This window comes from Juglans regia, chromosome 1, assembly GCF_001411555.2.
Source record: "Juglans regia cultivar Chandler chromosome 1, Walnut 2.0, whole genome shotgun sequence".
In the NCBI taxonomy this organism is placed as follows: domain Eukaryota; kingdom Viridiplantae; phylum Streptophyta; class Magnoliopsida; order Fagales; family Juglandaceae; genus Juglans; species Juglans regia.
In genome coordinates this window covers 4177001-4316201 of record NC_049901.1, presented here as the reverse complement: position 1 = coordinate 4316201, position 139201 = coordinate 4177001, and the positions used below count along the sequence as shown (strand labels likewise).

At 36.0% G+C, this 139201-nt stretch overlaps 18 protein-coding genes, 1 long non-coding RNA gene and 1 pseudogene across 26 annotated transcripts; 11 read left to right on the top strand and 9 right to left on the bottom strand.

Annotated features, from left to right (window-relative positions):
• The first annotated feature begins 10408 nt into the window (after window positions 1-10408).
• Window positions 10409-12593, top strand: LOC108992092 (probable adenylate kinase 7, mitochondrial). The gene is made up of 4 exons (XM_018966539.2): window positions 10409-10870; window positions 11527-11667; window positions 11828-12055; window positions 12169-12593. Exons 1-4 carry the CDS (start codon window positions 10541-10543, stop codon window positions 12319-12321), a joined length of 852 nt encoding a protein of 283 aa, XP_018822084.1. The 5' UTR covers window positions 10409-10540; the 3' UTR covers window positions 12322-12593.
• A 1096-nt stretch (window positions 12594-13689) lies between these two features.
• On the bottom strand, window positions 13690-20439 carry LOC108992087. 2 transcript variants are annotated; one of them, XM_018966535.2, is made up of 9 exons: window positions 20359-20439; window positions 18964-19821; window positions 17157-18406; window positions 16468-16765; window positions 16100-16324; window positions 15306-15479; window positions 14780-14944; window positions 14570-14683; window positions 13690-14294 (listed from the first exon to the last, which is right to left on the bottom strand). In XM_018966535.2, the coding sequence occupies exons 2-9, from the start codon at window positions 19669-19671 to the stop codon at window positions 13959-13961; spliced, it is 3270 nt and encodes a 1089-aa protein (XP_018822080.2). In that variant the 5' UTR covers window positions 19672-19821; window positions 20359-20439; the 3' UTR covers window positions 13690-13958. The 2 variants fall into 2 exon arrangements, with proteins under 2 accessions (XP_018822080.2, XP_018822079.2); XM_018966534.2 differs by having other exon boundaries at window positions 20294-20438.
• A 2252-nt stretch (window positions 20440-22691) lies between these two features.
• Window positions 22692-28117, bottom strand: LOC108992089 (probable inactive leucine-rich repeat receptor-like protein kinase At3g03770). Its single transcript, XM_018966537.2, has 7 exons — window positions 25995-28117; window positions 25662-25795; window positions 25108-25351; window positions 24474-24685; window positions 24348-24373; window positions 23415-23526; window positions 22692-23107 (listed from the first exon to the last, which is right to left on the bottom strand). Exons 1-7 carry the CDS (start codon window positions 27328-27330, stop codon window positions 22883-22885), a joined length of 2289 nt encoding a protein of 762 aa, XP_018822082.2. The 5' UTR covers window positions 27331-28117; the 3' UTR covers window positions 22692-22882.
• Window positions 28118-31329: 3212 nt separating this feature from the next.
• LOC118349456 lies at window positions 31330-34004 on the bottom strand. The gene is made up of 3 exons (XR_004802397.1): window positions 33886-34004; window positions 31953-32026; window positions 31330-31866 (listed from the first exon to the last, which is right to left on the bottom strand). It is a non-coding gene; the product is annotated as an uncharacterized LOC118349456 (long non-coding RNA).
• A 9716-nt stretch (window positions 34005-43720) lies between these two features.
• Window positions 43721-48579, top strand: LOC109009174 (ankyrin repeat domain-containing protein 17-like). The gene is made up of 4 exons (XM_018989560.2): window positions 43721-44183; window positions 45773-46048; window positions 46171-46308; window positions 46848-48579. Exons 1-4 carry the CDS (start codon window positions 43881-43883, stop codon window positions 48411-48413), a joined length of 2283 nt encoding a protein of 760 aa, XP_018845105.2. The 5' UTR covers window positions 43721-43880; the 3' UTR covers window positions 48414-48579.
• Window positions 48580-48918: 339 nt separating this feature from the next.
• Window positions 48919-53804, bottom strand: LOC109009176 (ribosome-recycling factor). The gene is made up of 8 exons (XM_018989561.2): window positions 53071-53804; window positions 50865-51008; window positions 50654-50769; window positions 50302-50393; window positions 50058-50079; window positions 49884-49952; window positions 49366-49434; window positions 48919-49269 (listed from the first exon to the last, which is right to left on the bottom strand). Exons 1-8 carry the CDS (start codon window positions 53408-53410, stop codon window positions 49189-49191), a joined length of 933 nt encoding a protein of 310 aa, XP_018845106.2. The 5' UTR covers window positions 53411-53804; the 3' UTR covers window positions 48919-49188.
• A 783-nt stretch (window positions 53805-54587) lies between these two features.
• Window positions 54588-61868, top strand: LOC109009177 (sister chromatid cohesion 1 protein 2). The gene is made up of 13 exons (XM_018989562.2): window positions 54588-54838; window positions 56744-57008; window positions 57108-57145; window positions 57229-57275; window positions 57949-58013; window positions 58203-58933; window positions 59117-59222; window positions 59949-60085; window positions 60160-60503; window positions 60723-60759; window positions 60875-60896; window positions 60982-61114; window positions 61592-61868. Exons 1-13 carry the CDS (start codon window positions 54715-54717, stop codon window positions 61700-61702), a joined length of 2160 nt encoding a protein of 719 aa, XP_018845107.1. The 5' UTR covers window positions 54588-54714; the 3' UTR covers window positions 61703-61868.
• An 888-nt stretch (window positions 61869-62756) lies between these two features.
• LOC109009179 (mitochondrial pyruvate carrier 1-like) lies at window positions 62757-64625 on the top strand. 2 transcript variants are annotated; one of them, XM_018989566.2, is made up of 5 exons: window positions 62757-63039; window positions 63467-63585; window positions 63993-64047; window positions 64148-64283; window positions 64376-64625. In XM_018989566.2, the coding sequence occupies exons 2-5, from the start codon at window positions 63493-63495 to the stop codon at window positions 64413-64415; spliced, it is 324 nt and encodes a 107-aa protein (XP_018845111.1). In that variant the 5' UTR covers window positions 62757-63039; window positions 63467-63492; the 3' UTR covers window positions 64416-64625. The 2 variants fall into 2 exon arrangements, with proteins under 2 accessions (XP_018845111.1, XP_018845110.1); XM_018989565.2 differs by having other exon boundaries at window positions 62758-63049.
• Window positions 64626-65164: 539 nt separating this feature from the next.
• LOC109009178 (50S ribosomal protein L13) lies at window positions 65165-68622 on the top strand. The gene is made up of 6 exons (XM_018989563.2): window positions 65165-65288; window positions 65387-65481; window positions 65994-66065; window positions 66376-66542; window positions 67060-67171; window positions 68056-68622. The coding sequence occupies exons 2-6, from the start codon at window positions 65440-65442 to the stop codon at window positions 68275-68277; spliced, it is 615 nt and encodes a 204-aa protein (XP_018845108.1). The 5' UTR covers window positions 65165-65288; window positions 65387-65439; the 3' UTR covers window positions 68278-68622.
• Window positions 68623-69112: 490 nt separating this feature from the next.
• Window positions 69113-71939, bottom strand: LOC109009180 (phosducin-like protein 3). The gene is made up of 4 exons (XM_018989567.2): window positions 71537-71939; window positions 70949-71092; window positions 70646-70851; window positions 69113-69467 (listed from the first exon to the last, which is right to left on the bottom strand). The coding sequence occupies exons 1-4, from the start codon at window positions 71782-71784 to the stop codon at window positions 69304-69306; spliced, it is 762 nt and encodes a 253-aa protein (XP_018845112.1). The 5' UTR covers window positions 71785-71939; the 3' UTR covers window positions 69113-69303.
• A 769-nt stretch (window positions 71940-72708) lies between these two features.
• LOC118343660 (protein TPLATE-like) lies at window positions 72709-82210 on the bottom strand. 2 transcript variants are annotated; one of them, XM_018989568.2, is made up of 7 exons: window positions 80832-82210; window positions 79639-80235; window positions 77961-78322; window positions 77271-77574; window positions 75051-75173; window positions 73943-74398; window positions 72709-73560 (listed from the first exon to the last, which is right to left on the bottom strand). In XM_018989568.2, the coding sequence occupies exons 1-7, from the start codon at window positions 81960-81962 to the stop codon at window positions 73021-73023; spliced, it is 3513 nt and encodes a 1170-aa protein (XP_018845113.1). In that variant the 5' UTR covers window positions 81963-82210; the 3' UTR covers window positions 72709-73020. The 2 variants fall into 2 exon arrangements, with proteins under 2 accessions (XP_018845113.1, XP_018845115.1); XM_018989570.2 differs by having other exon boundaries at window positions 73399-73637.
• A 623-nt stretch (window positions 82211-82833) lies between these two features.
• Window positions 82834-88459, bottom strand: LOC108984039 (annotated as a pseudogene).
• A 2637-nt stretch (window positions 88460-91096) lies between these two features.
• LOC108984040 (ribulose-1,5 bisphosphate carboxylase/oxygenase large subunit N-methyltransferase, chloroplastic) lies at window positions 91097-95424 on the top strand. Of its 2 annotated transcripts, none has more exons than XR_001994960.2 (13): window positions 91097-91651; window positions 91716-91791; window positions 92111-92316; window positions 92423-92509; window positions 92668-92760; window positions 92926-93080; window positions 93217-93301; window positions 93387-93473; window positions 93567-93686; window positions 93983-94084; window positions 94201-94371; window positions 94453-94535; window positions 95085-95424. XR_001994960.2 is itself a non-coding variant. In XM_018955868.2 (13 exons), the coding sequence occupies exons 1-11, from the start codon at window positions 91259-91261 to the stop codon at window positions 94366-94368; spliced, it is 1572 nt and encodes a 523-aa protein (XP_018811413.1). In that variant the 5' UTR covers window positions 91105-91258; the 3' UTR covers window positions 94369-94371; window positions 94512-94535; window positions 95085-95424. The 2 variants fall into 2 exon arrangements, 1 of the variants encoding a protein (XP_018811413.1); XM_018955868.2 differs by having other exon boundaries at window positions 91105-91651; window positions 94512-94535.
• Window positions 95425-95492: 68 nt separating this feature from the next.
• Window positions 95493-100568, bottom strand: LOC108984041 (kelch repeat-containing protein At3g27220-like). Its single transcript, XM_018955869.2, has 7 exons — window positions 100184-100568; window positions 99727-99915; window positions 99174-99403; window positions 98151-98321; window positions 97818-97923; window positions 97208-97414; window positions 95493-95951 (listed from the first exon to the last, which is right to left on the bottom strand). Exons 1-7 carry the CDS (start codon window positions 100406-100408, stop codon window positions 95787-95789), a joined length of 1293 nt encoding a protein of 430 aa, XP_018811414.1. The 5' UTR covers window positions 100409-100568; the 3' UTR covers window positions 95493-95786.
• Window positions 100569-102035: 1467 nt separating this feature from the next.
• Window positions 102036-107268, top strand: LOC108984043 (cytochrome c1-2, heme protein, mitochondrial). Its single transcript, XM_018955870.2, has 8 exons — window positions 102036-102214; window positions 104221-104308; window positions 104755-104969; window positions 105267-105546; window positions 105626-105697; window positions 106413-106529; window positions 106652-106717; window positions 106803-107268. The coding sequence occupies exons 2-8, from the start codon at window positions 104252-104254 to the stop codon at window positions 106917-106919; spliced, it is 924 nt and encodes a 307-aa protein (XP_018811415.1). The 5' UTR covers window positions 102036-102214; window positions 104221-104251; the 3' UTR covers window positions 106920-107268.
• A 2181-nt stretch (window positions 107269-109449) lies between these two features.
• Window positions 109450-116387, top strand: LOC108984044. Of its 4 annotated transcripts, none has more exons than XM_035693963.1 (2): window positions 109450-110816; window positions 115910-116387. In XM_035693963.1, the coding sequence occupies exon 1, from the start codon at window positions 109827-109829 to the stop codon at window positions 110772-110774; it is 948 nt and encodes a 315-aa protein (XP_035549856.1). In that variant the 5' UTR covers window positions 109450-109826; the 3' UTR covers window positions 110775-110816; window positions 115910-116387. The 4 variants fall into 4 exon arrangements, with proteins under 4 accessions (XP_035549856.1, XP_018811417.1, XP_018811418.1 ...); XM_018955872.2 differs by lacking the exon at window positions 115910-116387 and adding an exon at window positions 111806-111900; XM_018955873.2 differs by lacking the exon at window positions 115910-116387 and adding an exon at window positions 111229-111299.
• On the top strand, window positions 112519-113724 carry LOC108984046. Its single transcript, XM_035693975.1, has one exon. It carries the CDS (start codon window positions 112531-112533, stop codon window positions 113407-113409), a length of 879 nt encoding a protein of 292 aa, XP_035549868.1. The 5' UTR covers window positions 112519-112530; the 3' UTR covers window positions 113410-113724.
• A 5085-nt stretch (window positions 116388-121472) lies between the features above and the next one.
• LOC109009186 (transcription factor GTE8-like) lies at window positions 121473-125823 on the top strand. The gene is made up of 10 exons (XM_018989578.2): window positions 121473-122820; window positions 122923-122971; window positions 123107-123238; window positions 123460-123533; window positions 123781-123853; window positions 124494-124574; window positions 124653-124768; window positions 124880-124946; window positions 125084-125214; window positions 125292-125823. The coding sequence occupies exons 1-10, from the start codon at window positions 121564-121566 to the stop codon at window positions 125550-125552; spliced, it is 2241 nt and encodes a 746-aa protein (XP_018845123.1). The 5' UTR covers window positions 121473-121563; the 3' UTR covers window positions 125553-125823.
• A 176-nt stretch (window positions 125824-125999) lies between these two features.
• LOC109009192 (TLC domain-containing protein At5g14285-like) lies at window positions 126000-127282 on the top strand. Its single transcript, XM_018989587.2, has one exon. The coding sequence runs from the start codon at window positions 126212-126214 to the stop codon at window positions 126953-126955; it is 744 nt and encodes a 247-aa protein (XP_018845132.1). The 5' UTR covers window positions 126000-126211; the 3' UTR covers window positions 126956-127282.
• A 187-nt stretch (window positions 127283-127469) lies between these two features.
• LOC109009189 (lysine histidine transporter 1-like) lies at window positions 127470-132567 on the bottom strand. Its single transcript, XM_018989584.2, has 8 exons — window positions 132074-132567; window positions 129894-130051; window positions 129344-129727; window positions 128766-129159; window positions 128565-128670; window positions 128357-128448; window positions 128158-128226; window positions 127470-128057 (listed from the first exon to the last, which is right to left on the bottom strand). The coding sequence occupies exons 1-8, from the start codon at window positions 132119-132121 to the stop codon at window positions 127959-127961; spliced, it is 1350 nt and encodes a 449-aa protein (XP_018845129.1). The 5' UTR covers window positions 132122-132567; the 3' UTR covers window positions 127470-127958.
• Window positions 132568-139201: the final 6634 nt, after the last annotated feature.

Genomic DNA, 139201 nt, shown 5'->3' with positions numbered 1-139201 from the left:
TTTATCATCTCAACTCACTTCAACATCCAAACGCACCCTTAGCCTCTCTGGATTAGAGCTTTTACTCCTCTCTCTCTCTCTGACTATCCAGCCATCGATGGCCATGTATATCACTTTTTTTAATTTTTTTTTTCTAATTTTCCAACTATAGCATCAAGATGTTCCGATCTACTATTTACCGACCTTCTATGACTGCCACACGCCCCACCATCGGACTTCCCAGCTGCCGATCTATCGGACAAAAGGAGAAAACTATCCAAACGAGTAGTGCGTATATCTCATGCACAGCTTACAGTGCACGTGAAACCCACGCGCCGCCGTGACAGGGCGAGTGAGTCTTCTACTGCCACCCGCGACACCATCAGGGTCAGCGGATCTCTTAGATCCAAGTACTACCTTCTTCCCTAGAGAGTCGTATGCGCCACCACGGCCAGTGACAGTCCTATGCCGACATATTAGCTCATCTTCACGTTGCTCTTTTCCTATGTTCATGCGTCCCTAACCAATGATCAAAATAAAATGATCGTAAAAGTCTCATTCGGTCGGACCAGACCAGTAAAATGCAGCACACAACTCTCAACTACGGCTTTAAGTTGTAGTTTTATAGTCTGTTTATCAGACTATATATGTTAAAACCACTTTAAGCGGCTTCCCCTTAGTGGGAAATGAGTGGGAGTCAAACTTTTGACTCCAAATCCTGCTTTTTTATTTTCTCTAGTATTGATTTTACTTGTTTTGGGATGATTGTTGGGGACTCTTACCCTATTGAATCTTGTATCTTTGTAACCACTTAATTAATCTATGTTATGCTTACCTTGAAAAAAAAAAGGTGGATTCTTTTATTTTTCTCACGAGGAGGGTGGAGCGAGGTATCGGCTGACATCGATGGTGAAAACGGCGTCCGAGTCTGGTGGATTTTTAGAGTTAATCAATCTTTTTGCCAATCTCATGACGATGTGACAATTTTAAGAAATGAATTGTAGTGATGAAGACAAAATTGACAACATTAGTAATAGTGAGTATGAATCAACAAAAACAGCTCAAGTACATGAACGAGAATCATTAATTGAAGAAATGCAACCAGAAGTTAAAAGTTCAAGCAATCTCTTCAAGAAGTAGTTAATATAAAAAAGAAACACTAAAATGCATATCCAAAGTAAACAACGATCCCATGACTTTGTTCACAATTGATACTGATATTAGATGGACAAATTATATAACAGGTTTGATGAGACGAGGCTATAGTACTATTTTTTCATGCTGCATACAGTTTGTAAAAATGTGAGGATAAGCAAGGTGGTAACGGTCAATATGGAGATAACAGCCCATGGGGTATAGAAATCACTGTTTTAAATACCGTACCAACCGGTACAGTCGAAATATACCGTATCAGCCACTGGCCCACTGGTCCAGTACAGGTATTACATATATTTCGTACTAGTCCAAATACTGGCCTATATTTCGACCTTTAATTTTTTGTTTTTTTTTTTCATTTTTTCAAACTACAAGCTTATTTTTTGACTCATAATTCAGACTAGACTATTTATAATTTATATATATGTATTTATATATAACTTATTCATATATAGACTATTATTTTGAAATATAATTTATATATAATTTATTCATATATCAACTATTCCGAAACGGTACACAAAATAGTACTGATATCGAAATATTTCGTTCCAGTACCTTGACCAGTACAATATTTAAAACATTGATAGAAATAGTTGCGCACAAGCACTGCTTGCCATCTAGGCCTTGACACCAGTATCGTATTGTAATAAAGCTTGTTGAAGAGCAGGAGAGCCTTCTCTGAATTCAACCAGTTATCAAAAATCTCATTCTCTCAAAGCATCTCTATATCTTTACCGCAGCTAATAAGTTTGTCTACAAATATGGCATGGAAGTGCGCCTAGCTTCACATCTGGGATAGCTTTGTTCAAAGCTAATAAGTGATAAGATTCCACAAGATGGTTTCTGTTGACTCCTAAATCTTTATTTGGGGGATTTCAAGGATGCCCAACTCTGAGTCTTATGTCCAAAATGCTTTCTAGTAGAAATACCATTTTTTAATCCGATTCCAGCCTTTACAAGGCTCGTAGCAGAATGTATCACTTTTCATCTTGAGTTGCTTCCTTCCTCCTCTTTATTTGGTGAAACCAATTAATCACTTTCTCAACAGGCGAAGGATATGCTCGATGCCTTGGATAAGGTGATCTGGAGGTGTGAATGAGAAATCAGGACTAAGAGCATTACTAGTGTTGAGCTAGGCATAGTCAAAATTTAGCTAAGATTAAGCTAGCTTGTTTAAAATGCATCAACATCAAACTCAACATATCTACAATAATTTTAACTTTCATGTTTTTGATCGACTAAATCATTTTTTCACTATAAACTATTATTCCCGCTTCAGAAACTACGATTTTGTGCTCAGTCTTTTTTCTCCACAATACAGCTCCTAAAAGACCAAACACAGAACAACTCAAATTTTGTTCTCGTAGCTGAACTCTCCCCAAAACAAATTTGTTGTCGTCGCCAAACTCTCCCCAAATCAGCTCATCTGCCATCGTTGATGTCTGCCACCGCTGCCACCAAATGTCTTTCGGTAAGCCCACGCTGTCGCTGAACTCTCATTTTTTTGTTCTTTTTCGATTTTTTTTATTGGGCAGTGTTTCTATTTCCATATGTTTCTGATTTAGGTTCTTTTTTTTTCGGAGTAACGTTTATGCGATTTGGATTGCCATTTCCAGCATCTTTTAGTCATTTTATTTGATGTTTTTCTTTTGGGTTGCTTTTTGAAATTAATATTCAGCTTTTGGTTGTTGATTTGAGATTTTATTTGGTTGAAATATGAGATTTAAGGACTCTCCTACGGTTTTCGCTGCTCCTAATCGCATTTCCTTAATTCCTTTGTTATGATAATTTTTCTAATAGTAGCTATGTTGATGTATATGTTTTATGCTTGTAATTATGAACACAACATTATAACAATCCATTGTTATTTTCCAGCCAAGTGTTTGTGTAAATGTGAAAAATAAAGGTTGAGCTTTTAAAACAATTTGTTCTTGTCCATTTGACAATTCACCCTGACAAAATAAGTAGAGCTATTACCATTTGAACAACACTTAGCCAAGTGTAGAGTTACTTCTTTTCCTTTTGTTTTTTCCCTTGTTATATTGATGTTGTGATGACAATAATTTTGGTACAAACAATCAGCAACCCAGATTTTGGTACTAATAATCATATTGATGTGTGTGTGTGACACATATTAACAATAAGCAACCCAGATTTTCAATTGTAACACATATTAACAAGACACGTGTTTCCTTTACTTCTACAAACCTGTCCATTCATTGTTTTTTGTGAAATCAATTCCCATAATGAGATTGGATGACTCTATACCCGTTCACATTGTTGCCAATGTTTTGTACTTTAAAGTCCATATTGGAACAAAGTTGCTAAATGGGTAATATACCAACTTTCAGAATGTTGGATTTATTATTTGTTCTTTTCATGCGATTTTATGATGTTTCAATTTGATTCTCAATGAATTTGTGACATTGTGAGAATTAGACGAGATTTGTAAAATAGATGTCCATGTCAAGACATTTCTAATGGAAATAGATTCAAGAACTCACCAAGATTCCTATTTCACAAATCTTCTAAATAGCAATGATTTTTTTATGGAATCCACAAATGAAATAAATGACAACAACTATCTCCACCTTAAGTTGAGGTTATTGAGGTTAAACCTAGTGGACGAAAATCACACCGAGATACAAATTTTAGTAACGATGAAGATTTGATGCTTGTGGAGAGATGTCTTGAAGTTTCCTTAGATGCGGTGCAATGAAAACATCAAAAACACGTGATGTTATGGAAAAGAATTCATAAATAATTTGAAAAAACAAGAAACTTGATTCTACACATAACTGCACATCTCTAATGAATAAGTGGTTGACGATTCAACAAGCGATAGATAAGTTTTGTGGTTACTTGGCACAAGTTGAAGGAATGCATCAAAGTAATTTTAATGAGCAAGACAATATATATTTTTCACATTTTCTTGGATTTCATGCATAATAATCGGTGGTCTTTCACACATAATTATGACCAGTCTTTTATTTCAATTTCATGCGCAATTAAACTTGACTTCATGATACTTAACTTTATGTAGATTGGCATGGCAAAGGTCATGTACCTAGAATTAGAGAAGAAAGCTTTCAATTTGGATCATTGTTGGCGCGTGTTGAGATTACATTCAAAGTGGGTGGAACATATGAAAATAGTGAAGCCGAAGAAAAAATCATAGTCAAGTTCAAATACTTCAATGCCAATGATGAGAATGTAAAGTGTCATATTTTTCTCCCTTAACGTTTAGTTTTTTATACTTATTTGGTACCTAAATGTATTCATTATTCTTATATTTTTATTTAGGAAGCAAACGGAGTCGTTTAATGCAAAAGGAAGTTAATTGGGCAATTTTGGACAGTTTCGACACTACTTCGTAATCTGGGCATAACTCTCTTATCCGAGCTCCGATTGAGATGATTCAAGATGCTATGGAACACCAAGACAAAGATCTACAATTTCATGTTTTGAGTTTTGAAAGATACTGGCTGCATAAAGGTATAAATCAGGCTTGAAGTTGACACACCTGCACTGTTGACGTTTTAGAACGTTTGGCCTTATCGTGCAATTCAAATGTGCGATTTAATTGCAGACGTTTTGGAGATCTGGTGTACGAAAGTTACAGCTGGAAAATACCACTTTTCTAGTTATATTATGACTCTATTTTATTTTTAATATTTCCCTTAATTAAGTCAGATTTGGATATGGTTATTTGAGGATAATGTTTAAAACATTTTAGGAGATTTGAGAGAATTCTAATAAGGGGGCATGGACATGTAAAAGGAGAAAATTATCATAATACTAGGGCATCTCTCTCCCCTCTTCTCTAACTTCTCTTTCCAATTTTCATGATGGTTTTGTATGGCTAAACTTTCATAATTGATCGAAGGAAATGGAAACCTTGGAATTAATAAAACTGTGAGATCTGATTTGTTTTTAGTGTTCAATTTCTGTTTTGAGTATGATAGTATCGAATGTTTTAAAATGCATATTTTCATTATTGTCTCATTTAATTACTATGAGGCCTACTAGTTTATTATTCGTTGCAATCTATTGCTAGATTAGACATCAAATCCGTAATTGTTTGATTCCTCTAATTTCTGAAGCAACTAAGATTTGATGATTTGCTGCGTCATAAATTATTAGATCTTAGGAAGAACGCTCGACGAAATTAAATGCAACCGTTTGTGCTTGTGTTGTTTAGCTTCATTGATCTCTCTAATTCTTAAGGTTGCTACTAGATTAAACCTTTAGCGTTTATCTTGGGTTGTTTAGTGGTTAAGGTTAATTAGATCGCTTGTTTTTTAATTAATTACGACTAAGGGGAGATAGGAAAATAATTCTAACAGTAAATATTCAAAGTATGAATTAATATATATTTGCATCAATGATCAGTTGTAAAATTTCGATTGTGGATGTTGACTTAGGCCAATGTTTGTTCTTTTGATTGATTTCGATACTTTAATTTGAATTGTTTCTTAGTTGTTCTTCTTAAAATTGTTTTCGTTATACTCAAACCCCCCAAATCCTTGTTCACGTAGCATAAAACTAGGCTAAATACTCTCTATGGGAACGATCCTTACTTGCACTACTACATGTATTTTTAGAATTATAGGTTTTATTTGTTATTGTCTGTGACAGCACACCAGCCAAATTTAGTAAATTTAAGCGAAGATGAGGATTTCCTTACAGCTTCTTCAAATTTGGATCGACCGATAAGCCCTAAAGCTAAGAAAGATAAACGAAAGAGAAAAGAAAGAATTGAGTCAGATTCTCTCATAGTACTAAATGAGATGATGAAGATAGAAAAAGTAAAATCGTACTTATGCAAGAAGCACGTAATCATGAGAGACAGATGCTTTGTCTTAGGTAATAGGAAGTGAGTCTTAGGTAAGTGGAAGTGCATATTCAAAAAAAGAATGTCCTAGTTGATCAGGAGAGAGTACGGAATGAAGAAAAGAAGGAAAAATAAAGAATTATGACGATTAATACAAGTGTCATGCCTCCAATACTATAAGAATATTATCTTCAACGACAAATGGAAATCCTAGCAACTCGTGCTATGAGAGATTAGTTTTCATGTATTTTATGGACTAATATCTTATTTGATGTTTGTTTGCTTGTTTTTCTTGTAGAGTAACATTTATTTGATGTTTTGAACCTTTGATTTTATTTGACATTTTAGGAGTCTTTTATGTTGTCATGCTAGGAGAAACATTTTATTAGACATTTTAGGAGTCTGTTTATGTTTGTTGGATTCTTTAACTCCAACGTTTTTTTTATATTTTATGGAATAACGTTTATTTGATGATTTAGGAATCTTTAATGTTTGTTGGCTTTTTTAATACAACTATACATGATAGTGACACGAAACATTAATACAACCATAAAATATTATGCGGCATTATATTGTTGTCATAAGTGTTCGACGAAATCTGTTTGGAGTTGACAAAGAATTTTCCTATCTCTAACACCATGATGGTGCTAAATGAACTCGCTAAATTTAGGTATAGGGCCAGTTGACACACCATCATAATATCGTTAAGCGTTTCAACGTCAAAAAACCTTGAAGGCGACGAACTATAACAAATCGTGCTTGAAGCACACCGAAAGCACACTCCACATCCTTCTTTGCGAACTCTTGGGCTACAACAAAATATTTTTTCCTATTTTCTTAGGGAGCTGAGATGGTTTTAACAAATATTATCCATTGCAGATAAATGACATCAGCAAGGTAGTACTTCATTGCATAGTTATGACTATTAGTTGTGTAATTGAAAGCCGGAGTATGCCCTTGAGTAAGGTAAAAAAATATAAATGATCTATCAAGCACATTATATCATTATGAGATCCAGGTAATCCAAAAAAAAGCATGCAAAATCCATAGATCGTAAAAAGCCACTGCTTCTAAAATAATTGTTGGTTCATAGATATGACCAGAGTACATACCATGCCAAGCAGTTGAGCAGTCCTTCCACTTCCAGTTCATACAATAGATGCTCCCTGACATACCTGGAAATCCACGTTTCTCATCAACTGCAAGTAATCTAGCAATGTCATCATTATTGGGTTTGAAGTACTCTTCAGAAAAAATTAAAACAACTATTTTGACAAAAAAATTAGGCTTCTTAATGCGGTAGTCTCTCCAATCAAGTGCTCATCTATAAAATCAGTCGTGACACCATATAGAAGCATCCTCAAAGCGACTGTAATCTTTTTAAGAGAAGAAAAACCAAGTCATCCAGAACCACCTTGTCTTTGGACAAAATAAGGTTCATGGGCTTCTACCGCAGATAAAATATGAAGAAATATAGAACGACTCATTCGAACCCTCATTCGAAAGTATTTGTGAGGATAGCTTGGAGGATCAGCAAAATAGTCGTGAAAAAAATTTTGGTGGGCTTGTAATCGGTCGTGTCTGATGAATCTACATGATTTTTTAAAAGAACCAAATGAGCTTGATCCTTCTTCTTCGAGAACAAGTTGTCTCGCTATCTCAAATTATTCGTCAGAATCTAAATCAATAAGTGTCATTTTGTAAAAAAAAACGAACGATACATTGGAAGAAAATGAAATAAAATGATTTCACAGATAAGCTTGAGTTGAAGTGAATAAAATTGTTGAGGAAATGTTATATTTTATAATGGAAGAATATATTCGTTGGAGAAATATAGCCGTTAACAAATTATATCCATTAGAATAATATCATCATTAGAAAATTAATATGTATTTTTTTAATAACGAATAAATATTCCAATTACTATTAGAATTAAAATAAATAAAAATGTCAAAATCAATATTTTAATATAATAGTTATAGATTTAGAGAGTTTATTAATTGGTATTGTTGAAAAATGGTTAGCTAAATTAGAAAATGTAAATTTTCTAGTCAAAACTTGGCTAAAGAATGGCTAGGCCACTACTAATGCTCTAAAAATCTTTTTGGCAAGTTGAGTCAGAGGAATTTCATAGTTAGGGTCCTTGGTCATGGCGAACAAACTCTCCAAGTACCATCCAAAGTACTTGATTTTCCAACAAGATCAATTTATGGTATAAAAATATGATCATTTGCTCCAATAACCTCATTCGAACCATATTTTGGGAACAACTCGATAATAAACCAACCATCAAATTGCCAAGATCTTAACAAATTCTTCCCAATTGTAATGAATTGATTTGGCATAACATTCACGAGCTTCTTTCTCCATGTCCCTATTAGAATTTATGATGTCTGTCAGCACTATCTCTGAAAAGGTGATCAGGAGATGAGGCATTGCAGATTGATTTTCTCTGTGGCTTTCAAGCTTGGACGATCAGGCGGAGATGCCCAATAGAAAATCCATCGGATTTATAATGCCTCTTCTTTAGGCCTAGAGAGTATGACAAGTTTCAAAGATGCAGCATTTAGGAGACTAAGAACACATCATTGCACATCTCTGCATCTTTTATCGAAGATGCCAAGTGTTTGATATCAATTGTAAATTTGTGGCCCTATCTTCATTGTCCACGTCCAGATTCTAAATCAATTTCTTGTTCCTTTTTAGCCTCCTAAAATTGTTTCTTCACATCAAGAGAGAAAAACAGGAAAACAAAATGAGACCAAGAAGACAGTTGTGAAAAGATTTTGTTGCCATGTAATGACGTGCGTAAGACTGGTTAAACATATTTGAGTAGCGATATCCCTTTGCACTACACTTTACACAATAATCCTAATAGAACATAGGCTCAACTCGTCTCCCTCAACCCCTCTCATCCGCACATTCAACGAGTGTCGGGGTGCTTTCGGTCTCTTGTTCCGGCCACATCGTCCAAACCCACAAATTGTGAGTTTCGAAAATTGCCAGTCACCACCACAGGCTAATAGTGATTTATAGAAGAGAGATGATAACAGAGAGACTTATCTACATGCCAATGTGGATGGTGGTGGCCGGATTTGGGTTTAAAATTTTGGGAGAGATGAGATGAGAACCACGAGGTATTGCGGGAAATTCTAATCTCGCGTTTTACAATTTTACTCTATGCCTTGTGTTAAACAAAAAATAAAAATAAATACCACTTAGGACAACTGAGTAGGTTATGTTTGGATGTCAAGATTATCTCAATCCATTTTAAACTAATCATCAATGAAACGTACTACTTTTCAACTTCTTATAAAATATTTAAACTCATATCATCCTATTTATATTCATACGTATATTTCAACTTATTTATACTCAAACACATTTCAATAAGATCTATAAAATATTATTATTTACAAATGAACTCATATTATCTTAAATCATCTCATCACCGAACCTAGCCTAAACAATAAACAGTAAACTGCCATGGGTATCTCATTTTTCAACATGGAAAACTTGTGAAGCCCCTCAAACTTAACGGTCATGCATTTTAAATTATTTTTTTTAATTTTTTACTTAATAGTTAAAGAAGTAGTTATTAGTGAAATTATATATTTTTATGTTTTTTAATGATCAAGAATGTTAAAAAAACATTTGAAAGAAAATTAAAAAAAAAAAAGAATAACAAATTTATAACTAACTATACATCCAAATAAAGGCTGAACCGCCCGCTAGCACCATCTTTCCACATATTTTGTCGTCGGTTTTGCGTCAGAGTTCAAAGATTTGGTTTCTGAGCTCCAGTCTTACCGGACAATCGGGGTTTATCCTTATTCCTAGCAACCGCGTGCACGTACCGTTTTGGGTCCACTTGAAGTTGACGATACTATTGTTGGGAAATGGAACGTTGGGCATTGATTGGACTACCTCTTTTGGCCGGAATCCTGAGAAATTTCTACCTGTATTTCCGAACACCGTGACATCTCAATTCAACATATCTGTACTTTTTTAATTTTCACCTTCAATTAGGATCTTATCGACAAAAAATTGATCATACCATACAATCTTCACATATAAATACTAACTATACATGGAAATTGAAAATTATAATTAATTTAGAATTTAATAGTTTTTTAATATAAGATGAGAAAAATGATAATATGTGGATCAAAATGCCGTCCTCCCTATTATAATTTATATTTTGAATTTGGATTAAATAAGGAAGTTTCGGATAAGAAAAATGTATTTGTTATAAGGAAATTTATTATAAAAATAAATTTGCAGATTAAAGTGGTTTGCGATAGTACTTTAAATTATTATAAGATAGATCTATATTAATTTATAAATTTTTTTTTATGAAATAATATTTATCGAATAAAAATGTAATTAATTAATTATACTGTGGAATCTAAGACAGTGGCATGATGGCATCACCGTAGTTTGGATGCCATACAGATGGCAAATTCCCAACCGGCCATCCTCTCCTCTCTCTCTCTCTAAACCCTCACTTCTGGTCGACATAAAAACCCCTCCTTTGCTCTCTTTGCAAAACCCTTTCACGCCGCAATCATGTCAGGCCTTAGCCGACTGCGACATTTCTCTCCGCGGCTGCTAACTCTCCGGAAACTTGCTAGCCGATCATATGGATCGGCTGCGGCCCAGCTCCATTACGACTCTGACTTTGACGACGAGAAGGAGGAGGAGCTGCAGCAACACGGTGTGGTGGGGACGGAGGGGTCGGTCCCGGGGAGAGGTGTCCAGTGGGTTTTGATAGGCCACCGAGGAGGCCAGAGACACGTTTATGCCGAGAGGCTCTCGAAGCTTCTAGAAGTCCCTCACATTTCCATGGGCACCCTCGTTCGCCAGGAGCTCCATCCTCGCTCTTCTCTCTACAAGCAGGTCCCCTCTCCTCTTCTTTTCCTTTCTCTTAAATTGTATACCTTTCTTTTTGGGTTTGTCTGCGCTTTTTGGTTTGTGATGTTATGTTTTGGCTGGGATATGAATATTGAGACCGTGATTGAAGCATTTGTTTTATGGGAAATGAATGAAGGCATTTTTCTCGGGGTTGTTATTTAAACTTTGAAGTATGTTTATGGGTCCTCGTTTATTTAGTTTTCTGAGCCAAGCATATGCATGACGAACGGGTTAGAAGCTTCTTCTTTGAATGAGTTTATGCATGATCAACAGGCGGGGGCTATTGTAGTATTGTTTGTAATGGCTAAATGTCCATGTTGTTCTACTTTCTACGGTAAACTCTAATTAGGTTATTATCATGTATATTCCCTGTGTACGCTTTCCCTATTTCTATGAATAAAACAAAGCCCACTTCTATGAATACAACTTATTACCTATAAAAAAATACCTCGAGTACTGAATTATATATGAGTGTATCAACTCAATCAAGATGACAAATTTGATATATTTTTAGATTTTTTTTTTTTTGGCGTTTTCCTGTATTCCTTACGAGACTTTCTTCAGTTTATTTCATGAACCGTTACCTATAATTTAATGGGAATGATAATTATATGTTTTATTCTTTATTTTCCCGAGTTCAGATTGCAAATGCAGTTAATGAAGGGAAGCTTGTTCCGGAGGAGATCATTTTCACCCTGTTGTCAAAGAGGCTGGAAGAAGGATACTACAGGGGCGAAACTGGGTTCATTTTAGATGGGATTCCTCGAACAAGAATGCAAGCTGTAAGTTCAATTCTGAAACACTGTTTGTGGTTTACACTTTACACTGATCCAAGGCCTTGTTTACATGTGAACCTTGTGTATTTTTATAGTATTCCCTGTGATTAGTACTTCCTGACTTTAGAATTCTTGATTGCTTATGTGTTCTTTGATTGTTTTATAGGAGATTCTTGACCAAGTCACTGATATTGATTTAGTCGTGAACTTCAAATGCACAGAAGAGCACATGGTGAATCTGGGAGATGGAAAGTTTTCTCCTTGTTGCGGATATCATAGCATGAGCAATGCTGGGTGTGATTTTAATCTGCAGACTCGGGAAAAGCATCTAAAACCCTTTTCTTCTGATAGTGGAGACCTGTGGAAGGAAAAGTTCCATATCTACTCAGAGCAGGTACCACTCAACTCCATGATTTTAACTAGGTTCTGTTTACGAGTCTCTGCATTCATGTCTAGAAAGAAAGTGGAAGATGGTAATAGCTGATATAGATTTTTTTACCCATTCAGAGCAAACCGTTGGAAGAATACTATAGGAAACAGAAGAAACTCCTTGATTTTCATGTGGCAGGCGCACCTGGAGAGACCTGGCAGGGGCTGTTGACTGCATTACACCTCCAGCATATGAATGCTGTTAGCTCTTCAAAGAAGCTAACTGCATGATTTGTTTTCGTCAGGTCTTTTGCCTGTCCGATTATTTTCATTTTAGCATATTAGTAAATATATCTGTGAGAACCACAGTGAGCGAGTATTGAAAGCCTTTGGATCCAAATAATTGGATTGAGGTTTGAATTTTTGGCGTTTTTCTTATTTTACTAAGTGCCATGCACTGTTTGTACGTGTGATGTAGTTCAGATGAGAGGCGAAAAGCAGAGAAGAATGCTTGCGTGTATGACCATCATTATAAGTGAAAATGTTTTGTTTTATTTCCAATATTTTAGCATTTTGCTTTTTAATGCCTTCTTTAGGCTATCATCTTAACATATCATTATCCCTTGTATGAGTTTGGTTCGTTGGTGCCCTGCTCTTTCCCTATCTTTGCATCTCATTGCAGTAGTAGACGATCAACTTCAGTTTCGTCGGTCTGTTTGTGTCCATATAGACTTACATGTGTTTGTGTCTATACGTTCGATGGCAGTAGTTCTTGATGATCTAATCTGAAATGTACAATTTTTATGCTAATTACCACTGATAAAATACTTAAAAGGTAGCGATGGTATTAAAATTGTAGGAAAAGGATGATATGTTCCATGAGTTTACCTTTTACCGTTTATATATATGTTTTTTTTTTTTTCTTAATAGTTAAGAAAGTAATTTTTAGTATATTTGAGTATTTTTTTATTATTTAAAAATGTTTTAAAAATGTAAAAAATAAAATAAAATGTATAATTTGTACTAGTGGCACCTCCAGCGGTCAAAGCTGGGCGCACCCAAAATTACAAGGCTCTGATTTCTGTTGAACGCTGGTTGAGGATTGCCATTCCTTCCTGAGCCAGAGTACTTGATACTTGGGCAAAATGCCTCGACTGCTAGAATGCTAGAACTCAATTCTATTCATCCTAAATGAGAGCTCCAGGAAATAATAATAATAAGCAATGATCATAATCATAATTTCTTCTATACATAAACGAGAACCAAAATTCCACGTTGGTCGCGAACTTCATTAATTGACGATTAAAAAATGAATTAATATTGGTGTAATGAGTCCTGACGCATCGCTTTTTTCAAATGGCATATGCTTTAATGACGTGTTTTATGACTGAATTTGAGGACGATTAAAACTTGAGCCTTTTAAAATCCAAATATCATGTTTGTGTTGTATATTAAGATTTGGATTTAAATCTTACACCAAATCCAAACCAGATTGAGCAATGCTACTAAAAAAATGAGTTTTCCACTTTTTTTTTTTACGTAAGATCCACCTTTTTGATAAAAGATATGTACGAAACTTAAACATTTGAGACATATATATCATTAGTAAGTGAAAGCCTGAAAGGAAGTGAAGCCTCGTTCAAAAGCAATTTCCTTCTAGGAAAAATCAAACGCTAAAATAATAAAATCAACGACATAATGATGTGTTGACCGGAACCAGTCCCTTATTATTTTCACCCGCTGACAGGGTTGGTTCACCCCGAGAGTTCAAAGGTTTTGGAGTTTTTCTACTACAATTACCTTTTTTGTACAGAAACATCAAGTACGATGGTGAAACCAAAACCAGAGAACAAATTCAGAACTCCAAATACAAAGAGAAAAAAAAAAGGGAGATACATTTGATATATACCTGTGATATACATACTGCGCTAGTCGCTATTCATCCACACACTGCGAAGCAGTTCGTATCTTACAGCATCTTGATTGCCATTTCCCTTTGATACCCAGCTGGGCTTTGTTGGGACTGCTGATGAAAGGGAGCCATCAATGAATATAGAACTCAAGGGTGAATTCAACTCGTCAAGCTCATCATCACTCGTGTACGATTTCCTGAGCACCGAGGACCCACTTCTTCTCAGGTGAGTTTGGCTTCCAATCTCTCCAATAATATTTGCGACTGAAGCTGCCGGAGGTGGTGAATAAACTATAGGAGCCGCTGCACATGGGAAGTTCATCAGAGACTCCTCCCCTGGCTCGAAATGATCCTACATAAAGCAAGTGCAAGAAAATAGGCTATCAGGCTAATCCTTTTATGCAATAGTAAAGCGAGAACGAAGGGTAATAGATATCATGGTAGAGATTTTGGTCCGGACTCTGCCAGACCTATTCCAAAGGCAAAACTAGAAAGCATGTACTAATCATCATCAGTGTCAGAAATATATTTCTTTTTATTATCGGCTACACGCCTGGCTATTCTACTCAAGTAGTTCAAGATGGATAGCTGTGTTATAAAATAAGAATGTAAATTCAGTTGTGTAACCTCTGAGTCCAGTGCTTCAAGTACAACGCCTGGAATTGGGTCCGGACAAAACTCATCTGGAACAAAATTGTCGACAACCCTCTTGATCAATGGTGCACCAAATGAAGGGCATACCTTCAAAAATGGAAGTAAAGTACCATAAGTAACTACTAGGAATATCGATCACGCATCCAGAGATAAAATGAGATGGTTCAAGTCCCAGGGCTGAACCTCTTTCCTGACGGATTTACTCAAAAGCATGTCCTTTGGAAGCATCATGAGATCACTTAATGCATTAAGCAGATGAAAAGACTTGAATGATGCATATTCTCTCTCATCGGTGTCATCATCATCCATACCAAATAAGTCAGTCAGCCATCTAGACCAATTTCCAATCTGATATCCACAAACACAAATAAAGAAAGTTGTCAATTAGGACAACCAAATCTATATTTGCTTAAAACCATGCATTAGAAACTTCACGTTGCACTACAATTGAACAAGCTTTTGGGGTACATTCTATGAAATTTGACATTATTGAGGAAAATATGGTTAGAATCGGATTTGATGGATCCATATATTTGTTAGCACAACTCTGCACAACACAATATCTTCAAAGAGAAAAAATGAAAAGCGATCCTAGAATTCCAGGAACCAGTAGTCAGTTGATACAATTGAGAGGATCAAGAACATCTACCATTATGACTAATGATGTGATTTAATTTAGCCTCAAGAAAGTAACGATTGGCGTGTTTACCGCATTTTTCAGCTGTGCACCAGCCCCAAAACTTGATTTCCCAGCAAAAATAGGTAGAACCTTTGAATCACTGATAGGGTCCGATACAGGATCTGTTGGGATCTCATCAGCGGATTCACGAAGGATAGCATTGAACATTGCCACATCCAGTCTGGCCACGCATTGCTCCATTATCTAGACACGTGAAGATGCGTTTTTAATGTCAGATTTTTCAAGAGCCAAAAAGGGGTAAATCTTCTAAAGAAACATGAGGAGAAGTACATAGTGATAGATCAATGTGTTGACGTTTTACTTATTTCTCTGTGGTATATATTTACTAAAGGATATCACATAACTTGCACCAAATTCTCCATTAATGTGCAGCAGTATAGCCTGCTGTGCTCGAGAGGGGTAGGAAATGCATTTAAAAATAGTATATGATACTTCACAACTTGACATGGAAGTTGAATTTAGGCTATTTAGCTACAATAATTGGGTTTTTTCACATTCATTAGGAATCTTAAACATGGATAACTTCACAACAAACTTGAATTACAATATATCCCAGATTATTTAAATTGTCCAGATTTGCGTTTGCGATCAATTGCTTAAACTATATGTTCCTTAAAGTTTGGGAACAGATGATGAACAGAATCTCAATCTTAAAGCTTTTGTAGTCAAAGTATGCTCAAGTCAATTTCAGTACACTGAGAGCAACTTTTCTGCCAAACAAGATCATGAATCCAAATGTTATCCGTACTATTCTCATAAATAAAGTTGATCTTAAAATGGATAGCTCAAGTGTAAAGTTTTACCAATCTAGCCAGCAGAGGCAAGCAGCCACACTCATGCCCTCCAGCTCGGACAGGACAAAGTCTTTCACAGGCATCCCTGAAAGCCTTCTTCCAAAGGTCTATTGCAAAGTTCCCTTGCTCTTGCTCACCTGAACTAGATAACCTTTCATAGGTTTTCCTTGAGCTGGAACCCAAACATTCGTTAATTGTTGTTGCAGCAGCAGACTGCATATGTGGAGTCAAAGTCTGGAAAGGAACGAAGAAACTATTATTTCTGGTCAGATAACTAGAAAAGTTGATGTTCTATACCCCGTGGTATTTCCTACAATACACTTCAAAGGGAATCCAAACACCAAATACAAAAGGGAGAACAAGAATTGGGAATTTACCTGCCACCAGATAGACTCAACAATTCGGGAGAAGATCCAACTTTCTATTTTTTCTAATGCAGATGTAAACGTACGTGGGTCCTCCCAGTTGCCAAAACTTCCATAAAAAGATTTTGCATTTTCTTTTATGCCAGGAGAAGACACTTTCCATTTTAATAGGGATGATACCTTGTTATCCACCTTTACCCCACCATTCCTTTCAATACCAGATTCAGCAGGCAGTGGTAGCTCCCGGTCCCCAATGGCTTTGCTTATAATTGTTCTCAAGACAATCGAGTTGGACAACCAAAATGTCAATCTGTAATCAGAAATGGGAAAAACAAATGAGATACTATAATGATCACATATAAAGTTACTTCAGCGACAGCCCATAATAATTCAAATTTAATTCAAGTCTCTCATGCAAATATCTGGTTCTTCTACTTTGGTCATCTTTTGTTTGTCAGTAGTATATTATTATCGCATCTGTGGTAGATTCTCTAATCCAACATCAATCAATTTGGGTCTCTTGGGTAAGACCATATATGGTAGGTTCACGCTCCCCAAGGCTATGTTGTATCAAGATGAGGAATAGTATTCTTCACCATGTAGGCAGTTCTGATATCTTCAATCAAATAACCATAAAATAAAAAATAAAAAAATAAAAAATAAAAATAAAAGAAAAAACCAGAAGTGTGGTTTACATATACCTTGGAACGTCATTTCCACATGCTTTTGCCACCAAAACTAGTCCTGAAACAGCACTTCTAGCAGCAGATGCTTTCCTTGATAGAGAACTTTGTCTACAAGCATGAAGATACAGCCTTGAAAGGCGCCGAGCAGGAGCATGGACCTTACTCATGGAACTTCCATGCTCAGCAACTACTGAATAAAGAGAAGCCTCCACAGCAGCGGCTTCTCTCAACTCACCCTCAAGCATCTTTATTCTGTGTTCCAATTGCTGGATTTTGCTATCTAAAAGAGCACTTTTTGTATCCTTTGGATAAACTTTAGCATCTTTCCTTTCATTGCTTCTGAGGCTTCGTCCAATGTACTGTGTATCTCCCAGGACACCAGCTTCTGTTACTTCTGTGTGCTGATTACTACTTACTGATCCATTGGTCCTACCTAAGTCTGTTGATGACCTAACAGACTTTACATTTTTTAATCTCTCATTTTTAAGGATATTACTCTTCATTCCAAGACTTCCACTGCTTAAAGAAAATGCATCACCTTCCAAAGAGGCTTGCCCTCTGGTAGCACTTCCGGTGACTGATGGTTCATCTTCTGTAAAAACTGTTTTCTCATCCAAGTTTTCTATTTCAACTCCATTTTCTTGGGGTTCCTTTCCATCTTTGTCCTCCGTAGAACCATCAAAGTAATCATCTGTGGTTTCAGCCTCCTCCAAGTGATCGCTACCAATTTCCCAACCCTTCCCATCATTGTTTCCATTAACTTGAGAATCACTATACTTGGAGGAGTCCAGTTTCTCAACCATCTGGGAATTTTTGTCTGGGGATGCTACAAAACTGTTAGGTACATTTTCCTTGATGTTCCGCTCGCCATCACCTGAAACTACACTTGTGGTATTACTAATCTTTTCGTGAACTTCCAGAGCTAAATGTCCATTGTCATTACTTTGAATGCTGGCATCAGAATCTTCCTCCATATTTTCATACACCAAGGATGATGATGAAGAGTGAAAACCATTGGAAGCAACATGTTGTTGGATTGATGTTGAAATAGAGTTAGGAAAGTTCGGTACAGAAGCAGGACCATTTACTGGACTCCCCAGATCAGAGGATAAGTCTGTTGATGATGAGCGAGATGAACTCCCCTTCGGATTTTCTTGTGATCCAATACATGATGTCATATTAGATTTTTCAAGCTTCAGGTTTGCAGCTAAGGCATGCTCCTTGTGGCCCCCTCCAGTGCCATGCCTCACCATGTCTGGTCCATTCTGGTATTCAATTCCAATTAGTATATTACATGGTACATTGTGAGTATTTTTTTCACCAAAAAAGGAAACATATACAGATATTAATACATGCATGCATTTACATATATATATTTTCACCTATAATGCTGACCATAGTATGAGGCACTCGACCAACAGCATGGTGATCTACTGGCAGATGTGTAAAAAGTGTTAAATTTTGAAACAAAAAAAAGCTTCCACACGCAATATGTGTTCATGTTAGTCCCGCCAATATAATCAATGTGCCAAAGGCAGACAAATTCCTGAAAGCGATACCATTTATCTAAACTTATTTCATAATCCATTAACAATTTGTTCACAGCCAGTCAAAATATACATAACAAACCCCCCAAAAAAAAAAAACCCTATCCATATATATTGCAGATTATTAATACTAACTGGATAAAGGCTGCTTTAGCAATAGAAGATGTAGATATGTGCATGTTTATTCACCCATAGTACTATGTAGAATCAAAATTGGTGAGTCGCAATCATAAGGGAGACAGACAGACAGAGAGACAGAGACAGAGAAAGGGTACCTCTTGAGGAGGTAAGCCCCCAATAGAGTCAAAAGCAGTAGAAGCAATTGTTTGAGATGAGTGTGATGAAACATCATCATCGGTGAAAGATGCACTCTCTGCTTCCTCAGCATACTCTTCATTCATCAAGGCAGAAACAGATCCGCCACCATTATCATTCTGCGACACGCCTCTTGACTGATTGTCCCTCAACGAAGAATTAGTGCGACCCTTACGAAGAGGCTGGATTTTGATATATAAAATTGGCTGATCTGTGTTCCCATAGCTCCTCTTGCAGTTCATTGGAGCACTAATGCTTAAGGCATCTTGCACAACACCATAATCTGCCAAGTCAATGATGACAGTCGCCAACGACTGGCCCTTCACAGTCTTGTCCCTCCTTGCCTCATACAAGTTAAACTCCAAGCAATTCTTTTGAAATGCATCGGCGTCACCACCTTTGACAGACATGTCCCTCAACAAGGTCACAGGTAGCCTAAAAGACTCATTGAATTCAATCTTTCCCTCAACAACAACTGAGCCAAGTGATGGTACAACAATGTTGGTAGACCCAGAATTTCGATCACCATTTTCCCATTGAATCAGAACGGAACGGAGGGATCTAAGTGACTGTGATGGGGGCCAAGGCTTGATCTCCTCTACATGGATTAAATAATTTATTTGGACCGAGGCGCTTCGCCTGTTCTTTGCTTTCAAGCCTACAACCATAGTTTCAGTAACGGTGGACTAGTTCCACCCCAATGTGATTAGCTACGTAGAATCACAAGAACCTCAAAGCTCTAGAGTTCAGAATCGGGGGGGAGGGACACCAGAAATATGTTCCTGAGTAGAGAAAATTAGAACTGCAAACACTGCACTCTGCACATAAAGAGTAGAAAATCAATAAAAATAAGCTCTTTTCAAATCCCAATTGCTTAACGGAAAGAACACTCCTACTTCCTATTCATGCTATGCCACGAGGAGCTTCAAATTGAAGAAAATGAAAAAAAAAAAATCAATTAAAAATAAATATTTGCAAATTAGCCTGGAAATTTTTTTCTGAAAATGAAACAACTTTAAACTTTCAGCTTGGTAAACGAACACAAATCAGCAAAAGTTAGCTCAAAAATCACAAATTCTTAAGCACAAAGCTTAACAAATAACAGCATTAGCATCTGAGCAAAAGTAAAGGTAGCAGCAACAATCAACCGCTCAGAAAATTTCACCAACAGCTTAAAGAAAATCAGATCCAGATAGATATAAACAGAAAGTAATAAAAAACAATCAAATTTTAAGCTGAAAATAGTTCAGAACCAGCACACTGACTACAATGCAGGCATAGAAAAGTTACCGGTAAAGTTAATAGCCGAAAAATCGGAGAAATGTGGGAAAGACGGAAAACGACTCGTTTCGTACCAGGTGGTTTACCATGTTTGAGATATCTGAGAGTATAATAGCCTCAGGGAGGAGTTGTAGTGAAACTGAGAAGGAAAGGCAGAATCTCTCTTATTAAAAATAGAGAGAATTATTTTTAAGGTAAAAAAATAATAAAAGAATAATTATAAATAAATAGTGTGGAGCTAACTTTGCCACAGAAATTTTTAATGCGGACGTATAAAAACGGCGTCGTGTTCAGTGGACTTTTCATGTTTGATCGATGTCGTTCGGTGATGCTGATTGCTAGCTTGATAGGGATGCCTTGGCGGAAATGCCCTCACTTAAGCTAATTAGCTATAGAGAAATAACGTTAATAACGTGAGGATTTTAATTTACACGCGCGATTATAGAGTGTGCGGGACACTGTCCCGTAAGTGTCGGTCGAGAGTCGCGCCCTACCTAGCACACCTAAGGCCATGAGGAAACTACGTCAAGTCGTTGGTTAACTGAAAATCAACCGCTGAGTTTGGTGCTCTACCAAACTCAAAGGCGTTGTTTCCTTGTACATCCATCCATATTGCATAATGATAATGCCCCCTCTTCTAATGCATCATATCGTAATCGTGTTTTTTATGACACTATTAAATATTTAATAAATAATATAATAATTTATTTCATATTTTTAATTTAAATTTTTTAAATTTACCCAAAAAAAAATTTAAAATCTTGATTTACCGTACTATTTTATTTCCTTTTAAATTTATTAGATGTGAATTTTTATTTATTTTTTGTTGTCTTATTATGTAACTAAAGGGTTCGATTCAAAGGTAAACTTGCCCAAACAAAGTGTCTTTCTAATCTATTTGATTGAAAAATCTGTTAGGTATCATAGGCAGAAATCAAAGCTTAAAAGCGACTTTTATTTTAAACCAACGGTATGGAAAACTCATGGGAGGCATGACTCATAATGACTCGGAGTCGGGGACCCTTCCCTTTGTGGGCGAGTGAGGGTTAAACTAGAGTGGGGTTGTAGGGGGGTGGGTGGGGGTTTCAACTTTCATGGCGAGGTGTCCTTTTCTTGCTTGGCTGGATGTGTTCACCGACAGAGCACTGCTGTCCTCAGTCACACAAAGACAGGACCTTGGAATAGTGCAACCCACGTACGCCACCCTTGGCATAATCGAACAGGTGCCCCTTTTTTTTTTTTTTTAACCTTTGCTCATATTCCTCCTCTATAAATTTATGAAAAATAATTTACACACAACATTTTATATAATTATATTTTAAATAAAATAATATTTTTATAAAATATCTTATAAAAATATCCTCATTTTATAATATTATTGTATAATATATTGTGTATATATCATTACTCTAAATTTATTCACTTGAGGTTTGAAAATTTGACTAAATTTGTTCTGTCCTACTTGAATTCAGAAATGAAATGAAATGAATTAAGATGATTTGTGAATAATAATGAGATTTGTGAATTAAAATTTATAAATATTAATGAAATGAATTGAGATCTCTCAATCCTAACTGACTCTTAAGATCTAACGTGTGGTTTCTGAATTGAAATCCACAATTTTTATTTATAATGGTAGACTAATTAAGAAGCAATACAAGCTTAGCAGTTAGCAGCACCGAAAAGTTAAATGAACTTAGATTCACAAGGAATCAACCATACTCACCAAACTGGTCATGTCCTATGTACACCAGCAGTCATGATGAAGTTACCTGATACAATGAGCTTAAATTCTAAGCATATGAATATATGATATTGGCTCACAACAGGAGGAAGCCCAGGGGGAGGAGGGTAGGTTGAATGTCCACTTCTACGTCAGAAGATGTTGGTGTATGAGTCGTGGACTATAATATGATTATTTTTTGTGCCAAACTTTGGGTAATTCCCAATTTCCCACTTAATATACTAATTGATTGTTTGTAAAGATTCAACTTAAACTTGGCTGTTAACCTTAACCACAGCCCCTCCGACCTGTCCTCCTGATCTCTTGGTATTAGGAACAAACATTCCTGTGCTCTTTTTAGTATTTGGTTTTCGTTCCTCAACTTTATACTGGGCCGAGTCTGATTCTCTGCAGCAGATAAAAAGAAGAAGACTTTGATCTAGAACCAGAAACATCTAACGACTGTTTATTTTTATCCCCAATCACCCTCATATGTTATCTCAAAACATACCATTAAAGATACCTACTCTTTGTTGATATTCTGGTTTTTTAATCTTCATCATTCATGTCTCCTAACAGAGCTCTACCATATAAAGGGACTAGTATTTTAACCAAACCCTTCTTAGCTCTACATCATTCGATCAATGCCCCCAAGTTGAAGTGTCCATCATTATTCCTGCTTAAAAGGTAAGTGTAACCAAACAACTTGTATTCTAGCTAAATTTAACTGTATAAGGTCAAGCAAACAAAAATGGCATTTACAACTTTACATTTCGCGTTGTGATGAGGAAAGGCTGCCCCAATACAGGCATACCTTATGTATTACAGGTTTCAGGAAGCTTCTATAGTGAGGCTCTATCTGTGCAAACTTGCAACTACGATGTAGAATCTGATTTCTGATCAGCATCAGAAGTGGCCTGGACTTGAGCTGCATACTGTAAGTTCCAAAGAACATCTTCGAAAGAGGGTCGAGATGATGGCTCAGGAGATAGGCATTTGTTTGTGATGGATATCACAATTGATAATGACTCCTGCGAGCAAGTAGTCAACACAACAGGATCCACAATCCGCCTTCTACCATCCTGACTGCCAAAGGATGCCTGCGTTCATGACTCTAGCTCTTAGAAAGATACCATCTCAAACAAAATGACAAGAAAATATTTAAATTAACATTGAGGAAAAGAAAAGGAAAAATATCCTCAATGTTTGAAGAATTCATATATAATCCAAGAAAAATGACCAACTTCGTCCTTTAGGTTTCCAGAGAACAATTTATAGCAGTTCAGAACGGTTTTAAGAATGAACTGAGATCTCATTTCATGTGAATTGGAAAATGCCATGAGAACAGAAGGTTTAGGACCATGATTGCAATCATTAGATTTTATTTCCATAAAAGCTTTGACATACCATTTCATTTAGGAGAAATGCTTCTCCTTGTCCACTCGCAATGGGCCCAACAAGTGATTCAAGCAATATAAACCCAAAGTTGTAAACATCATCCTGTACATTTGTTTGTTGGCTGCAAAAACACAAGGGATAGAATCAAGTATTTTGAAATGACTATTAAATTTAATCATGGCACCAAACCAAGCAGGTTAGGAAAAATTCAAACAAATCATCAGATTAGAGCTTTCTTCTGTGACATCACGGTTTGTGAAAACTTTCTAATGACAACACCAGTTGTCAATAAACAAACTACTAAATTTGGAGGATAGAAGTAGGGGCACTGGGTAGTTACATTGAAAACAGTATGACAGTGTGGACCGGTGGTGGCAGTGAGGTAATTATTATGGCAACGGTGGTGCTGGTACCGATGCCAAGTAGTCAGCAGGTTAATGATGACAGTTTCACGGCGGTGGAAACTTTGACAATAGTAAGACTTGAGGAGGCCCAGTGGCAGCAAGGGTAATGATGAAATACAGAAGCAAAGGTGGGTCTTATGGTGGTATGTGATGGTACTGGCAGTGTCTGAGAGACACCCAGTAAGCAGCAGTTGGTACCAGCTATGGTTATCTTACACTTAGCAGCAGGAGAACTCAGTAAGAAGGTAGTGGTACAATGTAAGAAGTACTGTATATACCGAGAATTGGGTAACCTCCTCTTCACTTGAGAGTGAAGAAGGGGACCTCACAACAGGTAATTCACGTTATGGATCCATAACATATATATACATATCCCAACATTGCATCCTCGGCAAGAATTCATTATTGGGTACAATGCACCTTTTTTCTAATTCAGCATAACAACTAAAGATGTGACTCCAGTTAACAAAATCAAACACCCACTTGAAAGTAATATTATGCCATCCACTTAAAGTTCAAGCAGTAGTTTGTATCATACCATGGTTTTGAGCCTTCTCCCTTCACCTACAGAACAAACAGAATGTGTCAGAGACTCAGAATGGCTGCTTGGCAAACCAAGATAACATTGTAACACTTAATGGCTTCAAAAATCCAGGTATTATACCTGAAATTTTTCGATTTCCCCTGTGACGATGAACACCCCATAGTCACTTAGCTTAGCAATCCGATGCTCGTCAAGCAATATATTGTTCGTCTTCAGTTGGTTATTGAAACAACCGGGAATTACTCCAGTATGTAAGAAATGAACAGCCTTGGCAACTCCAATTAAAATTTGAAGTCTATCTGACCATTTAAGAACCTTCTCTGGAAAACTATCTGCATATGTATATAAGACTATAAGTACCTGAATTTAGAGGTTGACTGACTCAAAAGCATAAAGCTATGATATATTAAATATGTTAAAAATGCAGTTTCTAATTTAAGGTAATTTAAACTAATTACAAACTGATTCCAGCCATCTTTGACAAGTCAAAGTTAAATGCAGTCGAACAGACAGGACTTGGATGGAATGAAAAGTTACAAGCACCGACACAGCCCCCCCAACCCTAGCGCACACTGGGAGGCTGTTGCATACTGTATCCAAGAAATGGTTATGACAGCTTCCAAACTATTTATGAACATTACGAAGGTATGTTTCAGAAACTAGTTCTTGCACAGAAGATAGATGTGTAAGAACGCACACATTTTCATACATTCATATATGAATGTGTATTGAATTACTACAACGCAACACTAACCTGACAAATGGGTACGGTAATTCCCATTAGGAACATATTCATATACAAGAAAAACTTTCTTGCCACTGGAATCATCTTGTCCACTACCATCAAGGCAATGACCCAAGAGGCCAACTAAATGTGGATGGTGAAGCTTTGAGAGCAGATCAAGACGAACTTTAAGGTTTTGATTAGAACATTTCTTCACTAAAGATAGAGCCCGTATGGCTACAGAGGTCCCATTCTCCAATCGCCCTCTGTAAAGCTGAGGAGAAAAAGAAAACAGAAGTGAAGAGAGGCAGTTGGAAGTGAGAAAATATATGTATTGAACAAATTGAATGCCACATAATTTCTTCTCCCGATGCCATAACATTTTATTGAAATGAATTTTTAGTTTGTAAGTTGTGTTTGCAGCATCCTAACAACCCATTTCAAGAGTTTGCAAATCATCAAAAAGAATGACATTAATAATAAATATCAAATACCAGGTAGAGAGAAGAACAGATTAGCTGCTTTCAAAGATTTATAGCTCATAGAGCCTTCACCAAGAAACCTATTTCAGTTTTTGAAGATACCTTCCCCATAGAGCCTTCACCAAGAAACCTAGATGAATCAAAGCCGTTTGTCGCTTCCTTCAACTCTTCAAAAGCAAATAATCGGCACACGGGGGCTCCTTGTGTCCCTAGCTTTAATGCTTGAGAAATGAGCCCTTAAATATAGAAAATAAGGCAAGGTTATCACTTCAAGCTCTCATATGACCACAAACCATGGTTTACCGAAACATGATTTAGTCCCTATTCATATATCCCGAGCTATGAAATTGACATAGTAAGTAGGACAAACAGGTCTTATATTTTTTGAACAGAAAATGATTGTTACAAAAATGACCAGACCGACGTAGAACTTACTAGCATTTGCAAGCAGTTCAGAGGCAGCTGGTATATTCTCTTGCACCATCTTTGGCAATGTATGCTGCGCGTGTGTCCTTCTTGAACGGAATTCTCTACACAATAATAGAGCCCCGACTACCAAAAGCACCATAACAAGAAAAGCTCCAACAATGACAGCAACCACTACCGCTATATTTCTTCCTTTGGATTGTTTACCCCTCTTAATGGCTTCTTCACAATATGATCCTTGATGTTGATGTTGGGAATCAATGGACAAGCAATTTTCACCAAATTTAACGACTACCTTATCTGAATTGCTGCTCAAGCAAGAAGGAAGCCCACCTATAAACTTGTTACTAGATATATCAACAAACCCAAGTTTGCCACTACAACTTAACTCATTTGGAAATGACCCGCTGAGCATGTTGGAACCTAAATTCAAATAGCTGATGTTTGGTAAAGAGAACAACGCAGCAGGAGGAGTTCCACTCAGATGGTTGAAAGATAGATCGAGGTGTTGAAGCTGACCCAAATTACCAAATTGCTCAGGAATCTTGCCCGAGAACAAGTTCTTGCTCAGTAGTGCTGTAACCAACACTTCGGGCATTACTGGTAGTTCAGAATCTAAATGGTTTTCTCTTAAATCCAATACGTGTAGACCTGTTAAAGTACTAAAATCAGGTAATTTTCCAGAAAGCTCATTGTGGGACAGTGCAAGGTTAGTGAGTGTCTTGATCTTGCATACCGAAAAAGGAATCTGACCCTTCAATCCATTACTCTTCAAACTCAAAATGGTGAGGTTTGAAAATGAGTCCAACCAAGCAGGGACACTTTCATTGAAATAATTGCCATCCAGTATTAATGTATGAAGCTTCACTAATCTGGATAGCGCAGGTGGAATTGAACCATACATAAAATTTGAGCTCAAGTCCAGAAGTTCAAGCGAAGATAGCCTATGAATCTTATCCGGAAGTGGTCCCCAAATCCCCAAGGACACTAAGCTAAGAACCCTTATGCTGGGCAGCCTTGTCAATGTGGTGACAAAGGAATCAATGGAGAAACTTTCAGAAAGAGTCTTGTTGCGAATTGCAAATCCACTGAACTCACTGACCTTGACAGGCTTATCTCCCATAATTTTTAGTTGAGTAACGGAACTGTCCTGACATGAGATGCTCATGTGTGCAGATGAAGATAGGCTACAGAAATCTCCATCGTAGTTTTCCAAAATTTGCAATGAGGAAGGGAACTCCAACTGCTTTCTTAGCTGTAGTAAGACTTGGGTCTGAGAGGTTTGCAACGCATTAGTACTTGGAATGAACAGAACGACAAGAAGCAGCATGCACAAATACCCCATCGCACAAAATTCGTAGCAGTAGACACTAGAACCACCAAAAAGTCAACAAAAACAGTATAAAGGAAACCGTGGAATCGAGTTTTGAGGCATACAGAAACAGACCCGTCAAAGATTCTTAAACGGAATCGTAAAATAGGGCTCCTTAAGTAAATTCACGAGGAAAAAAACGTACTTCCTAGTAAATGACCAGTCCAGGAAGGAATTAGCTGAAATTGAGATCCCAAATTCAGATTCGGATGCTCCCGAAGACTCTGGTTAACCGAAGTCGAGAAAAACCCCCGAGGGCCTGAAGTAGTAGAAGCTGAAATCCAAGAAAATGAAAAAGAAGGAAAGAAAAAATTCTTGGAAAACTCAGCAATGCACTTTTTCAAGGAAATCCCGGATGCTCGAGACAAGTTGGTCAAATACTAATGTAGAGAGCCAGGTGAGCCTGATGGAAAGAAACAAGTTTGGTGATCCTAGTTTCCAGGAAAATAAGGAACGACCCACGAAAGTAATCTTGGAAACAAACTCAGGGAAGAGGAACAGGAGAAACTTCTTAGCACTGGTATTATTTTCCTTGGTCTGCAATCAGTGTGTGTGGAACCAAAGAAAAGTGGACAATATTGATGGAGATTTTTGAAGAAGGCCTTATAAGACAGAGTAGTAAGGCATTTAGTGCATTCCTATCTGACATTAATGGGGTCGGTTTTCTTGGTTGGAGAAGGAAGAGGCCAGTGCAGGCGGAGAGAAGAGTGAAGGAAATAAATGGAAGGGAAGAAAGAAAGGAAAGGCCAGTGTGTGTGTGTGTGTGAGGCTCGAATGCGCAACCGGAAAAAGAAAAAAAAAAAAAAAAACAAAATCTTGTAAATGCCAGAAAGGGTCCGTTGGCGATTCTTACATCTTGAAAATGTCCCTAGGGCCCTGGGATTCCTCTGCTATTTGCAGGCATGCCATCACGTGGTTTTCTGTTTGTTTTCCTCTGGTTAATATTTTGATCGGTGTGACTCGTGAGATGAGATATTTTTAAATAGAAATTAAAAATTAAATAAAATATTATTTTTTTAATATTATTATTATTTAAAAATTTTGAATTAAAATTTAAAAAAATTAAATTTTTTATTATATTTTATATAAGAATTTAATAAAATTATAATAATGATATGAGTTGAAATGGATCCAAACCAAACTTTTAAAATGACCTTCATTTGTGAGAAAAAATAAGAGAAATGAAGACAATTAATTATAAAATCAATTATATTGGTATTGATTGTAGGAAAGATAAATGAAAAAAACAAAATGGTGGATGATTTATAGAACAAATAAATGAAGAGAACTTGCGTTAGCAGTTCATGAAAGTTTGATTTGAATGTGTCGTATGATCATAATTTTGGTCCCCCGACAAGGAAAAATAAAAATAAAAATGCAGACCAAACATTATAAAAGAGAGAATGAGGGAGGAGGGGGTTATTAATTGTAAAGGTGGTGGAGCAAGGCGATAGCCATTTGTCATGATCAAGTACGTTTCATATGATTGGGAAATGGAAAGCATATAATATTGCAACTAGAGGGAGGGACCCGCTGTCCATTTAATTTTGGCCAGCCTGTTATATATAAATATATATATATATATATATATTAAGAAAGATTCCCATCAAAGTTTGATACATTAAAGAAATGTCTACATATAAATTTTTATTTTTATTTACATCTTTATAAACAAAGCATCCCCAAGAAACAAGACAAAAACTAAGTACAACCAAATGCAATGGAAGTGGGTATATATCTATGTGGTTCTTTCCCAAGAACAAAGCCACCCCCGCATGTTGGTTGTTTAGGGTCCAAACATTACTTGGAATGATCTAGGTCTGCTTAGATTTTGTTTTTCAAACAATGTTCCACGCTACTTTGGATTGTACCTCGTTAGGATGGCCCACAATTTTTGGTTGAGTGCTTACACTTTATAACAAGAGCAGGTAATGTTTTTAGAGTTCATATTTATGAATGAATATTGATACAAACACAATACATTTTTACAATATATTTTTACAATACATTTTATAATAATGTTATAAGATAAAAATATTTTTGTAAAGTAATGTTATTTTTATAAAATATTTTAAAATAATATTGTGAAATGTATTGTAAAAAATATTATGTATAAATCATTTTTCTTTATGAATTCATACACTGAAAATGGTGCATGGAGTCATACAATATGGATATGAAAAATGGTTTATACATTTCAATAATATGCACGTCCCGCAATATTTTTCTTGAAAAATAATTAAGAAAATCTAGTACTAACCTAAAAAAATCAAAATTTTTATACCGGATCTCACTTTTTTTAAAAGGAAATATGCAAAAGTTGTACGGTATAAAATTATATACAACATTACTCTATAAATAAACAATACAAAAAAAATACATTATATAATGACAATGTGACGTTTTATGCTATTTGTATACGAAGTACAAATATTTTTAAAAAATATATGTACATCTCTAGTCTCTAATTTTCCACACACACAGAGCTAATCATATATGAGTTTCTCCTTGTATTTTCGAAGCTAGGAGTAAGAGGCTAACAGAAGTTAGTGAAAATCTTGATTTTGGATATCACTCTCTTCAAGGTCTAAGGTTCAATACCTCATGAGTGTAAATAATCATTTGGGACCATATTTTCTAGTGAAAAATTAACGATTTAATCAATTTTATATAAAAATATTCTAAAAATACGTTGCATAAGATCAAAGTTTATTCTGTAGGATGAGTTCGAAGAGCTCTACTTTAGAGAAGTTTTCGACGTAAGATTCGGTCCCATCACAAGCATAACAAAGACAAACATAATGATAAAAAGCAAGAAAACTCTTATTTTGAGGAAGAAATAGTGCTGCTTTCAGTGAAAGTTTAACACAACTACTACTACGGATAAGAAAACATTGATTTTCTAGGGAAAAGCAAAAGCAAAAACTAACGAGGAAATGATTAACAGCTAAAAGTAGAAACGAAAAGAAAAAAGAGAAAGGATTTGAGCAAGGGACCACGTTAGAGAACCATTGATGAACAATCACTAAAGGCCAACATTTAAATATGAGTACTGATACACCTACAACACCTTATACAATACATTGTACAACAATGTGTTGTATAAGGGGTATTATTGTAAAATCACTTATTTTTATAAGGTGATTTTATAATAATACCCCTTATACAACACATTGTTGTACAATGTGTTGTATAAGGTGTTGTAGGTAAATCATTTTCCTTTAAATATTTATAAGCATTTATCAGCGCAAGCACCACTTTGGAAAGCTATTCAACTGGCTCCCCACCCGATCGAATCACCAACCTTATCTGACAAATAAGCCTGCCACCATAACCACTATGTTTATCTATGCGAACTCCTATGTTATCCTGTTCACGAGGTTTACAGAGGCAATTGAATTCATTTAATTAAAGAGCTAGCCTGTGATGAGCATTCATTCAAATGGAACATTTCCAAAGTACTCCGGCCGTATATTGGTCGGTTGTGAGTTTCTTTGTCCTCATCAATGAATTAGACCTAGAAAAGGAAAGAGGAAAAAGGGAGAGAGACGAAAGGACTTTGACGGGGGAACAACGACTACCCTTGAGTCGTTAAAAGGTTCAGAAGCGAGCCTGACTTCACTGTGCTTTCAATTTTAACTAACTTAACAACTCGGTCCAAGGACAAGGTAGAGAATGTTAAAGACTTATGCTCTGTGGGGTTTTGCAGAGCAAAATACCAAGGACGGTCCCATTGCTTATAATGATGGTCCTCCATTGAGAACCTTGTCATCTAAAGAATTAGAAGACGCCAGAGAGAATATAACAAATGAGATGCTTTGCATTCAGAGGCTATGGTTTTGCTAACAGACAGCCCAACCTTAGGCTCCTTGATAATTCAGCTCGAACCACGAGTGAGAGTGAAAAATGTTAATGACATGCTGATCATCTCATAATATCAATAGAATCCATTCTTGTTTGTGTTTTGCCTGTCTATACATGTGGTAGGCAGAAATAAAAAATTAAAGGTAAAAATCTACTTGCAGGTCCATTTTGCAGTTGAAATACCCGAATCATAAATTTCCTAACATTATCTTTTTCACGATAGTAGGAAACAAGGATTTCATTGGGTTCAGAGGCATTTGTACATAATCTACAATGTGTATATTGAAATGGCAGAGGAGGAATTCTGTACTGTACCCCAACCCATATTTTCCAGTTGAATAATGCGACTGGAAGATCAATCGAGTTCCACTAATAGCTATATATCTACTCCGGTAATTTCATGTGAAAAGCTTAGGACAAGGAATTCAAGGAAAAAGAGTAGGAAGAACAATATCATCACAGACCCTGCAGTTTTCTTGCCATGTCTTTTAGTTGGATGCCAACACAGCAAAGATGTCAGTGTACACATTGTTATAGTCGTATGACTGTAGAATGTGCCATTCCTTCTTCCCATGAATGTCATGTCTGCAATGGCCTAATGGGTTAGCTCCAGTCATGGTTTTGACAGATCTTGAACCTGAGACACTATAACGATCTTTCAAGGTTGCTAAATATCTGAATTTGAGAAGCTATAAACTCCCTGAAAACTTATAATAAGTAGATTTGTATACCAAGATGGCAGGTATTTGCATCATGAACTTTGTAATTTTTAAGTTCACTGGCAGTCTCCGTTTACTGCGACAAGCTGAAACCAGGGATATGCAAGGATGACATAATTAATTAACCAATGGAGAAAGAAAAGCGGAATGTAGTCCCCAGCTCCATAGAATTTTCAATACTAAAACTAGTACATTTGATTACGAAAGTTGGCATCCCTGATAAAGCAAATAAACAATTTGTTCAAGAATAAACCAGATATGCATCTTAAAGGTTATTACTGTGTTGGCGCCCCCAAAATCAGGATAATGGGAATGGAGATCTGGGTACAGCCCCAACCTTAGGTCCTTAAGAAACTTTGCATGATGTATTTGCTCTTGAGAATTAACTCTATAAAACTTATATTGCAGAACGTTCCACCATATCTAAACAAACAGTGAATAAACCAACCTCATTAATCCGAGCACTATCCTAGAAATGGGTCAAAGAAGAAAAAAAATGAAAACCAACTTATGCCTGAAAGAAGCAATCAAGCAAAGGAAATTATAAAGTGACAATATGACAGGCAAATCATCTGTGCTCATTCAACATCAATCAAAACACAAATACACTGGAACTATGGAAACTCTATTATGTTTAGTCATTTTCATCCTCACACTATACATATCACTATCAGTTTTCCTCAAAATGTATCTTCCTTCAATTCTGTTACTGAACCTCAATGTTGTAGGCCCAAACCAGTTACTGTCTCACAAGCAATGACTGAATCCCTGAAACTCCTTCTTACCCTGGTATGCCTTAATAACATCTGGAGCATCTTCGACAAATGGAGCCACAAAGCTCCTCTCAAAGTCCTGCTTCTTTGAATTCAATCTCCAAATTAAATCTAAATCTTTCCTAACCAGATTTTTAGACATTAAAACTTGCATAACTGCACATCTGGGAATCATTCTCCTCTCCACACTAGTCAGAAATAAATTTGGGCATCTAGCAACATCTGATGGCTTCAGACCCGCTGTGTTCATCAAGAAGTCAATCACATCCCTAATCTTCTGCTCTGAACAAGTCATTAGCATTGGTTGTACTTTAAACGTGGAAGAAAAATCATTTTCAGACCAACGAGATCTCCTAAAAACCTCCATTTTCTTTTCCCAATTCACTTTGCTTAAAGTTGACATTGAGGCCACAGCCAAAATGAAGGATGTAGTCGTAGGTACAAAACCCATCTCTTTAATTGCAGAAACGACCTCTTTGAACAAATCAGTCCTCAACACAAGTGATTTACGTCTCATTATTATGAGCTTTGTTTGCTACATGTTGTTTCGGCACGCCATGGGCCCTCAAAGTGTATATATTTGGCACCACAGTTTTTGTTCCATCGAACCACAGAGGTCCGGTACTTCAGTGCATAAATAAGTTTCTCCTTGGTCCCAACAATTCCCTTGAGAAAATCGCAGGTCGGTATTATCTGTTTCTCCAAACAAAGACAATAAAACGCCTTTGTCTGAACAGATAAATGTAGGTAGGTCGGGTCCTCTGATACCCAATGACTGAAAATATTCTAGCTTGGGTCTTATAGTTTTCTCGGAATGAACTAAAATAAGAGGTGGGCGTTTAGAAATCAAGCTTGAGATGTGAGCTTTTGTAAACTCATAATTGGTTAAGAGCTTTAGAAGCGAGTCCGGTTTCTCTGTGTTTTCGATTTTAACTACCTTAGAAGCTGCAATAGCTTCTTCTAAAGACAACCCACATGAGTTTACGAGGTGAGAGACTGTCAAAGACTGTTTCCCTATGGGATTTGAACCTGAATTGACAAATGTTATTGTTTGGATGTAACGAACGTGACTGGTTTTTGAACCAACGGTTCTATGTCGTATCAGTATTTTGCATATCAAATGATGCATTTCTTTGAGGAAAACGCTGACGGGATAGTGACAGAAAACTCACCGGGTTTGAGAGGCAGATCTGATATCTGAGTTCGATCCTTAAAGCACAGAGCCTCTGAGAGAAAACCCAACAAGGAAGCGATTCGTTGGTTCACACTTCACCGAGTCATGGCGATGCGAGCGAACTACGACGACGGAGTGACGCTGTCGTTGCTGGGTTGTATCAAAGACTATATCTGGTCCAATCCATTTAGCCAGGCCCAACTCACATAGCTAAGCATCAAGAATTATTACTCAATGCTGTGCAATGCATTGAACAACGATTTTCAGTATGGGCCGCCGAACTAGCCCCAACAGGCCTTAAACGAGTACCTACTCTTTAACTAATATGAGCTAGCAGAGGAACCGATGTCCTGATTCATAATGGGTCAATGGGCCTTATTCATAAAGCCCACCACACGAAGAACAAATGTCCAAATCCCCTTGCTGAGAAATAATAATTTAATCCTTCGTTAATCAACAGTTGGAAGCTCACTGCGCGAGAAGCATTCATGATCAATAGCTCGTGAAAGTCTCGATTAAAAAGGCACTCACAAGAAATAAGATACACTATAAATAAATGCCCCACTTTCTCATACTTTCTTTGTTTTATTTATCTATGAGAATATTATATTTGCTTGAGAGAAAAGCTTTTAACTATAATGAGATTTTATAAGGTAAATTTATAAATTGACTTAACTTGATGTGATATATCATATTATAAAATTATTTTTATTATAAAATAAATTTAATGTATTACATAAAATCATGTCAGTTTATATATTTATTTTTACGAAATCTTTATATTATTGTAACACTTCTCTTTGCATAATACTTGTCCCAAATGGGATTAAAATATAAAAAAAAAGTAGACCATAATGGGATTAAAATCTCTGTTTATTAAGAGGCTTTCAAAAAAAAAAAAAAAAAAAGGAGAGTAGACCATATATCTTTATAAGACTTGTTGGGACCCAATGAACGAACTTGACCCACAAAGGACACGTCTTTGGCAATGATTCGGACAATTAGAATTTTGGCTCCTTGAGTCATTTTCTTGATGATGTATATATTATATCAGATAGGAAGCGTGGGGCATGCATGTCGAATGATTTTTGATAAATTGCTTGCTTTTTTACCTTTTCTTCCTTGAAGGACAAGCTAGCCACGGTTTAAAAATGTTGGTTACCATCTTATGGAAAGACAAGAGAAATTCAATTACCCACCAAAAGACTTGTCCCAAATGGGATTAAAGTCATATTTGCTTGAGTTTTGGAACTTTGAAGCAGAAGCAAGTTGTTTGAATTGGGGTTAGTTGGTGTCTCGGAGACAAATCTGTCCCCCTACGGGCCCCACCCCCCAAAAATTTTTTTTACTTTACTTGCAGGATGATCAAATCCATGAGTGAACCCAAGTTGGCCCTTCCATCGGACGCCATTAGCAAGGATTTCCAACATGTTATGTCTGGTGAAGTTGTCGCATTTAAGTTGGGTGTGGCACTGTGGCGCCATTAACACCATTAATCATGGTTTAGTACAAAAACAAGATCTTGTTGATCATTTTTATTATAAGTGAAGATTGATTATATCTATTTAGTGCAAAATACCACTTCTCATTTTACTCATCAATTACTATTTAGTGAATAATAATCGATGAGTAGAATTTTAATCGTACTCAACATGATATGAAGAATAAGAATAATTTTACTCATCAATTACTATTTATTTTCACACTTCATATTTATAATTTTTTTTCATAAGATGTGGATTACTGGGTAATGAATAGTGACTGATAAGAATAATTTTTTAAAAAACAAATACCTCGTCAACATATGCTATTTGAAAAATACTGTTTCAAGCTTAAGACTAGGGTTACCCATAGCTATGTGTGTTGAGAAGGAAGATTTTAGGAGAAAAGTTAAAAGAATCTTGCAAACAAAGAGTGGGGCGCCGATTCCATTTCAACCTCAGGTTGGTTTTGAGTTGGTGGGATAAATATGTTTGTTTAATTTTCCCGACCACTTTCATCTTGCGAATGATTTGCCCAAGCCCTCCCAATAGTGTTGTGGGGTTATTTAATAGGGAAATGGAGCAGGAGTGCTGGAAAAGGAAGATGGGGTGATCATTAAAGCCTTTTTCATTGCCCAACTTTGGAATGCAATATTAACAAACACCAAGGATTACGATGGGTCAAGATTGTTGGGGCCTAGCTGGAGGACCGTACCGTATGTACTGTTCAAAATTTGAACTTCAACTTACCCAAGAGCTTAAAATATTCACTCGTGCATTCATGGCACCACGCTCAGTCTACATGCAAATCTCAGTGAACGTACTGAGAAGCCGTTGCCAACGTGATTCCGGCGAAGTAAAATGTGAAAATTAGGTCTAGTTTATTTTTGCATATGAAATTAAATGAATTGAAATAAAAATTAAAAATAAAATAAAATATTATTATAAAATATTTTTTGAATATTATTTTTGTTTCAAAATTTAAAAAAAATTAATTTTTTTTTTATTTTATGTTAAAATTTTAAAAAATTGTAATGATTAAATGAGATGAAAAATTATGTAAAAGTTAACGAGACCCGATTGTATCGAGAAGTCTTTTTCAGCCTTTTAGGGTGATCGAGTCATTGAGGTTCAAGATTTTTTTTATTTTTTAAAAAATAAAAATTAAGATCCCATCCTACAAATGTTAAATCTTGTTTTAAATTTTAAAAAAATCTATTTATAATTTCTTTTTATACAGGCCAATATTTCATTGAAGTGAATCGATCTCAAGATGATAAAAAAAATATTAATTTTTTGTTTTTTTATAATTATTAGTGATGTATCGTAATAAGATTTTTTTGTTTAATTTTATTGTCTTCGGTGGCATTATTGATATAAATTTTAAATAAATTTTTTGTATTTATTATTTAAATGAATAACCATTTAAAAAAAATATATATACATATACACATGTATATATATATAAAATATTTCTCTTATACAAAATCGACAACTTGTTCGCAAGGCATCCATATGTCTGTCGTGCAACAAGTCTATTGACTAATTTTTTTTTTTTTTTTTTATAGGAAGTCTATTGAATATTGAGACTGAGTGCCTGTATGTACCTTATAAACAAATTTCTCTGCTGGGGACAGTAATAGTATATCACTACTTGTAAATTTTTTCTTTTCTTTTTACTTTATATATATATATATATTTAAATTTTATTTTTTATTTTCATGCTACATATCATATATAATTTTTTCATTTATTATTTATTAAATGTGTGATGTATAGATAATAAGTAAACAAATTTAATTAATTTAAGAGTAATAAAATAAACAAAATTAAAAAGATAAAAATAAATAAATAAATAAATAAATAAAAATATATATTATATATAATGATAAATAGTTTAATTTTTTTTTTTTTTTTTAAGCGTGTATCTTTGATCTTTCAAGCGATCGAAATTCCAAGAGAGGAGGGCGATCACGTGAATGGACGCAAAGGCTGCGTCGCCTCGGTCGTGCTCAGAGATCATTCAGGCCAGTTGGAAATCTTAAATTTAATTTTTAATTTTCACCTCAATCCAATCCAATCCAATCCAATTCAATTGAATACAACCTATCGCCCTAATAAACAGAAAGCAGGAAGGCAAGAGGAAAGACCTCAATTCCTATCACAGATTCACATGCATGCAGGGTCAACTCGTCTACCCGGTCCCAGCTAGCATTCATTATGCTATGTCCTTTACACGATTAGACAGTTTTGCACTCACTGACTCAACTCATCAATGCTGTTAACGCCTTGTTTGTTTTTGTTGAGATAAAATAAAATAAGATAAATTGATATAAAAATTAAAAATTTATTAATATTATTTTATTTTAAAATTTAAAAAATTGAATTTTTAATTTTATTTTATATACAAATTTAAAAAAATTATAATAATAAAATAAAATAAAATAAGATTATAATAATTATAAAAACAATGACATCTAATTACACAAATCTTTAAAAATATATCTTATTCTAAAATTCTTATATCATCTCAACTCATTTTCATATTCTAAACAAAATTCAAATACAAAATTTTTAAATTAATCATTACACAAATTAATCATTATAATTTTTACAAAATTTTAAATAAAAATAAAAAAAATTTCAAAAATTTCAAATAAAAATAATATTATAAAACTATATTCTAACAATATTTTAATTTTATAATATTTTTTATTCAACTTTTTCTCTCTCATTTTTCAAAATTAAAAAAATATTCAACTCAAACTATCACACTATAATTTACAAATTATCTTATAACTATTTACAAAATTTCCATATCATATCACTCCCTAAATGAATTATAAGACTTGGTTTGAGTACTATTTACGTAATAACTCACAACTATTTATTATTTTATTATTATTTTTATATATTTTTAAATATTATTTATTATTAATTAATATTTTATAATTACTTTTTTATTACTTTTTTATTACTTTTTCATTATTCAGACAATATCTAAAATACTTCAACGTCAAACGCAACCAAATCTCGATCGAATCGGCGGGTGAAGTTGCTGCATGCGACTTTGGAAACACGGCTCTGAAAATTTAGAGAATACAATAATAAAAAAAATTATTATTATTATTATTAATTTTTTGGGTCAAATCTCTCTATCCTTTTCATTCACTTGGGATTCACTTCTAGTACGGAATAGATTCCTCTGTTGCATATAGTTTTTATAATCAAAGTTATTTCTTTAAAATCTAATACATATATATATATAAACTAATCTAAAGATGCATATAATTGTGATTGCGAGCACCACCTCATGGGGGTCTAAATGCCTAAATGGGGCCATCAAGAGACGAGACTATAGAAGGAAACTTCCAATATCTCTTAATTTTGTTTAGATGATTTATGTTTTAGAAAAAAACTTCCATTAATATGAAAAGTATTTGTAATAATTTTTAATACTTTTAATTTTATTTAGATAATAAATATAAAATTTTAAGATCTTTTGTTCTTTTTTATCTAAATTTGATGGTCCAAATATAAAAATATAAAAATAATCCAAATGATCACTTATTTATATATATCTCTAGAACAACATATTCGGCTCAATTGAACAATTAAAAAATTGATAAATTTAAAATCTACATAAAAAATTTATATATTTAATAATGTACTATGCTATTTTTTCAAAGAAATTGTACAAAACTGATGTCTAACACTATTCAAAATTATATATTTTGGTTTTGCCGTCTTAGAAAAAGGAATATAATTAGTTTGTAAGAAGATATTAAATTGTTACTTGGTGTCACATCATTAATATTATTTAGGCCTGATTTAGTTATATCAATGAGATGAGATGAAAAATTTATTAATAATAGTGAGATAGTTTGTGAATAATAATATAATAGTTTAAGTTAAGATATTTTATGAAATTTTAAAAAATAAGGGAGAAAAAATTGAATAAAAATATTTTAAAATAAAAATATTTTAAAATATAATTTTTATTTTATAATTTAAAAATTTTGAATTATTTTTTATCTTTTATTTAAAAGTTTTACAAAATTATATTAATTAAATACTAATTAAAATAATAAATTATAAATTATAAAGTATTTACATTGAAACGATCTTGAGATGATAGTATGATACCTGTAAAATCAAACATGTCTTAGTGTCACGTTATTAATATTATTAAAAATATACTAAATGTATTTACAAAATTTATAAAAAAATTTATTTATTTAAATATTAATTATTAATATATTAAAAATCGTGAAATTTACAATTTAAAATTTAAAATTTAAAATTGAAAACTAACAAAATAAATATCATAGGTAATACAGCACTTCTTATATTATTATTACCTCCAAACATTACAAATGTTGAATGGTTCTGCAACCGACGTCAATGCCAATGATATAATCGGACAAGTTTCAGGAAGTATCTCTTTGTCTTTATCGTTGGATCTATTGTTTCTGGCACACTGCTTTTATTTTTTACTTTTTTGGATAAGTTACTGTTTTTAAATTTGAATAATTATTTTAAAAAAATAAAATCCATCAGTTAAAAATTTATTATTTTTATATAAATCTCATATTTATTTATTTTTTAAAAAAATTTTACACATTATAAATATCATTTCTATTTAAATTTTAACATCAAGCTCGAATTAAAGGTGCCGCCCAGACAGAAACAGAACATGTGTCCCCTCCATACGTTTACAGCCACGCTAGCGTTGCTCACTCCGTCAAATACACGTGTCAAGTGCACGGGGAGGCATTTAGGGCTCGTACCTGACCTCGTAATTGTCAATCTATTGGTCAAATAAAACTGTTTCTTCCACGTGCGAACTAGAAAATGCTTCGAAACCTCCTATTTATTTCCTTTTGTTTTCTCTAGGCGTCCAAGCACTTCTATCACGCTGCCAAGTGGGATCCGAATTTACAAGAGCTCTCTGTTAGCCGTTGAAGTAGCTCACTGTTAGCCGTTGAAGTTTCGGCTAGACTCCGTCGATACTCGATATTATGATATTATTTATTCTGCCTGATCTTATTATAACAAAAAAAAAACATGTTTTGAAGTTATTTTCTCAAAATTTTAGTATTTAAAACAGAATAGATAAGGGCATAAAATAGTCTCTAAAACATTGTAATTATTTTATAATTTTTTCATACAGTTGAATATGTAATAAGAATTATTACAGTTATAACTATATTTATTCTTCATGAACTTAAGAGTAAAATATGTCATTTATCACGACTCATTATAATTATAAATAAAATTAATAAATAATATTTATTTAATTTAAAATATTTATTCGAATATTAATAAATACTTCAATTTCTATTTTATATATTTATCTCTTTACTATTTGAGATCATGATTGCAAAAATGTTAAAATTTCGGTTGATTATACAAATGATATAAGATGAAAAATTAATAGATAATAATGAGATAGTTTGTGAATAGTAGTAAAATTATTAGAGTTAAGATATTTTATGAGTTTTGGGAAATAAGAGATAAAATATTGAATAAAATCTTATAAAATTAAAATATTATTAAACAATAGTTTTTTTAATATTATTTTTGTTTTTGAATTTGAATTTGAAAAAATTAATTTTTTTTAATTTAAAAAAATTGTAATGATTATATGAAAAAATTAAAAATTAAAAAATATTTATATTTAAACGTTGAGATGAGACGAAATAAATTCAAACTATATGTAAAACCATACGGGTCCATGTATACGAGCAGTGCAAACATTGCCGAGAGGCTGAGATGTTGATCTTGTGTAGCTATACCCATGGAATTGGTATGGATGTATTATAATAGTCAAATGTACTACAAGAATGATACAAAATACGAATTCCATGTACACAAACAAGAAATACGGGCAGTGAAAATAAAACGTTGGTTTACGAGATATCGTTTTTCTTGAAAAAGAGGGCTCGCTTTTATATCAATAATGATAAACGTACATTTATTTTTATAATTTTTTTATATAATCATGTTTTAAATTTAAGGTGTTTTTATATATATAGAGAAATGCTACAATAAAATCTTATACCATACATCTCTATGATTTGTCATTATTGTTATTTTATTTAAACATACATATAATGTAACATTAAAATGCCACTCATCATATATTAATTAGGTATAAGTGTATCGTGTAAGGTTTTTATGTAAAATTTTCCTTATGTAAAATGAAGTTTATTTTATAATTTATTTGATAAAAATGCGACTCATCTAAAATATGATTGTGTAAATTGTTGTGTCTGCATCATTTTCCTCTATAATATAACGACTTATTATCATTTGTTTATTTTAGTATAGAGGTTTTTTACAATATTATTTCCAATGTAAGATTTGTAAAGAGAAAGGCATATATACACAAAATAGATGAAACGAAATTTATAAATACTTAATTGAAAAATTATATGGATAACCATAATATTGTAAAACTCATTGTATATTCTTCAATTTCTTATTTTAACTCATAAGGTACAGGAAATAACATAGTTTCTTATATATTACTTCTAATAATTAAAGCTTTGTATGTGTAATACAGACATTAATAATATTACATTATTGATGTGATAGCGTATAAAATGCCTATCGTGTACTATGTAGGGCATAAAAAACTAACTTGATTAATTATCTAAATTTGGAAAATAAGAGGAGTACTACAGCCACAAATAAATTATATAAAAGTAATCACACAAACTAATATAGATTCATGCGATCTGTCATATCTGATTTATAATAAAAGTAATTTTACAATTTGACAAATCACGTTAAGCCACATTAATTTGTATGATTAATTTTGTGTAATCACTTTGTGAGTATAATATTTATGTCTCGTATTATCCTTGTTATATACGTTTGTCTTGAGTTAAGAACTAGGTCTCATTTGTATTCGTAACCCATCTCAACCCACTTCAACTCATCTCATCTCATCATTACAATTTTTTTAAATTCTCATACAAAATATAATAAACAATTCAATTTTTTCAAATTTTAAAACAATTTTCTCAAATTTATACATAAAATATAATAAATAATTCAATTTTTATTCTACTATTTATAAACTATCTCAACTCATATTAACTCACCTCTAAATTTAAACTGCTCATAAAATATATAAAGGCTTATGTGTGAGAGGGACGAACTTAGAAAAAGTATACTATTGTCACTTTTGAGTTTCTGTGCAAATTATATTTCCGCAAGATTGAAAGACAATATAATTGCTCATACGACAAATCGAATCAGGAACACATGGGAGAGAAAGTGCTGCTCTGCCATCTTCAGATTGAGTTCTGTCGTCTGTCCCCGTTGGGGTGAGCCCGAGAGACTGCATCGACAACGTGAAAAACGTGGGTCAAAAAAGATGAGCTACTGCATACACTTTGGACAGTATAGCTTGTTCCCCCCTGTGATTCAAGTTGACTACGGAGTGGGAGGATGCAAAAAAGCAGGAAGCCCAAGCTCTCTCTTTTATAATACTTATTTTATTTTCTTTATTGTATCTTTAAATCAAAAGGATAAGCAGGGAGTAGAAGCTTATAACAGAGAATAACTTTTGACCATTGCCTGTTTGGGGCTGCATTAGGTTTTAAGAGTATTAAAAAGTATTTAAGTAGTTTTAAAAATTCGTTAATGGAAAAATTAAATTATTTGAGTTATACATATTAAAGTATTTTTTAATCACGAATAAGTTAAAAAGTTTATTTGAAGAAAAATATCATCTTCAAACACATTTTAAAGATGATGTTTGAATATCTATACTCATAAGAAGTTTAGATTTTGTTTAACGATGATAATTTCAATTTTTAGAATTTAAAAGACTTTATAAAAATGTATAACCAAACATGGCCTAAAATTCATTAGAAGTTTGGATAGCTATGATTTCAAGAAGTATAGATTTTGTTTAAAGATGATGATTCCAATTATTATTATTATAAAGAATGATTGATATTTTGCAACTTTCGTAATGAGATTACCTTAATAATGATTAATACTTAATTATTATCGACGGTTTCATTTGGGTGGGGACGTTCCAGACACACGAGTGGTTACGCTACATTCTCTCCGAGATAGAAGCCGAGCCAAGGTTTTGGAGCCATCTAATCTTTTGGAGCTCAAACTTCAATTAGCCGAGCCGAATATTGCCGGACATCATCAAGTCCAGCCATGTATCCGAGCTCAGAAAACCACGCCCAGTGAGGGACAGGACCCCGCCGGCCCACACCCAAATTTTCAATTCTCCCAAATAGTCAACCATTTTTTTTAACCGTGGTTAAAACACAGTTAACGTTCCCATTATATTTGCATTTTGCACTCCTCTGGAGTTGTGTCTTCTGGCGCTCACTTGTTTCAAAGTTTCCTTTTAACTCTCTCTCGAGCGCATCGCATTTCTTGGAGAGAGAGAGAGAGAGAGAGCGCATGCGAGCCTTCAGCTGAAGTTGCGGCGAGAGTGTGGTAGTACTGAAGGTCGACCTGCGAAGCTGCGAAGATGATGGTGTTCTCAGGTAAGCAGCAGGTATTTCCGGTGGACTACGAAGCGGATGTCTCGCAACGGCTTCTGGAAGCTTCCCTCACCGGTGATCTGAAGTCGGCGATTGAGTGCATCGTCGATCCCTTCGTGGACGTGAACTTCGTCGGCGCGGTGTGCTTGAAGAGTAGGAAGACTGAGCTGGTCACGCGTGACGAATCGCCTAGCGAGGTCCGTGTGGAGTACGAGGAATTCATGACCGACGTCACCCCCTTGTTCCTCGCCGTCCATGCCGGCAACGTGGACCTCGTTAAGAAGTTGCTGGTAATTGCTCGGACCAATGGCACCGAATTTGATGTTTTTGACTGTTTCATTCGCATTGCTGATTTTCACCCATTTTGGTGACTGAGATCGTGATTACGTTTTTGTATCCACAAAGCTGGTTTTGAGCGTTACTTATAAAAAAAAAAAAAAAAAAGTTGGTTTTGAGCGTTTTAAAATGGTAACTGATTTTGACGCATTTTGTGTGTATCCGACCTCACTAGTTAATGGTTCTCATTTTGAAAATGTCTCAAATACTCGCGACTTTTCCTCCCCGACATAAATAGCATATTTGGCTTTATCTGTTTTTAATTACTCGGATTTGAGAAGATTATGACGGTTTTGATGCGTTTCAAGCTTTTTAATATAAAGGCAGTGCTTTAGGAAGCTAAGGTTTGATTTCCTCAGCCTCAGGCATTATCCTTATTCCGTATTAAAGTTGTTAATTACTTTGAGTTTCTTTGGTTATTGTCTCCAATGTTTTTCCCTAATTGGGCCAGCTATATAAATGTCTATCTCTTATTAATGCTAATGAGGTGGTAGCCCGTAACTAATTTATTGGTTTAGCATCAACGATGTTTTGAAATCTTTGTCACCATTCTTGTTCTTATGGTATTGTCATTACTGAAGTTAAATGATGCTTTCGACCGATGGATGCTTGTGATTCATTTTATTTTGTGTTTTGGAAACGAGAAGAGTTGGTATTCCTGTTCTGTCACTCAGTAGATTGACAGTTTGATTTTTTCCAAAGGCCTATCACTATCTCTTTTTGCTTTTGCTAGAGGCTCTTTATAACTGATTACTTTGATATGTATTTAATGGATTTTTTTTTTCCTTTTCTTTGAGATTAGGAGGTATCATTTTTGCATGACAGTTCAACTATCTCCACAAAACGTTGTTCGAACTACCATGAAGTTTTTATGCATGCTTAAAAACCGCAAAAATATGATGGTCCTTACTCAACCTTCCTGTCAAATTTATCCTATTGTTGAATTCTGTGATGAAACATATAGTTGGGTCGACACTGTGGGGTTCAATTTATTTAATATTGGATTTTTTTTTCTTAATTAAGATTGGTTCAGGAAAATGCGTGTCATTCAACTTATTGAGTGCATATTCCTGGTTGTGGTCCTTCCTTTTGTGTTATAAATACTTTTACTTGGTTATGTTTTCTGTAATTAAAATGAAGTAAATTAAAAATCTGGTTTCAAAGTAGTTAATTAGAAATGCCAGGTATATATCTTTGATTCTTTAATTTGACCCAAGTGGATCTCCCTCACAGCAAAAGATCTACTTTTTGATGAAGAGATGCAAGCAGAGATATTTAAAAATTTAACCCTTTTGATATTATCAGTCTTGATGGTCGTCAAAGCATTTACTTGACTCTGACCTTTGTCCAGAGCAGGCTAAGTGCATAATGTATGCATACATAATACGTCCACTTTTTCTTCACAAATGTACTCACTCACGAAAGTTCCATGCTTTGCTTATCAAATTATATTTGTTTTTCCATTTTTGTCTGCCTGTGGCCTTACCTTTTGCATTCTCAATGGCTTGTCATGTACTAAGGGTTGGCACTTTTTAAATTTCAGAACTCTGGAGCAGATGTGAACCAGAAACTCTTTAGGGGCTTTGCACCAACAGCAGCAGTGAGGGAGGGTCATTTAGAGATTCTTGAGATCTTACTTAAAGCTGGGGCCTCACAGCCAGCCTGTGAAGACGCTTTGCTGGAGGCAAGCCGTCATGGTCGTGCAAGACATGCTGAGCTGCTCATGGGCTCTGATCTCATCCGGCCCCGTATTGGTCTGCATGCTTTTGTCACTGCATGCTGCAGGGGTTTCATAGATGTGGTTGACACTCTCATGAAGGTAAAGCCTCTTATTTGCATGTGCTTTCACTTACCAATCTTTTCGATACCACTGCAGAGACTGTTGTAATTAAACAGAAATGAGCATTATATGGCTGCCATTAATGTCGGTTCATGTTGCAGTGTGGTGTAGATGCAAGTGCGGCTGACCGGGTCTTGCTCCAGTCATCTAAGCCTTCTGTTCACATGAATGTTGACTGTACTGCACTTGCTGCCGCTGTGGTTAGTAGGCAGGTTCCCATTGTCCGTTTGCTGCTTCAGGTGAGCATTTTGCACCTCAGTATTAACTATTAGAATGATCGTGATGGTACATGTGGATACAAGTTTGGGAGGGCTCTGTTTGTTGCACTTAAAATCCCTGTACTCTTTCTGAGCTTACAGATTCTCAAGTGTACCCTTCAAGTCATTCTTTAATATTAAGCAATTTAATAGTGTAAGCAGTCATATGATCCTGAAAAGAATGAGTTTTGTTTTAATTTTTATTTTTTGGGGAGGGGTTGAGCGGGGGGGATAGAGGGGAAACATTCGCTGTTAGTTTGATCCATTGAGAGTCTGTGATGTTGTTGTTGTAGCTATTACAGGTGGATGTAACTTGATGACAAGCCAATGGTATGGGCTTTCGGAGTTGCATTAGAATCTCCTCTGAGAATGACTTATATTTGTAGCATGTGATAGGATGATCTGCACCATAGAATCTTGGATAAGATAGTGACCGACCATTATTTTTTTTCTTTTCACAATTACCTTTTATTGTTTCTTTTTCCCCTCACTGCAATCTTTCTCCTGAAATGGAAAAACAGGCTGGTGTCAGGACGGACATCAAAGTGAAGTTAGGAGCATGGTCTTGGGACATGGCTACTGGGGAAGAATATCGAGTTGGTGCTGGGTTGGCAGAGCCCTATGTCATCACCTGGTGTGCAGTGGAATATTTTGAAGTGAGTGGTGCAATCTTGCGTATGCTCCTCCAACACCTCTCCCCCAATACCCCTCATTATGGGAGAACTCCCCTTCACCATGCCATCCTATGTGGCAGTGTAGGAGCTGTCAAGGTGCTGTTGAATTGTGGTGCTGATGTAGAATGCCCTATTAAGACAGCCAAGAAAAATGAATTTCGTCCTATACACATGGCTGCCCGTCTTGGATTATCAACTTTAGTTCAATGCCTTATTGACTCTGGTTGTGATCTAAACTCAAAGACGGATTCTGGTGACACAGCCTTGATGATCTGCGCAAAATATAAGCGTGAAGAATGCCTCAGGGTATTGGCCATGGCTGGTGCTGATTTTGGCTTGGTAAATGTTGCTGGTCAGTCTGCAAGTTCAATTGCTGGATCAAACCGGTGGTCCCTTGCTTTTCAAGATGTGGTGTTTGATGTAATTAGAGCCATGAAGATACCAAGGTCCAGCAATATGTCTATGTTCTCTCCACTAATGTTTGCAGCCAAAGCCGGTGACATTGAGGCTCTGAAAATTCTGATTGGGTGGGGAGGATTTAATCTTGATTATCAGGATGAAAATGGTTTCTCTGCGGTTATGATTACTGCTCTGAAGGGTCATGTTGAAGCATTCAGGTTGCTGGTTTATGCAGGGGCTGACGTAAAGCTTCACAACAAATCTGGTCAAACTGCAATCACTTTATCTGAGTCACATCAGAGTCATGACTTATTTGAGAAGGTAATGCTCCAATTTGCCCTTGAAAAGGGCAACCGCAATGCTGGAGGGTTCCATGCTTTACATTGCGCTGCTCGTCGTGGTGACTTAGATGCAGTAGAGTTGCTTACCAGTAAAGGTTATGATGTAAATGTCCCTGATGGGGACGGATACACTCCCCTCATGCTAGCTGCAAAGGAAGGCCATGGGTCCATGTGTGAATTCTTGATCTTGCGTGGGGCCTATTGCGATACCAAGAATGCTAGAGGTGAAACAGCGCTCTCACTTGCAAGGAAAATCGTCGGCGGGAAAAATGATGCTGAGCATGTGATACTGGACGAGCTTGCTCGCAAGCTAGTATTAGGTGGTGCCTCTGTGCGGAAACACACCAGGGGAGGGAAAGGGACTCCGCATGGTAAGGAAATGAGAATGGTGGGGTCTGCAGGGGTGCTGCGATGGGGGAACTCAAGCCGGAGAAATGTGACGTGCCGGCATGCAGAGGTGGGACCTAGCGCAGCCTTCTGGAAAAATAGGAAGAAGAAGGGTGATGCTGATGAACCTGGAGTGTTCAGGGTGGTGACTACAAAGAACAGGGAGGTGCATTTTGTATGCGAGGGTGGGTTTGAGACGGCTGAGCTCTGGGTGAGGGGCATTAAGCTTGTGACAAAAGAGGCTATTTTTGGCAAAAATAGCAAGCCGAGGGAAACTAGATGGTGAATGGTGAGGATGTGGACGCAGGCAATATGTAATATGTATAGTTGTTCGGGGGAGTACTTCATCTTGAAGTATCTTTGCATTTTCATTGTAATGGTTTTGACAGCCAGTAGTTGTAAATTTGTTCACCTCTAGTTAAAATTAAAAATATGGAAATTGCGCCTACAAAGAGTCAGAATTTTTTATTTTTGCATTTTTTCAGCCAATCAGTAATCACTCAGAATCCTTTAAAGGGGCCCAAGATCATGAAGACAGCACGAAGGAATTTAATCAGATGGTTTATCTCATTTTATCATTATAATTTTTTTAAATTTTTATATAATATATAATAAACAATTCAATTTTTTTAAATATCAAAATAATAATAATATTAAAAAATAATATTTTTTTTTAACTTTCATCTATCTCATTTTATCTTTAATTCAAATCAGCCCTTAGGCGGACCGTTTAATACGTCTATAAAGCTAGACAGCCACATTTCCCAGATGGACTACAAACGAGTACACGATGGGAGGTTAACGCCATACAAATCATTGCCAATTGCCTTCAGAATATTTTTCAAAATATAAGCGAAATTCTTCACATTAAAAAAGATTTCTACTGGATTTTTATATTGAAACTGCCATCCAAATGCAAACTCTGACGGATGGACTTTTGAAAAAAGCTCACTTTATCATGGAATTCGATCACCCAAAATTTTTTATACCAAAGGCTTCACTAAGTTGAGAGTTCCAAAAGCTGTGTAATCTTGCAGAAATAGAGACGGTTAGACCACCTCTCACCCTCCAGTGATCTCTTTTTCCTTTGACTTGCACATATCTTCTGCGGACTTAACAAATTTTTTGGTCAGCTCATCAACCTGGGAAAAGGAACAAGGGTGTCAGAAGACACTCGAATTATTGCAAAACTCATCCATCTATATCGCTGTGATTCTGTGAATAGCTTGGAAACTCACCTCTTTCTCTAATTTCTTCAGATCATCCTTGGGGGCATGTGAATATAATTTCTTTACTGTATCCATTGCCTGTAAAGCCAACCAACAATCTGTTTAGGCACGATAAACCTAAAAATGCTGGACCAGTTCACAGCAACGCATATAATAAAATTCCCAATCTATTATAGCAATCCTATATGTAGTCTTGTTGCCGCACAAACTTTCCAACATTGTTATGGTATGTTATGAGCTCATCCTGCTAGTCCTTTTGAAAACTTTTGTTATGGAATATTTACTATTTAGGAGTTATAGCTTTGTTATTGAAAAAAATGGACTAGTTTTACTTAGTATTTCATACATGCTATCAATCTACACTACACATACATATACATACACTTTGAGTTTGTCTTGAGTAGTGTATCATAAAAGCTTATTTCAAAATCTTTTCATTGCAATCAAATTTTCCCAACAAATGCTTTATTCTTTTAAGAAAACCTGAACTATAAACATAAATAAGATTAAGAAAATAGCTGCTATACCTTCTGGCGAGCCCTTCTTATACTTTGCCTGGCATCTTCACAAGACTTGGTAACCACCTTACATACAGCCTGGTACAGATGCCCCAGGATACAATATCATAGTCATCATGGTACAAAGACAAAAAAATAAAAGCCGAAAGAGATAAATGAAGGAAAGATCAATGATTAGCTTACCTGTATATGCTCTTTCGTCAATCTGGTCATTACAGAGAATAAAAATGTATATGAGCCAAGTAATGAATGTGTACATAGATTAAGCTTTAACATGGGAAATAGTAGAAGTCCTTTAAATATCACATAAGCTAAAATTATGATTATCTCAACACATTATTTTAATGCCTTCAATAGATACCATTAGCAAATGGGCTTCTCTTTTGAAAGGGGAAGTGATACTATGAGATTAAACAGAATCACTTACGGTGGAATAATTGCAATCAGCCGCTCACCATCCACTTTGGGACTTAAGCCTAATGGAGAAGCAACAATCGCGCTCTCTAATTTTTTTAAGGTCTGCAAAAACAGGATGTCAAAAAAGTACGTTTAAATACTCATTTTGTGCCAAGAACATGAACCGAATTAAAACACTAATGACTAAATACAATTGATATAAAAAAATCTCATCCTAAGTGCTAGATCCAAATATCTGAAGAACTGATAGTATCGTACTCCATACTATGTCAATAAGAAACCATTACACATGACCATTAAGTAGAAATGAAAAGAATTGAAAAAAATAGAAAACTCATTAAAGTAAAGATTTAGTTCATTACATTTGGATCATAAGGATTTACTGATAATGTTTTGGAATCCATGACTGAAACAACAGCTAAATGACTCAAGGGCATCTTCACATCATCAGTTTCTACAATAATGTGGTCAAGCATCCCTGCAGAGACATTCGACAAACAACCGTGCTAATGACAGAAAACTAGAATAAGACCGCAAACAAATAACAAATAGCGATGGCACATAGTAAGGTACCTGGAGATGCCCTTCCTGTTCTTAGTTTATTCAACTCTCCTGATAATGCACCTATTGCAGCCTCCATCTGTGCAGAAGCATTTGCCTTAATAGTGGGTCCAATATCAGGTGAAACATCAATATTGCTTGCAGCGTCATCATCCTCTAAAAGGAGCAACCAAGTAGGCAAAAAAAAAAGAATCAACTTGAAGGGAATAGTGACTATAAACTTGCAAAAGAAAACAGGAATTTTTTTTTTTATAAGTAAAGATATTATATATATATATATATATATCAAAAGGAGCAACCAAGTACACTGATGTATACAAGAGAACACCTTGCCCATAATAGAAAACACCTAATAACCCAAAAAGCCCGTGAAAAACAACTCAAAATACACCAAGCCCGACCCCAACTCCTTGTTTCCCGTAGAATTAAAACTCTGCCCAAAAACCCCACCCCAATCCCTTGTTTCCCGTCTTCACAATGCCCTCCCTTTAGACTTCCCTCTAGTTGAGCTACCACCCTTAGCGTCGTAGTTGATTGTCAAAAAGAGACGTTGTAGCTCCCTACTTTTCTTGAAACTTGATTTGGTTTCAAGCGAGTGGCTTGCCTTGATCGCAGTAATTAATTCTTTAAATTGGTCTTCACATCCTCTATGGGAAATTCCCACAAACTGTTGAATCTCATTAACTTTACGCAAAATCCAATCTGCTATTGAAGGAAGAGAGACCAAGGCAGCCACAATATCCCCAGACACAGTATCCAGTTGCACTCTCGACTCTAGGCAAGGCACCAACACCAAATCCATATTCAAATCCCGTACCTCCTCAACAACTCCATTGGTTATCTCCAATGGTATGACATCAAGTCCCTTCACCTCTGGTGACCCTTTATGTGCAACTTCAGCGGGTCCCTTCACCAATGGTATGACACCATTTTCCTTCAACTCCGCCGAGGGAGCCATAGTTTCTTCGGGTACAAAAGTCACCTGAGGCGAATGACATTCTATTACAGATGTCTCTACGCTGATACCTGACGTAGAACCCACTTCAAATAACCCAGACTTCCTTTTGACCCGCCATACTCTTCTGGATTTGGTTATATGAACAGGGCCGAATCCGATTTTCCGTTTTCCTTTATCTGAGTTTAAAGAATTAGAGCCTATCTTAGTCTTGTTCTTTACAACCTTGTTGCCTCCAGTTGAAAGCAGGTCTATTTTAGTAGACAAAAAAGCTATCGCTGCCTTCGGGTCGACAAGTTGGGTTTCCATCTCCTTTAAAGAATTATGCATTGCGACAAGCTGGTTCTAAGGCGTGATCTGCAAACCACTTACATCATTCCACTCACTATGCACCCCAGAATCATGACCGGTCTTCAGAGCTGCCACATATGATCGTCTCGCCACCGTGGATGTTCTATGGTCTTTATGATTCACCTCCAAGTTGATATTCTCATTCTTCTTTTGGTTTTCCTTTGACCCCCATTAGCGAAAAACATATCCCTAGCTTTGCGTAATTCTGCAGCAAATTTCTCCCAACCCAGACCTTCATACCTTCGGGAATGGCTACAATACTCCGCCGGCCTCCTCCACCATATTCAGTGACAGTTAAAAACCTACCATGCTTATTGGAGCATCTTTGAGCCATGAATGTTCTGCTGCCTTCGCGCAAGTGTTTTGTGAAGTCCAAATTTTTTCCCGCTTGTAGTACTGCTTCCATCGTAGCCATCAACCATTCTAGACCACTGTGACCCATCACTACAGATCTCCACACCCTTCTACAGTTCTACTTCTCTCCACAATTTTTAATGATGATCTCCATGATTCTGGCAAAAGCTCAAAAGCCTTCCAGAAGAAGTTACACCTAAGATACACAATAGAATACTCACTCAGAGTAAACGTGCAATGGATGTCTACCTCAAGGAATCCAAAACCTATGGATCCACACCATTTTGGTACTTAGCAATTAAGCTTGTAGTATTTGGGGGAGGGGGAGGCGGAACCAGAAACTATGCTTGGAAAAACAGAACGAAAGATCATTACTACCCTTTTCTTCCCTCAGTAGACAGTGGAATTTCAAGCACACATGGTGAATCGCATGGCTACCATTTCTCATGCATACCTTTTTCTTCCAAATTATAACAAATTAACTTACGTTGGGCAATAAATAAACATGAACAGCACAGATAAACAGGCATAGAGAGGATATGCGGAGAGAAATGGTACTTGATTTACGTCCTTTGGCGAAGCCTCTGCGACACTCTCTGAGAAAATCAACGGCCGGAAGAGTGGGAATCCTGTGGTGAGTCTCTGAGTTGCGGGCATTGTTGGTAGTGTAGCTAATCATATGAGAGAGCTCGCGGCCATGAAGGGGGGAGCTACTTCGGAGTAGAAGGATGTTCCGACTGGAGAATGCGCGTCTAAGAAAGATCGCCATGGCTCCAGGTTTCCCTGCTTCTTGTCGGGGTTTTAGGTTTTTTTGATAAACCCTGGAGTGATCCCCGAACTGTACAAAATGGGCCGGTGAAGCCCACGTGGGTTTAATCGGTGACATCAGGCCCATCATGAAGTTAATATTGCTGATGAACAGATCGAACCCAACCCATTCTCATCCCTTACCTTGAAAAGCCATTCTCAAAGAGCATGGGAACGAACTCTTATGGTAGATTCAGAAGCACTGTAAAACTTTCCAAAACCCACCTATGGAAGTATATGGAGGCTTATAAACTTTGAAGCTCGTCAGGGAGTTTGATACAGAAATGGGAGTGCTTTCTAACCATGGATTAATCAAGATCAGAGCTTGTGAAATTCAAGTGCATGTGGAAGCGGCAAAACGATTGGTATTGCAAGGAATCTGTTCTAAGTTGCAGAGCATGAGGAATTCCTTGTCCATGCTTTTACTTTCATTTCCCACTGGGAATGGAATTATGGAAATGTGGCCGTAGTTCTGCATCTCCAGTTATTTGCATGCATTGCTTTTAAAACAGCCTAGCCAGTGATGAACCCACCGATTTATGTACTCGTCAGCTACACGCGCATCCCCGACGACAAAATCATCACCGAGAAGCTGGGGGTTGACACGTTGCTTGCCGCTTGGGCAGTACACGACTCATATTTTACTCCTACTTAAGATTAGATAGATAAGGGATAAAACTCATTTGGTAAACTCGACCGTCATTGTCTGTCCACACTACACGGAGCGACAGCTCAAACTATTCACATTTTGATACCAATGACCCGACTTCCAAAGCTGTCATTTGATATTACTGTCGGTTAATCTTAAAAGCTTTTCCCATATTTATGCGAAAATTTAAATTTTACTAATTTAGCCCTTATCTTTTGACCAATCCGCCCCTCCTATTTTCGTTTGAAACAAAGTTTTCATTACCTCGTGTCATTTAGTTTTTTCTACAAAATAAAATAGTTGGAAAAGATAAAAAAGATTGTAATACTTTAACAGCTTGACAATAGAATTAAATATTTTGACAGAATTATGCCAATTTATTATACATTATGTTGTGTAATTGGTGCAGGAAAGGTCATTATTGTCATTTCTTCACAAAAGGTAAAAGAATAAATATTAATGAGTATCCTTTGAGTAATGAGAATTAAAAAAAATATATAGTAAAAATTCATTTTCCTTCATTTCACAAAAGGTTGGAGAATTAAAAAATCATAAATATCCTTTTACAATTATTTCTTAAATTTTGATTCTTTTTTTGGTATGTGAGGATTGCTGAGCACTCGACTCGACCGTTTCTTTCTTAAAACCACCCACCTTCCGTCTTCATTCTTAGCAGAACAGGAACATTTTCCTCTATATTTTGAATTACAGAGTCGGAACCGAAGGGAGAGACAGAGGAGAGGAAGATGTTTTACTCGCAGTGCCTTCTTTCCGGAAAAGGGCCGTTAGGCGCCATATGGGTCGCTGCTTACTTCTTCAAAAAGCTCAAGAAAGCTCAGGTCACCGAGACTGACATCCCCTCCTCTGTTGGTTCGTCTTCTTTTCTGTTCACCTTTTCTATATACTTCCAAGTATGCCCTTTATCTTTCATGTTGGGTTTGCCTTTTGGGGAACAGAAAGAGAAATTACAGCCATATTCAATCTTTTTATTGCTTCCGTTTTATGCTTTTTTTTTTCTCCTCTCATTTTCTTTTGCGGTTCTATATATTGCTTATTGTATTTGAACTTGAATGTGGATGTGGTGAGAAGACAACAGAGTTTTCTTCCTCCTCCTCGGATTTGGGGTTCGTCTGGGTGCTTCTAAGTAATATGTGAAAATTGCTTGTAAATAGTTATTTTTTTTTTCTCTCACGTGGATATGTAAAAAGTGGCCAAATTAACTTACACACATCTTGGGGATTCTCTAAAAACTATATTTTATCTTCTACGTTTTGGTCTTTCTACGAATTTCTACCATTTTGTGACCTAGTTCAAGCGTATGTTCCTTGGTCACTACAATTAAAAATAGCTGGCCGTGTTCCTTTCTGTATCGTTGCTGGCCTTATAATCCGCGGATATTGTTTGGAGTGGCAAAGAAGTGTAAGTAGTTAGCATTCACTGGCTTGCTAATTTGGCCAGGAAGACTGCCCCGTCTGGATAGATCCCATATCATCATTACAATTTTATCAAATTACCACGTAAAATATAATAAAAAATTTAATTTTTTCAAATACCAAAATAATAATAATATTAAAAAATAATATTTTAATAATATTTTATTTAATTTTTAACTTTCATATAAAACATCTCATCTCATTTCACTATCCAAACCGCACCTGAGATGGACAGTGGCTTTTGTCATGAGTTTTTTCCCACGTTCTTTTTTATCGTAATACTTTAATTGAAAATTTACAAAATTTATAAAATTTCCCTTAGGGTTTTTTGTTCGGTTCTCATGTCCTGTTTTTGGGGCAAATGGGTGCAAAAAATTATATTTATGGTCGTCTGATGACGCTTTCAGAGGTGATGCTGTAACAATGTAGAACAGTAACGGTGAAGGGAACCAGCATTAGTTGAATTTGGGATAAATATAGCATCAACTAGGGTTGCATAAGTTGGGTAGTTAGACATCTACTTCCTTCAGCTATGTTTGTAACTTTATCACATGGTTCATGCAACTAAGGGCATGTTTGGGGTTGCATTAGGAGTCTTATCAAATTTTAAAAAACTGTCAATGGTCGAAAATACCCATACAATTTTCAGATAATTACAACTTTCAAACTTTTTAAAGATATGGTCATAATTTTTAAAAAATCAAATGATTGTCATTTCTACCTCAAAAAGTAATTTTTTAATTTTTCCAAACAAATATAACATGTTTGAAAGTGTTTTAAATATATTGTTAGCAAATAGTAAATAACTTTTTAATAGTAGAACTTATTATTTAAGGTATAAGTTATAAGATTTAAAGTTATAAGCTATATTTTCCACCGCAATTCCAAACATGCACTAAGTCTGCTAAGCTTTAGATGTTGTAGTTGTCATTTTGTTGTGGAGTGTGCCGGTTTATCAAATTCTGAAGCTTGAGGTGCCGTTTGGATAGTAAGTTGAGATGAAATGAGTTGGGATGAAAGTTAAATAAAATAGTATTGAATATTATTTTGTAATATTATTATTATTTTGGGATTTGAAAAGGTTGAATTATTTAATATATTTTTTGTGAAAATTTGGGAAAATTGTAATGATGAGATGAAACACTTCTTGTATTCAAACCGGGCCTAAGTCTGATTCATGGGAGACCATTGGTGTCCAAAATTATTTGTCAACTTTCCTTACACTTCATCTTAAACGTAGTCTCACTCTTTGTTTTGGAAATGTGGTTATTGTCAGCTGTATGTGCTAACTTTGAATTTTTGAGTGTCCTGTCCAATTATTTCCTCTTTTTGCTTCATGCAGATAAAATTTTGCAAGATGAGCTGGATGTTGTCGCATACAGAGTGCTGGCATACCTTCTTCTTGGTGTTGTGAGAATATACTCAAAAAAAGTTGAATACTTGTTTGATGACTGCCATCAGGTGCTAATAAAAATCAACGACTTTGTGCTTAGTACAAAAGATAGTGCACTTGTAGAAACCTTGTCTGCACCTTATTCCTCTATTACTCTACCAGAAAGGTTTGAACTTGATGCGTTTGATCTAGGGATCCTCGATGATGTCAGTGGGTAAGGTTCTAGTTGATTAGAAAAAGAAAATTGAGTGGTTGAGGCTATTTGCCTTTGTTTTAATTAAATTTTAACATGTTTGTTTTTCTTACTTCCCAGAGGCAATGTGGTGCCACATGAGGAGATCACACTCAAAGGTTCTAAATTTGCTTAAAATTTTCAGATACTTCTTACATAATTTGCTTGTGTTGTTTGTATAATTTGTTATGATGTGGAACAGATGGTGCGTGGAAAAAAAAGGGAATAGGGCAGTACTCTTTACTCAAGGTATGCCACATATTCATGTTTTGCCATAAATGTTACAGTGGTCCTTAGTTTGAAAGGCATACTATAAGTATATGCCCATGGGTATGTAAATGAGAGGAATGATAAAACCATGAGGAAAATACTTTAGCCACAAAGTGATTACACAAAAATACACCCACAATCTGATGTGGCTTGATGTGATACATCAGATTGTAAATTTACTTTTATTATAAAGTAGATCTAACTGATTCCATGAAGCCACACCAATTTGTGGATTTATTTTTGTATAATCCTTTTGTGTCTGAAGTAGTTCTCAAACCATTAACCAATATGATATGATAACATCACTTATGCATCACATACACAAAGTCCGAAAGACATGTTGCATGTGTCTTGTCCTTTCTGAACCTGAATAATTTGCATCTGATTCGCAAGGTACTCTTATGAGGACCCAGAATCAGAATGGGTGGAAACCCATTGATTGAACAGGTTTTTAGGTAAAAAAATCACACAGTCTCGGGCCTTGTAAAACAATTTTAATACCTTTTTTTTTTTATAACCAGAAAAAAAATGAATGTCAAGTTCAATATTTAAACCCTAAATTCGTAATGACCTATAAGCAGGTATGGTGACTTTGATATCTTAGTTTCTTAAGAGATATGTACTTAAAATGCTAGCTTTTATGGTTTTGCAGTATCCTTATGGGGAGATTTCTGTCTTTCACAGTACTTGCTCCACTGATTACACTTTTGCTGACAAGTATGTAAAACATACCCCATCCCTTTGTTCTTTCTCATGAATTTTGTGTCATATTTATATGTAAGAGCAGCTCTAGTGTTATAAGATTTCTTGCTGTATATATTTATGGCCATGTTCTCTACCTCTCTCTCTCTCTCTCTCTCTATATATATATATATATATATATGAATGAAGTAATTCCTGTTGCAGTGTTCTGTCTTCTGGTACTATGGAGATTGATATGGAAGTAAGCACATCACATTATCTAACCTGCATGGAAGAACACACGGAGAGTCTTCAAGGCAGAAGGTTCTCTCAAGCAGAATGTGTCGACCTTGAAATGTTTTATGAGGTTCAGGAAGAATCTATGGACCCTTTTACACCATTTGGTGAAGAAGTTCACCAAACTAATGGGGAAAAGACAGGGGCTCCGGCAATGGCACAGTCAGAAGAGAAAACACCTGGAGAAGCAAGCATGGGGAAGTATCAAGACTTTAGGTTTTCTAAAGAAGGATGCATGAACCTTGAGACGTTGTCTGGGACTGATGGAGAGCCTATAGAACAGATTAATCTATCCGGTGAAGATCATCGAATTGATGGAGAGCAGATAAAAGTTCTAGTATTAGCTCAAGAAAACCAAATTCACCAGGTTATTAGGAAAACACATGATCTGAGCAACTCAGGAACAAGCATGGAGAAGCTTCGAGTTGATAAATTCTCTCAAGAAGAATGGATCGACTATGATATGTTTTGTGGGGCCAAGGTGGAACATCCAAAACTTGTTAGACAATTTAATGAAGGGCACCATAATGATACGGAGGTAATAGAGTTCCCAAATCTGGCATCATCAGAAAACAAAAAAAGTCATGTTAATACAGAAGAGCGTCCACTGTCTATTATGCTTGATGGGACCCCTCAATCCAAGTTCCCAGGTGCATCAGGTGAGAAGTACCCAAAATAGTTTTTATTATAACTTCAAAATCAGAATGCTAAGATGCTATTGCTTAGTCAGACAGTCAGAGATTTCCTATTTTACGTGTTTTAGTACTTGCAATTGTACATTTTTAAAACATTGTGGTCCTTTAGAAGTTTGTCCTAATTCCACAATTCTTCCCTCAACACAGGCACTTCCACACCAGAGTTTATTCTTACACCACTTACAAGAGAGCGAGCTCGGATTTCAAGGAAAAGAAAATGTTTAATTGATGAGACCATTGTGTTGCCTAATAAGTAAGTCCAGCTATCTCCTGTTTAACTCAATTTGTATTCATATGAGATAATTCAGTATTGTCCATAGATAATTGTCTACTTCCAGCATTGTTTTCCTAACAATGGCTATGAATTTATGACCTTATCAAGAGCTACATTATGGATGATCCAATGCCCAAACTCTGCTGTTTTTTATATCATAAAATAGCTGTTTTTTATTCACTGTTCATTTATTTGTCTTTGACATCATGCTAGTATTCTTGTATATATAAGGAATGATTGAGATGAGCTGAGTTGACCTTAAATCTTTCTCCTCACCAACTTTTATATGTGATGTGTGTGTGTGTACTTCTATATATATACATCAACTGATAAAGCTTGAAAATAAGATGGGAAGCCTTGTATGTGTGAACGTACATCAAGCGGCTGCATCATCATTTCAGGCACAAAATAATTTCTGTTATATCTGATATGGACTTTATTTTTTTAGAAGTTTTATATGAAGCCCACCATCATAATTAATTTCAAGCATTACAAAGCATGAAAATGATTGGAGATTCCAGAATTCAGCTTTTTACCTAGCTCGAGCAAGCTTAGGTCTTCATCTTGGTATTTTGGTTTGTTTCGCTATGGTTTTTTCTTTTAAATGGAAAAGAAAAAACAGTGGGAACCATCATTGTGATTAGGAGCTTCATCAGTTTGCACATAAGATTTCAAATGCGTGTTTTGTCATGATAAACTTTGCAGGGTCCTTAGGCAGAGCATTCATGATGCAAGTGACTTAGTTTCTAAACGAAAGAAAACTGCTCATAATGGTCTAGCTGTATGGAAAGCTTCTCGAATTTTCAGTCTCCCCCAGGGTTTCTTAGAGCCTTTGATGCCTTGTAAGTTTGCCATCATTATTTTCTCTGTGGTTCAATTGCTGTACTATCTTTTACTCAACAACATGTATCTCCAGGTATTTCATCGGAGCTTAGATCTCTCTTTTACACAAAGAAGCTGAAGATTCTAGAATCTGCTGAAACCATCAACAATCCTGAGAAGTTTGATATACAAGAATCTCCTACTGTGGGTGGATCAGATAGAGTTGCAGAATTTTTTTATGTTGGCAGATCAGAGCAAATTGCTATTGCTCCGAAAACTCCTGTTAAGTGCTCGACATTGATAAGATCATTTGAAAGCCCAGATAATGCCAACAATGTTAACTCAGGGAGATTAAGACCTGGTAGTTCATTCGGTAGTGTAGAGAAAGAGCCACCTTCAAGCAAGGATCAAGAACTAGATCCCAGTTTGATGAATGAGGTAAAGTGAGATCATTATGGGGTACCCTTAAAATTAAAAAAGACAAAACAATAATTTATTTATTTATTAGTTGAATTTGATAAGTTTGCACCCTACTAAGTCTAGAGGTCCCAAATCGACCTATGCAACAATTTGGTTTCCTTGAAGTTGGCAATATCTATATTTGGAATTGAATATTCTCGTTTGATTACTGGTTGATTGTTGGTTTGTTTGTCTCAGGAGATACATTCATGTGGAGCAGATAACACGGAACTCTGTAAGAACTATCCCAAATTTATTTCATTATTTTAACGTTGTTTTAGTTCTTGGGCTATTTTTTATTTCGTGTCTTAATTATTGTTGCAATCTCACGAGGATTATTTCTACTGTAGATGGATGGTCAGGCAGAACCAGGTAAGGTGTGGATTGTGCTTCAATTTTATCTCTTGGTGAGTATCAACTCTCAATCGTTCCTTGTAAAATTTGGTTTGTAAAACAGAATAGCAGCAAGGTACTTGTACAAAAATTTCTTTAATGGAAAGAAGGGAAGAGAAGAGGAGATTGTGAGCTTGTCACAGGTTCTAGAAGGAAGAACCAAGAAAGAAAGTGCAAGGCTATTCTATGAGATGCTGGTATGTTTTACACAAGTTTCGATTCCTTGCTGATCTTCAAGGCTTTGCCAGCAATGAACTGCTGTTCTATTGCTAATATCCTATTTTCATTTTTTTGTCAGTAACTTTCCTACCTCAAATTCATCTCTCTCCACTGACCAATAATGATATGCTCTAGTTTTCGGGAAAAAAATTCCTTGCCCTCAACCTGCCCCCCCTCCCACTTTCTCCTCTACCCTAGGAGTAAAGGAAGAAAATATTTATATTGAACCATCTATTTTTTTTTTATCATTAAACACAGAAACTTACCTTAAACACAACAAAGTCGGGGAAACATGATCCAAAATCTAATAGTGGTGTGTGTGATATGTTTATCATTCTACACGCAAGCTTATGCCGGCATTCCCTCATTAATTTAATCTTAAAACTTAACAGAGTTGGGGGGAAGCACAACGCGATCCAAAATCTAATAGTGGTGTATGTAAAACAACTTTGCAGGTGTTGAGAACTACAGGGTATGTGGATGTGAAACAGGATAATGCTCATGGTGACATTCAGGTCTGGAGACTCCCGAAATGGGACCAAACTTATGGAGCCGATGGTCCATGAAAGCACCCCCAGTATCTGTCTATTCATAGCATAGGAATAGGATTATAGAATATATAATAATCTAGCATGTTAGATGAGTAATTTTGACGTGTAGCCTCCTTTGTACAGAATATGCTAATCAAAAAATTAAGTTTCAGTTTAATTCAAAAGAGTCTCACTATGTAAATCCATCATCGTGTCTGTTTATGCAGGTAAATGTGGCTCGTATGAGTAGCTTTTTATTCAATAAATACAGGACAGAGCTCTGATAATATTTCATATCAGTGAAATTTGACATCAAAAAAATTCTTGTTATAAGAGAAATGATTATTGCAGTCGTTAGTATGCAAGTGCTATGCAATTATTTTGAAAAAAAAATGAATAAATACGCTATTCACATAAAAAAAAAATAATTTTTTAATAGTAAATACTATTTTTTTTTAAAGTGATTATACGATATTTACACACTCTACGATTACACATAGCATTATTCGACTTCTTGGGTAATCCATGTAACGAAGCCTAAATCAAAGGATGCAAACCCTGCCCAATTTCAATCAAGTCCATCAAAGCCCACATGAAGTACTACCCCCTTCACGATCGCTCTAGGCTTATATGCATCTGTTTTGTGTCATAATGGGACAATTCTTGTCCCCAGATTTTGTCATTTTCGATATGCTGAAGGTGCCTTATATTGCGGTAGAGCTGATTGGCGGAGAGACGTGCGAGTGAAAACCATCCTCTAATAATATTTATTCCCTTGATAAGAATACATTTGAAAGGCTAATCTGACCTTGCCTCATCGATAATAGACTTGAATTTGCGGTATAATTTGACCTTGTCTTGTTGAGCAAAAGTGGGAAAGCAAAAGACAAGGCACTGACCAATAGCACTATAATAATAGGAGCAAAAACGCCATCTTTCATTATTAGAATGGCTACATCAGAAAAGTAAAGGAAGTTATGAAGCGCAAGTTACCTGTAGATATCATTCAAAGCACAAGCCAAAAGAGATCATTTTCATTGATTGCCAAAAAATATATATATCTACGTGGAAGATTAGTTGTATTTCGGACATATCCGAGGTGCCGCTATTGTAGCCTAGTCGAAGGGATAACAGAAAGAGGTGAAGCGTGTGAAGCAAGGGGATGAATTCAGTCTTCTACCAAATAAAAAAATCATATATTGGTGGTTTACTGGACAGGCGTTTTGACTTGAAGAACTACAGCCCCTGAGTTTGCTTACAATCTGTTGGGAAATTTCTTGTTCATCTGATTCACTGCACTGCAGCTCTCATTTCCGCAGATCATGTTGGATTTTCCATGACAGCCTGAGCTCAGAATCTGCAGCTTCCATCCTGTAATTAGAGGTTTCACTTCTCGTATTGTTTTAAGATTCATGGATGCTCATGGTCTCTGTACCATTGAAAATGAGCATGTAATATACATAATGAAAAGCCTGTTTTTCTTATTATGTTTGATAAGCTTGCGCTCTTCTTTGAGATGATATTCATGGTCCACTTGCAATTTTACATCAGATTTGATCAAGACAGACAGAAAAACTACCACAAAACATCCGATTTTTTAAACCGATTACCTGAATTTTTCTAGTCGATTGATCTATGGAGTCAAAATTCGGCCAAGCAGTTGCATGTGATCTTACTGAATTTTTCAGAACGGTTGGAGAAGCTTGTTTTTATTATTATTGGATTGCTCAAAGTCAAAAAAGGTTATCGTACATGCTTGGGATTTTTTCATTTACAACGTTGACTTCTTGTCATATGCAGATCTGCAAGTTGTCAAAGCTTATATAATGGGAATCCTCCACACTTTTTGGAACAGTCCGATTGGTCCTAAAACAACTCACTTTTGGGGACCTCTTGTGAACTGGAGCATTCCCATCGCAGTATGCTTTCAGTACTATTACTATGCCAAACCAATGCATACAAACTTCAACTGTTCATTGATTGATGTCAAACTAATGCATACCAACTTCAACTGTTCAGTTCATTGATCTAAAAACTTTGTAACTGTTGGAGACTAACTTCGTTAAACCTTTAACTTTTAGGATCATAATATTCCACCATGTTTTCAAATCCAATGTCTATAGCGACACACTCTATGGCAGCTCTTAGGTCGCCCCTTTATATTTGAACTCATGACGTAGTTCCTACGATAATAGAAATTGTTAAAAGCCTAAAATCGATACCCAAATCTTTTAAACTGTTGGATATAAATTTAGTTAAACATTTGACCTTTAGTAGGATCATAAAAGCTATTTTGAGATTAACATTATAGTCGTTGATCTGACAGGCACTTGCAGATTCGAAGAAACCCCCAGAGTTGATTTCTGGCAATATGACAGCAGGTTTTCAATATGTTTTAGGCTAGTGACTTCTGTATCATTTCTTTATCTAGCCTGTGTTATGTGACTTCAGAATCACAACTTGTGATCATTGGTGTTGCAGTAATGTGTGTGTATTCAGCATTGTTCATGAGATTTTCATACATGGTACGGCCAAGGAACTACTATCTTCTTGTATGCCATGCCGCAAACGAGACTGTGCAGCTCTATCAGCTGTCGCGCTGGGCCGGGGCTCAAGGGTAAGCATCCATATCCAAGGTAGTGCTGGTGTTATTCAAGGTAGTGCTGATGACAAAAGGTTCTGATGCATGATTGGCTTATTTTGTGATAGACACTCGCAAGAGAAGGTTGAGGACGCTGGAGGAGCATAGTGCGTGTGATGCAGAGATGATTCTAATATATATATTTAAGGACGTACGATTTGCCTCATGTTTTGTGTTGTATAAATAAAGTAGGAAATACAATAATGTTTGTGACAATCTCCTTCTTCTAGCCCTCTACATAACTTGATATCATGTAATGCTCATGGGATAACATGATTGATCTAATGGTCTAAGATTCAAACCCAATTCTTATTCAAATTTAATGGACCAAATAGAAAACATCTCTTTGGTTTTTTTTTTTTTTTGGGTGAGACTATGGTAAAATTTGAAATAAATTCCTTTTCACACCAAATGGGTTTGTGTTATTAGACCTGGCAGTGCTAGAGAGTATTGGGAAATCCTTTTCTAATTTTTTTTTTTTTTACATTTTTTTGCTCTAAAATTATGTGTAATTAAGTTTTATAGATGTAAAGACATCCTATAAAAATAAACTCACAAATTGATATTGTTTCAACGATATGTTAGATCAACTTCGTAATAAAAATAGCTTTACAATCTACCGTACAACATTAAGTCATGTCAGTTTGTTAGATTTATTTTTGTGTAATTTCTTTGCGACTAAAAGCATTTCTCTTCCACGAAATAGTATGGACCATTGATGGGCTTGGGCTATTAGGTACTGGGTCTGTAATGAGGGCTTTCTGAAGGCCTATTGTACTGAGCGAGTCCGTTTTAATCACTCCTGATTACTCGAAGACGGAAGATCTGACGGTCTCAAGTGCTAAAAAGAGAAGGGAAAAAAAAAAAAAACAAACAAACAAAAGGAAGAAATTGTAGTGGATACTGGATCGAACCCGAACTCGCTTGAGGGGGACTTCTCTTTCTTCGCCGAAACCCTACTCTCTGCTCGGGGTTTTACAGGTCGAAATGTTTTCCTCTCCCTTTTACATTTTAATTTTAATTTAACAAGCCGTTCTCTTTGAGATTTATTTGTCTCTAATCTTTAATTGGATTTTCAGAGCTGAATGATCTGGTTGTGATTGTGAAGAAGTAGATTCACAGAAAGATAGAAATGGCAAGCCAAGCAGCTGTTTCTTTTAGTGGCAACGTGAAGGTACTACTTCCCTACTATTTATATTCCGTTCTGTACAGCTCATAGATTTTATTCTTCCTGAGAACACAAGTTAAATTTTCTTTCAACCGAGACCTGTTTTCATAGAGCATATATTAGGATGTCACTGAAGCACGCCATATGCTTGTGAAATTTAGTGATAACAAGTTCTAAATGTTGTGGATTTTTATCGCGAAGTTTTTGAATTTTTTCTCTGTATTATCACCGCCGATCTCTTCTTTGCCGTTGAAAGTTCTGCTTAGCTGCAAGTATCATGGAACTGCTAAAAAAACTCCCTTTACATCTTTCTCCTTTTGTCGCCAACGGTTAAAAGAATGCCATGGTAAACCTTGTGGACTAGGTGCTTTTGTTTGCCACATACTTGGAGTGCTCTTAAGCTTGGTAAATGGTACTTAATTTTTTATATGTCGTCCCCATTGGCATGTGACTTGCTGATCAATGTTTATTAAAATGACCTAATCAATAACAGAACTTACCACTCAATATTCATACAGAAAGCACTTGCTGGGCTGAGACGTATAAATCTGGAAGGTCTGCGTTGGAGGGTATTTGATGCCAAAGGCCAGGTTTGCATATACCTATATTTTCCCTATGTGCCATTAATTTATGCGTCCAGTAGGGTTGGGTGGAAAAGTTCGCTTGTTATTTGAATTTCAATAATGATGTTGGTCTCTACTCCCTTTCAAGAAAAGATGTACCTGAGTTGATTGGCCAAGTATTATGAAACAGGCAGATATACATCTGCTGAAGAGTTTTAACTTCTTAAATGCAATTTCTGTTAAATAATTCTCAAATTGGTGGAACCGAATGCAAATTGTTGATTCATCTTCTTGAGGCAAAGTTTTGCAAATAATTACAACAATTATTCTTTTCTAGGTCCTTGGAAGATTGGCATCCCAAATATCCACTGTGATTCAGGGGAAGGATAAGCCAACATACGCTCCAAATCGTGATGATGGGGACATGTGTATTGTGCTTAATGCAAAGGATGTCTGTGTCACTGGAAGGAAACTCACAGACAAGTTTTATCGTTGGCATACCGGGCAAGTACCACTGTTTTCTCCAACTGCTTGTGAACCGTAGCAATGATTGGGAATTTGGGAGAATGATCAAGTTCTTGTTTTGTTTCTATATAAGTTCAGTGCACAACTTTGTGACCAAGATACAGCCATAACCTAATCCAACAGTGAAGTTGGAATCTAATTTTGTATATGGTTTTTCAATATGCCCAGAAGCAAATATATAAACACTTGTTCTTTAGTTATATACTAATGCTTAGTGGTAATTAGGCATATTCTGTGTATACTCCTTGTGTACTTGGGCTATGCCTTTTTCTATTACTAAAGTTTTACTTTTACTCATCAAATACTTGTATAAAAAGATTATATATTAAAAACCCACCGTGAGAGTAAAATGTTTACTTGTTCTAAGTACCACTTGAAACAAAGTAGAGTCATTTCAAATTACATCTACAAGATAAAAGTGAATTTTTAATGTAGCTTTCTAATTCCAACTAATTAATGCATTTTGATATTGAGATTGAGCAAATGTTCCCTGTAGGTATGTGGGCCACCTCAAGGAAAGGAGTTTAAAGGACCAGCTAGCTAAAGATCCTACAGAAGTAATCCGCAAAGCTGTTTTGCGCATGCTTCCAAGAAACAAATTGCGTGATGTGAGTGTTAAAATATGAATCTTCTCTCTCTCTCTCTCCCTTGAATTTAGTTCTAAGAAGTATACACTAGCATTATGCAATATACGAGTACGACTCATGTGCTATGATGTGCTAAATGCAACTAAATTAACTAAAAACAATAAATTTCATTGGTTTTGCTTTGACAGAAAGGGCAAGGGCAAAGGGCTGTTTAATTATTCTAACCTAAATAAATTAGTAGAAGCGTTTTTTATGTGCTACTTTTATGGAAAAAAATGTCCTGGAAATATATTGCCTGACGCTGCATCCATAACATTTCGATCAGCATTGCTGTCCTCGGCTTTATCTCAACAAGTTGTGAATCCTTTTAAAATCCCGGTACCGACCTACAAAACATCGTCTCTCAAAGAATTTATTCCACCTACATGGCTACATGATCCAGGCTGAAAAACTGTCCTGCAGAACAATATCATATCTCAGTTCTGTAGCGAAATTGGTTGAGTGGCATGGCTTGAGTTGACCCTTGGAAAACTGAGAGCTGGCTGTTTGAGATGGACCCACCAAGATCACTTTTGCAAATAAGATTTTTTGCTTGTTGCCACTTTTTGGATATAGAATCACAGAGACTGTTTGATTAAATAATCACTTAAATGAATTTATGGTTACATCCCATGCAGCGTTTTGTTGCATGTGCCTTTTCTTCCATATAAATGGTTTATCAAGACCCAAGTTTTGTTGCAAGAGTCTCTCTGTGGGTATTTCTAGGCACCGATTTCTGTTTTGGTTTTCTATCTAGTCATTTCGAATTAGAATGTTACTTATCAGAAACAGAATGAATATTTTGACTTGAGAGTATTAACCATCTGAATCAAATAATCTTATACTTTAGCTCCTTATGGATGCAGGATAGAGATCGAAAACTGAGGATATTTGCTGATGGTGAGCACCCCTTTGGTGATAGGCCCCTTGAACAATACATCATGCCTCCTCGAAGAGTTCGGGAAATGCGACCACGTGCAAGGCGTGCACTGATTCGAGCTCAGAAAAAGGCTGAACTGCAACAAGAGAGTGCTAATGAGACTAGAAAAGGTAAAAGGAAAGAAGTCAAAGCCTACGTGAGTTCGTAAAGAATAAATTGGAGTTTATTGGCATACCTGAGAGGGCCCATAAATGCGGACATGGATCAGCTCTTGTTTGGAAGGACAGTCAATATGTTTTGTTCGTCAAATTCTTTCATTAGAATTCTAATTAAATGGTTGTATTGGGGTGTCAAAACCTAGAGCACCATAAGGAAGATGGCGACCAATTGACCCTGGGTTTTCCCAGTCAACTTCTCAGCTTGGATGATTTTTCAGACAAATTCCAAAGAATTCATGCTGGTGCCGTGAAACTTTTGCTCCTTTTTCTCTTATTGAAAAAAACCCACTCGGAACCATAATAAAGAGTCCAGATTCTGGAGACGTTTGTATTTATTGTTCATCTCAACTCATCTTATTACCATTCATTACTATTCAGCAACTTTAATTCATAAATTTCACTATTATTCACAACTTATTTCATTACTATTTACAATCCATTTTAATTCATTTCAAATCATCTTCGAATCCAAATGTTTCCATATCGCATACAATTCTAAGGTTTCGAAGTATCATTTTTTTTCTTCGTGTTTTTCTCCATCATAAGTTGTTTAGGTTGAAGCGAACAAACTCCTTGCTAATTGCTTATGCATTTTCGAAATTAGTCAAAATGTTATTCTCAAACACCCGGTATCAATAAAAAAAAAATACTTGAGCAAACCCTAGGTTCGAGATGCATAATTTAGTTATACGCATTAAGAATTTAATAAAAGAACATGCTACACCTCAAAAAACTTGAGAATCTATGAAAGAAACTTCCAGTTGGACGTGGCAGCGTATGGAACATGTCCACCAAAAAAAAACAGAGTACATCACTGCCGCGAGATGCATCAAACTTGGGGTAGGGTCTACATAGACGCAAGGTCATACATTGTAACGTTAGGATCTCTGATCTCAGTTTCACATATGAAGAGAAAAACAGACAAGGTGTGCAAGCAGCAAGAAAAACCAAAAGAGCATTGCGCACAACCTTTTTTCTTTTTCGCTAAAAAAACCCTGCGGGAAAATACAAAGGTTCTAATCACTCGAAGATCCATCATTGTCGTCATCTTCATGATCTTTCACAACTTTCTCTATGAGCCTCTTGCGAACTCCTTCTAACACAGCTTTTCTTGACATATCACCCCCACTCTGGCCATCATTAAGCACGGGATCTGATTGGCAGAGAACCAATGCAACACCTAATTTCACGGGGACACAGAAATAATAAAATGATGTTAAGAGTTCAGTCGGCATACTTGTAGATACAAAGGCATGCTTGCAAGTAAAAAGGCAGCTTGTTGACAATATAACGAGCAAAGAGCACAGTTCTTGGGTATGATGACATATGGCTTTCAACATAGGCTTGGGAGAAAAGCATTCTCCAAACTAAGTAATCAAAATCGTCTTATCATGTCGAGAAAGGCAAGGCCACCGACTTGCCCTTCGACTCAATGATATACAATCCACCCAATATCTATAGGAAATCAACGTTCTTGTTACAGCCACTGTGCTTCGGCTTGATTGGCAAAAGGGAGAGTCGAGTGTTTTAGGTTGAAATAATCCCAATTGACAGAAAACAGAACAGATCACTCAAGTAAAAAAAATTATGCATCCTAAAATTTCTAGACATCAACATTTTCATCTAAACATTACCTAAAAAATAAAAAAAATAAAAAATCATCTAAACACAAACTTCAACCAACAAAGTTAAAACTCTTACTTTCAATTACAGTTTCCAGAGCATGGTTCATCCACAATTTGAAGTTGCAGAAAATGTGTTCAAGTTCCAATATGGTACAGGCTCTTTGCACAGCAAAACTACTCCTAAAGGTCATACTAAAAGTGCCCATAAAAGAAGCTTCATCTCCAATTTACCATAGGAACTGTCAACTAATATCATGTCCATGATACCCTTTTTTTAATGTCAGTAATCTTATAAGCGCAAAAGGAGCAATCCAAGTACAATGAGATGCGTACAAGAAAGTCACCAAGCTAGAAATAGAAAATCATGTCTTTGATAACTCAAAACCAGTTACAGGTTGTCATCCAAAAAAGCATCAGTGTCATTCATTCCAGTTTAATTTCTTTCACAAAAGCATTTTACAAATTCGTAATTTCACAGAAGCTATGGTTCCATCAATCTGTGGAGAGGTGCATGAAAAATCAGAAAAAAAAAAAAAATCTCAAAGAGCTCCCTTCTAAAAAAAAGACAAAATAAAATGCACACATGACATGATTGACATCTACTTCTGAGAGTCCTCAGAAATTATCCACGCATACATGCATAGATCTCATATTTAAGAATAACATCTGATCAAGAGAGGCATCAAGGTAGCATAAACTGATAAAAATTAAGGCGCAATTAGATATAAGATACCTTCAGGTGTGCATCTGCGGCCAAAACTATACAAGCCCACGTAATTTGCTTTCACTGCACCATTGTTGTATACTAATAGAGTAGGAAGATTACGATCCGGGTAGTTAGGGATGCAATCTGTCGATATTATCTTAACAAATTTTGTGGACGAGTACCTCGTCGCCAATTCTTCCAAGCATTGCATTAGCAGTGCACACTCCGGGATTCTATCAGGAAATCCCAACAAACATCAACATGAAAAATATATCAAAAAGTCCATCAAAAATAAAACAGGAAATGCATTTTAGATCTCTCATAAAGTACCCTTCTTTGTAGAGGATAACGACAACCCAAACATCAGGCGGAGCTTGTGAAACCTCTCGCACAAAATCTGACCCCGTAATGGAGATCACCGATCCAAACCTTGCTATCTTAGCTTCTTCCCTTATCTCGGCCAACCTCTTTTTCCTATTTTAGCACACACTATTCAGCGTCAGAAAATTCCAAATGACACCCTTGGATTCGTCATTTAGTAAGATGAGATGGAATAGATAAGATTAAGAACATATGGTCAGGCCTGCCAGTTTTGGTTATGGATTTCTTAATTAATTTAAAAGGAAAACTCAACCTCCTTGAACTAAATCATTTTCAAACTCCCCAGTCGACACTATTTATCATGTTTCAACAACCAGAACAAAGTAAACTAGGCTCCGTTTGTTCACGGAAAGAAAGTTCCCAAGTAAATCTAATTCTTAGTTATTAAACGAATTAATGATGAAAAGTCAAGGAATTACACATCTTGAAGAAAATTGAAAATGAAGTTTCATGATTTTTCATTCCATTTCGTTTTCGCACAATTCTAGGCAACCAAAGGATAGAAAATAAATAGCCGATTCAAAGAAACATAGGGACCTGTACTCCTCGAGGAATCGGTCATCGTCGAGATCTGGATCGTCTTGGAGTTCCTCGAGCTCCTCCTCGGTTCTATCATCGATCCAGGACTTATCTTTTGGGAGAGAGGATTCTTCCTGGGCGGGCGTGAAGGATGGGGGCTTGAACGCTGGGGGTTTCGGCGGTAAATTCCCGAGCTTCCGTTGAATGTCGTCCCACTGAGTCGACGCGCCCTCCACGTCCTTGTACACGAAGTGATAGTCCGCCATTGTTGTTCGTTCGAGCCTTCGATCTTTCGCCAACGCTTGCAGTTGCCTTCTGGCGTTCGATTTTGTTCCGTCTCGATTGGTTTACAACTTTTTAGGTTCCGGACCGAAAATTTCGGTTCATTCTTTTTGCCGAACCGGATAGTTAGCTATAGGTTGGATCGGTCTATTGTCCGATTCGATTTTATTAATATTCTCTCGTTTTTTTTTTATTATAAAAATATTAATTAACTTAGTAAAATTAAAATTAACTCATCTTTTTAACATTTTATATAAAATAATTCTAGACATAAATTTTACATTTCTATGTACTACTTAAAAATATGTAATTTTATTATTTTATCCATATATTTCATAGTTGATATGTGCACAAGTGTAAATACCCTCAATGGAATTGAGACGGGTGTAAATACCCTTCAATGCAACTTTTAAAACCTCAATGGAATCAACTGCGCCACTTATCTCATATAAGCCTTAAGATCCACGAAAAGAGGTAAAGAAAAAAGAAGTCACCCACATAAGTTTAAAAGAAACAGACGCATTGCTCAGCCGTCGAACGACTTGGCTTGGCTTGGCTTTAAACAAACCATTGATACAAAGCATATCTTGCACCATCAAGGTAAGTATCTTATGTCGAGAGAACCAACAAGGTAAGTACTACAAACGATCGTCTAAAAGCCATGATGCAAAGCTGGTCCACGTATACAGGTTCCTCTCCTTTTCCAAAGATGGGGGAAGTCATGGTTCAACTTCAACCGTTCAATCCCTCATGAGTCGCACAATTTGACATTTGTCATGGTCTGGCTCTAAAGAAAGCAGAGAGGTCAGCAAGCAAGAAACACTTGAGGTAAATTTTAATGCACCAGAACCAGCAACGAAACACCAAATGTTCACCACAAAGATTTTCTTCAAATCAATCAATAATCGTACAGTTTCAAAGTGGGAATTGAGATTGAGATAGCCATGAAAGAAAAAGTAATCACAAATCGCATTCCTTACAAGTAAATTCTCTCAGTCAACAACATAGGAATAATCAGCCGATACAGGATGTACAAGGGATTTCCCCTCGGAAGTAAAAAAAGCGGGCAAAAGAACCAAAAACTAAAAAAAACAGAAGAGAGCAGCACTCCGCCATCAGATTTTCAACTACCACCTAATTCATACGCCAGAAAAATAATACATGTGAATGCAAAGGATATATTCATAATCTCTTATAAATGGGAAAAGTGAACTTATAGGTTAACTCCGGTTCCTCTCTTTACACAGAATGTGCCACTCCTGGAGTACTGCAGCTTGAAGAGCACGATGTTCAGCCTCCTCTGCAGTTAACTTCGACAGGGTTGAAGGTCCCTTTGTTTTTCCATCTTCCTCGCCATCTTTCTTGTCTTCCTTCTTTTTCTTCTTTTTATCCTCATCTTCCTCTTCATCTTCCCCTTCATTCTCCTCCTCTTCATCATCCGATTTAGGAGTCTTTGGTCGAGGTTGGGCTGCCTTTAGTAAGGCAATTCGTTCAATTGAGATCCTAAGCCTCTCAGCAGCAGCCACCTTCACTTCATCTTCAGGGATGTATTCCACACCCCCATCAGTAAGGTCATCTAACCATCCCTGTAGGTCTGATCCAATCTCCTTTGTAATTGATGCATCAGAAGCTCGAACCACAAATTTGCACATCATGGTAGTTGTCTCATCTCCCAAATCTACATTTCTGCTCACTTCACTGGCCCCAAATATCATCATGCCCAAGAAGCCCCCATACCAAGTTTTTGCAGCAAAACAAAGCTGTTCCAAGTCGGTGAATTAACAGGTAAGTCTCTTTCAACTATATGCTCCAATAAAATAGCACAGACCAAAAGCCACTGCTAATTATACAAAACAAACTGTGTCATTTCGACTCCAAATTAACCATCTCAAATCCTAGTCAGCAAGAGATTTCATTTATTTTGCCAATCACCTCCAAATATCAGAAACGCTTCTGTTCTAACAAGGACAAATCAGAGCCAAAAGTGAAATTTGTCACTAGCAGAGGTCCTTTTATGACTGAACAGAGGAAGAGTTTTCAAGAAACAAACACTGACTAAATGTCAGAAACTACAATAATGAAATGGACAAACTGCAAAAGTGATTGTCAACAGAAATATCAAGCAATAATACTATACTGTACCTGAAACCCTGCCACCGTCCGGATAATATGTGAACAAACTCTGTGGAATGGCTTAGATGACAGAGATTTCAGTCCACTTAAGAAAGGCGATGCGCCATACTGTTGTGCAGCTGTAGCCTTGAAGCCACTTCCTTCATATGTATATGTACCTGTGTACTCCATTATAGCAGGCAAACTAGGCCATAGACGGAAAAATTCAACAGGAGAGATTTTATGGGGCAAAAGAAGCTCAGTGAGTGGAATTTTGTAAGGTTGACATCTCAAAATCACAGGCTCTCCCAGTTCTGGTCTTAAGCTTCTCTTTTGTCTCATGATTTGTGGATCCTCCTCTGCATAGTCACCCTCATAATCTCCTGCAGCACCACTCCCATAGAATGGATAGTATAATACTTGAACCCAAAGGGCACATCTCTCAAAATGGGATACACCCACTGTCACACTGCTGGGTACTGGATCCTACAAATAACATCAAGGAAATTGATAACTGAAACGGACAAAGGAGGGAGTGGAGTTGCTATATTACACTGTAAGTAAGAAGATGAAGAGAAGAACTGCCAAGCTGTAAACTACAAGGCAATACCTACTTAATAGATATTAAGGTAAAATGTAGCTTGCTGACCAGAATTATCACTACAAAAAAATAATAATAAATAAAATGGGGAGAGAGCATGAATTCCCCAGCAAAAAAGTAGTCATCTAGGTTATACTGCACCCAAGAAAACAAAGTCAAGATCATAGACCAAGAAACTCTAATAATAAGAAATGATATTCATGGCCAATGAAAGAGAAAAAATAATAAAAAACTGAGAATGGTGATTATTTTCAGATAAAAGGAACAGAATGCAAGGATCGTGCACAAAATAATGGAAGGCAACAATATTTAGGAACTCCACCAGAAGGATCAATTGAGAACATTCTAATACCTTAATCCTATTATAACCAGGAAACCGACCCTATTTCTCTTAACCATAGACCACAGACAAAGAACGGTAAGGTAATTAGTGGTTGAGAATTAGACCACTTTTATTGAGTGAAAATTTTTCATTAAACAAGAAGAAAAGCTGGGAGAGTGGGCAGTAAGATGCACCGTATAGGCAGGAAAGAAAACCTGTGAAACAAGATTACGCAGTTGCCGAATTGCTTGAGGAGACCCATCCATAAAATATAATGCACCAGATAACCCAACTCGAATGTCCACCCGATTCAGTTCAAGTTCTGTTAAATTTAAGACCTGCAACATATTCACCAACAGTCAAAAGGATTTAATCAAGCACCAAAGCAGAGCAGTATCGGTCATACATCTATACAGAGTAAGTATCTTCATCAACCTAGGTTATGAAAGTTGGGGATAAAGCAGCATTATTGAATGGATTTGAATATCTATTGCTAATTTGGGTCTTCCCAATGGCATGCACTGTATATTAAAAGAGATGCAAAACCAGCTTGCTGAGGAAGGGATGGGGTTGTCATTGGTGCTAGGGCTGCAAACGGGCCGGTCCGGTCCGGTCTGGAGATGGACCGAAAATTTTCGGTCCATTATTTTTCCGAATCGGTCTATTGTCCGATTCGATTTTATTAATATTCTCTCTCTTTTTTTTTTTTTAAATAATAAATAATTAATAAAAAAATTTATTTAAAATACTAAATTAAATTAAGTGACTTATTAATGTGGATTATGTAACAAACTCAATAAAAAAATATTTTATATAGTCAATGATAATAAATTAGATGAAAATTATATTATTAATTTATATAATTACTATATAATTAACTAATTGATATTATATATTTATTAATTCATAGAATATTAACAAGTGTTAATAGTATATTTAAAATTTTATATTGTTAATAGTGATAGGTTAAATGAAGATATATATAAAATATTGTTAATTTATAGAATATTAACAAGTATTAATAATATATTTAAAAATTTATATTGTTAATTGTACAATTATTATATATAAAATATATATAAAAAATATTTTTTTTTTTAATTTTTCATTCGGTCCGGTCCGGTCCGGTCCGGTCCGAAAAAACTGTGGACCGTGGACCGGACCGAATGATTTCGGTCCTCTAAAATATGGACCGGACCGGACCGGTCTAAGTCTCGGTCCGGTCCGGTCCGGACCGAAACGGTCGGTCCAGTCGGTCCGACCGGACCGTTAATCACCCCTAATTGGTGCCTTGCGAGGGGGAATTTTTAGGGCCTGGTCCACAGTTTGGAGCAGAGTCTGCAGAAGATGTTGTCCCCCTGATATCTCTCCCACCAATTAGCAATATAGCTGATTCATCATCGAATTGGGTTTTGGATAAGGTAAATGAGATACAGCAGTGTGTGGGGATTACCTGTGAAGGATTCAATGACCAATTCACAACACTACTCACTGCAATAGAGGCGGGTTATGTACTTGGCACAAAATCAAGATCTAAGAAGAGCAGAGAGTTAATGCGTCTTGCTTGGACAATCAACTATAACGATAAGGGAGGTAGTTCAAGTCGAGGGAGGACCAGAGGGAAGACAGAACCAATTGTATAATGTTAGTAGGACCTGTGTGTTGGGGAATTTACAGTGACTAGGTATATGGGCAAAATCAGGTTTGGTGGGATAGGCATTGGTGCACTGGTGGTGGTTTGGGGCAGGTGCATTTTTGGGCTTGGGCTTTGTTACGTTCATTTTGCTAGATGGGTTTGTTGTTGGGCTAGGGCTTTGTAGGGTTTATTGTTCCTTGTATCTTTTTTGCACCCCAACTAGGTGTTTTCTTTTGTATACATCCAGTGTACTTGGCTACGCCTATTGGTATTAATAAATTTTTACTTATAGAAAAAAAATATATCTATTGCTTCTTTCAAGCAACTCAACTGCTCAGAATATGAACCAGAATATGTACCAGGTAAGAGTCATGAAAGCATGAGACATTGTTTGTTCGATACACACACACACACAGAGCTTCCATGGAAACTAACACAAAACACAACTAAACCCCTACAAAAGGTACTAGGCAACAACTGGAATAGTAGCAATCAATATCCATGAGTTCAGATGAAGTGAATTCTAGCTACCTTACAAGTGCAAACAAACATTATCCATTTCGCATTATCATTATTTCCCTCTTCAAATGTAAGCAAAACTATGGTGCCATGTTAGACAAGCATCTTCCTTGATTTTTTATTTTTTTTTATAAGTAAACTTACTTGAAATTTTTGAAGTATTACTTTTCTATAATACTAATTAACCATAAATAAAAGGGTGCACATGGGTTTTTTTTTTTTTTGGACAGATGGGTACACATAGGCCTTTTTAATAGTTACAAGTAGAACAAAGTTCAACCTTTAAATGAAGAGTGATCCTTCCATCACCCGAATCAGCTAAATGGTATGCTTCAACATAGCATGGATCACTGCTACCGGTCAAAGTTATTGCAGTTGGAGGAACCTTCAGTAGAGTAGAGTCGACTCCTTTAGTCAGCAAAAGAGTTAATTCACTAGGGTCAGGCCTCCATAGCTCTAAAATAGCCTTGTGAACCAATCCTTCCAACTTTCTATCCTGAGCAGCAGATGCCTCATAAAACTGAACAGTTAGTTTGTGGTGGCTAAATGGGTAATCTCCTCTGGCTTCACTAACCCCTGCCCACCTGAAAATGAAACCTAATTATCCCAGTCTTCAATATCTCCACTATACAAATATTGAGATACTTGTTCGGCAATTAGAAAAATACAGTTGAGGAAATGCCAATCAAGGAAAAGCAAAACTACAATGAATAAAGTTAAAATTTATTCGTCCACCATCTTGACAGGTTGTTGATTTGGACTCAAATCTGAATTGGAATAGGACATTTCTGTAAAATACCCAGACAAAAAATGGAGTTATCTTTTAGGGCGAGGGCGGGTGGGGGAACGAATTAAAGATGGAAAAGTCATATAGAAATAAGGAGAATACTGGGAAAATTCAGGACGTACAACCAAATGAAAACTTACAACATATCCTTATTCAGATTATAAGAATATAGAGTACACATACCTGCTCTCTAGATGACTTGCAACATATTTGAGTCTCTGCAATATTAAGCGGCACTGATGCTTGTTGACAGAATCAGCCAAACCAATGGTTCTAAACTCTTCAAGTTCTTTAGTCAGTAACTGCCCTGCCCTTGGGTGACGTGAACCCAACCGCTGAGCACATAAAAGAACAGCCTGAACATCTTGAAGCCTATTCGTGGTATCAGCAGATGAATCTATGTTGAACAAAACTTTATGCATATTTGCTATAATTATGTTAAGCGGATCATCAGGATCATCAGCTAGAAGTGGATCCAATCCTTCTAGATCTATGTGTTCTGCAATAGCCCAAACAATGCGGGCACATACTCTAGGGGTATTCACCTGCCAAATGGGGAAACGTTGCCGATGACATGGAAAAGATAAAATAAAAGCAATTTAACATACATTACACAAAAAGAAAGATGCACAACTTAAAACGCCTTGGAGTTGAGTACCAATAATACAGAATATGTATACAAAGAAAAAAACAGCTAAATAAAGAACAAACATCTGAGCAATATAAAATCAGAAAAGATCATAACCACCGTTTTCCTTCAAGTGAGCATTTATCTATAAGTCCTAACAAATCAGATAACAGTTTCAGAAAGCTAAAAAAAATTGGAAGATGGTGCCATTATGCCTAATGTGGTGCACTTGGAATGAGAGGAATGGTCGTTGTTTTGATGATAGGGAACGTTCGTTGGGATGGTTTAGAGATTTTTTCTTCCATACCTTGTTACCTTGGGCTTTGGCTATTGTATTGAATGAGACTAACTTGTAATTAGGTTTTTCTCTTGTATATTTCATGTGTACTTGGGCTTTGCCTAATTATGTGGATTAATAAATTCTTCTTACTTATCAAAATAAAATTAAGGGTATATTTGGTACGCAGACTAGTCATTACCATGAATTCCTATTTCTTTTTCCTCATCATTCCTACACTTCTGCCTGGTGACAATACTAGTTATTCTCATTAAAATTAAATTGAAATTCCTAAAATACCCAAGCTCCAATTTTTTTCACCAAAAGGTTAAAAACAAAATCAACATGGGCGGCCACCAACCCCAAAATTTTTTAAGTTTTTTGTAATATAAAAAATGGGTTTGAAAAACACAAGGGAATTTTTAAAAATCCCGATCCCTGTACCCTAAAATAGCTATTCCTCTTTTTGTTTTTTTATAGGAATAACTATATAGAAAATAGCTATCCCATTCCAGGAGTCTAGTCCGCATACCAAACATACCCTAAGTAGCATCTACTCCCAAACTATGATCCCATGTTCCAACCATGTCGCCATCTTATAGATCACTACTTCAACACAGAGTTTGTTGGGTAATGGCCTGTGGAATCACTTGTCGGTATCAAGCAAAAGATGAGCTTATGGAGTTTATATAAAACATAGAAGTGTAATTTAACTATTGACGATATGCATGACAGAAATCATGAGGACATAGCCTTGCAGTCACCAATAACAGTTCTATATATAAGAATGGTACTGCACAAACTAAACTACAAACAGTGTTTGAGTTCAACAACAATTCTTTGAAGAAAGAATAACAAATATAACGTAAGAGGATGTCCAACAGCCTACATATTCATTGCCAAAGTTTAGATCATAAGCAAGCATAATTAATATTATTCAAGTGGGGTTCACATACCTCGCGTAGGTCTTTCACAAGTTCACGCTGCAAGTTCTGCAACCTTGTCTCATTTAAAATCTGATCCTGAGAAGCACCACCTTTAACTGTTTTTACACCTCCCCTTGTATCATAGATATGGCACAACCTAACGAGCAACTTCAGGTAGCAATCAATTGCATAGGTTCGGCCATCACAGTCCCATTTGACACAAGGTCTACAAACTTCCACCACTTCCAATGCAGGCTCTGTCCAATTTAGTGCACCATAGCCAGTTCCATATGCTAAAGCTCCAATGACCCTGCTCTCCATACCCGAGTTCTTTTGTTCAGGCAAAGGTAGAGACAGCTGAAAGCAACTTTCCACCAGGGATGCCACTAACTCCTCCCTAAATAAGCTTTTACTCGTAACACTATTAAGATCATCTTTTATTCTTGTGTCCTCAAAAAGAGAAGCAATATCAGTTCCTGCTAGAGGTTTCTGACCTCTTCGAACGCTTTCCTTTGCAAAAAGATCAACACAGAGAGCTGTCCTACAAACACATGCCAAGGCATGCATGCGGTCTGATTCTGCCCTCAAGTTTCTTACCATAAGAAGCAGCCTCTTAAACAATGAAACCTAGGGACAGAAGATTTATGATCTCAGGTCGTATTTAAAACTCAACCCTCAACATGGATAAGGTGTTACGGCATACACGCGTTTTTATCACTTTTACATGGTCTTTTATTCCCCTTTTCTAAAGTGGCAATTGAGCTAAAAAAGACCACCATTCATCATGCATTCAGCAGCCTCCATCTAAGACGCTTGTAAAAAATATACAAAAGGTTCATGGAGAGGAGCGGAACCAGAGCTATATAGTCATTTGGCTTATTTACAAGAAATTATTCAGGAACAAAAAAACAAAAAATCTCGTTAAGCCCACAGATCTACTCAACCATACTAACCGAGGACAGGGTTCTTTTCCTGGTTTCATATTCAAAAAAATCAACCAAGTTGCGAAGATGCACACAGTTTTGTAGCTCCTAATGTTCAAGCAGTAATACTTATCAAAAGAAAGATTGCTCTCGCAGCAAATTAAACTAATAAAATTATATGACAACCGCTACCCATTATTATTGCTGGCATGAGTATACACTCTAAAGTGACTTTTTATAGGGAAAAAATCCAAATCCAATTCAACAGGCAAATAAAACTAGCAAATGAGCACGTGGTACCTGCATATGAAGATCGAGGAGGTGTAGATTCGTAACAACAGCCCTGACAATACTCTCTCTTGCAGACGAGAATTCCTCCCTATCCCAAAGCGTGAGAATCGCAATAGTCGACTGCGAAGCCCATTCCGGCTTCCCTCCAGGCACATCGGCCAAATACAACATATTAATCGCCACTTCGAAAATCAAAGCTGGGTCCAACGACGACGCTAAGAACGGCGCCAGATGCGAAACCACGTCGGAAACTCCGACCAACCTTTCAGCATTCGAATCCACAACAGTCCTCCCATTGGTGCCACCAGATGAAGACTTAGATAGCTTTCGAATGACCTCGACAGAACCCGAAGCCACGGCCTTCACCGCATAGACGATAGGAAACACCGTGGCCTTGAAACTCTCGACTGGTAGGACCAAGGACCTCGCCATCAACGCGTTCCGCCTCTTCCACACGAAGTCCACCATCGACGAAACCCAATTCGACCGAATCGCAAGCGAGTTCTCACTATCGACTAGCTTATCACCCGCCAGTCTGCTCATTCTCTTCGAATCGAACTCCTGGAACAACCTGCCCATGGACTCGAACGCGACCTTCGAGACGTTGTCCGATTTATCGAGCATGTTCTGGCCAATACGGGTCCACCAATTGGAGACCCTGTCGAGGAGGTTCACACTGTTCTCGCAAAGCGTGACGACATCGTCGCGGGCGAGGATGCAACCTAGGGTTTCCGTGATGGAGAAGCGGAGATTATCGCTCGGAGAGGCGAAGCAGCTCTCGATCTCCTTGCTTGAATCGGCGATGAGCTTGCCGAGGCGATGGGAGGGTAACGCAGCGAGGATAGAAACGGCGGCGGCGATGACGTCGGGATCGGGAAAGTCAAGATCGTTGCGGACACCGGAGCAGACGGTGTCCCATAGGTCGGCAGTGAGGCGGGTGGAGCGGATGAGGTCGAAGGCGAGCTTCTTGGACACGGCAGAAGCCGGGGAAGCCACGATTTCCTCCACGGCGGACTTGGCGAGGACGGAAATGTCGCGGCCGGCAGCAGATTGCTGGAGGGCCTGGAGGAGAGCGCCGGTCTGTCGGAGAGCGTCATTGGAGCGGAGGTCCGCTTGGATCTGGGCGAAGAGAATATCCATCTTCTAGAAGACTATCGAGTTCTGATGTGAAACGGTGAAATGGTGGTTGAAGTTTTTGTATTCCAGTAAGGGGTTATAATTGGCTGCGAATGGCGGACATGATATAGTCTACACAGAGACGAGGGAATAGAGTTACGATGGCTGCTGAGAGTGGCTAGAGCCCATTTTGACATGGGCAGAGAGCATTGAAGTGACGGTCGCTGTTACTAATCGGCTTCGTTTTGGTTCGCAACTGAAACACCTTTCTGATCTTTCTCTCTCTTAAGAGTAGTTTGGATAGTAAAATTTATTTTAATTTTTAAAATAATAATAATATAAAAAAATAATAATTTAATAATAATTTATTTAATTTTAAACTTTTATTTAAACTCATCTTATTTTAACTCACTATCCAAACGGTACAAATTTTGAGTGTTGGACTAATACGAAAGCCCGCAAAAAAGAATTTAAAAAAAAAAACATTATAAAAAGAGAAGTAATACAATAAATTATATATAAGATTGAATTCATAAATTAATATAAATTTTATGTAATTTATTAAATTTATAATCTTATAATAACGTTAAATATAGTTATAGGTTGTATAAGTACGAAGAAGTACCGCACACTCCTTTTAAAAATAAGTGGAGTTCAACATTAACAAAAGAGTAAGCAGTTTTGTGTACTCTATAACTGTAAATATCATTTTTCATAATTTTATAATCTAACATATCATATCAAATTACATCACTTTATCGATTTATTTTTGTGTAAGTTCTTATTATCTAAAATATTTATCTTGTAAAAAACCTAGTCACATGAGTGTATAACAAATATATATAATTTGGGGAATACTTGTATCGATCTATCCCTCAAATACGCATATGACAATTCATTGCATTACCTGGTATCCCTTATATTTGATCAGTTCCTTAAGCCTGTCTACAACATAAAGAAAACCTTCTTCATCAATATAACAAAGATCTCCAGTTCTCGACCACCCATCTCCGACTAAAGTTGCAGAAGTTGCTTCCGGATCACCAACGTAACCTGCATCATGCATGCATGAGGGCTCATTGGGTCTACAATTTTTGCCTCAAGCCCTCCTGAGAGCCTACCCGTCGATCCCCAGTGAAAAGAGTCTCCTCAACACCTACTGTTAGGAACACTGACCCCGTCGCTTCAGTAAGCCCATAACCTCGCGCCAATTATATTTTTTGCCTTGTAATCTCAGTAGTAAAAAAATATACAGATTAATTAATTAGAAGTCTTAGGAATTTGTTGGTTTAGTTTTTTATTTCAAATTTATAAATATTTGGAATTTTAATTTGTATCATCAACATGTACATAATATTTTTACCAATGTCATGACGACATTTATCAGATTTGACATATATTTAGAATGAACCTTACCAAATTAACACTTATTTTACTTATAAAAAAAAAAAGAATTAATTCAGGAGTACTAATTAAATGCAAATAAAAGCTAAATAAAATAAATTAATTAAAATTATACTTTTAAGAAGGAAAACGCGGTGAACCCATGAACACGTACGTATGTACCTGCTCAAACACTACTCTTCAAAACTTCGCCATGAAAGCCGATATGACATTCTTCCCAAGCAGAGCCGCGCCGCAAGTAACTCCCTGCAACGAGCTCAAATCATAGCCGTTTGTTACATCGATCACGCTTTGACATGGGCGCCACCACCGGTGGGGTCAGCGCCACGGGGGTTACCTTGAACTCCTCGACGGCTCTCAGCATCCTCCTCAGATCAAACCTCTCCATCACCAACATGACCTCGCTCAGAGCCACCGACTTCAAGCTGAAGGAGAACCCGAACACGTGGAAGTACGGCACCTTGTAGAGGAGCACCGCAGGGGACTAATAAAGGTAGAAGAACACCAAGTGTTTGATAAAATACACAAAGAAAAATATGGAATGAAATATTAGGCTCAGTTTCTCATTTCTCATGCACGGTATAATAGTATTTATTGGCATATTGCCTCAACAGAATAAACATACAGCTCATCTTTTTTGTTACAAATTATTCCCTTACGTGGTAACGTGTTAGTCTTATAGAATATGCTTTAGCCTTCTAGTCTTTCCTTCGAGAGATGATGGTTGCTCACAATCACAAATGCACCTGCCTTATTATCCCCCCTCAATTCAAGTGGTGTTGGACTAACAGTGAGACTTAATCGAAGTTGTGCAAATCGGGAGGTTGATAATGGCTTGGTCAGAATATCGGCAATTTGCTCATTGCTAGAAATGAATGATACTTTTAAGGTTTTAGCAGCAACTCGTTCTCTAATAAAATGGTAATCTAGCTCCACATGCTTGGTGTGAGAATGTAAGACCGGATTGAGTAACAAATAGGTAGCATTGATGTTGTCACACCATAACGTAGGAGGGGAAGAAAGAAACACACCAAGCTCACTCAAGAGTGACTGCAATCAAAGAATCTCACAAGTTGTATTAGCCAAAGATTTATATTCAGCTTTCGTGGAATATCTAGCAACCTTAGGTTGCTTCTTAGAGCCCCAATAAATTAAATGATTACCAAAATAGACACAATAACCACCCGTGGATCTACGATCATTAGGACACCCTGCCCGGTGCGCATCAAAAAAGCTGACAAGGAACATGCTGAAGAAGTAGTAAAATGTAAACCAAAATGACGGGTGTGATTGAGATAACGTAGAATTCTTGTTATTGCCTTCCAGTGGAGAAAACGATGATTGTGCATAAATTGACAAACACGATTTATAGCAAAAGAGAAATCAGGTCTGATAAATGCTAAGTATTGTAGACTACCGACGACACTACGATACCATTGTGGATCCTCAAAACCAATACCATCAAAAGCATAAATTTTTTCGGAGACAGACATTGGAGTAGAAACCGATTTACAATTATGCATATTGGTCATGGTGAGAATATCCGTGATATATTTATTCTGAGAAAGAAACAAACCATCATTGTTACGGGTGATTTCTATTCCTAATAAGAAATGGAGAGGCCCTAAGTCTTTAATTGGAAAATAAGAAGCAAGACAATTTATGAATTCAGAGATTGACTATGAACTAGACCCTGTAACTATTATATCATCGACGTAAACCAAAATGAACAAACAAACAGAATCAATGCAAAGAATAAACAGAGAAGAATAAGAAGCAAAGCAACAAAAACCAAGAGAGATTAATCTATTGCTTAACTTTGCAAACCAGGCTCGGGGAGCCTGTTTTAAACCGTAAATACATTTTCTTAGCTTACACACATGAGTAGGAAGATCAGGATGCACAAACCCAAGGGTTTGCTTCACATATACATCTTCCTCAAGGTCTCCATGCAAAAAAATGTTATGTATATCAAGCTGATGCAGCGGCTAGTCAGAAGAAATGGCAAGGAAAGTAAAAGTCTAATGGTCACCGGCTTGACAACATGACTAAAAGTCTCTGTATAGTCAAGACCCGATTGCTAATGAAACTCTTAAGCAACCAGACGAGCTTTTCGTCGCTCAAGAGAGCTATCAGTGCAACGTTTAGACTTAAGGACCCATTTCGAACCAAATAAATTATAGGAAGGAGATGATGGGACTAAATCCCAAGTTTGGTTGTAAAGAAGAGTTGTAATCTCATAATGCATTGCCGCTTGCCATTCAGGGTGTTTATTGGCCTCAGAAAAAAGAAGTGGGTTCTTCAGGGATAATGGGTATAGGAGATGTTTCAGTGAGAAAGGTAGAGGGTTTGATGGACGGCCACAGAATAGTACCATCTCGACGAATTTTGGGACATCGACTATTAGCTTTTGATCATGTGATCATGCGATGAGAAGGCCGTTGGGGTACAATCGGAGAAGATAAGAGAGAAGATTGTGAAACCCTAGAAAGTGTTTGAGAAGACAGGGAGGAAGAGACAAAATGAATTAGGTCTGGGAATCGAAGAAGGCGAGAAAACCCTAGAAGGTGTTTCAGAATCGGGAACTAATGGATAATGAGGAGAAGATGGGCCAGAAGAGTTGTTAGGTGGTGATGTGGTGGACGAAGTAGTACTGGGTTGAGAAAAAGAGATGTGATTTGGGCCAGAATCAGGAGAAGGTAAGAGAATGAGAGGACTAGGAGAAGGAGACACCGAATTGTGTATTAGGCCAAAAGAAATAGATTTGGACAGAGTCTGAAAGGGAAAAACAGTCTCATCAAATGTTACATCTTGAGAAATATAAGTGCAGCCTGTCTCAATGTGAAGACACAGATTTCCCTTGTGATCTAGGCTATAGCACATAAAGACACATTGCTTGGAACAATAATCTAATTTGTGTTTATTGTAAGGACGGAAATTGGGTGAGCAAGCAGAGCCAAACACTTTTAAGAATGTGTAATATGGAATCCGGCCCATTAATACTTCAAATGGTGATTTATATTGTAAGATGAGAGTAAACATTCGATTTTTGAGCTATGTGGCCACTTGGAAAGTTTCGGCTCAATATTTTTTAGGAACCAAAGCATGGGATAAAAGAGAGAGACCCGTCTCAACAATGTGTCGATGATGACGCTCAATGCTCTCATTTTGGGGATGAGAATAAGGACAAGTTATGCATGTGTGATGCCTTGTTGAAAAATGGGGCAGAGGGGACGAAATTCTTCCCCCAGTCCGATTGCACAGCAATAATTTTGTGAGAAAATGTATTATGAACAAACCGCATAAAAGCCAGCATAAGAGATATAACATTTGATTTACATTGTATGGGAAACAACTAGAGATACTTGGAGTAATCATCCATTATAGAAAAGTAAAATCTAGAATTATTCAAAGAAAGTAAAGGCGCTGGGCCCCAAACATCTAAAAACAAGAGATGAAATAGGCCTGGGGAATGGGAAGGAAAGGCGGGGTGGGGAAGTGCATGGGCTTTAGAATGTAAGCAGACGAAGCATTGTTGAAATGCATAAGCAGAGGCTACAGACAATTGAAAACGATGGAGGATCAAACAGGTTGTACAAAATGACGATTGTCCCAGTCGAGAGTGCCAGAGTTGGGGGGTTGTACGGGTTCCAATCAAAGCTTGAGGGGCGGTGGAGGAAACTGACTGAGCTGCAATTAGCAAGGCATACAGTCCATATTCAATGCTGCCCTGAAGAAGAGTTGCCCGGGAACATGTATCCTTCACAAGAAAGAAAGTAAAATGAAATTAAAAAAAAAAAAAATTATTGTCATGACATAATTGATGTACAGACAACAGATTACGAGAAATAGATAGAACATGGAGAATAGAGTTGAGAGAAACCTAATATAACATAGAATCCATTGTGAGATTATTGGAGTCTGAGATAAAGTGATGCGTAGCTGCCGTATTAGGGAACCAAATATTGTTGGATGAAGGTGATTGTGGAGCAGAGGTATAATTTGCCGAGATAAATGGTTGTGGAGGAGCTTGATACAATTGGTCAAGGCGATAATAGCAAGTGGTTGCATAATGACCAGGTTTCTTGTAGATTTGGCATACAGGACGAGATGAATTAGGATTTTGACCACGAGGACCAAAGGAGGCTCCACGAGAACCATTACGCCCACGCCCACCTCTAAAATTCCCACGAACACGGGGAGGAGAAAAATTAGAGGGAGGATGAAGAGCAATAGTGCTATTAGCAGCAAAAGTAGCACTTGAGAGAAGGGATTGATTTTAATGAGTGAGCCTGGACTCATAGTTAAGAAGAAAGCTATAAAGTTGATGATGAGAAATTGGGTCGGGGCGTGTGGTAAGAGATGTTATCAACGACTCATATTCAGTACCGATACCAGCTAGAAGATAAACCAGAAACTCAAAGTCCGATAGAGGATGACCGGCTACACCAATAAAGGATGCAAGTGTTTTAAATTTGTTAAAATACTCAGTAATAGTCTCAGAACCCTTTTTGAGTGTGGCTAATTGAAACTGTGTATGGACAACATGAGCGGTGGATTTGATTAAAAATAAATTTTGAAGAGTGGACCAAAGTTGAGCAGAGGAGGTACAGTCAAGCACCTGAGCATGATGGTTCTGAAAAGGAGTGTGGGGAGCTTATGAGCCATGGATGACGTGCCAAAGATGATTGTCTGCTTGCACAGCTCAATCAGGCTGGAAATCTCTGACACGGTGCTGACTGGGTTGGCCGGCGAGATGACTATCCCAAGCAAGAGCAGCGAAAAGTATAGTATTGGAACTTAAATGAGGTTAGTACGAAGAGAGAACGATTGTCGTGTCACCTTTGGAGAGACCGATCGCGAATTGGAGGTAAAAGGCTAGGCTTTCAATTTTTTGAGTGAACTCTGAATACGATACTTCATCAGCCGGTGTCTAAGTTTATTAGAGATACCGAATCCTGTCAGGGTGAGTTGTGTCGGAGCGAGAAAGCGTATGCAGCAGCTGATAGAGTGTCTTCTGCAGGAAGATCATCAATAGGGCGTTTGAGGCTATGGAACGTTTTTGTTATTGAGTTGAAACCATTAATTGGATCGATGGGAAGTCTGGGTTGGTCCATGTGATCAGAGCTCTGAAAATATTTCAGTACTGTAATAAGTAAAACGAGGAGTCCATGTTGGGTTTATAGCAATTGTATAGCAGCCATTTCGGCGTGGTATAAGGTGAGCTTCGCATATAAATTTTTGCCCGATTTGGGTCTTGGGGCGGGACGCTTAAAAGTTGGAATACGAAAGAGGAAGAAGAAGATCGTGTGACCCAGTGAGGTGCTTATCTCTTAGCTCGCATCAGACTGAAAAGTGAAAACCAACTTTGGACACCATTCCCCAAAAAAGACATATTTCTTGCTTTTCCTTCTAACTGCATATTACTGATCAGGTAAAGTTTTTGGTTCCTTTGTCAAATAAAGAAAGACGTTATAGAAGATATTACAGTACTATCGGTATCCTATTGATTAAAAGGAAAAGATACCAACCTCGATGATTGTCAAACATTAAATATTGTCGTTGAGTTTGATATGCACGTACACTACATATCTTCATCATGTATATATTAAGGAAAATGAGACAATGTCAACATTGGGGTTGTTTTCAGCTGTATATTTTTTAAACCGTCCATTTGGATCCAAAGATGAGTTGAGATGGTTTTAGATGAGTTGAATAAAATATTATTTTATTATTTTAAAAAAAATTAAAATATTTATTATATTTAAAAAAATTATAATGATAAGATAAGATGAATTGAAATGAGTTTCAAATCCAAACATAACGTTAATTATACATTGCCATTGGTATTTTTGTCTTCTCTTTCAGTGTTTAAACTTTCACGCATATTTGCAAGCTAGGCAACCCAGCAAATAGATGGTATGCATGCATGTGTGAGTGCATGGTAGCTACCAACTAGGAAGTTCCCTGAACTTGGCAGTTAGCTAGCACCAGCTTAGCTTAGGCGAGTTTAGGAACAAATATTGATCTTTCTAGGGCATTCGCATTTTGCTTATAATTTTAGACTATGATGTCCCAACTTATTGTTAGATACCTTTGAGTTTGAAATTGTCTAGCCAAAAAAAAAAAAACACACTTTGAAATTGGTTCGCATTTTGTTCTCCCCCCCCTCCCCCAATTTTTTTTACCTTAATTAGCTTCTTAAATTTAAAATAAAAAGACAACCCGACAATAGATAAGAGAAATCAAATGTTTGATATCTTAGAGCATCCACAGCTAGACGAGTAAATTTTTTCCTAAATTTTACTCATCTTTTTAAAATTTCCTACATCTCACTTTCTGTTATTTTCTTATTCTATTAAAATAATCTTTATTTATTCTTTTTTTCTCACTTTCCTTTACAATATTAACAACTCAACTATTTTATCTTTTTTCTTATGTTTTGAACTATTACTATCTAGATAATATTTTAAACAAAAATTTAAATTATTTTTTTGTGGGTACAATAATATTTTTAAAATTATTATGTTTTTAAGAATAATATAATTTTTTGTCAAAACTCGCATTTTCCAACTCATATAATATTTTGTAACGATTAAATTTTAAAAGTTAGTATGGAATTGAAATATATAATTAAATTCGAAATAAAAAAAATCTAGAAATATATAATTATTAGGGAATTGAAATTGTAGCATTGTGAAAATGTGTGTTGTGAATAAAAATTCGTGAAATTTATAGTAAAAATGACTTTATTATATTATAGAAATATATAAAAAATTTATCTACCTCACATTAACAAAAATAAGAAAATATAATTTTTATGAATATAGTTTATAGTTTGGAAGAAGGAGTATATATGAATAACAAATATATCTAAATATATATATTTGAAATAAAAAAAATAATAATGAGGACTCGTCTGTATTCGTAACCCATATTAACTCACCTCAATTCATCTCATCTCATCATTATAATCTTTTCAAATTCCACACAAAATATAATAAACAATTCAACTTTTTCAAATTTTAAAATAATTTTTTCAAAATTTTCCACAAAATATAATAAATAATTCAATTTTTATTCTACTATTCACAAACAATCTCAATCCATCTCAATTCATCTCTGAATCAAAACCACTCTAGGCTTACTCAGAACTTTATTTTTACGATCGAAGTGATTGACATCAAAATAACTTAAAAATACGTCGCATAAATTATAATTAATATAATCAAAATGATAAGTTCTATGTGATAATTGATAAATTAGTATACCTCCGTTATATAATATGGAGGCTGCAACTTGTAAATATTCAAGATTCTCTCAAATGAAATTAGGGTGTGTGAGTTTGTGACAATTAATCGTAGTTTCGTCATATTTTTTATTTCATAAGTGTTAGGAGTTAAAAAGCAATTTTATAAAAGACCTAAATTTATAATCCAACGTAATCCAGTAAATTTATTTTTATAAAATTCGAAACATTTATGCATACTTTGTATATTCAGATATTTCTCATTTTGATAATATCTTATTATTTTTTTTATAATTTTTTTATTACTATTTACTGACAAATAATGATACGCACGTAACATTCTTCACAACACTTTTCATAATATATGATATAAAATGATGATTTCTTTATAAAATAATATTATTTTATATGATATTTAAGGATAATATTTTTATTTTAAAATATGATTACAAAAAATATTATTAAAAATATTGTGTATTTATCGTTTCTCTTTCGCAAAAACCTAATGCCAGTTCTCCATTGATCGGCTTCCCCTCTCTTATCCACGACCAGATAATAATTCCATAAACATTTTAATTTCATCATCCGAGAAAAATATCTAACATTCAAAACCACACTCCACTGCTCCGCAAACCCCGTACCTTCTTCAACCTCAACCCTAACCCTAATGGAAGTCTGTCATATACACGGTAAAGGCTTTTTATCTCCAATTCGTTCTTCGTCTTCTTCGTCGTCTTCTTCTTCTTCACATCGTCCTCTCTCGGTTCTCTCTAGAGTTTCAATCTCAGCTCGGAGTAACCCTCGGCTCGTGTCTTCCTTTCGCTCGGTTCGCCGAAGAAATTTGTGCTCGGCATGCAGATTCGATACCTTGGTAGCTGGGAAAGATGAGAAGCCAAAGCACGGGGAAGTTGTGAGCAAGAAAGAGGAGGAGTTTGGGGACTTGAAGTCTTGGATGCACAAGAATGGGCTCCCTCCTTGCAAGGTTGTGCTCAAGGAGAGGCCTTCGCACAATGAGAAGCATAGGCCTATCCATTACGTCGCTGCGAGCGAAGATCTTCAGGTGAGAAACGTGTGGAATTCGTGGCTTTTTGATTGGTTTGGTTTATGACTTATTCTTATTGCAGGTGGGTGATGTTGCATTCTCTGTTCCGAATTCCCTGGTCGTGACGCTTGAGAGAGTTTTGGGGAACGAGACCATTGGTAAGGTGCAGTTTTTGTTTGGGCCATTTCTCGTCTTGTTTTCAATCTTGGAAGTGATATATTCGGTTAGGGTTAAAGCGTTTTTGCTGGTCGAGATGATGTCATTGTTAATGAGTTCGATTGATTTAGAGATTATGTCCTCGAAAGGGTAATAGATGAGGGTTGCAATCACAAACGTGGTTGATAGGTTGGTAGTCTGTGCTGTGTACCTATGATTAGCCGTGGTGTTCACATTCTTCTTTAAAGCTCAAACATTTTGGAAAAATGTAGGCATCATTCATCCATTTAACTTGTATCAGCTACTTGATCCTTCATGCAGCGGAATTATTAACTACGAACAAATTGTCGGAATTGGCATGCTTGGCATTGTATCTTATGTACGAGAAGAAGCAAGGAAAGAAGTCTTTCTGGTTCCCATACATTAGAGAGCTGGATCGTCAGCGAGGGAGGGGACAGCTTGCAGTGGAATCCCCCCTTCTATGGTCAGAAGCAGAGCTGGCTTACCTGACAGGCAGCCCCACAAGGGTACTTTAAGCTCTTCATTTTAGCCGTTGTTGGGTTCTGCTACTATTTAGTTAAGTTGGCAAATGCGGTTAGTAAAGTTTACTGCTTTCTTGTTGTGATGGATTAGGGTGAGGTTCTTGAAAGGGCTGAAGGAATTAAAAGGGAGTACAATGAACTTGACACTGTCTGGTTTATGGCCGGGTCTCTGTTTCAGGTAAGCTTCTTGTATATCTTTATCAGGCAGTAGAAATAAAACTTCTGTTTCCAATTTTGAGTTCATGATCTGATATCATTGTGATCCCCCTTACCTATAAAAAAAAATCATCGTGATCCCCATTTTTATTTTGTATTTTCATTTTTTGGATTTCGCAGCAATACCCATATGATATTCCTACTGAGGCCTTTACATTTGAGATATTCAAACAAGCATTTGTGGCGGTTCAGTCTTGTGTGGTACATTTACAAGTAAGATTCAACCTGTTTGGGCGCATTTATACTTTTTTAGTTCTGAAAGCATTCTTAGCCACTCTTCACCCTTCTTTAGGGAGCACCAGCTGCTATTTTAGCAACTTTTTTTTTTTTAAAAATTAAGAGTGTACAAATTGATAATTGACCCCCTTCTGAATTCAGAAAGTTAGTTTGGCACGGAGATTTGCTTTGGTTCCTCTTGGACCCCCGTTGCTGGGTTACAGAAGTAACTGCAAGGCAATGTTAACTGCTGTTGATGGTGCTGTTGAATTAGTGGTTGACAGACCGTACAAGGCTGGAGAATCCATTGTTGTTTGGTATGATATTTGTTTACTTAAGATCATGTAACTTGCCATAAATATAAGGTGCTCTTTTACTCTTGATTGTGTAGCCTTGCCTCTTTTTACTGGCTTTAGCATCTTCTTTGAAAATTGAAGTAGCTTTCACCTGCAGGTGTGGACCACAGCCAAACTCAAAATTGCTTTTGAACTATGGTTTCGTCGATGAAGATAATCGCTATGATCGTTTGGTAATTGAGGTAAAATATGCATATTTTCAATTTGTAGTTTCAACTTTACTGCTCAATGATGTTGATATACGTATTATTATGTTGTTTGTTCCAGGCTGCTTTAAATACTGAGGATCCCCAATACCAGGCTAAAAGAATGGTTGCACAAAGAAATGGAAAACTATCAGTTCAAGTTTTTCATGTATGGTTCAAGTCTTTTTGTTAGGAGGGGAGGGAGGGGGCAAAGACCAATGTTTGGTAATTTATATGTTGATTTAATGTTTTCCTTCTGCAGGTGTATATGGGGAAGGAAAAAGAAGCTGTTTCGGATATGCTTCCTTACCTGCGTTTGGGATATGTTTCAGATCCTTCTGAGATGCAATCTGTTATTTCTTCTCAAGGACCTATTTGTCCAGTAAGTTTGTGTCATTAAATTCACTTTTAGGATATGAGTTCAATTTTTATCATGTTGCGCACTTGGAGTCATAATGTGTCATCATGTACCTTTGAGGCCTGCACTGATCGTGCCTAATTATACTGCACAGTGCACATGATCCTTCATGTAATAACCTTATTGGCTCCGTTAAATAACAGGGCAATGGTCTGGTAAATTGTGATTATCAGCCATCTATATTTAGCAATGCAGAATGAATCTTCTTTATTGATTCATTTTTTTTTTATTCATATGGTGACATGTTTTGCATTTTACAGATGAGCCCTTGTATGGAACGCGCAGTATTGGACCAACTTGTTGATTATTTTATCACACGGCTTGCTGCCTACCCTACTTCGCTGGACGAAGATGAGTTTTTGGTAATCTTAACTTCTTTTAATGTGTTTGAATGATACTTATAAAAGAAAAAGTTGTTTGAATGTTGATTAAACTTAATCTATTTTTTCGTTTTGATTGATTTTGTCTATTACATTAGTTGGCGGACAGCAATCTGAACCCAAAGAAGCGAGTTGCTACTCAGCTCGTTAAGTTGGAAAAGAAAATGCTTAATGCATGCCAGCAGGCAGCAGTTGATTTGATAGACCAGTTACCAGATCTCACTGTATCGCCATGCCCAGCTCCTTATGCCCCTATATTGAAATAAAAGGCATCTCTCTCTCTCTCTGTGATGTGCATGTGTATTGCTTATCCTGTTCATCCAAGTTGTGTTGATAATAACATTTTACAGAAACCCAATCTCCTTTGTATTGTTGGAAAATTTTGGAACTTTTTGCTTGGATATATCAGTTCGAATGGAAGAACACAATCCAGGTCAGTCAATTTAAATCTCATGAATGTAATGGGCTATTAGAAACCAAGTTAATACACTTGCATTTTACCAGTTTTCCCATTCATTTCTGCCCTATCACATGAAAATTTATAGCACAATGCGTCAAGTATGCAACTTAAATGTATTTGATCCATGAGTACACTGGAAAATATGTGGTTTTCAGAGATCTGTCTGGATAATCTAAATCAAATGCAGAAACTTCTATAATAGGAACATATAATGAGATGATAATTTTTGGTTTAGATGAAAGTTTATAATATTATTTCTTAATATTATTATTGCTTTGAGATTTGAAAAAGTTGAATTAAGATTTGAAAATTTTGAATTGTTTATTATATTTTGCATGAAAATTTGAAAAAGTTATAATGATGAGATGAGATGAGAATTTTATGTTTCATCTCGCTTGCCAAACCTGCCTTAAACTGTTATATGTCATTCATTGTGGCATGGCAAAGATGATTGTATGCCATGATATACTCTTTAAAAGATCAGCTCCGTACTCTGATTGAATTAAGTTTCTTATCTTGCAGGTACATCTATGAAGCTGCACAATTTGGTGCAGTCATCGAATGCAATATAATTAATCACTGGCTCTAGCAGCGGTTAAAGAGAGAATCATGCATTTCAAGAGATTCCAAGCTCTGACCTCCATGTTTTATTAGTTCCTTGGCGTATTTCGCCCCATTCCCTTAACCTTCCCATTGCTCTCCTACTTTCCTCAAAAGGTGCAAGTGGACCATGTAATCACCACCACTTGGGAATGAGTATTAGAAAAAGGATATATCCATGTAGGTTTGCAAATATTTTTGGATACTATTGTTATTTGTAAATGCAGTTATGAATAATCAAATAAATAATCATTCGAGCGCTGACTTGTTCGCAAAGGATGCATGCCACTTGATATTTTGCTGTTGGAGTGCAATTGAGCACTTGAAGTTACAGTTACCTACAGCAGCTGTTCGTTGGGAGATTGGCGAGCCAAAATCCCAGTGAACATTTAGCGGTATGTCATATGACAAAGTTGCTAACATGCAAAGACAAGAATACGCTAATTTTAGCATTATAAACTCACTTATCATTGTACATTAAGTTATATGGCAGTTTATGTAAAGACGTCAGTTTTCATTGCCGTCAAAAGTGAGAGCAATGAATAAATTGAAGATATATTCTTAAACAAAAAACTTCGAACAGGCAGTACCGACCCCAAAAATGGTTTGACGCGTCAAGTTTGATCACAAACTTAATTTAGTTCTCCACATTTCACCAATGACCTTCTTCGGCCGTGGATTATCCGGTCCCGAGTCCCTCTGTCCAGATGTAAAATACAACCATCCATCCCAAAAACCAGCTAATGTGGTTTTTATACGGAAAGGAAGCTTTCCAATCACCGACCATGTCTGTTTTTGGTAAGCAAACGTAAATGTTAAACGATGTGAAATAAGAATATGATGCAGCAAACATGTTTGACAAACTATTGCGTAATCACAAATCCAAGATCTGGCTCTTCTAGAGAGTTGAAGTGACTGGCATATTTAAAAGACAACATCAAGAATCAGTGAACAAAATTTGATTCCATTGGCAAATTCTTCTGAATCACTAACCATTTATGTGACTGATTATATAAAGATAGAGAAATGGTTGAGGATTAGTGTCGGCCATTTCCTTGGAGTTAACTACCATCAGCAATAGTATGGGCAAACGAGTAGAATGACATAGGTCTGAAGAAAACGAGTAGAATGACAGTATGAAGAAAATGGACATCTGATAAGATATATGTTTTTCTTTTTCTGATTAAAGGGTCCCTGATTAAGGCCTCGTTTGGATGTTGATATGAGACGAGAAATATGTGAATAATAGTGAAATAATTTGTGAATAGTAGTAAAATGATTTGAGTTGAAATGTTTTATTGAGTTTCGAGAAAGGTGAGAAAAAGTTAAATAAAACTATTATAAAATTAAAATATAATTTTTAATTTATGATTTGAAAAAATTGAATTATTTTTTGTATTTTGTTTAGAATTTTAGAAAAGTTATAATGATTAGATAATGATTTGATGAAAAAATTAAAAATTTGAAATTAAAAAATATTTATATTTGAGTGATGTTTAGGAAGGAGATGAGATGAATTAAGATAATTATCCAAACAAGGCCTAAAGCTTGTCTGGGTTCGGTTCACCGCGTCAGAAGAAATGTTCATGATCTTGCATAAAAAGAGAGGATAGGATAAGAAGTGACTCCAGCTGTGAGAAGCTACCGGTTGACTACAAGAGAAAAGGTTGGCCAAGAGGGTTCCCACATGCGAAACAAGGACCAGTAACTGCACCAGTACTGAATCGCTTGAGTGAAGTTAAATGTTCCACACGAGAACAAGAGCACAGCTGCAAACAAGTTGGATGGGAAACTATGTGTACAAACAGGAAGAGTTTCACAAAAGAAAAGTCACTAGATAACCTAAAAGGCTTCATGTAACTGATCCATTCACTGTCCCATCTATAAACAATTAACTACCCAGAGGAATTACATTCTTATGTCCACTTAATCCAACTAAATCTTTTTTGTTAATCAGGAAGGCTCCAAAAGAGGATAATAGATTGAATAGAACGATGTGCATATAATTTTCTCTGGAGTCTTCTAAAAGTCAGACAAGGTCATACCAGTGAGTCTAAATGAAACTGGAACACCTCCCCAACCAGGACCATCCTTTTGCTCACCGGATGCTTCTCTGTTGTACCTCCAGTAATGATGATTGAATTGTTGGCAATTACCCAAGAACACTCTATATGGGAGTTGGGTTTTGGCATTGGTGGCAACACTTTCCATTTCTTTTCATCATCCAGCATATAAACATCAGCATACACTACCTGAGTCAATGAAGAATGTAAGCTATAAAAAGCAAGATAACAATAGACAAGAAATAGAGTAGTATAGAGAAAAATTAATAAAAAAAGTTCAAGTCAGAGATGATTCCAACAAAATGCCTAAGAACACTCTATATGGGAGTTGGGTTTTGGCATAGGTGGCAACACTTTCCATTTCTTTTCATCATCCAGCATATAAACATCAGCATACATTACCTGAGTCAGTGAAGAATATAACCTATAAAAAGCAAGATAACAATAGACAAGAAATAGAATAGTATAAAGAAAGATTAATAAAAAAAAGTGCAAAGTCAGAGATTATTCCAACAAAATGCCTAAATCCCGTTCATGCCAAAATAACTAAGACTAACTAAACATCCAAGCACAATAACCTAACCCATAATACCTCGTGCCTGCACGAGCACTTGAAAATAGGTGAGCCTGGTTTGGCCATAAAATCACCCTCTTGACCACCAATAACAAAAAGCCGATCATTGACCACAACACAAGCCCTGTGAATATAAAAAGTTGGTCTTCAATAATGGGAGAACAATCAAAGAAAAAGGTTCACCCTATATTGGTCAGCCAGTGAGATAATTTTGTCATGTAACTTCCGTTATAAACTTATAATGTGTCCCATGTATAACTTCGTGTTAACCAATTTTCATGCAACTTGAACGAAATGCGTGTTTTAAATGTCCAAACAGAAATGCCAATAGCATCACATAAATTGCCAAACCTATGCGGTCCCCCACGGGGAATGGGTATTTCAGTCCTCCATTGTTTCTCCAATGCTTTGCCATCCTTTACTGCAATACTCCAGTGCTCCAACCCAGGTGTGTGGCGATTCTCCTTGCTGCCGCCCATCACATGGAGTCTGCCTCTCCATAACTGACTTGCGGGAGCATACCTGAAAATTTCCTGGCTTAAGTACTCTAAATATTCTGCTACTATAGACCCCTGATGGCAGCTCAATTGATTGGCAGTGTCAAAGTCAGACAAAAAAAAAAAAAAAACTGTTTAGAAATATCAATCGTGTGCAATTTAGAAAACTGATAATCCGTTATTTCAGGAAATGCTAATCTGGGGATTTGGATCTTCTCAATAATGACTACAATGCAGACTTGGGCATTGAAAAGTAATTATAATAAGCTAATTGTAACTTCCGCTGCTACTACGACTGCAACAATGTGTTAGCACATGCCGAAACTAGTCCAGGAATGCTCTTTCCACTGCTTCAATGCAGCTGAAATGTTCCAAATTTGGTGAGAGAGTGATAGAAAGTTACCCAAAAAAATTATCTCGACACAGATTTGGTGAGCAAATAAGGCAAATTGACAACACGGTAACAAAAGAAAGAAATCTGGTATGAATCTATGATTAAGCACAGAGGCAACAAAATTGCATCATAATGCAGCCATAGGGTTCGTGATTCTTGACAGTCAAATTGTCTACAACTGTCACATTTGAAGCATACAATTCTAATGGACTTGCAATATGATCAGTGGCAGAGTCACATTATGCATGTCTCTGGTAACTCGTGCATAAACATGCACACATGAAACAGAGAAATGCAAGCATGAGCACTCGTAATTTTTCACTCATGGCTAACTACGGCACACACAATGGACGTGTAAAAAGAAAACAGAATTGAAACTTAGAACATAAACATCTACTTTTTTATCATAACAACAAACAAGTGCATTTCCCATATAGCAATAGCAAAATTTCCTTTCATGCAAATTGTAATCAATTCACCTACCGAGGGGCTGGTAATGGTGGCATGCTCCTCCATTTCTTTGTCTCAGTGTCCAGAACAAATGTACGAGCTGTGGGCCCTCTGCATTGGGGGCCATACTGTCCAGAGACCACATATATGTATCTTCCATCACTTGCCACTCCTAAATGTGAATGCCCCATCTCTTTCGGCATATCAAACCTCCCTACCCATGTATTACTTGTAAAATTGTATATGTCCACATGAGAGTGCACCTACCAGACATAAACATGTGCATAAAAGAGATGATCCATATCAGTAACTTGAAACCTTTTAAAATTACAATCAAATATTCCATGGAAAAAGTTTGATCACAATTTTGAGCGTCTCCTTGAATTAGTAAGTTACAATCTATGCGAAGTTGGGGGTGTTTATAAGAGGGTGAAATAATTATAATCATGGCCCAAGAACAGAAAGGTCAGTTTGTCAATGATATGCTATTGAATCATGAACTATGATTGAACCTGGAAAATTGGAAAAGCAAAAACTTAGTAGTGAACTCAAACATTGAACAAGTAAGTTATGGACAAAATCTCACATAGTCAAGAGAACCGTATCCCGCAAACACATATAAAATATTTTTAATCTGTATCGCTGCTCCATCAAGACGAGGTACCGGTGCCGGTGGCATCTCCTCCCATTGAAATTCAGGCGCAGGTAAATCAGCATAAGTTGCGGATAAGAACCTCTCAGGAGTGCCTTCTTTTTTCTCTTTGGCATTCTCTCTCTACATATGTAAAACGGACATAATCAATTACAACAGACTTCAGTTAGCGGAGTTGAGCAACAAGGGCAATCATTAAGTGAGTATATGATCAGAATGAGGAAGTACCCAAGCAGAGATTAAAGAAAATTATTTACAAACTGGGATCGTGAAATTGTTATTTATTTCACAGCTGCATTTTTGTCAACTTCTTTTTTTCCAGTGAAACATAAACGGAATTGGAACTCAAGATGGTTATCCACAAAACTTGCCAGTTGGTTAGTGTGCTCACCTTGTCAGCTATCTTGGTGGTGGTGACATCCGTTACAACTAAAACCCCAGATTTCTCGAGCACCCAGATCGGTGCAACGGACGAATAAAAAGAAGCAACATAAAAGGATGACGAAGCCCAAAGAAAATGCACAACGAGAGCCACTCCAAGGAGGCCTGCGCACGATGTCAGAAACACTAGTTTTGCGGTGGAAGAATGGTGTTTAATGCGATTAAACCTGGCCATTTCTCATAACAATACCCATAGAACCATGCGTGATCCATTTATGTGGAAAAATGGAGCGAGTCGGTGATCGAAGGACAGAGAAATAATCAGGAGGAGCAAAAAGTAGGGCGCCGATGGTTTTTCGTTTAAAGTTGTAGTTTGGGGGAAATCGGGGGGATGGAAAAACTTTTGCCGGCGTTATAAGTTTGATTTGGATATTGAGTTAAAGATAGTAATAAAATTAAAATTTGAATAAAATATTATTAAAATATAAAATTTTAATATTATTATTATTTTTAAATTTAAAAATATTTAAATATTTATTATATTTTATGTAAAAATTATAATAGATATGTTGAAAGTATTTTAGGTGTTTTTTTTTTTTTTTAAACAAGAGTATTTTAGGTTTGGTGAACATAAACGGCCGTGATTCTTTTCACTAACGGGATGTCGTTCTCGTTCTGAGTTTATCATTTTTATCGAGGCAAATGATAGTCAGATGAAATTAGATGTTACGTGAATACTAATAAAATGGTGAGTTAAATGGAATTTTGGAAAATAAGAAAAAAAAAGTTGAATAAAAATATTATTAAAATATAAATTTTTATTTTTATTTTTATTTTTATTTTAAAATTTAAAATTTAAAAAAATTAAATTATTTTTTATATTTTATTTGTAAAGTTGTAAAAATTGAATAATTATTAAATGAAAGGGTAGAAATTTTACTATCTAAACGGACCTAGGTATTTGTTGTCACCTAATTATGTATTGTGACTGTCGATGGCACAAGCCCAAGCAAGTCCAACGCATGAGATGTAATTGGAATACAAATAATTGCCTTACACCATCCACCTTAATCAGAGTCTTTAGGTATGTTTTTCAATGGGTTAAATCCCAAATGGGGGTAAAACGACAACTCCTAGTTGAAGCCCATTATTCCTTATCAATCCATCTACCCCAAATTCTTGGCATAAACCACGATGACATGTTCGCCGTATCAATTTGATTTTTTATTTTTTATCTCTGGATCACAGTTGCAATTTGCAATTCGCCAAATCCCAATAAAAAAAAATAAGAGAATTTTATTCATCAGTTATTATTTATTTTTACACCCGACATCTATTATTTTGTCAAAAAAACAAAGTTCCACATCCAAAGAAGAATAGAAAAAGAAATTTGATAATGTTAGCAATGACTTGCTGGTCAACTAGAGCTTTCAAATAATTAATTGTCCATTAAATTTGAAAGCTACTGTGCCCTTAAATCAACCGTGGCTCAGTGATATCCACATTTTTTATAGGTTTGAAATTTTCTACCAAAATAGGGAAAAAAAAAAATTATGAACGCAGGAGTTGAAAGTAATTTTTTAATTCGCTTTAAATAATTATACTATAGGTTCTAAAAATCATACTAAATACTAATTAAATAATTTAGATTGATTACTCACACCAATATAAAAATATAAGAAAAATAATAAATAGATAATATAGCTAATTAAATATGATAAATTACTAACATTGCCACATCTTAACTTTTATAAAATAAAAAACTCTAATATGTATTATTAACAATATACGATTATCGTTTTTTTTTTTTCTTTAAGAAAATACGAAATAAAACTCCATAATGAGATGGGCCTCGGTCGAAGCCCAAAGGCTTAGGACCCCGTATTCGTGGTCGTGGAAGAACAAAGTAGAAGTGATCGGTAGCGTTTGTCTCCAATTTATCCTCGCCAGTCGCAGCAGTTCTTCTTCTTCTTCGTTGGATCTCCGAGCTGCGTCTTTGACCACCAACCAACCCTGCCGGTTCCATCGCCTTCATCATCCCGTAAGTTCCTCTCTATCCATGTTTCATTCCTCTCCTCATCAGTTTAGCCTCAAGTCCTCGTCTTCGATCTGTCTGTGCACTACTCTAAAGTATAGGCCTTGTTTCCTGTACATATGGATATGTATAAAACAGACTCTGGATTTTTTTTTTTGGGGGGAAGAAAATCAGATGCGAGAAGGTCTTGTGTTATTTTTTAAAATATTAGTTTAGACCGTATAAGACATTTGATTTAGCGGTTTCTGCATCTTTATCTCTTTCCTTGTCTGTGTCTTTTAGTCCTTTTTCTTTTATTCTTTTGTTCGAGAAATGAACACTAAATTATTTAGTTGTGTAGAGGTCTTTATTCATGCTTAAAAAAAAAACAAATGTAACTTGTCAAAAAACAAATGTAGCATGGCGGAGATTAATTCATGTTTCCACCAAAAACATTTTTTTTGGAAGAAATTGAGAAATGGTAGAATTGTATCTTTGAGTATTGAGGTGTTCTACATGTGTTCTGTATGCTAATGGGGGACCTTAAGTATGAGTTTGACTGTGTTGATTAATTCGGTGATTTTGTTTTGGAGTCAACTTGGAGAATAGTAGTTTTGGTTACTTTTGATACATCTTCCCACATTTGAGTTCAGATTGAAGGAAGCTGCATGAGTGGCCTTTCATCCAGTTCTCATGCATTATATACTCACAATGTTTGTCACATAGTTCATGTATTAATTGCTGATCTCTGGTTCCATAGATGCTTTATTTGTTTCATTTTTTATAAGTACAGATACCAGAATTTTATCTAAAAAAGATTAAGAGCATTAGGGTACAATCCAAATACACAGAATGCTTACAGTGCAGAACACCTAGCCAAGAAAAGAGACAAAAAAATTAGTTCTGAAAATCTAGAAAGTATAAGAATTCAGTGTTGTTATGGGCCGTTTTCCAATCATTCGTAGATCTGAACATTGGGGTATTTAACTTGTGCAAAATTCTCTGTCTTCAAAATTGGGCGCATTTATTTTCTTCATATACTCACACATTAAGAACAAAGGAGCCATCCTCCATACCTCGGCATGCAATTTACTACCTGGTTTACCTCCCCAAGCAGTCAGCATCTCCACCACTCGTCGGGGAATCACCCAATCAAACACAGAGAGATGGAAGAATGAGACACATAAAGTCCTAGCTACATCAGAACAAAGCAACAGATTGTAGATAGTTTCCCTACTCTAAGCATTAAGCATCTTTTTAAGCATCACCATTTCTTGCATGTACTACACCAATCCATCACCATTAAGCATTTTTTTTCTCAAATGATCCATAGTTAGGATTTTCCCTAGTACGTTCATCCAAATGTTTTATTTATTGATTCATTCTTCTCTATTTTTTCTTATAAAAAAAAATGATCTAATCCTCCCCTTGAAATCATTCAATGATTGGGAGGTTTATAAGTGAATAATTGAGAGATGATGATTGTTCACTTCGGGGAGAATGATGTCTTTTGTACTAGGAAAAGATGAAGAAAAAAAAAAAATTAACAATAAATTTGATCAGAGCATGAAGTACCTACAATGTAATGTACTTTCTTTGTGCACTGAACAGTTATGAGTATCATTTCGTATTAATCCTCTTTGATAAACATCTCCCTCCCTGTCCCCCCCGAAATAGAATGTGAGGGAGGGAGGGATTGTCATGCTTAGAGCCACTTTCATCATCTGATGCCTTGATCTTCATTAACGATTAACTGTTTAAATCATCGTTATCAGTTTTCGCTGATATTAGTGTTGTAAACACAAACAACACACCTGTTGCATACGAATAATAGCACTTTAGATAGTTTTGAAAGCAAAGTAGGAATTATCTCTCACTCTCTCTCTCTCTCTCTCTCTTCTCTGCTGCGCATGCATGCTTAGTTACTTGGTTTAGGGTTTTTGATGTTTTGTAACTTAATTCATAACTGAAGATTATGCTTATTTTTAAGTTCTTTGCAATAATAACTCTTTGGTCTTTTTTCCTTTTGGTAGGTTGAATAAATTGAAAGAAACATTGACTGAAATGGCTGGACGAGTAATCCACCAGCTACTGAGAAGGAAACTTGAATCTCAGTCAACAGTAAGATTCCCTCTATCCCGGCAGCCCCACACCTCCTGTCATATCAACTCTCCTCAGATTAAATTGATCTTGGCTTCTGCAGTTCCAGCCTAGATGTCCCAAATTGATGTTGATAAAAAGGGCAGAAGTTATTGGTTTTATGTGAATCCATGTTCGGTTCCATAGTATCCAGAATTTTCTTGACCTTTCTACTTTTTCTTGGAAGTTGTATCTAATGTATACTTCTTGACTTGGATGGTGCCTTTTTGATCATCAATAAATTATCTGACATCATTTTTTTTTTTCTTTCGAGAATGCCTTGGGTCTTTTTTGTGCCTGTCGTTGGTCAATTGGCATTATTTTTACGTCCTTCAAATCTCTTAAAGTGACCAGCTTATAAAATCTTACTTTGCCCGCAAGAAACCAATTCATCATTGTATTTGCTAAATTGTTGCTGTAACTTGCAGACCTCTCCTTTTTTGTCATCTCTCATCACAAGGAAAGATGATGTTGGGTATACTGGCATGAATTCCCTAAGGGCACTTGCACTCCTTGGAGCCGGTGTTTCAGGGCTTTTAAGTTTTGGAACGATAACATCTGCTGATGAGGCTGAACATGGATTGCCACCTCCTCACTATCCCTGGCCTCACAAGGGCATCCTCAGTTCATATGATCATGCTTCGTGAGCTCTGATTGAACCACTGATTTATTTATTTTTTATTTTTTTCTTGGCTTTTGGACTCTAGCAATACTGCTCTTGAGTTTGTAATGAGATAATTGCTGATAGTGTTGACAAGCAAGGCAACCAAAATAGGATATGCTCATAGTTACCGGGGAAAATCTTTTTAAACTTGTTATTTTTGGTGTGGGATGCTTATCAAAAGAATTTTTGGTGTGGGGAATTTCATAATGCTGTTCATTGTACTAATCTGACGCACTTTCCTGGAATGATGTTTTAATGTCAATTTTGCCTGAGCAGGATTCGTCGTGGTCATCAGGTTTACCAACAGGTCTGTGCATCTTGTCATTCTATGTCACTTATATCATACCGTGATTTGGTGGGTGTTGCATACACGGAAGAGGAGACAAAGGCTATGGCAGCGGAGATTGAAGTGGTTGATGGGCCTAATGATGAGGGTGAGATGTTTACACGCCCTGGTAAACTCAGTGACCGTTTTCCTCAGCCTTATTCAAATGAACAAGCTGCTAGGTTTGCTAATGGAGGGGCCTATCCTCCAGATCTAAGTCTTATCACCAAAGTAATTCCTTCTTTTGCTTAAGACTTGTTCAGAATCTATATTATATGTCCCAGAAGTCTCTTACTGTTGGTCCTTTCAGGCTCGTCATGATGGTCAGAACTATGCATTTGCCCTTTTGACTGGTTATCGTGATCCCCCTGCTGGTGTCTCGGTAAATCCTTACCTATCATCTCTCGCCTTATATATATAGTAATAAACCAAAAGGAACAAATAAATCAGGTTTCAAAGAAAGTCGTGAATTGGGCACACCACCTTTGTAGGGTATTTTTTTTGGAGAAGAGGGGAGAGATCCAACATTTCTAATTCTCCCACGTTAACATAACAAGCACTATTATATATTTATGTAGTACGAATAAGAAAAATAAACTAAAATCTGCCATTCTGCCTGGATATGGGTGCTAAAATTTCAATATTTCTGCATGTGCAGTCACGCACACATGGCCGGCCACAGTTGGAACATCAATGGTCTACAATTTGCTTTTCATATCATTGATTGAATCCATTTTTGTGGTCTAGTAGTACCTTTCATATCTTGTGCAGATGTACCTTTCATTTTGTGCAAGATGTACCTTGTCCCTGAACAACCAATTTTCCTTGGATGTAAACTACTTTGTCATGCTGTCTTTTGTTATGGGTGCAAAAGTAGGGAACTAGGAAATTGTTTCAGTTTTCATCTGTGTACGATTGTATGATCTGCATCAAGCCCAAAGGTGATATGCATATTATTGGTAGAGTCATATGTCATGGATTTTAGTTGTGTAAACCAGATGCTATGTAACTTCCCATTGATGTTTCCAAATGTTCCATTTGAAGTATTGCAGTGCGATGCTTCCTCACTGCATAGCTATTCTTAATTGATATTGTAGATTCGGGAGGGGTTGCATTATAATCCTTATTTTCCTGGCGGAGCAATTGCAATGCCTAAAATGCTTAATGATGGTGCGGTAGAGTATGAAGATGGTACACCTGCAACAGAAGCTCAGGTTGGTTTACCTCTTAAAATATCCCCCTGGGAGCAATAAGAAGCTGCTTGCTGCAAGTTGCATGTTATCACATGTTCTTTTGAGAATAAAGTTAAAAACATTTTTGTGATGCTGTGGTGCAGATGGGGAAAGATGTTGTGACATTCTTGTCATGGGCTGCAGAACCCGAGATGGAAGAGAGGAAACTGGTACGTCAAGTGTGAGTCTTGTTTCCATCATATGGAAGTACTGAAAACCTAACTTTTTTTTATTGTGACATTGTGTAATGCACAGATGGGATTCAAATGGATATTCGTACTATCACTGGCATTACTTCAAGCTGCATATTACCGTCGCTTGAAGTGGTCAGTTCTCAAGTCTCGCAAGCTGGTTCTCGACGTTGTCAATTAGCTTCCATCTGGCTTTTGGTTTCTACTTGTGCTTCTGGGGTACTAGAATCGACAATAATTATTACATCAGATCTAGTTTTTCTTGCCATGTCAAATTTGCTCCAATTGGTAAATTATAAATGGAGTGAGACATGAAGGTCGTTCTTTATTGAGTTTGAGATAAAAATAAGCTGCACCATACGCCCGATCCACTTTGCTTATTTCTTGTGGTATCAGTTCCAAATTTGTCAGGGTTAATTGGTCTTAAATAGTGTCAAAATGTTCATTTTATTGGCGATTTACAATTGCAATCTGTGACATTGAAGAAATGAGAATCAACAGGTGATAATGCCCTATTCAAGTTTTGTTTCTCCAAGTTCTCATATCGTGCAGTATCACTTAGTTTATTGAGTAATGCTAGACATAAGTCTCAAATAAATAAGTAATATACAAGCCATTCATAAAAAAGTGTGTTTCACTAATAAATAATAGTTTTTTTTTATATTTTTTTTTAGGTAGAGTTTATTCTTTTATAAAGACTTGTATGAGATTTGTCTATTTGGAGCTTGTATAAATCATATCTTGTTCATTTTATGAGTGATTCTCCTTTCGAATGCAAAACAATTGCATGCTCAGATTGCAGAAAGTTTTGGCTTTTGACTGTTTATCAAGATGATCTTCATCCAAGTTCTCATATCGAGCAGTGTCAGTAGCTTGATGTCGTACATTTTGTAAATTTTATCTAGATTTCAGTCCAAATATCCGAATAATTGTAGCCAAAAATCTTATTTCATGTAGAAAAATTATATTTGGTGGGAAACATTTCTCCGCATCGTTGGTTCACGTGATAAGACTTTGATTTATAATTTTAAGATTTTCTTAAAAAGCAAATTATATCGTATTAAATGAGATATTTATTTGTCAAGGCTGCGTCTGGATATTGAAGTGAGTTAAATTTTTTATGAATAATAGTAAGTTGGGATGGTAGAGTGAGTTTTGTGGAGCTCACTTAAGATAAGTTTTAAATTTATTTGAATGTTAAGATGAGTTTAAAAATATTTATGCAAAATTGAAAAAAATTGTGAGTCTCACGTGTAAAAAAATCTTAAGTTAAAATAAATTTAATAGTTTAAGAATTTAATATTTAGATATTAGATTTAACTTAATATTGAATTGAATTCAGATAGAATTTAACCACCAAACATGACCAAAGAGTACTCGGTCCAGATTTTTTAGGCTGTGAAGTAAGTTAAGGCCAGAAGCTGGATCCATGGAAACAGAAAGCCCAACTCTGCCGGTTGATAGAAGCCAGGAAAACCGCATGTTGGGCCTTCTTCCTCACAGAAAAGGTACATAGGCATCTCCGTTGAGCGGTGCCGTGGCTTTCCGTCCGTCTAGATGGACGGGTGTGCCCGACAATAAAAATCTTACAATATATTAAGGAACGAAAAAAAAGAAAAGGGGGTCGAGTTCAGACTTAGAGCCGTATTCCACTCATTGTTCTTGTGATGTGGATTTTATTCTTGAAAAAAAAGGTCGAAAAGGTTTTACAAACTTAGAAACTAAAGTTTAGTAAAACCATCAGCTGGACCCCACTGGCCAAACGACACAAAATAGGAGAGACAGAAGCTCAGCCAGGACCCACAAATAAATAAATAAGACAATTATGAGAGACAACCCATTTATTAAATTAAAAAAACAAAAATAGTGTGAGAATGTGAATTCCGATCTAATTGTTATGTTAAAATAATTGATAAATATATTTTACTTGATGGAAATATTTTTTTATTCTATCTAATTTCATATTATTTAAATATTAATACACCGCTGATGTTATGTTTAAAATTGATTGATATAAAATAGAAAACACGATAATCGGTGTGTTGATATATCGATTTATGTATAATAAAAATTTAAAATCTCACAAGAATAATATTAAATATTACAAAAAAAATTATACTCATAATCTATATATCACACTTATTTTTTATTTTTTTCTTAAAAAATGTGTTGTATAATGAGAATGAGGAGAAAAAATCATTACAAAATTTCTATATTGTATATATTTTATCTAATTTGAAAATAAATAAATAATAAAATTGCTTTACTTTAATACCTAGTTTAAAATAATAAAATTGAGATATTTTCTCTATCAAAATATCGTATTAGAATATAAAAATTGTATATATCATAATATATATAATGGGTACATTTATTAATATATAATAGTAATTTATTACATATTTATTTATTATTTATTAATAATAAATATTTTACATATTATTTAATATAATTAAAATAATATAAGAGTATAGTGGATAATATTATTAGGTTCAGTAGTAATTATTATTTAATTCTCTAACTTTGTAAAGAATAATTTTGGTGCAAACGGAACCCACACACGCACATCGCACGTTTTACACAGGCGCCAATAACATCAGCCTGTTGAGCAAAAATATCAGGCGTAAACGTCACGCATGGAAGGTCAAGTGCGGGAATTGTCAAGGAGCAGTTTAAAGGTAATTTACTGTTCCAGCCTAATTATATTAGACACGTGTCAACATTCTGTAAGCTTTTCCTAAAGTGTTTCCACTTGAACCGGAAAGGAAATTATGCTGCAACCAAAGGCAAGCCCCACGTGTACTCACTTTTCCAAAAGTGCCGGACACTCTCCCCTTTCCCATTGGCTAGAAACGTGGGACCAATCAGAGGCCAATATTAGTCCTCACAGATACGCCACGTTCTTGTGGGACCCACCGCAACTACAACCCACCCAATCAGGTGCTGAAACTGTTTCAGTGTTGCCATAGACACGTGGTGTTTCCTAACCCAGCCACCGTACTGCCGTCATCATTATCTTTTCCATCTCCGAGAAAGAGAGAGACAGAGAGCGGGACCAGGGAGTGAGGAAACTAGATAGAGGAGGGTGATGGACGATGCTGATCGCTGGAACGTGAAAAGTATCGGTTGTCAACGGCAAGATAAGACGATATTCAACCGGATGATGCTCAGATTCCGTCCGATTGCACCGAAACCGGCCACCAGCGGCTCCAATTCTCTGCCGGAGAACAAAAACAACACTTTTGTTGCGAAATCAAGGAAGAAGAGAAAGTACGTCAGACTTCGCACGGATAATAATGGATACAAGAAAAAGAAGATGGTTCCTGTGGAAGAGAGCAAAGACGGGTTGAACAAGAAGATTCTGACACTGCAACTGCTGCCTGAGAAAGATCTAGACACCGGAGGCACCGGGTCTAAGGTGACACTGCAACTGTTGCCTGAGGGAGCTGAAAAGAAAGATCTAGACACCGGAGACACCGGGTCTAAGGTTGATCCTACCGCTGGGAAACTTGCAGCCGACGATAATGAGGATGGGGACCCCCGAATGGGGCTGAAGGACAAAAAATGGGTGTTTGCTAGCGTGAATCCCGATGCCGAGTCAGATCGGACAGTGGTTACGGCGCCGATGAGGGTGGTGGAGTCCTGGGTGACAGTAGCTAGCGTGACAGACACGTGCATGGATGTACGATGGTTAGGGTGTACGGACGGAGAAATAATTAAGAATCTCGAAAGGGACACGTGTCCGGGGTTTATATCAGACGGCCTCGACAGGGTACGGTGGGTAAATGAGGCGTATAAGAGGATGGTGAGTGAGGAGGGTAACGGGCAGGTACCGGAGTGTACAGTGAGGTTGGTTGCGAAGGAGAAGTTTGAGTTTCCCTATTTACACCCGGGGTTTACGGGTCACGTGAGGCTACAGCATACGTGGCGGAACCAGAAATGTTCAAAGGTGATGCCCTGTGATGTGTGGAGGATGGAGTTCGGAGGGTTTGCATGGAGGTTGGACGTCAAGGCAGCGCTAAGTCTGGGGCTTTAGGATGCGAAGAAAATTTCAAACATCAAAGCGATCAGCTCTCAGGTAAGCAATAGTTCTATGATATTGAATATTAAAGTGATAAAAAGTTTTAGAAATATTTATATAAATGAACAGGACAATGCAAACATCATGGGCTTTAGCTGTTTTTATTCTTGGGGATGCAAGCTGGGAAAACTATATATATATATATATATATATATATATATTAATATAATTGCCATAAAAACCACGTCAAGATAATTAAGAAAGCATTAAGGTTGAAACACTGCCACGTAGGGGTTCTGTGAAATTCCCATTGGGCCACATTTTGATAATAAACTAGAAAAAATGATTTTATAATGTCCAAGATTCATCTCATCATCATACACAGCCAGTAACTCATCTTTAGCTAGCTTTTGGTGAAAGTTTTATATTTTTGGCTCTAATTAATGTATGATTGTTTGCTCTGTAGTAGTATTCTTATATGAGTTGAAGTGGTCTGAAAGGATCACGTGAGGAACAGCAAGCACCACCAAACTGTTTTGACTTTGAGTCTTGACGTTTTAACTTTGTACTGTAAAAAAAAAACAAAAACTTTATATGTATTTTTTTTTTTACATTTTATTAATGTAATTAGTTGTGTTATTTTTATTAATATAAAATAATTTTTGTATCAATCACATCATGTATAAAAAATATATAAAAATACTGTATGTAATAGAATTAAAAAAATAAAAAAAAAGTGACAGCAGTAGGTTTGCTGTAAAAGTATACATAAAGACGACATACATTTCACAAAAAGTAGTAAATTTAAAAAATGTCAGTGTCTTATTTGACACGAGATAATCCGATAAAAAATAATAAATATCCGAGTGTTGACTGTTGGTAGAGTCTAGAAATATTACTATTAGCCACCCATATAGCCTATATATAGACCCTTTTACGGTAAGAAAAGTAAAAATATATTAGATGGATACGAAATATTATATCTATTTAAATTTTAATGATCGAAACTAATTTCAAAGTTTCCTTTCTTGGTACAAAATTGTTAGATATGTTACTCACAGTAATACTTACACGTGGCACTACTTGAGAGACGGAGGCCTATCCAATCAAGCCCTGGTTTGAAACCCGATGACGTCAACAAATCTATCACCAGATCCTCACCGGCATCGAACCCTCCACGCGTCCTCGTCCTAGAAAGCTATCAATGACCGAAAACGACGCCTATCCCACACCCACTGCTGCTCTGTTTCCATCTCTTAGACAGATCATTTTCCATCTCTCCGCCTATGTAACAGCGTGATTCCCACGCTCTTTATAGAGAGTGTATCAGTTAGGCGACCAACTGTTAGAACCGAACTTCGTTGTTTGGAGCTAATAACAGACAACCACGTGTGCGCTTTCTCGAACCTCCCCAAGGTTCTCACCCACATGACCAAACAGGCAAACATTACTCTAAACCCTAGGCAGAGCCCACGTCTACCTATCCTTTCGGCAGTGCTGGACACCTCCTCTTCTCTCATTGGTTCCCTTGTGGGGCCAGACAGCGTCGCTCAATTACGCCGGATACGCTACTTTTCCACGGGGCCCACCCTAAATCTAACCAATCAGATCGCGTCACTGTTTATGGGTAGCCTGGACACGTGTTTTGTCACGCTAGGTTACTGTGAACTGCTGCTTTGATTATCGCCTGAGCTCAAACAGAGGCAGTTGGAGTGATGGAGAGATACATAAAAACAGAGAGACATACAGTGCTGTCGATTTAGTAACGGATATGGAGGGAGGAGAAGGGCGGTGCATGAAAAGGTACGCGGTTGGTGTGCAGGACAAGGTTGTAATGAATCGGATAATGCTCAGATTCCGGCCGATTGCTCCGAAACCGGCTACCGGAGGCTCTGGTTCAGGTGGTTCAGCGACTGATAACAAGGACGTGTTTATGAAAAAAGGAAGGACAAAGAGAAAGTATGTTAGGGTTCGGAAGAATCGTGGGACAAGGCCAAAAAAAAGCACAACCGAGGGAGAAATGAAAGAATATAAAGATGGGTTGAACAAGAAGGTGGTGACTCTGCAACTTTTGCCAGAGAATAGTGAACGGAATGAATCTCCGGAGAGTGGATCTGGGTGCAGTTCTGATTGTACGGAAACCATCAAGAACGGTCAGGGAATTGGGGTCCCACCCATGTGTTTGAACTTCAACAAGGCTGTCCGTAATGACCTGGGTAGGACGGTGGTGATGCGACAGATGAGGGGTGTAATGGAGTCGTGGGTGACGGTGGAGAGCGTGACCGACACATGCATGGATGTGCGAATGCTGGGGAGTACGGACGTGGAGCGGATGAGAAATCTGGAAGAGGACACGTGTCCCGGGTTCGTGTCGGACGAATCGAATAGGGTTTTCTGGGTGAATGGGGCTTTCAAGAATATGATGAGCTACCGTAATGACGGCCTGTCACCGGAAATAATAACGGTGTGGTTAGTGGCGGAAGAGAAGCTGCCGTACTTGTACACGGCCTTTACGTGCCAAGTAAAGCTGCAATACAGGCGGGGGAAGGATAACTTCTCGCAAATACTGCCTTGTGATGCGTGGAAGATGGACGGTGGAGGATTTGCATGGAGGCTTGACGTTGAAGCTGCCCTTAGTTTGGGCCGTTGATTGGGATCCAAGGGCAAAGATTTAAAAGAACTCAGGTAATTTTCAACCAAAAAACTGTATCTTTAGGTCTCGTACGTAATATCGATATGTATTAGCAATATATACAGGAAGACGTGAGTGAGAACGAAATGGATAAGCTCTGAAGAATGCTTGTCATATATAACTCAATTCTATATTAATATGAACGCACTGAAATGCCTTTAAGGATTGACTGAACAATGGGAAAAGAAGTGATTGATAAGCATGACAGAACTCACACAGGAGATAGCATTTTGTGGTGGGTGTCGCCTGGTTCCTCCCCCTGCATTGATAGGAGTGCCTTTCTTTTTCTTATTTTTATTTATTTTTATTTTTAATTTTTATTTCATCTCATTTTACTGTTATAATTTTTTAAATTTTTACATAAAATATAATAAATAATTTAATTTTTTATATTTTAAAATAATAATAATATTAAAAATTATATTTTATTTAAAATTATGTCATCTTACCTCCCATCTTAAGCAAAAACCAAAAAAAAAAAAACACGAAACAAGAGAATTACAGCTGCTATTGCATATTTGCATGTACGATATTTCTAACGAACTACATTTCCCTGACCTTCTGCTCTAATTCCCATGTAGGATATAGAAAATCCAGTTGGTCAAATTGGCTTGTTGCCTGTATATATGGCATCGTGCCTCCGCTTAATTATTCGCGTGTGTATATAATATATTATATAAAAGGCTCCTCAACCTCTAAACACTATATTTTTTTAATATATTTTTTTTAGAATTTATTCTTTTAAAATTAATTCAATTTATTATTCATATATTACATATTTGGTAAAAGAAAAAAATAATAAAAATTAAAAAATTTGTGATGTGTGAAGATTATGTGAATAGTAGGAGGTTGTATAGATTTTTTCATATGTATATATACATATATATGTATATATGTATATATAAGGTTTGGTGTTTATTAGGTGGAAATGGAACCGAACTTTATAATAATCCTAGCTAGCTAACAGGCTCTGAATAGTGTAACTTTGATTAGTGCTGCTTCTAGAGCTAGCATAAGTGAGTGCACATGTGATTTGCATTTCCATTGGGTCAGTGTATAAAACAGCAAAAGCATTGACCTAATACAACTGCAAATTTCAACTGTAATTGACGGCCGATATTTCTCTGATCTGGATCTGGATCTGGCTCTGATCTCCCGCCAGACCACTCTTTGCTTGTCGGCAGCCTTGTATATACAGTAAGTCATAGGTAGGCAAGTGTTAAAGAAAGACAGATTCTTTGGAGCTTGGAATGTCAACATCATCATGAAGTGATGAGCAAAGGGTCAAAATTAAAGTGGACGAATGTCAAGATCACGTGTGCCCAAAACATTATTGATATATATTTTCATAGAATAAATAGATAGTAGCACTGTTATTACTTTATAAATCGAATTTTAATTTTTCTACGTATATTACTATATATTCTTAGACCACAGGGAATCTAAAAACAAAAAGGCCTTATATTAATTGGGATTGGCTTATCATGTTAATGCATGCGGGTAGGTACATTCTTCAGAATTTGGAATGTCAAACGTTAATCAGTACATGATGAAAAAAATAAAAATTAGGAACAAAGAGAAAGATTGATAAGACATCACCCATTCTCTGCATGCATTACTCTCATTCTTAATTCTTATTTATTCATATCGTTTATTAAATATATATATTTGGGGGAATTACTGAGCCAAATGATTCATATTATTTGCTTAAAAGTGAAAGACACATGATAATATTTTAAATATTGGCCTAAAAATGTTTATATATAAGTGAAAAACATTAATGGATGTGTACTTAGTGCTATATATTTTCCTGTCACATATATATACACGTTAATCTTCAATCTAGAATTAATTGATCAGGATCTAGTTCAAATTCTAACTAATTGAAGACTACAAGTCTATGTTATTGATGAATAATCTCACATTGACTGTGAGCAAGGTCTTGAACATGTTTATATAGAATGAATAATATCATTTTTATGAGATAAGTTATATTCATGAATTTATTTATACAACTGCATTTAAAATAGGTGTTGTCATGTTTATATGATTATAAGTAATTAGGTGTGATCCGCTTTAAAATAATAGAGGTAATTTGGACCACCAAATTAATTAAACAATGTAACGTGAATGTGGACAAGCCTAGGATCAAAGTGTCGTGACCGTTAATTTCAATGTCGGCCCCCAGCTTGTCGATTGACTAATAGATCTATAATATATACTTATAAATTAAAAGATCTTCTATTTTTTTTTTATCGGCATTAAATTAATAAACCCACCTCATTAGGGCTTTAATTACCATATATATCTTATTATTAATAGATCTCTCTCTCTCTCTCTCTCTCTCTGTGTAAAATGTTATTTAATTTGTTGCGATATTAATATTGTTAATATATGCATGATTTTAAGTTCCTAACTAGCTATTTTATTTTTGTTGTTGCTAACGACTTGGATTCAGTAACAAGGTTTTCTTTTTAATTACGCGGGGACTCCTAAAGTTGAAGATTGACGTGTGAGAGACTAATATTGTAGAAAGTGTACATTTTGTAATTAGAATCAGATCAAGACTATGGTTTTCTAATATTGCAAGCACTATGATTGAGACGGACGGACGGACGGGGACGAAGGTGAAGCCGGAGTACTCGTGCATGGGTGGGTGAAAACCTAAATAAATTTTACTCGCCGATGCAAGTGATCATCGTCAGATGATGCTAAAGTTTGTCTGAGATTGCATATCATGTCGTCTACCATGCAAGAGGGAAGGAACAACATGATCGGAGAGTGGACCTTAATATATATATACTTTGGTGACAAGAATGTTGACAATATATATGCAGCTAGCTAGCTACATGTTTGGCATCTGCTTATCTAAAGCACATTTAATTTATGAAGGAAATTTTCTTACTTCAATCGTTCTTATTATATATATTTTGGAGATTTATTTGCATTTAAATGACGTAGCTTTTTTTATCGATTAGTATGCTGGATTTTTTTTTTTTTTTTTCAAATAAGAGTTGGTTCTCGAAACCGTTCATTTAAAACAGGGTTGACATGATAAAATCATTGAAGTGCTGGAAAAATATTAGAGTATTGTTACATTCATAAAATAATTGTATAAAAAAATCTCATAAATTGATGTGATTTTATTTAATCTTTTAAATTTATTTTACAGTATAAGTAATTTTATAATTTGATGAATTACATCAAGCTAAGGCAGTTTGTGAGATTACTTCTGTGTAATTTTTTTTATGATTAAAGTATTTCTCAAAATATTAATATTTCCTCATTTTTGTTGTTAAAAAAAAAAAAAAAAACCAATTTTAAAAGGATTCCTCGTACTATTTTATGAAGGAGACGTACTACTTATACCAATTAAGCATAAAACCACCCCGATCATCGATTGATCATATCATTTTCTCAAAAGTGATCTGCATGCAAGCTATGCATTCAAAACGATCATCAATAAAGTTTGAGTCGGATTTGTCCAAGAGAATAAAACCGCCGAACCGTAGAAGGACCGAAACAGAAAGAAATTGAACCATTTATTAATGGTGTTGCATTTGTCTTGATTCCTTCTTTATCTAAGCTGCAGGGCCTCATAAATAACTATGTAAATGGACATCAGTTTTCATGCAAAACAAAAAGTTGCTTATAGTTGATGATTTTGTAGATCGAATTCATGATGCATTGTTGTATATATGTTGACCACTTTAATTAACCGTGTGTGTGTGTGTGTGGAGGGATAAAAACACCAAGCCCAAGAATGGACACGGAGCATGCAGATGTAAAAGTGTAGGATATAAGAATGGACATGGAGCATGCAGATGTAAGGAGTCAGGAGTCAGGGAGAGTCAAGAGGCATGAGAGGGGTCAGACCCGCAATTACCAATGGGCATTATATAAAAAAGAGATGTCCATATGATTTAACTCTCTTGACTTCTACTTCTTCTTCTTCAATCCCAGCAAGGAGAGCTCGAAAGATATTTTCTTCTCCAACAAATAGATTTTCATTTTTCTTTATACAATGAAATATGTGAGATCATGAATAACTATAAACAAATAAATTATAGTGGATTCCCATCCCCAAACACCAATGGACATAGGTGACACGTCAAACTATATAAATCTGTGTGTCCATAATTCTTTATTTTCTCTATACTTATTTTCTATTCCTTGTTATGGAAGTACGCATCAACATTGTACAATTGCATCAAAATACAGCCAAGAGTTCCAAACAATACCGATCGAGGCCCAAGTTACCACAATGAATTGTGAATGATTATTTCTCTCATTTCGGCCTATTAAGTGACGCACGCGCAACACACACACAAAAAAAAAAAAAACCCAATTACCCACAACATCGATCAGATATCCATCCGCATTATTCCTGGGGCAAGCTGGACCATGGGCTATGGCCCCAGTTAGGCTGGATCAGTTTTTTGCGGGCTCTGGCCCAGTTAGCCTTTATCAGTTTTCAAAAACCTACGTTTGATTTTCCAACAACATATCTACACCTATGTGTTGATTCTCGCATGTCATTTTATGGATATTTGACAAAGAAAATGGATCTATTTTCCAACAACATATCTACATCTTTGTTTGGAAAATGATACTTGAACACTAAAAAATAATCGAGATTTGACTGAGTTGTTTATTTTCTTATTTATTATTAATTTCTGTTTAAATAAAAATGATTTATCTTTTTAAAAAATTGAAAAGATAAATAAAAATAAATGAGTGCCATATAAACAAAAACATTTCACAAAGATAAACTCACAAAGTGACATGACTTTATATAATACGTTAAATCTGATTTACAATAAAAATAATTTTATAATTTAACATTCTATATCAAACCATATTAATTTATGGATTTAATTTGGAGGTATCACTTTGTGTCTAATACATTTATAAAAAAAAAATATTTAGATCAAATTTCGGTATTTTGGGTTGTCTAGTGGCAGTGTCCTTTGTACAATAACACATTAAGTACTCCATAATTAAGCATTCAAATTTCAAACCATAAAATTCACTTATTTAAACAGTACTAGTAAAATGTATTGTTTGTTTTCATAATTTATTTTAATTTATAAATAAAAAGAAATGAGTGCCATATAAACAAAAACATTTCACAAAGATAAACTCACAAAGTGACATGACTTTATATAATACATTAAATATGATTTACAACAAAAATAATTTTATAATTTAACATTCTATATCAAACCATATTAATTTATGGATTTAATTTGGAGGTATCACTTTATGTCTAATACATTTATAAAAAAAAAATATTTAGATCAAATTTCGGTATTTTGGGTTGTCTAGTGGCAGTGTCCTTTGTACAATAACACATTAAGTACTCCATAATTAAGCATTCAAATTTCAAACCATAAAATTCACTTATTTAAACAGTACTAGTAAAATGTATTGTTTGTTTTCATAATTTATTTTAATTTATCTCATCATATTATTATTATAATTTTTTTAAATTTTTACATAAAATAAAATAAATAATTTATTTTTTTTATATTTTAAAATAAAAATAATATTAAAAAATATATTTTAATAATATTTTATTTAATTTTTAATTTTAATTTTAACTTATCTCAACTTATCTATAAAAACAAACACAAAGAGAGGTAGTTGCACGTTTGAAAAACCTTGATAGATGCACGAGAAAAATGCAAGCTTTTTACACTTTTAGTTGTATTGAGGTGGACTTGTATCAGTGCACTGTGCATAGCTCTAAATATGACAGCTAAATACTTCATTTCAGTCGTATCCGTAGGATCCCCTTCAGGCTCCAATCTGACGGTGGATGTTGTTCCAACGGCCTCGTAAGGAGAGGGCCGTGGGCTTAAGGTCAGAGACTAGAGAGCGGAGTCCTACGCTCGTACTCTCTCTCCGTCCAACACTCGTCCGCCTCTTCTTCTTCGGCTGCTTCTTTGATGTAGGGTTTCGAATCATCAACATATCTAGATACGGAGCTCATTTCGGAGGTCGGTAATTGGGTTATTGGACTGCAAGGAGAGGCGACGACGACGATTTTGGTAATTGTTCTTAGGGATTTGGGTCAATCTGAAAGTTTTAATGTGTTTTCTTTGGTTTGTTTTAAGTTCTGAAAAGCTATTGGTGCTCAGGGGTGGGGCTTTGTTCAATTTTGTTATTGTAGAAAGCTTCGGGTGTAAAAGTATGAGTTTCGCAACTTGAAAGCGAGTAACTATTACTGAAGTCTTGAACTCTCCTAATGAAGTTTTGAAATCTCCTATTAACTCAGCTTGTATTTTCATAATTTCATTTGGCTTGAAACGATTATGATTTATGAAATCAAATAGGTGGTGATGTACCTTACCTCATCGTTTATCCTTTGTTGCTTACAAAGTGGAAAATATTATAATAATGCTCTTAAAAAAAATTCGACCAGTAGGAAGCTCTTTCTTTTTGCGGGGTTCAAGTTTTAAATAAATTGATGTCTCTCCCTTTTTTTCTTACATTCCTCAGCAATTACAAATTGCCTTATTGTTTGTTTGGCTTGGAGGGAAATATAGATTTAGGTTTGGGAAGATCTAAATAGTAATTTTAGCTCCATGATTCAAATATGCAGAGTTGTAGACCGAACTGTTGGGTGGCAATTGCTCTGGAGCATGGTGGATAGAGGGAACAAAAAATAGTGTTTGGTTAAATTATAGGATTTGGTGGTGGGGAAGAACGCTAGATACCCTGGTGGGCATGATGGTAATGCTTTGATGGTGTGGGGGAATTGCATTTTAATGTGTTTTCTTTGGTTTGTTTTAAGTTCTGAAAAGCTATTGGTGCTCAGGGGTGGGGCTTTGTTCAATTTTGTTATTGTAGAAAGCTTCGGGTGTAAAAGTATGAGTTTCGCAACTTGAAAGCGAGTAACTATAACTGAAGTCTTGAACTCTCCTAATAAGGTTTTGAAATCTCCTATTAACTCAGCTTGTATTTTCATAATTTCATTTGGCTTGAAACGATTATGATTTATGAAATCAAATAGGTGGTGATGTACCTTACCTCATCGTTTATCCTTTGTTGCTTACAAAGTGGAAAATATTATAATAATGCTCTTAAAAAAAATTCGACCAGTAGGAAGCGCAGCTGAGTGGATTTATGTTTTCTTTCTTTTTGCGGGGTTCAAGTTTTAAATAAATTGATGTCTCTCCCTTTTTTTCTTACATTCCTCAGCAATTACAAATTGCCTTATTGTTTGTTTGGCTTGGAGGGAAATATAGATTTAGGTTAATGGGAAGATCTAAATAGTAATTTTAGCTCCATGATTCAAATATGCAGAGTTGTAGACCGAACTGTTGGGTGGCAATCGCTGCTCTGGAGCATGGTGGATAGAGGGAACAAAAAATAGTGTTTGGTTAAATTATAGGATTTGGTGGTGGGGAAGAACGCTAGATACCCTGGTGGGCATGATGGTAATGCCTTTGATGGTGTGGGGGAATTGCATTTTAATGTGTTTTCTTTGGTTTGTTTTAAGTTCTGAAAAGCTATTGGTGCTCAGGGGTGGGGCTTTGTTCAATTTTGTTATTGTAGAAAGCTTCGGGTGTAAAAGTATGAGTTTCGCAACTTGAAAGCGAGTAACTATTACTGAAGTCTTGAACTCTCCTAATAAGGTTTTGAAATCTCCTATTAACTCAGCTTGTATTTTCATAATTTCATTTGGCTTGAAACGATTATGATTTATGAAATCAAAGAGGTGGTGATGTACCTTACCTCATCGTTTATCCTTTGTTGCTTACAAAGCAGAAAATATTATAATAATGCTCTTAAAAAAAAATTGACCAGTAGGAAGCGCAGCTGAGTGGATTTATTTTTTCTTTCTTTTGGCGTGGTTCAAGTTTTAAATAAATTGATGTCTCCCTTTTTTTTTTTCTTACATTCCTCAGCAATTACAAATTGCCTTATTGTTTGTTTGGCTTGGAGGGAAATATAGATTTAGGTTAATGGGAAGATCTAAATAGTAATTTTAGCTCCATGATTTGAATATGCAGAGTTGTAGACCGAACTGTTGGGTGGCAATCGCTGCTCTGGAGCATGGTGGATAGAGGGAACAAAAAATAGTGTTTGGTTAAATTATAGGATATGGTGGTGGGGAAGAACGCTAGATACCCTGGTGGGCATTATGGTAATGCCTTTGATGGTGCGGGGGAATTGGAGGGTTCTGGTAGCTCAGGGCGAATTGACACAGAAATTACTGCTTCAGAGGATTCAAGTGTCCCAACGAGGAAGTGTATTAATTTAAACTCCAATAATTGTGATGCATTTGGCGTCCCCATGCAAGTTCTTCCCTTGTCAAACACGTTGCCGTCTGAAAGAAAGGAGTTAATACGTAGGTTGAAGTTGGAACTTGAACAGATTCGGGTACTTCAGAAGAAATTTGAATTGCAAAAAGCTAATGCTGTAACTTTGTCATCTTCTAGTGATATTCTTAGCTGCAGTAATGGACAAACTGGGCCACGAGTAGAAAATTTCAGAAAGTCATCAGCAATGACTTCTGTACCAGGAAAGAAACTGAACCCTCCAGGCCATGGTCATGGAAAGAAATTGAATCCTACTGGTTCCAAGCATCGGGGATGGAATCGTGGTACTTCTGGAAGGTTTGAATCCACACCAAGTACTGCAAATGTAATTTTGATGAAACAGTGTGAGGCACTGTTGAAACGATTGATGTCCCATCAGTATGCATGGGTTTTCAACACACCCGTTGATGTAGCAAAGTTGAATATTCCAGATTATCTTACTGTTATTAAGCATCCTATGGATTTGGGGACAATAAAGACCAAGTTAGCTTCAGGAATGTACTTGAGCCCGTTGGATTTTCGTGCTGATGTGAAGCTCACTTTCAACAATGCGATGACCTATAATCCACCTGGAAATGATGTCCACTTAATGGCTGATACTCTCGCTAAGTATTTTGAACTGAGATGGAAAGCTATTGAAAAGAAACTATCCAAGACTGATGCACAACTGTTAACGGAAAAATCTGGCCCTTGTGAAGACATGGTAATTGCTAAAAAAGTGATGCCTCCCTCAAAAAAGAGGAAAATTACTTCACTGCATCTTGAAGTTATGCCAAAGCCTGTGAAGCGTACAATGACAGATGAGGAGAAGCACAATTTAGGCAGGGAATTGGAGTCTTTGCTTGGAGAAGTGCCTGCTCATATCATTGATTACTTAAGGGAGCGTAGTTCTAATGGAAGGGAATGCGGAGAAGATGAAATTGAGATTGATATAGATGATCTCAGTGATGATACCTTGTTCACTTTACGAAAACTTTTGGATGACTATCTGCAGGAGAAACAAAGGAACCATCTAAGATCTGAACCTTGTGAAATAGAGGTATTATCACAGCTTTCCTCCAATCCCAAAGTATCAAAATGATAGTTTTGTATGTCTAGTTTGAATTTTTATAAATACGTGTTCCTGTATTCTCTTTTTCAGCTGCTTAATGAATCGGCACCGAGCAATTCATCCATGCAACCATGCAAAGGTTACATTCTTCTTCATTTGTTGCATACGTAAAAGCCAAATTCACGAATTGCCATTATGAATTTATGTTACTTATTTCCCTAATTTCCATTAGGACTTTGTGTTGCTTATTTTTTCCTATGTTGTACATTTGTAGGGAATGACCCAGCTGAGGAGGATGTTGACATTGGTGGAAATGAGCCTCCCATCTCAAGCTACCCTCCAGTGGAGATTGATAAGGATACTGCACATAGAAGCGGCAAATTTATCTGTTCAGGCAGCTCCAGTGGTAGGTTGAGTTTGTCATCCTGTCATCTATATTTTGCTGGGTATCATGATTCATCCTTTCAAGAGATAAATCTTTACCTGAAATCAGGCTTGTTGAGTAAACAATTATAATTTCCTTTTGGTTCAATATGTTCTGAAACTATGTTGGAGCCCTATGTGGATGGAAGAGACTACATTAAATCCTTTATGCTTATAGAAGAACATATGTACTACTGTCTGCAGATTCGGACTCTGGGAGTTCTTCTGAAAGTGAATCTGATGGTGATAAAGCTTCAATTCCAGCCAATATGCCAAAGGTATTGGTGGTCCAGTCTAGTTTTTATTGATAATAAATTAATTTTTTTGTGAGCCTCTTTTTTTTTACGCTTCCCTAATAAATGATTAACCTAAAATAGAACAATCAATTGATTTGGTAATACCTCTCATAGGGATGGTTGACTAACTCTTGTGCTTTTCTTGCCGTCTTTGCTTCATTTTTATGGGTTTGTGTTGTATGGATTGGATTGATATTCAACCTGCATTCAACTATATCTTATTTCTCAGGGACCTGAAACTGTGAATTCTGGAGTCCAATTAGATGAACAGACTAATGCTGTTGATGCTCTTGAAGGAAATCGTGAGTGTATTTTTTACAATCCTTTTTATCTTGCTTGAGTATTGTATAAAGGAAAGATATGATTCTTGGAACCCATCACATGAAAAAGGTGCTGGAAGAGATAAGTTTGTACGACACAGCTTCAATTTCCTTGGTCATCATTGGTAAAAATAAACCCGGGATAACTGTTATTTGTAGCTTTGTCCGAGAATGTAGAACAGCCATTGTTGAATGTTGTAGTTAATTGCAATTTCAGCCACTATACCTGCAATTTTGTTTTAAAAGAAGTTACTTATAAAACAAGGCTTTGAAAAGAAGTTCCTGTAGACATAGGGTTGTGATATACGAAGGCATACACTTTGTATCTAATCATAAATTGGATCGCTAGTTTGGAAAGAACTATAAATTACTTTGGTAAACCTATGACACATGGACATTTCGCAGGGTTTCCTTGGCTGTGTCTGACACTTATGATCACTTCTCTGATACACCTTCTAATAGAGTAAATAAATTTCTAAGTAAAAAAAGGGCTGATACATTAAGTGTGCCTTAGACATGGTCTTAATGCACTTCACATGACAATTCAGCCAATTAATCACTGGTTCTTTTTAGTGAACTTTGTGTTATATTTATCTGTCTGCTAATGCATGGTTACATGCAGAATCTGTCAGTGGATTGGATCAAGTTGAACAGAATTCCCAGCAAAAGCCAAGTTCTGTTGACTCCGATTGCCATCAAGATGGTGAGCATAAGATTCTGAAGGAATCTGTCCTGTTAATTTTGGAATAGTTTCCAACTGATCATCCCTTAAAAATTTTAGGGGACAGTGCTCCAACTGAAAGGCAGGTCTCCCCTGAGAAGCTTTACCGGGCTGCTCTTTTGAAGAACCGATTTGCTGATACAATCTTGAAAGCTCGAGAAAAGACACTGACACAGGTTGGTCATGGATTTCAGTTACAAAAAAATTTATTGTATTTATGTATATCTGTTTTGTGAGTGTTAAATAATTTGCATTTGACTGGATTCAATCTATCTGGTTGAGATCAGCATGAGAAGAGGGATCCTGAGAAATTGCGTCGAGAAAGAGAGGAGCTGGAATTGGAGCGGTGGAAAGGTTGTGAGTTAATACTTTTGATGTTCTCTTCTGATATTTCTGTTTTACCGATAAGAAGGAAATATTTCTGTTTTGTTTGGAGACAAGGTTGAACAATGCAGGTGTTAACAAAACAGTTTTTTTCATCATGGACCCAGAAAAGGCCCGGTTACAAAGAGAAGCCAAGGCTGCTGAAGAAGCTCGAAGACAAGCAGAAGCTGAAACTGCTGCCGAGGCTAGACGGAAGAGGGAGCTGGAGAGAGAAGCAGCACGACAAGCATTGCTTCAGGTAAAAGAGCAACTTATGTTAAAATGTATGTGGCTATATGTCTCCATGGTTTCAATCACTTATCCTGGCTCTTGCAGATGGAAAAAACTGTTGAAATCAACGATAATTCTCGGTTTCTTGAAGACTTGGAAATGCTTCGGAATGCCCCTGCTGAGCAATTACCAAGTTCCGCAGACGAGACAAGCCCAGATCACTCACAGGATGGCTTGGGTGGTTTCAAGTTTGGGGGTTCAAACCCCTTGGAACAATTCGGTTTGTTCATGAAAGTGGATGAAGAAGAGGAAGCTGAGCCACCGAGTAATCCTGTAAATGATGTCGAGGAGGGAGAAATTGACTAAATTTTATAGTATTTTGTGTTCGCTAATGAATTGGGCAAAGAATAGAAATGAAGTTCGTAGCTTACGTCGTGGTGAATCTGTTGAACCACCCATTATTTAGGATCGCGTGTTTTTCAGCCTGCACATTGTTTAAACGGAACCGAAAAAAAAAAAAAAACTGAACAGAACAGAACAGACAGATTGAAAAGAACTTTGAACAGTAGTAAAAGTAGGACAGGATCCAATATCTGGTATTGGGAGAAATTAGTCGATTTGTATGAACATTTTGATGCAAAATGAATCTTGCTACCCTCCATAAATATTATTGGTCAACTAACTTTGGAGTACAAATGGCTAAGAATGTCCGGTCAAGATCGAGCTGGACCCATTTTTTATTTTTATTTTTATTATTTTATATACAAAACAAGTATGTTTCCCACCATAAAAGAGAATTATAGGATAAGAGTAGACCAGGTAGTTGAATTATGGAGGTTCTGGTTGTTGAACCATTCTCGATAAGTACGATGATGCCATAAATTTCAAAAATCTGTTCTTCCATTCAAAATTTGATATTCAATTTTCTTCCCCAAACCAATCCCCACTCGTCCTCTTCATTTATTAGGAATTCCCTTTTCCTTTCCTTTCATTTCAATTTGACAATTCCATCCTAAAGGATTTCAATGGAAACTCAAGCTTGCCCCCTCCCTCTTCTCCCTCTTTTCTTTTCCATGTTCCTCACCGTCTACCTCGTTGCCTACTTCATCGTTTTCCGGTACTGGAGCCCCAAGATCCGACCTGAAGCCTCCAGCTGCTTAATCTCCCTTGCCCACGGCACACCCGCTGTTCTCTTGGCTACCTATTCCATCCTCGCCGACTCGTATCCTGATTTTGCGTCTCCGAACACCGAACACCAGAACTTAGTCCTCGACTATAGCATCGCCTACTTCTTAATGGACCTTCTCCATTTCATCGTCTTCAATCCCAGAGACCTCCTCTTCATAGCCCACCACTTGGCGACGCTCTTTGTCTTCGTCACGTGTCGGTACCTGGTCTCCCATGGCGCCTACGCCATACTCGTGCTCCTCATCCTCGCCGAGGTCACCAGCGCGTGCCAGAACACTTGGACGCTCGCGAATGCTCGGAAGAACGACGTCGTATTCGCCGCGAAACTGTACGGTATCCTGTCTGCCCCCTTTTACACGGTGTATTCGATTGTCAGGGGTCTCGTGGGACCGTATTTTGTGTACAAAATGCTTGCGTTTTATGCGAGTGGGGCAGCGAAGAGTGTGATCCCTAAATGGGTGTGGATTTCTTGGATTGCTGTAATTCTTATGGCTATTTCTGTTAGTATATTGTGGGTTTCGAATCTCTGGGCCGAATTTTACAGAGAAAGAACGGGAAAACTGGACAAGAAAATTAGATAGATATATATGTATATAGCAGTAGGAGCAATGCTACGTCGCCCAAGGCAGTGAAGAAGACAAACACTGTCCTTGCCTTGCTCGATGATTCGCAGCCATATTCGGGTGTTCCACGTCTGGCACAGAACTCCATTATGGATGGAAGGTGTCCACGCAATTGTGGAGTAGCTGCTAGAATGGCGACCGCAATGGCAAACATGGTTATTTTTGCTCAAACTAGTAAAAAGTTTGAAATGTATTTAGCCTGTGCCTGTGGAACTTATTTGGCGATATATGAAGTATGTTTCTTTAGTTCAATAAAATTCTCTTTACATTTCTTTGATATTAATATGTTTCGGTTGTTGCTACTTAAGTGGTCCTTACAGTTCCCCTCTCAAATCTTTGGATAAAGTTCAAAACTTTCTTCCTCTATTATCGTTACACAACGGATTAGATTTTCAGTGACACCATCTATATGATCTACCCAACAATATTGTTTTGCATATTTTAAATACAAGGCGAAGACAATCAATATGTATTGCAAATGAAGGAAACGCCACGCACTACGAAGTGTCAATATTCTGCAAACAAATTACATAAGCCCCAGACAGCACGAAGGATGGGGGCCCATAAGCTATACTGAAAATCCTCAAATCCATTTTCTCATACATGATTGCATTTGGTAAGCACGAAACGCCTATACCCAGTTCAGAAAAGCATAAACAGAGACAACGAGAAGCCTTATTCATAAATGTAAACAAAGCAAAATGGCAAAGAAAAACAGTGATGGCCTGCATAAATCCCCTTTGAGACGGTTCTGCGGACAGAATTCCCTATCCCCACAGAGAAAAGTAGTGTATCAATACTCCATATTCCAAAGACAACCTATTTGTGTCACAATGATTGCGAAACTCAGTTGTAACATAGTCTGCACTCTATTGTCATGATCATCAGCAGCATCTTTTGCTTTCCTTATATCTGTAAGATTGCGTTTGAAGGGGCCCCATGTTTGTCTAGGGAGGATGACTTAAGAGTAAAATTCATAGTCCTTGGCTTTAATAATGATAGTTCTCAATCCTCCAATAGGCGATACAATCATCAAAATAACGCCAAGTACGATGCAGACCTGAAATGAATTTAACCCAAATAAAATCAGCTAAACTTGAATATCTAAGCAAATGAAATGACAGGGTGAACAATAGAACACAAATCAAATTAGCACATACCCAATTAGTCCACCAAGATAAGCTGAACTTCTTTGGTTTGTAGATGACAAGCCACATGATGCAGGGGAGCTGAGGAATTGAAAATAAAACCATAATTTTAAGTCTCATTTCAAGGATGACAATTATTAAAATAATATTTACAAATAACGTTATGCTCAAACGAGGAATGGCATAAATATCAAAGCAGAGTGTGGCTTACAAAGTACGTAGTTGGGGCAAAAGCAAATCCTCCAAAAAATCCAAGAAGCCCATCGAAGAAAGGGAAGGTAATGCCAATGAACATAGTCAATGCTGCAATAGAAAAATGTTCTTATCACCCTAAGTTCAAAACCAACCAGTGGTTGTCATCCTGCAACCTTGTTTGGCACAAGCAAATGGAAAGGAGGGGAAGGGGGGAGTTTCCTTACCCACATATACATTGCGTGAAATGAAACGAAGAATCCAACTTGGCTTGAAATGCAATTTCTTTACCAGTACAGTTTCTATCATGTCAAACACTGGCATTGCATAAATCTGCATTAACGGAAAGGAAGCAAAATTCATTCAGTAAAGCAGAATATCAATTAATCTGAGGATATGTACACCAGAGTTTGAAGTTTGAACATCACCTGATAGCTTCCAATAACATGGATGACAACAAACATGTTAGCCATTGCAATAAGCCACCTAGGCTTCTCCAACGACATGAGAATATTATCTTCTACTTCATTACCGAACACCCAATAACCAATCAGGGCAACAGGGAAGTAGCACAAAGCGACAACTATATAGGCAACTACGACTCCTCTCCACATGGGCCCTTTGGAAGGCTTTTCCGGTGTAGATGGGATTGTTGCTTGGATCTCAAGCACCACATTGTGCCCAGCATATGCAAAAGCCACAGCACCCAAGGCATTAAAGAAGTTGAAGACTGTTCCGGTTGTAGACTTGGCTTTATAGCCGTATTCCACATTTGGCTGAACCCCTTTGTCAACAGAAGCGCCCCAAGCAATGGTAGAGTAACTGCCACAGAACATAACAATGACATATTATTGTAACTATCCCACTTCTGTTTTACTTTTCTTATCTTCTTGCTTTTTTTCTTTTTTTTTTTGTCAGAGTTGTTGGCTTCATAATAAATTCTGTTATTGTTTGCAACAAAAGCTGGCACATGGATTAGAGAAATGGAATGCAAGAGACATTATACCTCAAGGACATGACCGCTGCAGCCAAAGACACACCAGAGATGGCGTTCAAGTTGGGGAGATGGGAGAGCACAAAGTGAACAGAGGCAAAGATCATAATGAAGTATGTTAATTTGATGTTTTTACAATCTGGACAGACGGTATCATGGAACTTCTTCAGCGATGTCCCACCGGTGACCATATAGACTATGTCCACACCAACCTCAACGATAAGTTGTTGGGGCACCACGATATAGAGACCAAGTTTTTCACCAAAAGCATACTGACCAAGCTCATGGTATCTATCAAACCGTCTCCCAGGTACCATCTCGTGCATCTCAACCATTTGCCATAGAGTGTATAAAGTAATGACCCATGATACGACTAGAATAACTACACCAGGGCCCCTGAAATTGAGAAAAAATAAAGCTCAATACAGCAATTACCATAAATGTAAATTCTATACATGGTGAAGGTACAAAACAAACCAGAGATCTCTGAGGGTGATCTCCTTGGATGCAATTGATGAAGCAACTCTAAATCTGTCTTATGGAAACTTTAACGCACACTTACCATCCAAGCTCTGACATGGCTAAAGGGAGACCGAGGACACCAGCTCCAACCATGGCAGTGACATTGTGGAAAGCTGAATACCACCATTTTGCATTCCTCGAAGAAGTAATCGGAAGCCATTCATCAATAGCTTTCTGCGTTGCTAGTTTTTCATCAATCTGTAGTCAATAATTGTACTATTCCTCATCAGTATGAACGACAATGTAAATACCATTTCATAAAAAACAAAAAAATAGTCAAGCTAGTAGCACACTAATGCTCGTGCTGGTCAGCAAAGTTGAACCAGAAAGACTGGAGAAACAAACAAGGCAAGACCATTCAAAAGGTAATGCTTGCCTTTCATTGGTTATGCAGAAAATTATGATCTTTCTAAGTGCTAAATCCTAGAGGAGTCTTTTTTTTTTATAGGATCCTAGAGGGGTCTATATTGTAAATTACCATACAAGTTCTACATGATTTTGGTATCTGATTTTAGCCAATGTTGATGGTGGGGATCCGCCAAATCTATGGGGAGAAACAAACAAAAAGGCCATCATAATTGTCAGATGGTATATAGCTCCATAGTTTGCTTCCAAAGTGTCCTATTATCGTGAAAAGTGCTCAAGCTTATTCGACACGCATAAGTGACCCATGACGTAGAAATTCTCCATTGGCTGCTTAGGCATGAACCGACATCCTCAGCCAACCAAGTAAGGCCCAGCTCGTAAAAGATAGTGATCAACAGCCTCCAATAACTTTTCCATCCACACAATTACCTAGTAACTTTCCTTGGAATATTAGGTGCAACTATTCCTATACTTTCCAATCGCAGGTATCTTGCTCAAAAGAAAAAAAAAAAATAGTTTGCTTTGACATGCAAACTGCAGAAGAAAGAAATGCATGGGTATCTGCTAAAAATCTTATCCGTGTTCTCTAGCTCATTTGGTATACTCATATTGGCCGGAGGATTGCCAGCTAAGGCACATGGGATTTGGTACATGCGGTATGACTTCATTTTCAAGCGTATATTGCTGTCAAGCTTAACATTAAAGAAATAATTGACATAGGCATCCTATTGCCAGCACACAAGGGCCATTATTTAAAGAGAATGCTATGCATAAGTCATTATTCACTCTCACATCCCATACTTATAGTTTTTGTTTTTGTTTTCATAGGGTGTGGGATGTGGGGTAGTGAATAGTGGCTAATAAGAATAATTTTTCTTATTTAAAAGATCCTAAGTTACGATCTCGGTCAAATTGTTTGAACTTTGAAGGCCAGGCCAAAATAAGGATGAGAAAGAATATATATAAATATATATATATATATATATATATATATATAAATACCAATTGAATGAAAACTGTGAGCATGATGATGTGCGTGCCGAATTAAGATGCATGCATGTTACATGGACGAAGTTCCGTTTTATTAGGGGTGTCTATGAAAAATCAAAACTAGACAATAAGGTGCCATGAGTGGAAAGTTTGAGTCCAGGAGATCAGTGCTTTCAGCCAAATTAATTGCGGGGTCCTGCTTTGCCCAAGTGTATTGTTTCTGACCCTTCTGGTAAACATTTCAGCTCAGAATAGGGGAACAGAGAACAACAAAAGCCTAGAATCAATCTATTTCGTTATCCCTTCAAAGGGGAAAAATTATCATTTCCCTGGCCAGTTGAAGGGAAAAGATTGATCTCGATATAATTTTGGAGACTCAAAAAGTAGTGATAAATAAAATATATTTGATGAACATGTACGTCGACCCATATCCATTTTCCTAAACAGAAAGAAAAGAGAAATCAAGAGGTAAATCCCTCGGGGGACATCATTATCTATCATGTAATGGGTAATTAGCTCCAAAAATATCTATATATTTGCAAGGCAAGAACAAAGAAAAACAATATATATGTACACTCGGAATTGTTTGCTACAATATTATGCTTGTGAATGGCTTATAATATCTTACCATTTTTATTAAAGAGGGATCATCTAATTGTTGGAGTTTGTGTTCTATGGGAAGCATGTAATAAGGCATGAAAACGTTAAGATATTAACTTTTAGAAGAAGATAAAATAAGGAAGAGCTCAATACAGAAGAACTCCAGCGATTTTGGGAATTTCAGAACTTCCATTGTGTAATTTATGTGTGTGTGTGTGTGTGTGTGTGTGAGAGAGAGAGAGAGAGAGAGAGAGAGAGACTAACATCAGCGCTGTCGTATGAGTTCTGATTATTGGGAGCTTGAGTTCCCATGGCTGTACGTGTTCGCTGCAGATAATTGCAGAAACTCGACAGGTAGAAATGGCGGAAGAAAGCGTGAATATAAATGCAAGACGTTCCAGCTTACAAAGATACCGAAATGGATCTAAGTATTTATAAGAGTTTGGGCCGGAGAGATAGAGAGTGGGAGCTGGAAGGAAGGCCAAGAGTTTCTTGAAGATGACGTGAGTTTTTGTTTGACTCAGCGAAGTCTTCCTCTACGAAACAGCAACGTATTCTAATGGTGGACAGACAGTGAAGCAGGGTCTTTCAGTTTGATAGAATCTTTTGCTTTTTGAATTGTATGAGTTCAGATATGCAGAAATTTCCAAGAAACCAAACCCTCAGGCCTCAGCCTACCCCCTCACTTGGACTGCAATAACATGCTTCTTACTTTTTAGAGCGGCCGTGCGGAACTTTTACTGCTTGCCATTGATACAGTAATGCTACCTCCGAATACAAAGTTTTAGCTGATAGCCGCGCACGCGTTTTGTCGAACAATGAGTTTGACCTGAAATCTTTGATTTATTTATTTTTTATTATTATTTTGGGTAGGATTCATTTTTTTATTTATAAGTAGTATGCCAACTAGAGCAGGGAGGATCGTCGACTCGACTTTGTCGGAATTCAAATCACTCTGATTTCGATTTATGTAGACTTTGATTCGACTGACGTGTAGGAGCGGAATCAGATTTTAGATTTTTTTAGCTTTATATTTAGCTAATTTTTAAAAATAATTTCTTTGTGAGTTTTCAAAATTTGACTTTTTCAAAAATTAAAAATTAAAATTACGAGTACGTTTGGATAGTGAGAATATTTGAGAAGTATTGAGAATATTTATAAATAGTTATGAGTAGAGATTAGAATGAGTTTGTGGGTTTTATTGAGAGTATTTTGAATTGTTTGAATGTATAAAATCTGTTGAGTTGTTGACTTTTAGATAGGTAGTTGAAAAAGGTGCAGGTCCCATAAAAATTATAGTGATTTTATTTTTAGTAATAAATATTATAGTGATTTTATTATAGTAATTTTTTAATATTAATAAATATTATAGTGATTTTATTTTATTTTTATATATAATAATGATAAATATTATAATGATTTTATTTTTAATTTATAAATAATAGTGATAAATATTATAATAATTTTATTTTCATATATATATATAATAGTGATAAATATTATAATAATGTTATTTTTTATTTATATATTATAGTGATTTTATTTGTTATTTATATATAATAGTGATAAATATTATAGTGACTTTATTTTTTATTTATATATTATAGTGATAAATATTATAATTTTTTGAAAGACATTGATACGAAGATGATTCATTACGTTTGGCATGTGGAGTATTTATAATAGTACGATAATACTTTGAAAGTGTTAAGGTATGTTGACTACCCAAATGCAGCCTAAATCATTCAATATTGATTTACTTCTATACTAATATATAACTCATTTTTATACTGGACATATAGTATTATAGTTCTAATTACATGTCATTATATTATAGTATTATGTGTTATTAATTTATTATATTAGACTTATTTCTATACTATAGTATTACATATTATATTATACTAGTATCTAACTTATTTATAACTTATTTTTACACTAAACTTATTTATAGTGTCTAATTATATGTTATTATATTTTAATAAATTAGTATTACGTGTTATTAACTTATTATACAATACTTATTTTAATATTATTGTCTAACTTATTTATATACTTGATTATATATGGTTGTAATACTATAATGTTTACATATACTAAACTATTCTTAGTCTATTTTTTTATAATATAAGTATATTATTTTATAATAATTAGCTCATGCTAACATATTATTGAATTTAACTATATAAGTTCTAGAGTTATATAACTATAATAGTATATATGATAAATATATAGATAAGTACATATTTTTATAACATATGTACAATATCTAAACAATAGTCGAAGTCGAATTGGATCAGAGTTGGAGTCGGTCCAGAGACACCTTTGATTCTAACTCCGACTTCGACTGAAAAATTAAGAATATAACAAGCATAATGCACTGTTAGAAGAGTTCTATTATTTATAAGAGATGTTTTATCTGAAAGCCTTACATCACATAATCCATCTAATTAACATGTGATGTGTCATTTTTTACATTTTATCTTAATGCTTAAATATGTGTGTGTTTAAATATATGACATAAATGAAAAATCATATTGTGTTTAGGTGGAGATATGTGATATAAGACTTTTTTATAGCATTTCTCTATTTGTAATTTGGTGTATAAATATACTATTTGGATTTTAAAATGCACTAAAACAATTGCATATAATGTTGTAAAAGTTCGTCACAACAGTTAATATAAAAAAATTGTATTTAAACATTTTATAATTGTATAATTCCGCAATAAGTATTGTATCTGCACACCAACTTATAAATAATGGAATTACCTATAATTGATTTCCTGAATTTGGCTTTCGTTTATCAATGATAGAAATAAGATAAGTGTTACGGGTATAAAAATATTTCATAAAAGTAAACTCATAAATTGACATAACTTCATATGATACGTAAAATATATTTTATAATAAAAATAATTTTATAATCTAACATAACATATTAATTCACATTAATTTGTGATGTACTTTTATAGATGTGTTTGGATATTGAATTGAGTTGAGTTGAGGTGATAAAATATTGTTAGAATATTATTTTTTAATATTATTAATATTATTTTATAATTTGAAAAAGTTGAATTGTTTATTATATTTTATATTGAAATTTAAAAAAATTATAATAATGAGTTGAGATGAGTTTAAGAAGTAAATGAAGCCTAAAAAGCTTTTCTTATAATTTCTCACTGCCCACAACCAATTTAAATAATTAATTAACCGATAAGGATCATATAATAAAATGGTATATGTGGTCAATTTAATTTATTCAAACGTGCCCGCGAGGTTGCTGACTTTCTACACTTTTTTTTTTTTATTTTTAAATATTACATTAATATGATCTTTACACATATTTATCGTATCTAATTTCCTACTACTTTTTCTGTTGAAAATTATAACCGTAAATCCGATCTGATCCTCTAAAGTTTCAACCTTCTGTGACGCTTCACCACGTTTAGTTTATAAATCTCAATTGGTAATTTCAAGTTAAATGACTCCGAATATTGACAACTCGGCATTTACGTGGTCATTTACGTGGTTCAATGATTTTATTATCTTATTAAGAGCTCATTTGGATAGTGAGAAGAGATGAAATGTGATGGATTTAGATGAGTTGAATAAAATATTATTAGAATATTATATTCAATTGTTGAATAAAATTAGATAAATCATAATTTTCAGTATATCAATAACTGAGACGCAGAGGTTATTGGAGTATTAGCCCATGTGATTAAAATCCAAGTGGAAAAAATGGTTCTTATAAGGTTTTATTTTATTCTCAATTTTGTTGATTTTGGAGTGTTTGCCCAAGCAACCGTTAGATAATGAATCACTTCATTCATTCCAAAGCCTCTGAAAATTCGAGCCTCACGAAAGCGATCAATACTCACGTTTAAACGCAATAGGAGAAGAAATTAAAATTTAATTGGTTTTCCTTAACAAATTTTCAACTAATTCCTACTGCGCGCAGTTTGTATTATTTGACACATGACGATGATGAATACAGTATTAAGTACTGCAGTTATTTGTGAAATTTCTCGAACAAAAGTCTCTAGCGTGATCCAGTTTTTTGAATTTTGAATGAATGCTCCAACAATCCTACGTGTCTCACAAATTCCACGAAAGGGCAAAAAGTCAATGCACACCTTATACAGTCAGCCTGCCTTGATTCAACGTATCCAAGTGTTCACATTTTCATTTGAATTTTGGACCGTTTGTGTGCATTCTTCGTGTCCAAAGGGTATACGGATCAGTACCAAATTAATTATGTCTGTACGTCATCTGAAAGACTGAAACCTTTGAATTCTAAAAGGTTAAAGAAAGTCCACAAAAGGCGAAAAGGAGTTCGTTCAAAAGGCTTCCACTTCAATTTTTACTTATAATAATTAGGAAAGGTTTGTATAACGAAGTGATTAGCGAACTGAGAAATATGAGTTAAGATAAAAATTAAAAATTAATTAAAATATTATTTTTATAAAATTATTATTATTTTAATCTCTATAAAAATTTTTGTATCCAAATCAGATCCTAGTTTATTTGGTTTGCACTGAAATCCTATCTTTTTGTTGATTTATGTATTCATATTGCTGTTCAAAGTTGACTATCGATGAGAACATTGACTTTTATTCGCTGATCCCTAAGCTCGCTTGAGATATAAAGACTCCTCCGAGTCTAATTTACGTGAAGAATCAGGTTTTGTTTGTAGTATTAGGCGGCCGATATTCAATGCGTTTACTCACAAAGTATTTAAATTTACTTGTGACAACGAGAGTCCAGCATATATATATAAATTAATTGATATTTTCTATATATATATATATTTTATAAAATTTGACGAGGAAATAGAATATTCATGAAATACTCAAGTGGAGAGTTTGGAAATGACCTCTCATAATGACATAATCATTGACATTATTCTTTGAAAAAATATAACTATAAGTAATTTTGTACATTAATATGCGCTTTCATTCAATATAATTGATCAAAAAGTAGATTTTATTAAAAATAGTATTAATTTAAATTTAGAATATAAAAATAATATCCGTTAATACGCATATTGATACGTAAATTTATTTATACATAGCAAAACTCTTATTCCTCAACCAATATAATTAATTAGTTTTTTTTATATAGATGGTTAAGGGGTGACATAAGATTTAGATGTTTTAAAGTAGTTGTAAATATCTTAATTTCACGTGGCTTGTGTGTCCAAAAACTAATTGCTTGCTGCCATTTTGATTTAATTTCCCACGCAAATGTAATTGAGTGCGGGACTCGATCTTTTTATCCTAGCAAATCAAACCAAACCAAACCAAACCAAATCGATCGTTGTCTGAGTCTGAGAAATGGCTTAATTTGTAGTCAACACAATGCCGTTGTGGACTTGCTGACCTGTGGTACAATCCCACGTTCCTCAATTTTGTCGACCATTTTATGGAGATAATATCATGTCGTGTTTTGCACAAATTAATTGACCATTTTATAGTGCTAGCTTGCTTGTTTGCTTGTCCTCACTCCTCCCTCCTCCTCGCCACTTGTTTTACGGCTAGCTAGCTCCCACTGCTACATGGCCTAAATCAGATTCACATTATTGAATTCGTTGATTGCAAGCCACAAATTAAGTCGGTACCCTCTGGTCCCTCTCTCATTTAAAAGACATGCAGAGAGATAAATAAAGGAAAATATTTTAGATATAAAGAAATTATATAAAAATAAATTTATAAATTAATATGATTTTATATGTGATGTCAAATTATAAAATTATTTTTATTATAAAATAGATTTAACGAATCACATTAAACTATATCAATTTATAGGTTTAATTTTGTATAATCTCTTTATATATGTAACAGTTATCTAAAAAAATATATAAAAAATTATTATTTATTAATGAGATTCATTTTTTTATAAAAGATTTGACTCTTTTGAATAGTGAAATGAAATGAAATGAAATGAAATGATTTTAAATGAGTTGAATAAAATATTATTTTTTAATATTATTATTATTTAAAAAATTAAAAAAATTAAATTATTTATTATATTTTATATAAAAATTTAAAAAATTTAAAATTATAAAATGAGATAGATCAAGAGTGTTTCTATTTCTAAACAAGATCTTATATATAACTTATTTATTTAACACTTGTTGAAGCATCCAGCCTAGCATCCACGACAGCAAGCACATTGCAAGGAATCTCCAAGTCAGCAGCCTCTCTAGAACCTTCAGGAATAACATAGTGCAAAGTGTGAATTTTGTTCTTTTGTGAAATCTGTTGTAACGGCCTTAGCAGAGCACTATAACAAACTCTGCAAGGCACCACCTCATGGTTGCACGCCTACTGCTTGCAGTAAGGCCTAGGACAACTCACAGCAGCTCATTCCTCTTCTGTGTATATATACAGCACTGTTATTCAATTATTGCGATCAATAAGAAAACATACTTTCCTTGGAAATACCTCTTTATTCTTAGTCTTTACATGGTATCAGATACCACACTCGACTAACGTCTTCTTCCCAAATGGCCAGCGATACCTCTTCTCCTAGCAAAAACTCCCCTCAACTCTCCAATAATTTCTCTCATGTAGTTTCAGTAAAACTAAGCTCCGAAAATTATCTACTATGGCGTGCTCAAATCATACCATATCTCCATGGTCAAGAACTCTTTCACTTTGTTGATGGTTCCACTCCACCACCATCTCCTTTCAAATCTGTCTCACCCTCTCCATCTGCCTCCCCCCTTCCACAAACCAGTCCAGAGTATCTCCAGTGGCGTCGGATTGACCAACTACTCTTGAGTACACTTCTTTCTTCTCTTACTGAAAGCATCCTAGCCCAAGTAATATCTTCTCGTACATCTCGTGACCTCTGGGTCACTCTAGAAGGCATGTTTACTTCTCAATCTCAAGCAAAAAATTTTCAAATAAGGCATCAACTCACTAATCTAAAAAAAGGCTCTCTCTCAGTTGCCGATTACTATCACAAAGTTCGCTTGCTTTCAGACACAATGACAGCAGCGGGAGAACCTCTCCGTGATTCTGAGGTGGTCTCCTGCCTTCTTAACGGACTCAACTCCGAGTTCGATGCCTTTGTGATCTCTATCACCACAAGAGCAACTCCTATCAGCTCCACTGAACTCTTTCATCATCTCCTAACTCTTGAAAGCAGAATCTCTCTTCACTCCAGTCAGCAGGGCATCCTTCCCAACCCCTCTGCAAATGTCACCACACATTCCTTCTCTCGTGGTGGACGTAACCAATTTCGGGGTGGAAGAAACAATGGCCGAAATGGTCGCAACCGTGGGGGTCGATCATTCAACTCCTATCAAAACTCATCTCAACCTTCTTTCAAGCCTACTTGTCAAGTCTGCAACAAAGTAGGACATGTTGCCTTACAGTGTCTC

Bases quoted from the DNA above. Each gene is read 5' to 3' on its own strand.
- LOC108992092 (XM_018966539.2), top strand. From the start codon at position 10,541: ATGTCAGGCCTTAGCCGACTGCGACATTTCTCTCCGCGGCTGCTAACT. The intron at 10,871-11,526 runs GTCCCCTCTCCT...TCCCGAGTTCAG, and splicing joins GCTCTTCTCTCTACAAGCAG to ATTGCAAATGCAGTTAATGA. The intron at 11,668-11,827 runs GTAAGTTCAATT...ATTGTTTTATAG, and splicing joins CTCGAACAAGAATGCAAGCT to GAGATTCTTGACCAAGTCAC.
- LOC108992087 (XM_018966535.2), bottom strand. From the start codon at position 19,671: ATGGTTGTAGGCTTGAAAGCAAAGAACAGGCGAAGCGCCTCGGTCCAA. The intron at 18,407-18,963 runs GTACCCTTTCTC...ATTGAATACCAG, and splicing joins GGGGCTTACCTCCTCAAGAG to AATGGACCAGACATGGTGAG. The intron at 14,945-15,305 runs GTAAACACGCCA...TGTGGATATCAG, and splicing joins GTGCACAGCTGAAAAATGCG to ATTGGAAATTGGTCTAGATG.
- LOC108992089 (XM_018966537.2), bottom strand. From the start codon at position 27,330: ATGGGGTATTTGTGCATGCTGCTTCTTGTCGTTCTGTTCATTCCAAGT. The intron at 24,374-24,473 runs GTATAATACCTG...TTTGTTCTGTAG, and splicing joins GGGAAATCGAAAAATTTCAG to GTGAAGGGAGAAGGCTCAAA. The intron at 23,108-23,414 runs GTATGTCAAAGC...TCATGAACGCAG, and splicing joins CATTTCTCCTAAATGAAATG to GCATCCTTTGGCAGTCAGGA.
- LOC109009174 (XM_018989560.2), top strand. From the start codon at position 43,881: ATGATGGTGTTCTCAGGTAAGCAGCAGGTATTTCCGGTGGACTACGAA. The intron at 46,049-46,170 runs GTAAAGCCTCTT...TTCATGTTGCAG, and splicing joins TGGTTGACACTCTCATGAAG to TGTGGTGTAGATGCAAGTGC. The intron at 46,309-46,847 runs GTGAGCATTTTG...ATGGAAAAACAG, and splicing joins TTGTCCGTTTGCTGCTTCAG to GCTGGTGTCAGGACGGACAT.
- LOC109009176 (XM_018989561.2), bottom strand. From the start codon at position 53,410: ATGATGGGCCTGATGTCACCGATTAAACCCACGTGGGCTTCACCGGCC. The intron at 50,394-50,653 runs GTAATGAACTAA...CTGTTTTTGCAG, and splicing joins TAAATCCTTATGATCCAAAT to ACCTTAAAAAAATTAGAGAG. The intron at 49,270-49,365 runs GTGAGTTTCCAA...TCCTTTTCCCAG, and splicing joins TGAAGAAATTAGAGAAAGAG to GTTGATGAGCTGACCAAAAA.
- LOC109009177 (XM_018989562.2), top strand. From the start codon at position 54,715: ATGTTTTACTCGCAGTGCCTTCTTTCCGGAAAAGGGCCGTTAGGCGCC. The intron at 57,009-57,107 runs GTAAGGTTCTAG...CTTACTTCCCAG, and splicing joins ATCCTCGATGATGTCAGTGG to AGGCAATGTGGTGCCACATG. The intron at 60,504-60,722 runs GTAAAGTGAGAT...TGTTTGTCTCAG, and splicing joins ATCCCAGTTTGATGAATGAG to GAGATACATTCATGTGGAGC.
- LOC109009179 (XM_018989566.2), top strand. From the start codon at position 63,493: ATGGGAATCCTCCACACTTTTTGGAACAGTCCGATTGGTCCTAAAACA. The intron at 64,048-64,147 runs GTTTTCAATATG...TTGGTGTTGCAG, and splicing joins TTCTGGCAATATGACAGCAG to TAATGTGTGTGTATTCAGCA. The intron at 64,284-64,375 runs GTAAGCATCCAT...ATTTTGTGATAG, and splicing joins CGCTGGGCCGGGGCTCAAGG to ACACTCGCAAGAGAAGGTTG.
- LOC109009178 (XM_018989563.2), top strand. From the start codon at position 65,440: ATGGCAAGCCAAGCAGCTGTTTCTTTTAGTGGCAACGTGAAG. The intron at 66,066-66,375 runs GTTTGCATATAC...ATTCTTTTCTAG, and splicing joins TATTTGATGCCAAAGGCCAG to GTCCTTGGAAGATTGGCATC. The intron at 67,172-68,055 runs GTGAGTGTTAAA...TTATGGATGCAG, and splicing joins CAAGAAACAAATTGCGTGAT to GATAGAGATCGAAAACTGAG.
- LOC109009180 (XM_018989567.2), bottom strand. From the start codon at position 71,784: ATGGCGGACTATCACTTCGTGTACAAGGACGTGGAGGGCGCGTCGACT. The intron at 71,093-71,536 runs GTCCCTATGTTT...GTGCTAAAATAG, and splicing joins CGATTCCTCGAGGAGTACAG to GAAAAAGAGGTTGGCCGAGA. The intron at 70,852-70,948 runs GTACTTTATGAG...ATTTCCTGATAG, and splicing joins GTTATCCTCTACAAAGAAGG to AATCCCGGAGTGTGCACTGC.
- LOC118343660 (XM_018989568.2), bottom strand. From the start codon at position 81,962: ATGGATATTCTCTTCGCCCAGATCCAAGCGGACCTCCGCTCCAATGAC. The intron at 75,174-77,270 runs GTTGAACTTTGT...AATATGTTGCAG, and splicing joins GGATCACTCTTCATTTAAAG to GTCTTAAATTTAACAGAACT. The intron at 73,561-73,942 runs GTACAGTATAGT...GACTTGGAACAG, and splicing joins GGACGGTGGCAGGGTTTCAG to CTTTGTTTTGCTGCAAAAAC.
- LOC108984040 (XM_018955868.2), top strand. From the start codon at position 91,259: ATGGAAGTCTGTCATATACACGGTAAAGGCTTTTTATCTCCAATTCGT. The intron at 92,317-92,422 runs GTACTTTAAGCT...GTGATGGATTAG, and splicing joins TGACAGGCAGCCCCACAAGG to GGTGAGGTTCTTGAAAGGGC. The intron at 92,761-92,925 runs GTAAGATTCAAC...TTCTGAATTCAG, and splicing joins CTTGTGTGGTACATTTACAA to AAAGTTAGTTTGGCACGGAG.
- LOC108984041 (XM_018955869.2), bottom strand. From the start codon at position 100,408: ATGGCCAGGTTTAATCGCATTAAACACCATTCTTCCACCGCAAAACTA. The intron at 97,924-98,150 runs GTTTGGCAATTT...TTATATTCACAG, and splicing joins CCCCGTGGGGGACCGCATAG to GGCTTGTGTTGTGGTCAATG. The intron at 95,952-97,207 runs GTATGACCTTGT...TACCAAAAACAG, and splicing joins AGTTTCATTTAGACTCACTG to ACATGGTCGGTGATTGGAAA.
- LOC108984043 (XM_018955870.2), top strand. From the start codon at position 104,252: ATGGCTGGACGAGTAATCCACCAGCTACTGAGAAGGAAACTTGAATCT. The intron at 104,970-105,266 runs GTGAGCTCTGAT...TTGCCTGAGCAG, and splicing joins AGTTCATATGATCATGCTTC to GATTCGTCGTGGTCATCAGG. The intron at 105,698-106,412 runs GTAAATCCTTAC...TTGATATTGTAG, and splicing joins ATCCCCCTGCTGGTGTCTCG to ATTCGGGAGGGGTTGCATTA.
- LOC108984044 (XM_035693963.1), top strand. From the start codon at position 109,827: ATGGACGATGCTGATCGCTGGAACGTGAAAAGTATCGGTTGTCAACGG.
- LOC108984046 (XM_035693975.1), top strand. From the start codon at position 112,531: ATGGAGGGAGGAGAAGGGCGGTGCATGAAAAGGTACGCGGTTGGTGTG.
- LOC109009186 (XM_018989578.2), top strand. From the start codon at position 121,564: ATGGTGGTGGGGAAGAACGCTAGATACCCTGGTGGGCATTATGGTAAT. The intron at 123,854-124,493 runs GTGAGTGTATTT...GGTTACATGCAG, and splicing joins TGATGCTCTTGAAGGAAATC to AATCTGTCAGTGGATTGGAT. The intron at 124,575-124,652 runs GTGAGCATAAGA...TAAAAATTTTAG, and splicing joins CTCCGATTGCCATCAAGATG to GGGACAGTGCTCCAACTGAA.
- LOC109009192 (XM_018989587.2), top strand. From the start codon at position 126,212: ATGGAAACTCAAGCTTGCCCCCTCCCTCTTCTCCCTCTTTTCTTTTCC.
- LOC109009189 (XM_018989584.2), bottom strand. From the start codon at position 132,121: ATGGGAACTCAAGCTCCCAATAATCAGAACTCATACGACAGCGCTGAT. The intron at 130,052-132,073 runs GTTAGTCTCTCT...TATTGACTACAG, and splicing joins ACTCATACGACAGCGCTGAT to ATTGATGAAAAACTAGCAAC. The intron at 128,449-128,564 runs GTAAGGAAACTC...TTTCTATTGCAG, and splicing joins TTCACGCAATGTATATGTGG to CATTGACTATGTTCATTGGC.